The 144179-nt window shown below is 30.8% G+C and overlaps 2 protein-coding genes and 1 long non-coding RNA gene across 11 annotated transcripts; all 3 read left to right on the top strand.

Annotated features, from left to right (window-relative positions):
* Window positions 1–630: 630 nt before the first annotated feature.
* Window positions 631–3370, top strand: LOC139905013 (uncharacterized). Its single transcript, XR_011779436.1, has 2 exons — window positions 631–760; window positions 817–3370. It is a non-coding gene; the product is annotated as an uncharacterized lncRNA (long non-coding RNA).
* Window positions 3371–64122: 60752 nt separating this feature from the next.
* Calx (sodium/calcium exchanger 3) lies at window positions 64123–111554 on the top strand. 9 transcript variants are annotated; one of them, XM_040709349.2, is made up of 11 exons: window positions 64123–64448; window positions 82558–82674; window positions 91482–94064; window positions 94141–94232; window positions 94750–94767; window positions 96667–96806; window positions 98282–98381; window positions 102298–102420; window positions 106687–106845; window positions 109889–110060; window positions 110144–111554. In XM_040709349.2, the coding sequence occupies exons 3-11, from the start codon at window positions 92284–92286 to the stop codon at window positions 110349–110351; spliced, it is 2793 nt and encodes a 930-aa protein (XP_040565283.1). In that variant the 5' UTR covers window positions 64123–64448; window positions 82558–82674; window positions 91482–92283; the 3' UTR covers window positions 110352–111554. The 9 variants fall into 9 exon arrangements, with proteins under 9 accessions (XP_040565283.1, XP_071743516.1, XP_071743517.1 ...); XM_071887415.1 differs by lacking the exon at window positions 106687–106845 and adding an exon at window positions 105998–106156; XM_071887416.1 differs by lacking the exon at window positions 106687–106845 and adding an exon at window positions 104776–104934.
* A 3481-nt stretch (window positions 111555–115035) lies between these two features.
* LOC121115161 (serine/threonine-protein kinase Nek8) lies at window positions 115036–119832 on the top strand. The gene is made up of 8 exons (XM_040709346.2): window positions 115036–115370; window positions 115430–115597; window positions 115730–115908; window positions 116848–117129; window positions 117186–117565; window positions 117634–118236; window positions 118298–118738; window positions 118794–119832. Exons 1-8 carry the CDS (start codon window positions 115122–115124, stop codon window positions 119633–119635), a joined length of 3144 nt encoding a protein of 1047 aa, XP_040565280.1. The 5' UTR covers window positions 115036–115121; the 3' UTR covers window positions 119636–119832.
* The last annotated feature ends 24347 nt before the right edge of the window (window positions 119833–144179 follow it).

Raw genomic sequence — 144179 nt, 5'->3', positions numbered from 1 at the left:
AGAAAATATACAAATACAAGTATTCACAGACATATGTATGTATACCTATAGCCAAGTGAGCTAAAAAAAAGTTGAGTTATCCAAGTAGGAATCTTGGACAGGGTACGAGGTACTATGAAGTCAGTCTCTTCATTGTTTTAAAAGAATAATAAGAAAGCTTGAAATATGAGATGATAATTTTTTATTATTATTATTTTTTCCAGAATCGAGTATTTATAGAAATTTTTATAAAAATATATTTACGTTTATAACTTTTTATGTTTTTACAAAGATGATGATAGGGATGTCGAATACATACTTACATCTTTAAACCCCTGTTAACATATATATGTGCTGATTTTTTTTTGCTACAAAGTTTTACCATAGTCAGTCCGTAAACTGTTCATATTCCTGGTTACAAAAAAAAAAAAAAATAAATAAACTGTTGCTAGAATATAAAACATACATCATTATAATTTCAAAATATTTCTTCAAATACTAGCGAGAGTATTGCTCTGGGCTATTGAGAGAATTTAAAATTTTATTATATGTAATATTGCTTTGTGCCAAAATATAACTACCTTTTTTATATTGCATGAAAATCAGGCTGTAGAAGTAGTAGCGAGGTGGGCGTGGTTCCATTCTAAAGGCAAGATTCGAAAGTATTCTTGGAAATATTCTCAGTTGCTATCATGCATTGGAGTAGTGAGGAACGTTCATTTGTCGTCCAAAATCTAATATTATCAAAAAATGTTTTAAGATACTTCATTCTGCCAAAAAAGTAAAGTTAGCTTAAATTGCCTACGCCAAAGGAATTTACAAACATTTTTTTTCTAGGTCGGCAGCACTGTCTGTCATTATGATGCCAAGTTTGAGCTCGATTTCTATATCGGTTTGTTTGGAACAGCTGGATAAGTCAGTCTACCTCACGAGTGCTTCACGAGTTATACAATGAACAAAATTATTGAAAAAAAGGTTTGCCTTAATTTTCTTTTACGAACAAAATTTCATGTGCTGAGACGTTAAAAATATTTGAAAAAGATTTATGTGAATCAGTTTTATCAAACACCCCAGCATATGAGGCACTCTACACCGAACTGAACATCGGTACCGTGAAGGAAATTGTGTTGAAAGATCGTCATACTAGCTTAATGGAGTTATCACATTGCTTTAACATCTCTCACAAATCAGATCGTACCATTCTGACTGAAAATTGGGGCATAAGATGCACAAAGCCAAAATTGTGAGCGAATTCAACCCCAAACACCCAATAAATACCATCGATCAGCCACCATATTCACCTATTTTAGCTTTATGTGACTTTTTTTTGTTCCCTGAACTTCAATTGCAACTCTGTGGAACCCGTTTTGAGTCTATTGAATCCATAACACAAAATTTGTGGAAGGAGCTAAAGACCATGCTAAAAAGTGCCTATAAAAAATGTTTCAAACACTGGAAAAATGATGGTATATGTGTATTACATCCAACGTATTTAAAAAAATAAACTGATTGCAATTTAGCTCTTGATTATAAAATAAGTGCGATTTATGGAAATCAGTTAATTACTTCAATTTTGATTATTCCATATTAAGGTTCTTCCTTAATATGGAAGAAAATCAACACAAGACTAATAAAATCAAACTCCTTGACTGCGTGGTCACAGAATTGGTTTCTGTTCAGGATGACAATATCCTCGATATAAACCAGCAAGTCAAATAAAACGGACCGTGGATGTTTTTTTCTGTAGAGAAGCAGTAGAATCTCCGTTCCATTTATTTTATTTATGTAATTAAGTGAGACCTCCATTATCTATATTGGAAAATAATCATTATCAATAGGTTTGAAATAAGTCTCAAGGCGTCAGATTGACTCATTGTTCCTACAATAAGAGGAGAAAATGGCTTTAAAGTGGGGGCTATAATTACAAAGACTCTCACGATAATTTATAAACGCAGATCAAAAAGGACTCCTCTTCCTGGAGGTCTAAACACAGCAATCTTAAGATATATGAACTCAATGTACTTTTAAACTGGTACACTCTTTATATATACTTTTTTGATAAGGAGGACTTCTAACCCATCTTTTAATAACTTTTAAATGGTTATTGCGTTTTTAAATAACTGGAGAAAACTAAAAAAATACTTCAATTTATTTTTCAGAAAAAACAATTTTACAATTCCTTTTAAAAAATTTCAATTTACACAATTCTTTGAACGCAAATAATTCCGGAGATGAGAGTTATAGAGAGTTAAATTTGGTGTCATCAAAGTCTGATGTTATTTAAGTATGTTAAATCATGCAATTTGTTTAAATCAAGTAATTAGAATCGGATTCAAATCCCTTTTAAATCTCTCAATGGAAAGTTATTGAAGTATAAACAATCTTTCTTTTTACTATATCTATTATTAATTTGTAATATTATTTATATACTCAATATGTATATTTTTCCAGATGACAATGTCATCATCAGGTGTTTTATACACTAAATTTCATTTAGCTAAGTACACCACTTACACATTTTGTCTGAACAAGTATGAGAAACGAGGAAGAAAAAAAGTTATTAGATAATTTCTCTTCTTATTATTGATACCTCATAAATATACAAGATGTCACAACATATGCAATTACATAGTTATACTACCAAAATATATAATTAAATATTACAAACAATATATTGGTATTGATTAGAACGATATAAATATAGCAGCCATCCAATACTCTTTTTTTAAATACTCTGATTTAGGCTATTCATAGGTAAATACAATAAAGTCTGGTTTTAGGGATATTTTCCATAGACCACGCTCTTGATTGAGGCTCTCATGAATGTAATTCTTTGAATAAGGGCACTTACATTTCTAAAAAAAGGTTTTATATCTATACTATTAACAAAGGAAACTTTTTCTTTCTGCCTGTCTAAAAATATAACAACCGGTTTCACGTATATGGTGCTCCATGATGTATATCACAAACATATTATTCATCCAAGAAATGACAATGCAGTTGTATTAATGAAATATTGCAGGCGTGTGCATGCATAAGAAGATCACAGTTTCCGTTTGTCTTTGTTATTGGTCTCATATGTTTTATATTATAATTGATGTATGTACGTCAAGATTCAGATATACTGCTATATTAGAATGAATTTTCTTTTTTTTTATAAGGAAGTGCCTTAAGGAGTAAAGTACTCATCAGTCATCCCAAAACAATAGATTATGTGTTCTCAAACTCTTGTTATTATTATTGTTTTATTGATGAGAGAACTCGTCATATTCATTGATATAAGTTTTATTGTATTGACTAGTTACGTGTGAGTGTGTTCATGAAAAAAATCCAAAGTAACACTTTGGATTTTGTTTATCTTCAATATTATGAAATAAAAATTCGTCAATGACTTACGTTAATTTATTTTAGAGAAGGGTGGGTACGACTCCTATATATTTATAAAGCTATAATTAAAAAAATCTTTAAAAAAAGTTTCAGTTAAAAAAAATACATAGAACAGAGCCTAGTACATTTATCTTAGTCTTGTGCTCTGCTCTAGATAAATCCGGCATTAGTTACAATATACATGGGCCATTCTGTGATAAATTTTCGGGTACACCTGAGTTAACTCAAGCTGAATATGTCGTATTATTGATAGTAAGCCATCATAGAAATGATTTTTTTATTTTTTTCTTTCAAATAGTGGGGATAGTCGAAGCCTATAACGGTCAATTTTATTATACCTATAATATAATAATTATTGTTCTTAGTAAAAGTAATACATTTAAGATAAGATTCTTAAAATTAAAGTTTCAGTGCAAAAAAACAATTCTAAAATGAGTATATTTATAAATATGTCACTCAAAAAAAGAATTTAATAAAAATCGTTTTTGGTAAAACTCACTTCCTTGACAAAAGTATAAAGGTAAATAGTTAGAGACTAGCTGATCTCAATAGAAACTATGCTTGAAAATGTTTATATTTTGTTTTGGAAGGTAGATGGTGTTGTGATCAGAGAGTCTTGTTTTGTGAAAAAGTTAGCCTTTGTTTAGTATTCAGGGTGGGAGAGATTGGTTTCTTTTTTGTTCAAAATTCGGTGGACGTCTATGATACTTAGTGATGAGACAAAGTATTTTGATTCTGCTTGGATACTTGTCAATATCTCCCAATGAAGGAAGAATCGACATATACCTAACGTGTACATTTTCCAGGGTTGCAATCAAATAGTTTTATGAAGAATTCTAGATTTTTACATTAAGATTGGGAGAAGATAAAGTGTGTAAAGTTTTACCATGAAAGAAGGCTAACGTGTTTCGAAAGATCTTTGTATGAATCCCCTTGTTTCGAAAGGCCTTCTTAATAATATTATCTATTTCAACTCTGAGTTTTAAGATCTTAAATATGAAGAAATTAGCATTTTGATTAATGTTTGATTTGTAATATATCGTACACCAAAGCAATGATGGGTAAGTATGCTACATTATTTAAAGCTATCAAATGCCTCAATAAAACTTACATTTTGTTTTACAAATGAAATTAATCAATTTTTTGTTTTTGTAGAAAATTAATTTTAAATTTAGTGAATGGTGCGTAATAATAAATGTCCAGTTTGAGAGCCGATACTCATTATTTTAAAATGGCGAAAAATAATGTAAATAAATAGACAATAAACTTCATATAATAAAAACCATATATATTCTAAATGGCCTCTATTTTGATCTAAACTTCAACCCTGAGTCTAAACAAGATAATTTTTCTATGAGGGAAATCCTCATGATATTCGGTCCACCTCTTGTTAATGAAAGCCTTTCCTTGAATCCTCTCAGTTCCTCATCCAACTTTTTTAGCATGTCGTCATCACTGAGCGACATCCAATGCAACAATCTTGTCAATAAATGGAACGACGTAACTCAATGGACAACGCGTTTGGGATAAATTATTCTCTTGAACTTAACGTGCTTATGTTCACGTCTCGGACCTTCCTAGAGAAGGAAATTTACTTTATGTATATCGACTTCAAAGAAGATTCCTATGTCAGACGTAGTAATTATAATACCATAATGTTCACTTATACTTATATTTAAACTCCAATTACAAGAACATTAAAAAATAAATCTTTACAATGAACATATGACCTGATTGGGCGTAAGGAAAATCAAGGATTTAATGTCTTTTTCTTCTCAGATCACTTATTTTTCGTCAGATTTGCATCAAACTTTTAAAAACGAAGTTGTTTTGTCTGTAAATTAAGAATATAAAATAAATTTTGCAAACATTTTACTAATGTTGCGCCCAGTGCAGCATTATGACTGGACCTATCAGTCTTTGGGACCGATCCTTCAGACTGTCAGTATTACAACTAATTTAAAAAAGAAGAAATAAAGCTGATTGACAGAATCAAGGACTGAACGCTATAAGTTTTAGGACTTATACACAGAACTGAACTGTACTGGACTGATAATCTACTAGAAGGGATGTCAGTCTTCAATCCAAAATAAGGGCCAAGACAATACTACATTTTACTATTTTGATTGTCAAATATCAAAGGATTTTTTATGCATATTTTGCATACGCAAGCTATACAAAAAGTTTGTGTCTATCTACAATATATTATTTCAATGTACTATATATATTGAATTTTTGTGTGAATAGCTAATACATTCAAGCGTTAATTATCCTTAAAATGAAGTTTACACAAGTATTATCAATGCCATCATCATCGTCATAGTAAGAGATGCGTCTCATTACTTCCTACTCTTGCATTCAATTAACCTCATGCGAGGCTCATTGGATATATATATTTTTTAAATTACATACATCCTTATTTTGGCATTGAATCTTTTTACTTGCCATATTACTATTCTCTATTCTAATAAATAATTTAGATATTTATAATTATACTATTAAGAAAAAGAAGAGATAACATTAAGGTAGGAATATTTAAAAATAAATAAATCAACTTTGAATCTTATTCTTTAGCTTAAAAACAATGACATTATTCAGAGGGATCATTGTACGTATGAATATATGTTTTTCAAATATTTAATGCTATCATGTAATTTGTTTATTTTATGAGAAAGAGGTTAAAATAAAGCTCTTTTAATCAAGTACTTATTTAATGAATTTCCTCCCCATTCCTCAAATTCATTCTCCCATAAAAATATTTATATCCTCCAAAACCTGTGGTTCTCAACTTTTATACAGTCTGAGCAATACTACAGATACTTGCAAGTGCAATGTATACAAAATAGGACTACTGTCTTATAATTAAGTTATTCTAACTCTCGGTACGTTTTTTGTTTATCTTTCAATTGATTTTTTAAAAAAAGGTTTATTATGGATAACTGTTTTATACAAAAAAATGCAAAAACAAGAGCATTGGGAACATACCATACTTTGTTTTCGAATGTTTTGGTCAACTATCAATTTTCTCTTCTCTGCCGTCACGGTGTCAAAGAATGTGCCTTTCTATTGCTCAGTATCGTCACTCAATGTATTTTATTTCTATGGTTAATAACTATAGAGACAGAAATATACATTTTTATCTATGGTTTAAAACAAATTGGATGAGCAAAGACAACATGGTCAACGTTTGTTCAAGGTAGTGGTGTTATCCATTCTTTTTCTGTCGGCTAGGGGAGTCGAGTATACTTGAGCAGTATTACAAAACTCTACATTTACAACCTCAATGAATTTACCCTTGTATCTGAAACGTTGCGTGCCAGGGGCATTAGGTACGTATCTACTGTGTAGCGTGAGTTTACAGGTTCCACCATGTCAGTACTCGTAACCTGAGAGGTTGTATGGTGTGCGTCTGAGGAAAGTATTCGCTATTGCTCGAATAAAATAAGATGTCCCTCGGTGGGTATTTCGCCATGTAATTTTTTTTTTAAATCCACCTGTTTATACAATGTTTGTAGATTCTACTTAAAATTATTGAAATGACCCACCGGTGGGTCACCCGCACTGTATTTGATACCCTATTGACCCACCAGTGGGCCACTTTGTATGCCACGTGTTAACGAGGTCAGTTCTGTAACAAGAAGAAAAAATTGTATACGGCACAAGCATAGACTAGAATACAAAGTTTTTCTCTATTAGTATAAGTAGGGTTGTGGGAATCGTGTTTTGCGTAAGCGCGCCCGAAAATACAACTTCAACTATCTGGTTCCTCTGTTTCCTTTCGGACATAAACAAACCCTTATTCATAAATCATACTTGATGGCCGATGGGTAATTTCGAACATACTTATAAGATATCTCAATTATGATTTTTATAACATTACAACTTATCCAACAAAAATACACTTTTTAATCTACAAGAACAGCATATGCTGAACTTAGTACAGTTTGATATCTTGATTCCAAACATGGTCTTATTTTTTCTCTCATAGGCTCGTGGCCTTTAGAAAAAGGCAATACATTTTTTGTTATTTTTGGCTATTTTTAAGGTTCAAAGCTGTTTAAAGCCCTCAGTGTTGAAGATAAGGATAAATATATATTTTAAAGCCGAATGTTCAAAATTTCTAAAACCATTTTAAAATGTCTGCATCATAATTTGAACTTGAATTACCTTTGTTTAAAATGGAAATTTATACTTATTATTCAGAGGTACATAGCTTTGAGATGAATAGATTCAAAAAGTTTAAAAGTATCTCATTAGATAGCTGAAAATATGACTTTGATTGAAAAAAAATGAGCCTCTCCAAAACGCTCTATATCGTTGTCAATTTGAGATAAGGCCACGACAATATTTGAAGGATATAACTCATTTTTGAATTGATTTCATCGCAAAAGTCCATAAATATTCGTATGCCCCAACTACAAGAGAGAGAAAAAGAAATGATATAGAAACAAAGAGAGAGAAAAAGAATATATATATTATAAAATTTGTTTTAACATTAAGCCTCTTGTCTCAAACTGTATAATTAAATTATTTCAAGCTTCATGGACACAAAAGGACTCGTTGCATACCCGTAGTGAGTAAGGGTTTCCAAAAAACGGAAATTCAAGGGAGTCCCCGGAGCAAATCCTTTTTCTCTTTCTCTCTCTTTGTTTCCATCTCTTTTCTTCTTCTCTGTATCATCCCTGTTTATTTTTTTTTTTTTTTTTCGCTTTTGATGCGTTTTTCTCTTTCTGATAGTAAAAATATAAAATATGGGGAATTCCTTCCTTTGATACCTCCATACTCGACGCACGATAATTCACGGCTGAAGTGACGAAGGGCAATTCTGCCAAAATAACATTTGTAGTCTATAATCACACCTTCACAACACTTTATCGTGTGATCTGATGTGATCAATAATGAACAAGATATACTTATTTAAAAAAGAGAAGGAAATACAAATTACTTTTAATTAAATTACTACATAAATAAATAGGTCTAAGAACCTTGCTATTTCCTTATGTTTATTAATCATACCATGACGTTTCTTAATTCCCTATATTCTGGATGTTTATATTATCCATGTATATGCTGTATAAATTAAAAGAATCTGACTAAGAGTGACACTTTAGATTAGTTTGATGTTATTAATTACTAGGACGCACCAGTGTTATATATTTCATTTCGAGTTATTTTGTTAATGCTTTCAATAACTCCAGAATTTAGTAAAAATTGTCGACAGACAACATAATAATTATAAATATGTTCCTCTTTTCACCATAATGAAGAAATATATATAAGACTAACTTGCCAATCCTCTTCCTAATTTCCTTTTTCAATTCGTATTCAATATAAGTTCTCCATTTTTCTTTTGTACAATAATTCGTTTTTTTGGTTTTTTAATTTTTTTGGTGCATGTTCGAATCGACAACCCATAACTTAAAAAAACTTTGAGGGACAAGGAATCGATATTTTTATCATCTTATTAGCGAAAAAAGAAACTTGCCCTCCAGAGCCCAGGAATTTGGTCTGATCAGAATGAAATATAGCCTTAAGGTACGTAACTTGGAACTCTGAACAACCTTTATTTTCTAATTAAAGTATTTATCGGTCTCTGTTTTTAAAATAAATATCCTAGTCGTTTTTATCAGCACATGAACCACAATAATATTATATTATATTGGAAATAAGAGGTTAAGTAAAAAGAAATCTATTAGTTATAAATGGATGCTTTATTATATTTTTAACTTTTTTATTTAGTAATGTTTATCTCTTTGGCAATCAAAACAGTGCTTACGTGACGGTTGGACTCGATGATTTCCATAATTATATCCAAATTTTTGACATTTAACCTTCCAGAGCGTGGTACATCTTTGACATCCAAATTACCAGAACGTAAGTGATGAAACCAAAATACCAGCTGATTGACTGTTACAATATTAGGATCATTAAGAAAATTCAGATTTTTTGCCGCCTGGCTTGCTTTTTTGCTTTTGTTCGAAGAAAAACTGTAAAATATGGCGTATTTTCCAGTTTGATGGTGTCCATCTTTGAAGCTAGCTGAAACAAAAGAGAACTAAACAATCACAAAACTGTCTTAAAAGCTTTTTTAGTGCAAAATCTGAAAAGAGTAAACAACGTGAGATACACATTATTAAAACCGTCCATTTTTAAATAATTTATCTTATTTCCACTGTATTTACTACAATAAAAAAACTCTATGCATATTATTTTTAATACACAATAAAAGGATAATGGTACAATATAGCGGATTTTATACTTAAAGCACAATTAACAAAATGATTTGAAAAGCCTCTTGCGGAAATAAAAAGGCCCATTCTACGCATGTATGAGTATGAAAGATAGTTATCCGAATGCAAAATGAAGCCACCAATTATTTGTATCCATGTTTAAACATAATTAAATGAGATTACATCTATTAATAAGTCAAATTGTATGTACATTCTAAGCATTAAATATGTATAGTTATACATTCTGCTCTATGATAGGGTAGTTTTTTTTTAAGTTTTTTTTCGAGTTTTGATCATGGCCAGTGAGGAAGAGTTGTCAAGTGCTAAGAATTTAACCTATGCAAAATATCATTTTTTTAGCACGTCGTAACATTTATTACATCACACAACGTTTCCTCCAAAAAGAAAAAGAAAAAGGTCTAAAATCATTTGGAAGTTAGTCAAATAAGTCAATCAATCCATCTGTTATTTATCTCTTATACTCCAGACTATCATTGTTATGCTTGTTATAATTTAATTAAATACAAATTAAAAAAAGTAATTAGGTAAATGAAGGTAGAAGAGGATTAGCGAGTTAATCTTAGCGTGTATTTTTATTATGGTTGAAGAATGAACATTGAAAGTTAGCAATCGTAATGCCAATAAATAAATCACAAGTTCAAATGGTTTACATGGTCGTAGCATCGATAGGTAGCATTCTTAAGAGTGTCAAAAAGGGGTATAAGTTTGATTTTATTTATATGAAATGGATAGAAAACCACAAAACAAAATTGTATAGAAGGAGATTTTACAATAAAAATTTACCTTTTTACTTAAAGTTTATAGTAGATCGTTTTAGTTTAGAATTTTAACATCAACAAACTAAATATCAATAAAATCTTTTTTAATTTTTAATTGAATACCTTTAAAATACCCTGTTTGTGCTAGTATATTTCCATATCATGAATTAATATTGTTAAGATATTATTGATTTATTTCATAATATAAAAAAATCCAACATAATAGTTTATTTAATTTAATAATAATATTGCTAAGTTATATTTTTCTAAAATATAAATTTTTTATACCTTTCATTTGTATTTTTCTACCGAATAAAAAATATCATAAGAATTGTTTTCTTATGTCACCTTATAGACCAATAAGAGAGAATGATGTATTTTTTGATCTTTTTTTTCTGGAAATTTAATTCAGATTTTCACAATTTTTTCACTTTACTAAACATTTTTGCTCCATGATGCGACTATAAAAAGTATTTTATTGATACTTTTAATAGATTTGATAAACTGTTCTCCTTATTTTTGCTTACAAATTAGGGATATACCGTTACAAAAAATTACAACCGATTTTGATACGATTTTAATGAATAATTCCAATTCCTTATTATGATTAAAATAATTTCATACACAAAAAACAAAATTATTTGCTTTTTTTAATGAATAACTTTTTATTAATTACAAATATGAAAAAATACAAAAAAAATTAAATCATAATTGTTAATAAATTTGTAATTTAAAAAGTAAGTTACTCTCTAGATTCAGGTGTTAATTAAGCTGTGGTTCGCTCATATGAGGGATTTTGACGCCCATCCTTTTTTCCATATTTAAAGTGAGCATCTTTCCCCTCGGCTTTTGATCTAATTTCAAGTGCCTCACTGATAAAAAAATAATATACTTGCGACACTGACAATAGGCTATTTTCTATTATTTTACTGGTTCGGCTCACATGAGATCAAATGGTCTTGAACTGTCTCCAGTTAATAACGGAGTTTTATATGTTTTCCCTAGGACTTGAATTATGTAGAAAGCAGTGCTTGAGATTGGACTCATATCTTTTTTAAATGAACCAAGTTTTGAATCGAATTTGACTTCGAAAATAAGAACTCGACTTCAGTTCTGTTATAAACAATATTATTCAACAAACTTACAAAATAAGAAAAATTAAGTAAAAAGGTTATTTAATAGATTCAGAGTAAACCGCTCAAACCAACTTCTACTGTTACATACTTTTTGAACGACTCATGATACATTTCAAATGTATGGGGTACTAACATAGTGGTTATTTCTAAATGGTTACTTTCAAATATATTTCCTGTACAAACTATTATAATTATCTTCTTTTCTTTTTTCGAATTTGTTTGAACTACGTTCTTTCTAGATATTTTATTGATTTATAACCATAATTTTGTCTCAAAAAATGGGCTCATTTTTGTAATATTATCTGTATAAATAATTATGAATAAGTATCGGTAGAACCAACAGTATTCTGATGCTTCAAAAAGACCATTCTTGCCGATTACGATGCATTGGTACACCCTTATTACAAATATATCGGACTCCTGAACATAAATAGAAGCGTTGAAGATTGCCCGGCCATGCTAAAAATAAGAATACATATTCTTTTAATTTATTTTTCAACTTCTGTGACAAACCCGTTATTCTTGTGACAAGTGGAGTCCAAACCCTACTGAGTCCCTTACAGCAAAATTGTCGACCCTAAGTCTTCTTTGAAGTATAGCATGATAGGTGTTGCAATTCTTATTTATACCCCGTGTTTAATTCAAAGTAATGTATAATGTTTTATTTCCATACTTATTGACATAATAAATAATGTTTGCCTTTTTCTCAAACTTTGACCGGCATGCTTGACCTAACAATGACATCGTACTAAAATGAAATAGTTTATTTTCTTTCTATATGGACGAAAATTTTCTGTACTATCTGGTATATAAATTCGAAAAGACTTGACAAAAAAAAATACTCTAAGCTACAATGACTACTTTCACTACTCTTTTAGTGAATCATCCAATAATCATTTGTGCGTATAAACATACATACACGCATATTTAGCAGACCAAAGTGTGGTAGAATGTTAATTAATCCTAATGTCAATTTATGTTATTTCCATATAGATACAGTATATATACTTGAATATAAATAAAACATGTAATTTAGAATAAATAATAAATACGCTGAAATGTTTCTGTATTTTAATACTCCGAGATTTTTATATTGTTTTCTTTCTCGTACAATAACTTTTCACTAAAAAAATTTCAAATGTAATTATACAAAAAATTTAATTAACAAAATTTCTTAATTTAGAGTTATGGATAAATAATTGATTTAATAATTAGACGTTGCTGATTATTCGACTTGGACTCCAAAGCTAGTATATTGTGCTCTCAAGAAAAGTTTTAAGACTATGGACTCAGTATTATAGTTATGGGCTTGAAATGAGCTTGAATGAAATCTGAGAGTTGGATAAAAATATTCATGGACTTGGACATGACTTGATATTTTACGTGGACTTGCAGTATAAGGATGATATAATATGTTAATATGGAAAGCATTAAAAAAAAGTTAACAATTATATATAATATATAAAGATTTTTTTATGACTTGCCAATCTATACCTACATACATTCTAATATACAGACATACTTTTATGATCATTAATTATGATAGTAAACTGTCTGATGTGATAAAATCTTGTAGTAAAAATATATTTGTTTATCTTCGTTTTTGTACTAATCACTTAATTTTACTATAATATCCAAAAAAAACGAAAAAATACACGAAATAGTTTTGATTTATTAAAAACAAATTATACAATTTATTGATCTATCTTACTTATTGAATAGCGTATCTATTTTGATAGAGATTCAACGCTAACTTATAATTATACTCTCCCCTAAACTAAGATATTAAGGACTATGTAAATTGCACTGCACAAAAAGGGCTTTAAGGTACTGTGCTGTGCAACAATCCCATTCAAATCCATTGAAAAATGTTTACATAACTAAAAAAAATTATAATATTATTTATAGTTCTAATTTACCAATATTTTACTACTTAGATAGGTACATGATTAAGTATAACAAATATTTATGAAGGAGACAAATTTTTAAGCTGTATAGAGTCCGTTTTAACATGCTATTAATTATTTATTTTTTTGGCAATTTCCTAACAATTTTTAAAGTTTATCCAGCTCTTTTTAACATGTTATAAATTATTCTCTTTTTCTGTGAATTTTCAAACAATTTTTAAGCCTTCTCCATTTTTTTGAACATCCTATTAATAATATTTTATTTTGAGAATTTTGACACAGTTTTTAGACTGAATTCCGTTTTTTTAATATGCTATTTTTTTTATATATATACAATTTTGTTACATTTCTTACGTGTAGGAATTTATGCTTCAGATGGTTTTAAAGAGGCTAACATCCGTAAAATTGTTTTTACGTCGATTCTTGGTGGAACAATGGGTGAAGTAAAACTATGCCTCATTGACCTATGGAACATTCCATATTGTATGTATCGTTGTTCTTGGATTTTGTAGAGTATAATTTTATAGTTTAACCTGATCTCTTTGTCCGATACTCCCCCAAAAATTAACTTAAAGACTCAAGAACAAACGATAACGTTCATTGTGAAGGTTCCATAAGGCAATGACAGTCAGTTAAATGTGTCATTTGAATGAGTGTTGTGTGTTCCTTTATTAATACTGAGGACCAATCCAGTCTTGACGGTCCTTAAGGAACGACCATTGTGATGTCATTAAAGGTATTTTTTTCCTTTTAAATTATTCTGTTATATGATGGAATAAATTATATATATAACTATGTAAGGATATAATAACTTTCTATCATATTATATTGCATTATAAGTAGGTAATGAAAATATGAATACTTATTGCAAAATATGTGCAAGGCTCATAATATATATGTAAGTTATATATCTTATTTGGCCTAATAAACTATTGCTATTTTATGAAAGTTTCCTAGGATTGACAGTTAAGGATTAGTTCCAAGGACTTACAGTCCAAAAAACCAATCTTAAGATTGGACTGGACCGAATAAATAAGGATTGACACTATAATAATTTGATTTACCTTGTCATAGTAATCTGTCATAAAAGAAATCAGCTTCCTGTTCCTCCCACTTTTTTTTTATAGATATTCATTTTCTAAATGGACCATTTCACTCCTAAAAAACGTTCATTTTTTATATTTGTCTCTTTTACAGTAAAACTTCTTGTTGACAATGACATTTATTACATGACCCCTCCTTCCATTTATAAGATACATTTCTTAGGTGTAAGCAGTGAAACTCTTGTAGTATTAATTGTTTTTTTGTAAGTTAAAATAGTAAATAGGGTCTACATTTCAAATTCCCAAAAATTTGGCAATTTTTTATAGTAATCATACACAGAATTTTATAAATGTAATTTTTTCCCTCCAAACTCAAAATCTGTTTTTTTTTCTTTAATAACATGATTGATCCCAAAGTGTACCACGTGTGGGCGTTTTTTAACAAAAAAAATTGAGTGCATGCACAGAGTGGACGTTGTTTGCTGTTTTGGCGTCAGTAAAAAAATGCCACTGATTAACGAACCATTTCATCCACAACCCTGGAGAAGGCAGTGTGTCCTTCTTACGATTCCTGCTAGGCGAGACATTGTTGAGATTGTAAACTTCTTAAAACAGGACAAGTCATGTGTCAGTAAAGAGTCTGGAGGTCATTATGATTTTATAATAAAGCTTGCTGATCACAAAATGGGATCAAACTGCTAGAGGGATAAGGATTTCATTTCAAATTTCCAAAAATTATTTATGATGAGCCGGCATAATCGATGTCGTTCTTTGCCAGGTATCTCAACTTTTCTGAAAGGTTAATCAAGAAGGGTGTCATACAAATCAAAGAAGCTGACTTTTAACAGAAAAGACAAACATTGAAGTGTTTTTTTTTTGTTGTTTTTTTACTTTGTTGGACCAATGTACGATCTCCAAGCTCACCAGATCTCAACCCCAAGGTTTTTTTTTGTGTGTAGTGTACAGTTGAGCGACACACCAACAGATTCTCCTGCCACACAAAATCAGAGTTGATGTCCAGGATCCAGGAGGAATTCCGAAAACTGCCAAAGGAGACTGTCATCAAAACCTGCTCCCGTTTATGAGATCTAATTGAGGCCATTATTGACCCCAAAGCAATTCTAGTGAATAATGATTAAAAAATGATTCTGCTTTGATAAGACATTATTGTTTTTTTATTTTTAAATCGGATTCTTATTTTAAGAGAAAGTTTATTTATTAAATATTTTTTGCAATTTTAGAAAAAAACAGTGGCACATACTAAATGTCAAATTGTCATTTGTTTTGAACCTAATATTCATTTTCAATATACAAAGTATATATATATGGAAAGTAAAATTATAAGAAAAAAAGTTATATTTCGAACTTGTTTTCATATTAGGTCGTTTTGGGGCCATGTCGTTATATGATGACTTTTGACCTCATGCCTCAAGTTAGATAATAGACAAATTGAATTGATATAATAGTTCTAAATTTCGTCTACAAGATGTATACATATAGAGATATTTCTATTTGAATTAGAAATGAAATGATTTATATTATATAAGTAAATAGTAAATTTTTATTAACATGATGTAATAAATGTGAAGTTGTTGAGATTAAAATCTTTTTTGTGATTGATTGTAGAATGATATTTCTCTATTTAGAGCCTTATTTTTGAACTGCCTTGGTTTGTTGTTTTTTCCTCCACTCATTTATTTTCTTTGTTGAAAATCCCTAAGTAACAATCAAAATAGCTATACAAAATCTTAGACATGATTACATCATTAATAATGACGTAATAAAGGTCATTCCAAGTTTTTGCATTACATACTATTATTGCCTTTCTCTTATTTGTGAAGTATTTTTGCATTTGCTTAAAAAAAGATAAATATTTAATTACTTCTAAACTACATTTTCATCAAATCATTTTTTATATACAAGTATATTTTTATCATGTTGTGATTGAATTATCATACTACATATAACTGCATTAAAAAAATTACAAAGATTGTAATAAAATAAATTAGTAAAAAAGGTAGGAATGTCAAAAATGATTTGATATTTGTATCTAATTACAAATAAGATCGATTAGGAGTGATTAATTTCACAAGGTTGCGTCAAATATGAAGCAATTCTAAAGTTGATCGACGTGTTTTTACATATATTCATAATATGTGGGAAAGACTGGGGAATGTTAGCATTTGGGATATTTGTAAGGGCTCTTTTTGCAACATACATAAATTTACATTACAATTGTTAATATCAAATCGCCGCATTTTTCAAGAATCTTTAAATTGTCACATATGCCATTTTTTTGTTTTTTTGCAGATTTACTTGAATTGTACTTATGAATGTTGAAAAAGAGATCATTTGATGTATCCACTTCCAAAAATATTCACTGTCTATATCCTGGCTCGGAAGGAAGAAGCAGGTGTTAACGAAGTTGTTCCATGGTATTTTGATCATTGTCTCCTTTGAAGTCATAAGATGTGCATTTTTTTATTATTCAACGTAGCCTCAGACAAAATAATCAATCAGATTAAGATTTTGGCCAATATTTTCTTCCCAATGGAGTAATAACAGTACTCCCAGAAGTGGTCTCAGTACAGGCTAGCAACATCCTCGTTATACACCAGCAAGTCAAATAAAATAGAACGTGGAGGTTTTTCTGTAAAGAAGCAGTAGAATCTTAGTTCCACGGATTTTATTTCTGTGATCGACTGGGACCTCTATTGTTGATGTTGGAGAGTAATATGTCCGATAGGTTTGACATAAATCTAAAGGCGTCAGACTGGCTCATTACTCTTACAATGATAAGAGAGAAGGATTTAAAAGTTGAAGCAATATTTGGAAAGACACTCACGATTATTTACGCTTGTAGAACAAATATGACTCCTTTTCCTACAGATCTAAAGAAAATAATCCTAAGATATGTAGAAACAATGGACTTTTAAACTGTACAATTTTAATTTTTTCGATTATAACGGGGACTGTTACCCCATTCTTTTAATCACTTTGGAGTCTTCCATGTTTTTTTTTAAAAATAACTTGAGAAAACTCTGTTTTTTATTGATAGGTTTTTATAATTTAAATTATTGATCTTATGTGGGAATTTTGCATGTGTGTAAGGATAATAATAATAAAAAAAATACAGTGCTCACTTTTGTGGCTGATAACGGATTTGGGATCATTAGTCTCCAGAAGAGTTTTACCAATCTTTTGCACGGTCCATTATTGTGACTAGCTACTGTTTTAATATCTGAATAGATTAAAACAATGGCAGGCACATATTGCTATGCTGTTTGGCACGTCTGAGCCGAAAACAAAAAGTGTTGCAATTTTATTTCCGTCTACCCTAAATACCTTCTGCTCTGCACATCTTAGACACGGGAGAGAGACCCGCACCATTATTAAAAATGCATAAATATTTTACAATCAAAGTATTTATTTTGCTACATACACCGTATAAATCATTTTGACTTATCAGCAAACTGTCAGGTCAAAAGGTAATCCAAATTTTTAAAATATTTTTCGTACATATATTTTTCCTTTTTCCTCATTCATAAGTATAAAAATAGGAATTGTTCATAGCTTTTGACAAGAGTTTATAAAAACCTAATTATATAAGATCCTTCAAGGTGCATTGTTAAACACATGAACAAAATATACCCTCTGGGTATGTAAAAATAAAAAAAAAACCCAAATGAATGTTGTCACCCTCACAATTTGGATTTTTTTTTGTAGGAGAGCAGCTTAGATGTCATAACTTTTCAGGGGCGTACGTAGGATTATATATATATACTTTTTTTTTTTTTTAAAGTTAAAAAATCTTAGCTATTCTAAAAAAAAAAATCATAGAAAAAAATTTAAAAAATCCCCTGCTTTTCCCAAAAAATAAAATTTTTGGGAAAAAAATTAAAAAATTACATTTCAAAAATTAAATTTTTTGTAAAATTTTTTAAAAAATTCCACAAATGTTCTAAAAAAATATCAAAAGTATATCAAAAATTCATAGTCATCGACTGATAATAAAAATTTCAAATATGACATTTTTTGGAAAAAAAATCAAAACTTAAATTATTTAGTAAGAAAGCAAAAAACCTAAATTGGGGGCCATTGAACTGCTCCAGATTACCCCCTGCATTTTATTTGATCCACTCCAAACATTCGTGAGAATAAAGAAATATACACAAATCCTCTCCTTATATAGCAAGTATATATTTTAAAGATGTAATAACCGTGAAGTAGATCCTCAATTCTACTCTAAGTCCAACAGGACTTAGGGTTATAACTCCTCAGCAACCCCTCATTGTTACTCTTCCTCTTTCATGAACACATGTACTAGTTATTACTTTAAACTTAGATGTTCCCTTCTCAATAATTATAACAGATTTAGAAAAATAAAATATGTGCAGATAACCTATAGTTTCAAAAGCAATAAAAAAAAGACAACTATTGAACTTTTTAAAATGTCCATGGATACGTATCAGGGGACGTAGAAACTTTCTATTGTAATTCGAACTTGAAGGGTAGGAGGGAATAAGATACCTAGCATATTTTCATAATAGACCATCCGGATACGGGAACTGGATTATGAATGCTGAATACCTTGCAGCGGTCCCAATAAAAATAGCTCTTAGTTCTTCCTTTCTGACTGGTTTACCTTCAGTTAATATCCCAGCTATTCTACTTTTACAGCTCGAGAGAGCAAACTCCAAGGTACCTGTCTTTATTGGAGCATTAGCAACATAGAAAAATAGAAGAGGAGTTACGAACTTATCCTGTAGTCCAGATATGTTAAGGGAAATAAATTTCTTCCTAATGCAAAGAGTAGAGCAATTAAACACAAATTGCATTTGTGCAAAGGTAATCATAGATCACTCAATGTCATGTCTTATTGCTCCTTGGGACTAAAATGACATAATATGTTCAATACTTCACTCCATCATGGGAGTATGGAGTTTATGTATTTATATAATAAAATATAAAAATTTCTCAAAAACTCATAAAAATAATTCATCAATTATGGGTTTAAATATTTAAAAAAGACATAACATCTGATTTTCATTTTTAAGCCAAAAGTCACATCTTTGTTAATTCTAAATAATACATTTATAAATCAACAGAAACATTATTATCGTGTTCTGTTTTTTTGTTTTTTGTTTTTCCCCACACTTGCATAAATTAAAATTATGTCAACGACTCAAGGAGAAAAACAAAAAAGTAAAACTGGCAAATCCAGAGATCTGATGAGTTACATCATGAAGAGAGGAGCTTATGTTACTCTTGACAAATAATCTTTGGTAAAAATTCCATATTGCAGAGGAGTCTGTAGGATTATATTCTTTTGGGGGAGCATGGTTTTTGGATTTTTTTAATACAAAAATTTTAATTTTCCCAAAAAAATAATTCAAAAATCCACAGCTATTCACAAAAGATTCAAATATTACATTTTTGTGAACAACATTACAAAAATCCACAGCTATTCAAAAAATTGTTTTTTGCAGAAAAAAAAATTCAAAAATTCACAGCTTTCAAAAGAAAATTAAATTTTTTTGGATTTTTTTTTTCAAAAATCGATTGCTAGTCACAAAAAAATCAAAATCTACTGTTTTTCACAAAAAATTAAATTTCAAATATTAAAATTTTTGAAATCCAAATTATAACATTCAAAGCTATTCACAGAATTTTTTTTTTTTGAAAGAAAAATTTATTTTTTTGAAAATTTGGAGTGGGTGAAGCAGCACCTCCAACCCAACACCTGTGGACGCCCCTGTATTTTGTATTAGTATTTTCCATTGATGGAGAGTGAGTTGAGGATTATAATTGCCTGAGAGACGTTATCATAGAGCCACATGGGGAGTTCTTGGTTCTTGTGCTTCACTGCTTATATTATGCCCTGTACTTTGGAGATGAGCCACTCATCTTCTGCCTATCCTTATATCTTGAGGAAGTTACAATTAATCAATCTGAGGGACTCATTCTCGCCTCAAAGTTCATACAGATCTCTTCCTCTATCATCTTAAGGATCGGGGTAATTTTTCCCCCATCTTAGAATAGATGTAACGAGGTCTCCAACTCCTTACGGCAGAAATGCAATTTCTTTCTTTAGGATCTTCCCGTGACTTGTTTGTAAAAATACAGAACGTGGTTAATTTATATATCTCAACCATTTTTAACGTGCATCAGTGAAGGGATGCTTCAAAATCAGTGTTCCTGTTCTGTAGAGGATTATAATTTAGTTGGTCGTTTGAACCAAGTAAAGTGAGGACATTCTCGTGACATCTGCATTAAGCACTTCTTGATACTAAAAAAAACATTTATGTTTGAAACAAATAAAATTAATCAATTCTGAACATCCCTATGAAAGGATTAGATTTGTGCAATAAATATTGTCTTGGATCGATTATTTATCAGTTTATCAGCAACGAGCTCTGATATTTTCTTTTGAGTGAATTGAGACGTCAAGAAGAGCATCCCCCTTTATAAGATTTTGCTTATTACAGCGCCATTTTGGAATAAGTTGTCTTCAAGCAAAAACAAAAGAAACTAATTGAATAAGACCCTATTTTATTTTCATAACCCAACATCGTATTGCTTAAAATGGTAACGTAAAAACAATTCTTGCTACTTGTCAAGATTGATAGTGCATACTGTACTTCTTTTGGCTTATGGTCCTGAGGATTTCGACAATTTTAACATCTCTAGTTATAATGTAGTTACATGAAGGCAACAACTGATAAGTTATTTTATGAGGGTTGTATTTTAAATTTAATGAGAAAATATCAAAATAATTGCATTGGCTCTTATAAAATAAAGATGCATTAAAAAAATTAATTATTTTAAGTATGAAGTGTATCCTATAGTGTCATAAATTATATTTTCAAAATTATCAACTCCAGACAGTGTGTGAGATGGAAATTTTGTTGTTACAGTCAGAGTGAACAAATAATAGTGTTGGATGAGAGTTATAATTGTCAAGTTCGAGTAATTGAATATTGAGTCGAGTCAAATTCAAGTTTTTGTGCATTTAATAATGTCTTGCCTCAATAAAGGTATTAGAAAATGAGAAATATTTTTTAATGGAATTAATCAAATCTAAATTCAACAATAATCAAGTCAATTTGACTACATTAATAATAAAGCTGCCAACTATTGATCCAATCGGTGGTTTAAAGCCAAATTGTAGAAAAGGACATAAAATAAAGAATGAGATATGACAACTCAGCTATTGTTAATTAATTTATTGTTTGGGATGTGAATATTGTCTAAATTGATGTGAGCGTTAAAATCATGCATGAGAGAAGGTTATAAGAATATTCTAACTTGAGAAACGATATATCTGCTGACAAGGATCACTAGTAATATTCTTTCTAACTATTTAAATATCAAAACTAATTATATGTCAAAAGATTTTAATAATTAGTATTACTGATAAACAGCATTCAAGGTAATGACTATATGCTTTGATTTTATATATATCTTTACTGTCCCTAAACTCCATGTTGGAAATACATATCATAAAGGAAAGCTTCATGTATTTAACTGGGCGTTCATTTACATTAAAAATGATATAGATAGTTGTTTTTATGGGATGATGCAGATTCAAAAAGAGCCCTTAATGAGATGGCAACGTGTTTGGTACACTATATTTATGGCATTAGATACAATCTTTTATTCCAGATTGTGTTGGAGACCGAATGTAAACAGAATAATTACCACAGCTTTAGTTTCGTTTCTGCAATACGCTAAGAAGTGAGTTGAGCAGAGATGTTGCTATGTTATACAATATATTATTAAATAATGTATGTAATTATGGGCAGGTTGAATACATTCTGGCCATATTTGGTACATGTGTCAACAAAATTTATAAGGAATTACCCCATAAAAATGTACATAGACGCAACTGAAGATGAGATGAGTTTTGATCATTTAAGTTCGAATTTAGTCAAGTTTTTCAAATAATAATACGGGAGATTTTGAGTAATTTTCAGAAAATTATTGACTTTACAAATAAAGTCAAATTTCTTAACTATAACGTATACTAAATTAGAAACTTTCCACACAGCAACGTTTTTAAAACGATGCTATATTTTTTTAAATCAAGATTCAGAAAGTTTCATCTTCATGAAAGGAAAAAATCTGCTTAATTTCGAACTGGTTAAGAATATTTATGTATTGCTATATAATAGGGAATCATTATATTACAATGGGGAAAATGAGCGCATTCAACATGTAAAATTCAACTCCACCTTTCAATTTGCCTATACAACTTGTACCAGCAGATTGTACAAGTAGATTAGACATAAATGTCATTGACTTTGTCACACGGAATCATTTGCTGAGCAATAACGCCAAATATGTTCTGTTTCGTAATGGATCCATGCAAGGCTGACGTTCTGTTTAATCTACAACGATAATTGAAATTTGCATAAATAAAAATAATACTATAATGGAAGAGGACCTGGCTTTTTGCAGTTGCTACATGAATATATGTTCATTTTATTTTCTAAAGCTGTTCTCAATATTTTTTCATTCTTAAGGAGATATCATATTATATGTATGTATAAACTATAAAGTGTAAACACGAATGTGTTAGTTGGTAAAGAACAGGGAGTAACACTGATTAATTATAAATGTAAGCACTTGTTGAACTCGGAATATGGCGGAAATTGTTCTCTCTTCTTCTCATCATCAATAGTTAGGAGTGGAAGGGGGGTAAGGGTACAGGGATTGTCATATCATAAACATGGTTTTGTATATATATATATATATATATATAAAAAATGTGTTGGGTTTGCCTTAATTAAATAAACACCTTGAAACCATATATTATGATTTATCGATGTAAATATTGGTGCTAGTAATTAAATACTTTTGATTGCCACACCCAAAAATAATGTGTATATGTTAATTTTATTTCAATGAGCTTCTTCATAATTACCAATTATTAATTTGTATAAAATATTGTATGAGGCATAGTATTTTATGTATAAGAAGGGGGGTAGGAATTTCGAGATAAGTATTCTATGAAGTTTCTATCATGAAATAAGTCGTTCTTCAATGACTTCAGTTTAACCCATTGGCATAGGATGTAACTTACTCCCAAATGGCGGTACTGAGAAGGTTCATACACAGTAGGGTTTGTGTATATTTTCTTCATATCATAGCTAAACGTAGCTAATTTAATGAAACATCATGACAACAGTACTGTTCTACTCAAAAATATTCTTCAAAATGTCAGGGTGGCCACCTTAATTTTCTTTTTCTTTTTTTTTTAAACATACCATCTGATAGTATTACTTTCAACAATATTATTTTGAATAAAAAAATTATCGAAATAAGAAGAGGCGTTAATTTTTAGAAGCCGAATGCGCTCATAAAGACTTGATCTCTTTCAGCAGATTGATTCCTTGAGTGAAGGGGAAACTTATTACATTTAAAACAACATAATTACAACATCGTTTTAAAAACGTTGTCTGGTGAACTTGTCCAAATCAGGTACTTCTAAGAAACTAATAGAAATATATCCTTGCTCAATGTTGAGTTTGTTTTGAAATTGAAATCAAGTTGTATGCAAAAAGTATTATAAAAACGGCTATAAATAATTATTCCAAAGGCTTCTTCTTTCATACAGAAGCAATGAAAGTATATACATATATGTACATTTATACTTTAAGTATCTACAAAGTTATGTAAAAACTGCTTCTCCTTGAATAAACTCTTTTGGATCTCATTTGCAATATTGAAACATATTATGTGTATTGTTAATGTACAAAGCCCTCTTGACAATAAATGGAGCAAATAAGTTTTTCTTGGGAAAGTTGTAAGTATATAAGTCAATATAAGTCAATGTTGACATTGATGATGAACTTGTTAATATGCGTGCAGGAGAAGCGGCCATTGGCCTTAGTTATTTGTTACCTATAACATGACGCACTGAGCCTTTGCTACATACGAACGTTGCTATATTGATATTTCTTAAGTCAAGTAGGCATCCAGTACTAAGATATTCAGTCACAACTTCAAAAATGAGGCATTGATAGACAGACAAAGTTTGATTTATAATTATATGTATATATATACACTGTTACCTGCAAACAGGGACAAAACGTTCTGGTCTTGATTTTTTTGTATCATAAATAGTCACCAAACCCAGTATTTAGTGTCAGTTTGTTTCATAAAATTTTAAATATATTTAAAAATAGTTATATGATCATGTGAGTCAGGGATTCTAAAACTTTTTATCAGTAAAATATTTATTTAACACAAGAACCACCTTACCAGCACAATTTGTTTTAGCTTTAGTGACATGGGTGTCCGAAGGATTATATTTTGGAGGGGGGCTTGGTTTTTGTAATTTTTTAAATACAAGTATAAAAAAATTTCAAAAATCCATAGTTATTCTCAAAAATTAAATTTTTGGAAGAAAAAAATTCAAAAATCCTTAAGCTATTCACAAAAAATTCAAAATCCAAAGCTGCTGACAAAAACTTCTGCCATAAATTAAAAAAAAAAAATTTCAAATATCACATTTTTTGAAAAAACAAATTCAAATATTAAATTTTCTATTAAAGCCAAAAATTTCTGAATTGGGGGAGCTACAGTCTCTCCAATCCACACCCTGCAAACAGACCTGAGTTATGTACCGCTTATAAAATATTCTTTCGAAATGTCAAGTACTGCTTCGAGTACCTCCGAGGGCCCCAAGGGGTGCGCGTCCCCCATTTGAGAACCACTGATTTAAGTCATATATTTGAGATCCATAAGTAACAGGGAATTTGAGTGTCCAAGGTCCAAAAAAGTATTGGCTATAGTATTGGAGTAAAAAAATTGACCAACAAGAAAGATGCCTGTAAGACTATAATATTAGACGGGTTGATAAAAGCTATTATGACAAAATAGAAGTGGTCTATTTTGAAGAAATTAATATTAGGAAAAAATAAGAATATGATCAGCTACTCAAAAGCATAATTGGTCTAAATAAGAAGTGTCGGATAATTAAACTATAAATGGAAATAAACAATTTTGTATGATTGTCCATGGATAAGGATATACTTCATTGGGTTATGCTGATGCTAGGAGGAGGAGGATAAAAAGTTAAAGCATACCTTGGCGGATATATGGCATCCATGCTTAAAAAATACTAATTCCTCACTCCGAGGTAAGACTTCTATTCATAATCATGGAATTCGAATATTCTTGTCATAAATTCTGCTTCTATCCAAAGGAGACCGGTTGGTTCCTTCAGACCATTTTCTTTCTTTGTGCCCAACAATTGGGCGAAATTGTTTGTGCACCTCATCAAGATGAAATTCATATAAATAATAAAAATATCATTCAGCGCTACCTTGATGACTCCAAGGCAAATCTTTAAGAATAGTCGGAAGAAGTCCAAATGAAGTTTTCGCGAGTTTGGACTTTTATTAGGATATCTTCAATACATAAATGGATACAGTTTGACACTGAATTTAAAAATATGTATAAAGTAATTTTTGTTAGAAATTAGTTGATAAAACATTGTAAATCCTACTCGACTCATCTTTTTAAGCTTTGTTCTTGATAACAGTTATCACTATTTTACATTGAATAATTATAACTAAAGGTTCATTCATTGAAATGATTTGTTACATATTTTTTCCAAGGATTACAATGTAAATTTATTTTATTTTATGATTGTCTTAAGATAGTAAATAATTGTCAAATTATAATAATATGAATATCTCTTCTCCATTACAATGACGTCAGTCCAGTTGTACACGTAAGAATTCTTGTTCCTTTTTTCTAGTGCCTGTACATCGTAATATATAGAACTTCTTCTTATCTATGGTAAAAACAAGAAATACTCTATGGAGCGTTTTCTATGACGTCATCAATAGCCTAATTCTTGCATTGGCACATTTGGATTCAACATATTGGATTATTTTCATTTTATTGCATAACGTACACATGACTTATTTTATTTAACAAATTATATTTTCTTTTAATTTAGGTTGTTATCACATAGAGCTAGATTCCATATTTAATTATCTAATTAATTTTTTGCTAGTTTAGTGAGGGAACACGATAATTATGGACAATTTTAGTAGATTTTGAAAGTGTTTTTTTTTTATAATGTGCCTACATAATCATTGCAAAAGTTTAACTCACCTCTCTGCGGCATCATTTTCAACAGATAGGGTTTCTAGGGATTTATTTAATGTTAATATAGCTACTAACTAATATTTAATACTCGAAATAACACCCCATTACCCTGAATAATAAATTCTGAGAAATTAGTTGTATTTTTTTGTCTGTACATGAGGAAATTTTGGTTTTCCATCTCTAATTAAGCATTTCAAAGGGTCTTTTATTTTGAAAATCCTCATGTTTGCCGATTCATCGATAGACACACTAAACAATGCAAATGAAACCAATTCTTCTGTCAAACACCACATGTTTACCCCATTGCTTTGATAGCGGTTCCAATTAAAGGAAGCTGACACTTTTGTATTCTAAGGATGTATGAATGAGGTTAAAATCATTTATAGAAGCAGAAGTTGAAGACTGGGAAGTTATCTACGAAGGAATACAAAAATATGAACAAATTGTTTTAATTGACCAATTTATTGGCACGCCGATTACATGGTCAATCTCCATTAATAATCAATAAATTTAAAAGGCTTTGTATAATAGTCTTAAGATGGATTTCAATACTCATTCATCATTCTCAAAGTTTTAAAAAACACCAACCAGAAAATTTGAATAAATTAGTTTTGTAAATTGAATATTCATTGAAAAAAGTAAGTTACTTTCAATATATATTTGGTGGAAAAGTTTTAATTTATGATATTAAGATTTAATCTTTTTTTTTCTTAGATCTAAAGTTCTATTATTAACATAATATACCAAGTAAGAGTTAATTTATTATGTATGGCTACCGTATGTAAACAAAACTTGAAATATAAACCAAGTGGAAACTAAAATTGTACAAGATTTCTATTAATTATAGAATAATTAATATATTTTTTTATAATACATGTTATAAAATAGTTTCCAATACTGTTACCTATTATTCCATTTAATCATAACACTGTAAATGATTCATAACGTCTTCAATTATATCTTTTCCAACGTAGAGTACAAGGAACCTGCACTCCTTCTAAACCCAACGTTTTTCCGGGATAAGCAATTTTCAGTTGAATCCAGGGGCTTTCACAAGATGTTATTTTGGGGAGGGCTTGGTTTTTGGAATTAATTTTTTTTTGAAAGAAATTTTAAAAATTACATTTTTTTAATTTTTTTTTTTTTAATTACATGTTGTGGAGTTTTTTATTTATAAAATCAATGGGTTTGCAAAAACAAATAAAAATTAGAAAAATTAATTTTCTTATATAAAAATATCAAAAATCTAAAATTATTCGCAAAAAATTTAATTTCTAATATTGAATAATTTGAAGAAATATCAAAAAATGTACAATTATTTACAAATATATTATTTTTTTGGAATAAAAATTTGAAAAATCCGTTACTATTAACAAAAAATTTAATTTTTAATATTGAACATTTTGAAAAAATATCAAAAATCTACGATTATTTACAAAAAAATAAATCTTTTGTAAAAAAATTTGAAAAATCCGTTGCCACCAACAAAAAATTAAATTTCCAACATTGAATATTTTGAAAAAATATCAAAAATCTACAAATATCCTGAAAAAAAAATAAAATTGGGAAATAAATTGAAAAATCCGTAGATATTAACAAAAAAAAAAAAATTTCTCTGCTGCTAAATTTGCCAGAATGACGAAAAAAAATTATAGTAAAAAACAAAAAATCCTGAATTTGAGGGAAGGCTACAGCCCTTCAAGCCCATTCCCTACAAACACCTCTGTGAAGTATATAATACTAGAAACCTGTAAGCGAGGGCTCAAGCACACCAACTACAAATGAGTTGAAGAACTGAAAAATTACAACAATGACAAAAAATAAGTTCAACATGCCATTTTTCGAGCATTTTCATAATTTTATGGGGGAAAAAATTATACAAGTATAGGAGTGTAATTTTTAAAATCAATCACTTACAATCTCAGAATTTTGAATTTCAAATCTAAGTGTTGTATACTTTTTTTAGTTTTCACCCGATATCTATTCACTACTCACATAAATAAATAATAATATTATCCTAATTGAGGGAATAAATGAATTCAACTTTCTACATAAAAAAATATCTCATCATAAAGTTAACTACATAAAAAAGAGAAATTCAACAAAGTTTTATTGTACTATATAATACACATATATAAAATATCAAGTACTTTTAAACGACGTAATTGTTATACTTATTAGATGACAACATAATTAAATCTTTCTCTTTTATGAATATAAAATAAATAACATTCAATTATAACGATTCATATCCAACTATTTACTCTTTTGCTTCAACCAAAAACTTTTCTTTTTGGTTAATAATCTAGGTCAAAAGTTTAGAAAGCAATTGTGCTCCGCGTTACATCGTAAAGTGCTTCACGAAAGATTACATAAAAAAACATTTGGTTGAGACATGAAAACTCTACAGACTGCGAGATAAAATCGTTGACAATTTGATAACAAACAAATTGGCTAAACTTTTACAAGAAATAAATGGAGTAAAACGTTGAGGCTTTACCACAGAATTCTTTATTAATATATTTTCTATTTTTCAAGATGATTTCCTTTGGCCCTTACCATGTTTACCAAGTAGTTGCAAGGAGGAAATTGCAAATGTCTGAGTTGATGCTGGCACTAATAAAAATAATTTTTAAGATACTCCAAAGGCCAAGAAAACTGGCAGTGTCAGAGAACCTACTACTGAGGACCATGGAATGCCAGATGAGCCAGGAGAAGAACTTCTAAATCAAGCAGCAGATGTGAAAGACTCTGAAAAATATCAAATATTTATTAAAAAAGTCGTGATGGCAAAAATCAGTCCCAAATAGATATGTTCTTCGATTTGGCTGCCGAAACCCCATTATTGGATAATCCCAAATAAAAGAAAACAAAAAAATTAGCTGCTCTTATATCAACACTCAATACTGCAATGAAGCTAACTCTGAATTAAAACTCAGAAAATCTCAAATAGCCTTAAAAACAAAGCCGTACGCCAGTAACGGTTCAACAAAAAGCCTTGCTCTAAGTGGGAAGACTATCCATTACAAGTATGGTTCAACACCATGTGCATGCAATTTGAACTTTAATTTTTTATATGCATGGTTTGTTCCAGAATTCTCCATTAACAGATGCCCATCGCTCTCACATGAGAGATACTAAGATATGCGAGGTCTTTGTATTATTAAATTCATGAAATGTACAAAAAAATTTAGCAAGTTATTGATAATAAATATAAAATTAAGTAGGACTTAAGATTAATTTCTGCTGTAGTAGGACATATACCCCTTTGTGTGGTCGTGTTCTTTGTCGTATGTATGTATAGTTTTGTAATGTATGGATATTTGTACTATTTTATAATGTATGTATGTACTTTGGTAAACATCAATAAATTCTTAACTAACTACCATGGCCTCAAAGCTGAGACGAAAGCCACCACAGCACTTTTTGATGAAGGCTTCAGGCATGTCTACCCCCTGCTGCTCTACACATGCCTTAAAGTCATCCAAATTTCGTTGAGGTGTACACCAGGCTATTTTCTCGATTACAACCCAAATAACATAGTAAGGAAGGTACATTCTGGAGACGAGGGTGGCAAAACTGACGTTTATGCATGAACAAAGTTAACAATTTCTGCCCTTTCTTGACCTGTTTAGCCTTTGTTTCTGTTGAAAGCAGTTGTCGATGTTGTCGTACATAAGATACCTTCCCCAAATCCTACACATGCCTCTTTACAGTCCAATCAATGACATGAGAGCCTAAAAAAAGACAATACAAATCATATAAAATTGATCTTTGGACACTATTAACCAAAAAAAGGTGTTTGAGATTTTTTTTAAAGAAAACAGGTAACACATTTTTTTTTTTTTTTAAATTAAATCATAAATTATTTTATGAAAAAATGAAATTAAATAAGAAAAGCTGTGAAAAATATTAAATAAATATTGAAAATATAATATCATTGAATAAATATTAATATACATTTTATTTTAACAAAGGCCCCTTTTTTAGGAAAAATTTGAGGGCCTTCTTTTTAATAAATTTATATGAGAAACGGAAAAAAGCGAGAGGTCCATCGAAAGAAATTGGATATCTTCGGAAAATTTGAATAAAAATGTATTATCTTTCTCTTAATGAAAAATCAAAGACCTTATATAAAAGTGTTGGACTAAAATTGAACATCTGACTGATATACATATATAGATTTGATTGTTTAGCATAAATAGTCAAAAAAATACGCCTGCCTTACGATGTCAATGGTATACCTTCAAAACAGATAACGTAAAGACGATAAATAATATAGATAATTGTAGAAATTTTTGTTTATGGAGATCAAACAATTATTTATTACTTTTAGGGAATATGAAGTAACCCTTGATTGAAGTACATTCTGTCAAAAAAGTACCAGTATTGCTAAAATAAAACACAAATTTCAAAATTAATCATTATTTTTTTCCCCACCTTCAAAGTAATCTCCACTGGATGCAATACATATATGCCAACGTTTTTTCCAGTCCTCCAAACAGTTTTTATATGCACTTTTTGGCATGACTGTTAACTTCTTCCACGAATCTGTTTTATGGATTAAATATACTCAAAACGGGTTCCATGGATTACCAATTTAAGTTTTGGGGGCAAAAAAGTCAAATGGAGCTAAATCAAGTTAATATTGTGGTTTATCGATGGTATCTATTGCGTGTTTGGATTTGAAATTGTTCACAATCGTGGCTCTGTGCTATAGTGCTTTATCGTCGTGTAAAATCCACGAGTGTTTCTTCCACAATTCTGGCCGATGAGAGATGTTAAGGCAACGTAATAACTCCCTGAAGTTGGTATGACGATTTTTGAACACCCATTGTCCTTCATCTTAAAGAAAGACAGTGCTACCATCATGTATATATATATATTTTTAAACCCTTCAACAAGGGCAATTTAAATTAACAATTCCATGTACTTTTTTGACAGAATCCATCTGTCATCTTATTCCTGGAGAAGTTTTGGCTTTTCTTGGTTGTATGAGGCTATAATTGACTTCTTGATATTATAGGCAGTCAATATGGAGATACCAACTATTTCTACAGCCTTTTTGGCACTAACATTGATGCAGAACTTGTTTACTTTTGTTTCAACTGTCGTTTAGTTGCGTAATGATATCTCATAATCAAAAATACCAATATTAAAAATGTAATTAAATTCTACTGCATAGAAAAATATAGGTATATTACGGTCAATTATTAAAATTCCTGGGAATAGTTAATGTATCCATAGCTATAGTCTAAAGTAATATTTAAGAAAGGAAACAAGGAAGATAGTTGACACAAAATTTAGTTTTTAATATATTACACATTTTGTAAGGATTTTTTTACACTTGTGCAAACCAATGAATAACTTTTGGCACCAATTTCATACCTTAGAATCATTATACTCGAGCTTTGTAATCAATTTTATTTTTGCCAAAAATTGTGTTTATCAGTATAATTGCAAAAAAATATATATTATTTGATTTATGATCCTCTTGTAATTATCAACCATTTCAAAATTGAAGGTTCAATTGCTATGCTCTAGTTGCCTCAAAAAGCGTGGGTCAACTTGACACCCAGTTATTCTTTGACCTCAAACACAAATATATATATATCACTGAAAATTTAACCAATTAGTAGGTAAAACCGTATATTAAGAGAAAAATTATTCTACAGATTTTAAAACTTCTTCTATACTATCGTTTAAAATCAAGTATAATAAATTTTTTGTCGGTTCCAGTCCTTTTCCAATTCTTTATGATCAATGCTAAACCATTTTAAATTTGTTATTTACCAAGTGGTCTATTAAAATCTGATGGCATTTTTTCACTTCAACAAGATATAATTTACTATTTCACCATATAATTTCAACTTAATACCACAAAAGCACCCTACTAGGTACTTCATTAATATTAGTTTGTAACTTTGAAATCAAATCTCTAGAAATGAGTTTTTGTAGGATATTGAATGTCTCTATGTAGACAAAACAAAAAAATATAGACAATAATATATAAATAAATAAATAATTGAGATTTAATTAAATAATGATTTTTTTTTCTTTTGAGAAGATGAGAAAAAAAAAACAATATTCTTAATGTCATGGTTTTTTATATTTCTTATAACACAGTTTTTTTTCAAGACAAAAAAAAAAAATATTATATAATAACGATGTTTTGTCTTTTCAGCTGTTTTCGTCAGTGACTTTTTTGTTTTAAAGCAACTGACTCTACGTATTGATGAATTTAATAGAGTATTTTTATATTTGTGTATATAATAAACAAAACGATAAAAAAATATAGCAAATTTAGCATACCAAAACTGTACATAGCTATCATAAGTGAAGTTGTAAATTCCAAACATATTTTTGTATATGGTAATATGAACAGTATTTTTTATTTTGCTAAAGTGTTCGACTATATTGTTATTATTTTTTTTTATCTGATCTGAAAATGTTATTGAAGTGCATTTAAAAAATACAGTGTAACGCAAGCTCCAAAAATAGACAAGAAGTAGAAGACTAGGCCGGGTATGATCCGGCGCTGTACCTCAATTCTGTTTGGTACAACCCCTCCGTTCGGTATGTTCTTACCAACGGTACGGTACTTATATATTTAATCATATATTAAATATTTTGATATAATAACTTTTTTCATCATTTTTTATTTCCTTCATACATTTACATAACTTCAAATATAAATAAACAGTAGCAACTATGTGGATGATTATTTTTACAATATCAAACATATATTTTGTGTCATAAATATTAATATGATACCTACAAATCTGAATCAAAAGAAACCATTCATTATCCAAAAGAAATGGATTAGTCGTTAAATGTTATGAATGCGGCCAAATAATTCTTAATTTAAGTACTTATTCGATAGTTCACCGATAGATTGAGAGGAGTAAACAGGTGTGATTAACGTTAACCAAGGAGCTAATCCTGATCTTAATCTGATAAAAAAATACAAAATTTTGTTTGGCACTTTAGCCCTTCCCTACAATGAATAGAGCAAGGAAGTTCACCACTGTATTTGGAACCACATACAAACTCCAATCGCTGCCCATCAGCATCCAAATAAAATAAAAACACTCTCGGAAAACTCATCATCTTTACAATCCAATTTATCCACACTCCCAATTACCACTTCAATTCAACTTAACTTAAACATTGTGCTTTAATTCTTGAGGAGAGATCATCTCAATATAAAGCTAGTATGCTCATTCATGATGGAAAGCAACAGTGGGTTATACGTATATGTCTTTGTTGGACTCAGAGTAGAATTGAGGTTCAACAACGGATAGATTTCTACCCATGTCCTTTCTAGATAACAAGTGGGAATTGTTTTGTTTTATCCTTCATCTTATAGCTCTTGTAGTTAATCTAATAAAACGTCATCTTCCTAAACATTTTTACAATTGTCAGGGCTACCATATCGATTTAAGTTTTTTTTTTTTCATACCAAAAGTGCATAAAGTTTACAATTCTAACCATAAGTTTTTTTAAATGTTTTCCTTTCTTTTGTAATGAAAATTTCTTATAACGTAGTAGAATTCCATTATGTCTTGCATTGACATACTTCTTAGAGTATTTAGATCGGATTTACAAATAACTTTCATTGCACGAAATGCATAATTTAAGCCTTTCCTTTGTGTCGGTAACTAAGCATCTTTCTATTTAAAAAAAATGCCCATATCATCATGTATATTATGAATGGTATGATATATATCATTTTTTTATTTCAATCATATGGACAATCCAAAATGCACAGACTAAAACTGTCACACATCTGGTGTTCTCTTTATAATTTCTTAAAAAAAAGAATTCATTTTTTATATACGTCATACAAAAATATTTGTAATTGATTAACTATTATTTGTACATAAAATAATGAAGAGAAAAAATGCCTACAATATATTTCTATGTTAGAAGCGTTCTGTTCTAAAATTCTCAGAGGACATTGAAAGAAAATATCATTGATAATTGATTACAAACAAATAAGCAAAAATAAAAATCGTATAGTGTTGTATCGACTCGAACAATTATCAACTCGGTTTGACTCGACATATGTCGATCACTTTTCCACTCTATTCCAATGATGAGTAAATTTTCATACTCGAAAAAAAAGATTTGGGAAAAAATAAATATTTCTTATAAATACTTGTTCTAAATACTTGTTCCAAAATTTGATAAAAGCAACATAGATAAAGATCTACGAAAACAACAGAAGATGTCAGTGGAATGGGGATATATTCAGGTCATTATGAGCAATTTTCCTCATCGTATCCTTTGAAACTTTGGGCGTAGAAGCCATTTAGCCAAATAACATCTTTTTTTCTTCTAAATAAGTCTTTATCCTTGTTGCTTTTACCCAATTTGGAACAGCTAAACATGGCTACGTTTTTCATTAAATTTAAATGTAATGTACTTAATTTTACATATAGTCAGTGATTAAAAATGTATTTATTTTTTATCTGGCCCGCTTCTTTCAAATTGAATAATTAAATTAACTTTCAAATATTAAACCTTTTGAAAAAATAATTTAAAAAATTAAGTTAAACTTTAAATAGTAATTTTTTAAAAAAAATCAAATATTAAATTTTTTTAAAAAACAAGTCATATATTAAATTCAGAAAAAAAAACTCAAATATTAATTTTTCTAGTACAAAACAAAAATTCATTTATTTAGTTTCTTTTTTTGGGGGAGGGGGCTACAGCCCCTCCAGCCTACTGTATGCAAATGTCCCTGAGGCTTCCCACTATAGTGTCCTTAATAAAGTGATCCCACTTGACCGACATCCCAGGCCTATGTACTTTTGACGGGCTGCATAAAAATATATCCCCTAGAAAATGCCTCAAGATGATGAGCAATGATGTAAATCCTGTGTTTTTTTAGCCGGCCCGATAATTTGTAGTTGGTAGTATAAAGAATGAATTTTCTTTTCCTTGGGAGTTCATTACCATTTAATTCCTGAGTAGTGAACATCCTTTCCTAAATAGATTCAGTTATATTCAAAATCTAATTGAACATTCCGTTGTGCTTATAAAATAACCTTAAGGATTTTTTTTAAAGTTATAATTGAAAGTTTTAGGACTCAAAGTAGAATTGGGGATCGAAATCAAAGTAATTCTAGTAAATGCCCCTTTTTTGTTTATATCCTTTATTGTTTCAAACGTTGTCACAGCTGATTGTAGCTGATTTAATGAAAAGTCATGAGCATTGTTCTTTCTCTCGTCCAAAACATTCTTCAAATTGTCATGTTGATTTTCGGTTTCTTTTTTTTTATCCACAGTTGTTCACAACAAATTATATTTTTAGAAGATAATTTTCAAATATCCACAGATGCTTACAAAATAATTTTTTTTTGAAAAAAATTCAAATATTAAATTTTTTGGAGAAAAATTTGAAAAATACATAATTATTCACATAAAATAAAATTTTTAAGAAAAAAATTGAAAAATATAATTTTGAAAAAAAAAAAAAATATTAAATTTTCTATTACAAAGCGAAAATTTCTTAATTCCACTAATATATACGAAATAGAATCGCAAATTAAACATTGTTTTTCGATGCTGTTCCTGATTCCAGAGAAAAAACCCCATTCCCGATTCCGATTTATCGTCCAATCACTAATTGAGATGTAAAAAGATTTGTTTGATTTGAAATCTCAGGTTAATATTTTTTTTTCCACTTTATTCTACTCCTTTACATTGAAAATTGAATATCTTTGAAATTTTTTTACCGAGGGATATTTTAAAAGTTAATCATATATTCTTAAAATTTCATACCTTAAGAGTAAATAATTAATTTTAGAGCAAGTCTTATCTATATATTCTCAATTCTAATTTTCTTCATTTTATCATTATTTCTAAAAGTGCACGGGTCGGTTTTTAGAGACAGACAGCACCGATTTTTGGAATTAAAGTACTATTATTAAAAATATGTTGCTGTTTCTTTGAGCATCATTGACTATCGGTGCAGATACCGCATTATTTGCAATGAATATATCGTAACTCCTCAAAATGTGCACCCGTGCACGAAAAAATTGCCAGTTAGGAATATTTCCTGGAAGAAAATTGCCTGTATTTTGTTCAAACTTCAAAAATAAATAATAACACATTATAAGTTGACAAATATATCTAAATATATTTAAATATTTATATGTCAAATATATCCCCCAAGGGAGTAATTATTATTGCAAAATAGGAAGAGGAGGGGAGGGGGGAATAAATAGCTTAGGGCCTCTTAAAATATGGTCAAATACTCTCCCCCTCGGATTTGCTTGTGTGGAATTATCAAAAACCACTGCCGATTCATCAATACATCCAAGGAACCTCCCTCACACCACAAACTAAATCAAAACTTTCGGGTTGAGTGGGGTTATGGGCTTAGTGCGCTTTAGTTAAGAACCACCTGCAAAGCATAAGGTATTCCAAAGAATATCTCTAATATCCAAAAATAGTTCCAAGCCCTTGGGTTGCGTGGTGTACTTGAGGGTACCACTGGATCATTAAAAACCACCGCCAAAGCATATATATCCAAGGAAACCCCTATAATACCAAAGAATAGTTTCAAGACCTTGGGCTGGGTGTGTAAGTCTTGTTGGTATTAAAAGCCAAGTGTCACGGGTCGAATCAACAAGGTGCATGTTTCACATACGCTAATTGTTTTTAAAAATCTGATAGGCTATGTTAGTTCAATGTATACTTCTTTAATATTACTTCAGCACGCACCTATTGTTGACATTTGATTTAACTCTACTTCATGGCATATGCATTATCATCATTAGGAATTTTTTGAAAGATTAAAAGCGTGAGGCCCTTTTGTGGAGTGAGGACGGTATTCTATATTTTGTGCAATCCATAAGATGGCTCGTTTTACAACGTCCGTGAACTACTTTTTTGTATTAGAGGGATTCCTTGGATGTATTGGATTAACTGGCGGTGGTTTAATAGTCCCACACTACCCCTGAGACACTGCCAATCCAAAGGCGGAGATTATTTCACTATATTTTAAGAAGCCGTAAGCTATTTATCCCCCCCCCTCATCCTCCTCCTATATTACAATAATAAGTACTCCCTGGGGGGGGGGATGGAACGAACAAATATGTTTAGATATTTGCCATAAATAATATTAAGCGAATTTATAACGTATTTTTATTCATCATGAAGTTTCATCAAAATACGGGCAATTATCTCCCGGGCAATTTCCCTCCATGGTAATTTTCTCCAGGGCAATCTTCCACCGGGCAGTTTTCCCTAAGGCAATTTTTCAAGTACCGTATTTAACGTTTAATTTAATGAATTATATAACGAAATGGCTTATATTATGAAATAATATAAACCATACAACAATCACTATAGGGGCAGGGGCGTCCGGTGGGGATGAGATGAAGGGTCTGTAGTCACCCAAATTTCCAAAAACAAATCATTTTTCAAATCTTTTTCTAAAAAAATATAATTTCTGTCAATAGCTATGGATTTTTGAAATTGTTTTTGTCAAAAGATTTAATATTTATGATTTAATTTTTGAATTTTTTTCCAAACAATTTAATTTTTTTTTTTGAATAGCTGTGAATGTTTCAAAATTTAATTTTCCATTCTTTTTTTTTTTAAATTAAATATTTTGTGAAATACAGTATATTTTTTATTTTTTTTCCAAAAAAATTAATATTTAATTTTTAAATTTCGAATTTTTATTGTCAATTTTTGTGTATACCAATAAATTTTTGAAAATTTAATTTTTGGATTTTTTTTTTCGTAAACCAAGGCACCATAAAAAAAACACATATATTTATCATTCTAGGGACGCTTTTGAGGAATGGGTAAATTGGAGCAGGTCAAAGTTTGTAAATATGAATGCAATTAATTAGTATTTCATGGCAAATTATTTATTTTATTTATAAGTTTGATAGTTTATCTGTCATTTATTTTGATTGTTTAATTAATGAGTAATGTTTTATTTCAATAATTGAGAAACAACTACTTCTTTATTAATATGACATCGAATATTTAATCATTAGAAGTGTTGTATTTGTTCACAGGGCTGGTTTTAAGAGGGGCATTTCCAGGTCCTGGTATAGACGGTGGGCTCTACACTCGATATAATTTGTAAAAATGTATGATATACTATGAAGATATTGAATATAACACTATGCTGAAAATAAATGAAAGATTTACCTTGTTTTTGTTTTTTTAAATAAAAAGAGTATTTTTAAAATAGAAAGAAATATTTTTTACGTCATAAAATGAAATACAGACAGACCTTTTGATTTTCTCACATAGTAAAAATATTTTTTTTTTTAAATCTATTTTATATGGTAAAGAAATTACTTAATAAAAATATAAAAACTACTGAAATATAAAAACTACATTAATCCATACTCGAGTAATGTTTCAAATTCGAGTTTCTAAAATTATATTTGGTGCAAGTTCGAGTAATTTTCAGAAAATTGTTAGCCTGAGCAAATAATTGAATCAGACTCTAATCTAGAATATGTAGGCTCAATGCCTCGCATTTTGACTATATTCCATAATAGGCAGTTAAATCTCGGTAGGGAAAGGGGTCCTGTAAATGTATCGTGGCTAATATACATACATGGGATTACACAAGAGAAGTATAAAAACTATATTACTAAAAATATTTTTTTGCGTTTTATGCATTAGTCGTCATAACATTTCCTTATTATTTTCTATAACTTATGTTAATATACTTACTTCCTTGAATAAACTATGAAAAGGAAAGTTAATATATTCTTTTAAGAGCTCTTTTTCTTTTAAAATAGATTAAACTTTAGATTTTAATTTTTGTAAAGATGTCAGTTCGTTTTATAGTCCCAGGGATAAAATACAGGTGCTCTGGCGTATGAAAAAACGGAGAATAACATATGGGCTGACAAGGCCTGGCTATAAGAAAGAAAATACTTTTTTTTCCGTTCAAAACTGGCTTTTTCTAATTTATTGTAATTATTTCATTTCATTTGCTTTACGGAGTGGAGTCCCCAAAACACTTTTTTTACCATTACTTATTTTAAACAGTATTTTTCCCCTCCAAAAGGTGTGTCAAAGTTAAAACAACCAATTGTTTCGATCCATTGCTTTTAAAATGAAAAAAATAGCGTCACACGTAGCAGAATAACTTACAAAACTAAAGAACATATTGTTGTGCAATTTTGACACCAGTCTTTTGAAGGTTACAATTAATTGAGAATTAGGTTAATGAAAAAAATAGCATCACCTATGTATGAAGCCCCGGACTTTTCCACTCATTTGTTACATTATGTTCACACAAGTTCCCAAGAGTAGAAAAATAGATAAAGGTCATCTAAAAAGTTATGAACGATTAGACTTATCTTTCAAATACTAAAGAACATATAATACCTACATATGTACCGAGTGGTCCATTCAAAACCTGACCATTTTGAATTGTAAGCTTCAACAAGATATAATTTATTAAATAGTAATAGAATTTCAAGAAAACTAATATTATGAATAGATGTGCGTTTAAGCTCTCTTAATCATTAATGTAGCCGCCTTTAGCCCTTAGGTGTAGGCAGAAGGCCTGCAACTCCCTGCGGATGGATTCCTCAGACATGGCGTCCCAATGCTGACTGACAATGGCTTTGAGGGCCTCGTTGTTTGGATGACACACACTGCAGGCCTTCTTCTCGAAGGTGTAGTCGAAGGGATTGGCGGTAAATAATTTCTTCCTCTCTTACTTGCTAACCGAATAGACGATGAGACGCCCAACTGCTTGGAGTACACTATTTGAAATTTGTTTATCATGTTCAAGTGTCATTTTTTCGACTTGTACGTGAGCTAGAGAGCTCAACCTTTTTTTGTACTCTAACTACTTGTTTATGCTTTAGTATTTCAAAATCAATTTCAATCGCCCAAACTTCATTAATTATTGAATTAGTAGGTGTTCAGATTTCAATGGACCATCCGGTACATTAATTGAAATTGTATGCCATTTCTACAGTTGAATAAATCATAGCCTACGAAAATTAAATATAAATTAAGAAAGCAATCAATGTTTATTTGCTCCTGCCACTTGTTAGGAAAATGGAGGTAAAAGACAAAATAAATACAATACGTCATCAATAAAGAATACAAATTTGGTCATAGCGTCATTCTTTGATAAGTAGTGTAGTCCTTCCTTTCGAAGTTTCTCCGCTTACTACTTTGCCGAATGACACTCTCTTTTCTCCAAGAAAATTAATTATGGATATAGAGATAATTTCCCCATCAATAGTATTTGCATTCTTACAGAAGCTATTACCAAATTTGCATTCTTTATTGATAACGTATTGTATTCATTCAGTCTTTCGCCTCCATTTTTTATCAGTCATTTATAATTGTTTATTTGTTCCATGTATACTTATTATTGATCTAATATTTTGAGCAGTTTTCAAATTATCCAAATTTATTTATTTACTGAGCGTAGCTTTTTTTGTTATGATGACTAATATGTTTGTTTATTCTAAGTGTTCCATCCCTTGTTAGTGTATCTCATGTACATATAATTTCAACTACCCTCTTAACTCAGCATGTATCTGACAAAGTCAAGTTTAAATTCCAATCTGTCACATTTAATCTTTAAAATATTAGATAAAGGAATAATGTTTCACTCATATCTTGGATAAACTTTGCTCTTACATTTTCCCTCAAAATTAGTTATTTACACCGTTGATTTGAACATGTCAAATGATATATTTACATATATTCAATGAAGTTTAAGTGGATGTTGTAGAAACTATTTAAAGGTGGCATGCTGGGCACATACATCGGGACTTGGATTGATACGACTGCTAATTTTGGGTAAGGGGTTTCCTGAAGAGGTCATTTTCATAAGTCGGTTGATTTTTTAAAATATTTGATTGAAAGAGAGTAACAATTGCAAGCTATTTAAAAGTATAAAAAAGAGTAATTTGCTCGTTAAACACGCGTCGTTTTCAAACTTATCCTAAATTAAAAATATAAAACACAATCATATACAAATCTTAAATAAACTATATCTAAAACAAAAAAGAAAAAAAAACAAAACATTTAAAACGGCCCAAAATCAGTTGGTAGTAACTTAGATCTTTCAAATTATGTAATTATTATTTATTAAACGTCAAGCCTTTTATCCACTCGCAACCTCAAATGTCAAATGGGAGAGGAACAGTTTGAAAAAGGGTATTGCAGCTAGCATTCTATATTTTTCCTGGTGTCAAGTGTTAGTTATTTGATACATTGAATTGATAATTTTTTCAATACATAATTAATTATAACAGAAAAGGGCTACGCCTTTGTTACGATGACGAGTACCGAGGACGTAGAGGATGCCATGCTCAAATTGAAAAGTTACGAAGATAGTAAAAAAACATAAAAAATTACCAAGACAGTAAAAAAACAAAAACATAATTGATTAAATAATTACGTAGGTTGGCTATATTGATATTTAGCCCTAATAATGAAAATGCGAATATTTATAATCAAAAATGGTTTTATTGTTTTCAAAGTATTTTCCACCATGATGTATACAGTTTTGCTTGTGCTCAAACCAACTGTCAAAGTTATTTTTCCACTCCGATTGAGACACATCCAAACATAGTTTTTAAACGCTTCAACAGCATCTTCTGGCGACAAAAAGCGTTAACCACACATTTTTTTCTTTATGTACGGGAATTTAAAAAAAAGTCATTGGATGCCAAGTCAGGGCCTTCCGGTGGATAACCCACCAAAAGGAAGTTTTGGCCGGTCAAAAAGGTGCTGGTTTGAGCCGATATGTGAGAGCTCGCATTGTCATGGATAACAATGATTTGTCTTCTCTTGTTCGTTTTTCAAATTTCTACGAAGACTTCTGGCAAACAAATTGTGATATACCACTCAGAATTGGCCGTCTTACGATGCTCAAGTGGAACAGTCACCACATCACCAGTTTTGCCTAAGGAACTGGCGACGATTTGCTTCGAGGTGCTGCTTCCACGAACAACTTTCGTTAGATTTGGCTCGTCTTCGAAGACCCATACGGTCAATTGTTGTTTTGTTTCGGATTCATACGCATAGATCCATGAAATGTTCACTTGGGACAATCTTATAAACGTCTTTTGAAGCACCGTGAGCGTATTTTTCAACATTTCTTTCACAAATCGACACGAGCCTTCTTTTGAGCGATTGTTAAATTGTTCGGAATCCAACGAGAATAAACTTTTTTTAAGGGCAGGCGTACATGCAATATCGAATGTATGCTGGTGGAAGAAATGCCCAAGGATGCCTCTATCGCACAGTATGTTACATAAAGATCTTCCATTATCACTTCAGGCACGGCATCAATGTTCTCAGGCACAACGACCGTTTTTGGACAATCTTCACAGAATTCACCTTTGAGCGAGCGTAGCCAACGATTGAATTCATTAAACCAGTTTTCCACAGTTCTATAGAGTGGTGCTTTATCGTCGTACAAAGATTTAATTTCATTAATGCACTCTTGTTGTGATAATGCACGTCGAAAGTTGTGAAAATTGATTGGACAAAAATGTTCACGACTTCATTCCATTATTTTGCCAAATTAATTTTTTCAAATGTGTTATAGTGTTCAGTTAACTACTAAAACTATTCAATATTTTTAATTACTTTTATTTATAAATGAATAATTGGGATAACGTCTGTAAGGTTTAAGTCCTTCTTTGTACTTTTTTCATATATTAATTATTGAGTTTTTGTAAAAATGGCGTTGACCTTGCCTTCCTTCTTCCCACAATAGTTTCCTAAAAATTCCTTTCATCTATTTGTAGCTCCAAAATTCTCCAGCAGTCCATATGAGATCCGCTCATTAGTTCCACCTAAAAGCCTGCAGCTCCAGAAAAGATGGTCAGTAGTCTCACTTACTTCATCACAAAACAGAAAATACTCCTCTGGGAAAGCAAAACTTGTTTATTCTGTTTCAACTGTCGTTTGATGCATTATGAAACCCTGTAACTAAAAATTAGGGGCATGAATTTGTAATTGAATGTTACTACAAGTTTTGGGTATCCACTCTTTCAATGATGAATTAAGAATTTGTATAGAAGGTGGTACAAAATTAGGCTACAAACAGTATGTAATATTTGAGCCTCCCTGGTAGATAAACCCACAAGGGAAGTAACGAGGGATTAATAATAGTTGGTTTACTGTCATTCAGGATCCCTGCGTCACCTTGCAAAGCGAAAACTTATGTTATTTTAATTTTATAAATAAATATAGTAAATCGTGTTGCATCATAATGTATTACGTAACATTGACTACATATATTGCTGTATTAATCATCGGAAGATATATAAATATAAATTTTGAATTATGGAATCATTTTGAAGGCATTATTAATGTTGTTGTGTTGGAGATGTATCAAGTTATTTAATCAATCAATTGTAATGATGATTTTTTTATTCCGGTGATGATGAGAGTCGCATAAGCTAGGAACACATCTACGTCTATCCATTTGTTATGGTGTTGGGGGCTCTACATACGTTTTAAACTTATGTACATACTTGATAATGTAAAGCATTTGATATGATGTTGAAAAATAACTAACAATTAGTCAGGATTCACCCAAGGAAGATTGCAACGTGGAGTATCTTATTCAGAAAAAATAGATTGACTCTCAGAATTTTGATTATTGAGGTAGTTAACTTAAATTAAAATTAACTAAATTATGGTATATATCAATGTGGCCCTTTTATTTTGAGGGAAAAATTGGAAAGACCCGTTTTTTTTAATGAGCTCACATTATATCAGAGTTGGAAATTTGAAAAGTAATCTACACTCCCCTCGGGCGTATTCTTTACCCCTCCCGATTTTTTGGAATTGGTACTCTGAAGAATGAATTTTATTTTTTTAAGAATGATATAACTCCTGGGTAGTTAACTTTCTTTTCTACTAAATTCAATTATTATTAAACCCCGATTGAACATTCATGTGTGCTCATAAAAGACGGAGATACACCTTGAGAATTTGATGCAGAGTTATAATTGTAAGTCCTTGCTGTACTAAGAGTAGAATTGAGGATTGACATTTGAGTAATTCTTGACAATGTTCTTCTTTATTTCCTTCACCACCTCCTCTCTCGTCACAGCTGAGTGTAGCTGGTCTAATGACACGTCATGACAGCTAAGCGGCTCTCCTCCTAAACATTCATCAAATTGTGACGGTTACAATGTTGACTTTTGGTTTTTAATATGTTATAAGTTACGGGATTTTAATGATCGTGGATCCCAAAAATATCAGTTACTTGATTAGAGAAGTAAATTGCGATATTGCATTGATGAAGATTTGAAAGAGTTTAAAATTGCTCCAAATTACGAAATGACAAGGCTAAAATATTTGTCTAACAGTATTGTTCCAACCATATTTCAGAAAGTGAAAATAAAAGACTAAAGATTCTGTCAATCAAGCTAAACATACATAGTCAAATCCGGAAATAATAAAAACAATCTTATAGTCAATGTTCTCTCCGATTCCAATTTTTTAATACAAAAAAATACTTTCCATAGAAGAAACAGGAAGTAAAGAATCCGTCTAAAATTAACTTTTCCAATGCTAATTGAACAAAGATAGTCACACTTTTTAATTATACATTTAAAAAGAATCTGTATTTATATTTTTCTGATTCATAGCCAAACTCAAATTAATTTATTCTATTAGGGTGCCCTTGGCCACAAAGATGTAAACGATACTCTTGCAAAAAGAGTTGCAAGTATTACAAATAAAGTTTGGGCCCATGGCAGCCCACTCCTCGTTGACAGAGGTCTTCATGCCTTCAATGTTCAGGTGACAGATACTACAGTCCCATCTCTCTGTGTGTGGTCATAAAGAACAGTCGAGGGGATTGACATTAAGACTGTATGGTGGTCACATTATCGTGTAATTTTCACAGTGTGAGCGGGGCCCCATCTTGCAGAAAAACAATCTTTCGTCAGGAAAATATGCCTGGACCCAGGAATGCAGGTTAGCCTTGAAAACTTTGGTGTGTATGGATGCTGTGAGTCTGAAACCTTTGAGAACCGGAGCAGGGGCGCCATAATACCGTTGGCCGTAAGAATACCTAAAGCCATGGCCGATGCTGAGTGTTCGGTGGAGCTCACCGTTCGGAGGTCCTCATTGATTTCTGTAAAGCTGACATAACGATCATTACGGTCACTGTATATCTTTGTTCGAGTGTGATCCTTAGGGCCAGAAGACGTGATGCCCTAAGCCTAAAATGTCACTGCGATCACATTTCTAGTCGGATTTAAACAAATCAAAAAGTAGCAGGTGCTTGAGATACATGGCTACTTATACAATCACAGACAGTTATCATTTCCTCACACATAATCTCTCAATTCAATATAATACAAATGTGGAAGTTTAAAGATTCCGCCCGGTATATTGTATATTTAATATTTTATCAAATGAGAGCCTCATTACTTAAATCTTGAATAAGACTAAAACCAATGGTGTGACCATCATAAACGGCACCCAGAACGGCTATTGAATTTTCAGTTCTCTCTTTTCATAAAAATGAAAACCACAAATAATATTTAACACTTTAATTCTTGGAAACATGTTTTTTACCTTTTACAACTACAAAATAAAATTTTCATTTAAATAATTGTGTGGTTAAAATATTATGGCTTGTATTATAACAATCATACACCACTTACATATTTATGATGTTACACATCAAAAGGATGTTTACAAATTTGGTAACTCGAATTCGTTTCAAATAAAGAAATATTTTATAGAAATTATTATAAATAATAAAAGTATAATTTTTGAACCTTGAATAAATCAAATTATAGCTTGCTGGTCCCTCAAAAAATGATGTCAAAATGATTTTTAAATAAGGATGAAGTTTTACAGCATATATGTATTTCTAGTTGGTTAATTAAAATTTACGAGTGCTTAAAATGGATGAAATAGTGAAAAATAGATTATAATCTTAAATAGTTAGTGTGCCCACAAATTAATTGCAAAGTAATTGATAATTAGCTACTTTGTCAATTAATCAATCAAATGGAGCCACTTAAATGGTAACCGGTAAATACCACTAATGACATATTTTGTAGTTTAGATAGAACAAGTTTAGGAACTTTGCTTTAAGGAACATCTGTAAACATTATAGAAAAACACAGTTCTGACCACCAACTACAAAGAAACATGCATTATAAATAGGATTTACATATCTCGTGATAAATACTAAAATAGAAACATTAGTAAATACAAAAATTAGCATTCATTAATTCAATTTATAAAAGAACCGGCTAGACTACATTGGCACTATGTCCGGTGTTGCCTTGGACATAAAAAAATTAGAATTAATTAAGAACTCTTTTGCTTCATATAAAACATAAATAAAGACTGTAAATTTCCTAGAACTATTCTTGCGCATGTTACACACTTTTTTAAAGGAGATTAAAAGGTTATGAACACAAACAATATTCAAGATAAATTGTCGTTCGCTCAGCTCTCATATTACTAACAAATATAATTTGTCTTATTTTGTCTTGTTTATTTCTTCTCAAAGTCTTATAATCTACACAGACCGAACTTTGCATTTAATAAATACATAGATATACCACGGTGTTACCTCTAAAACACAAAAATACTCTACGTATTTCGTTGTCAGCTGTCGATTCCCTCTTCTCCCTTGATAGGTCTCGGCTGTTTCATAATTTATTCTTTTCATAAATACATAAAATAATAAGTTATTCTATACTTGTGCTTCGTTTTTCAAATAATTTGAGTTCAATTTTTTGTTGATCCCTTGTCGTCTATGTATAAAATATGTATTGGCCATTTTATTATTTTTATGAAGAAGTTTTGTCTTTTTCTTCATAGAATTGATATAATAACTAATCATAACTTATCTATTAATAAAATATTACCAAATAATACATTATCGAATAAAATACTATGTAGACTTTAATCATATGTAATTCATTTTAAAAATGGTGAAGAGATAATATGACTGAGATAGTCTGTGAGTATATAAGAGATAAATAGCAGTTGGTATGATTGACTTATTTGCCTAACTACCAGCCTTTAACTCCTTTTTCTTTTCTGTTTTACCAAAAAGAACTGCTTATTGCTACATTGTTATTTCCTTGATCAAATAGTCATGCAGTTCCAAACATTTGAAGCACACTAAAAAATGATGCAGCAACAGACATTAAGACTGATAATCTTTGCTTCATTATTAAAGATGGAGGATGACATTCATAACAAATTTAAGACGAGACTATCCAAGAGAGTAGTGCAAGTCAAGGATAGGGCAAATAACAATAAGTGAGGGATTTTGCAAGGCTAGGCAGTGCTCTGTCATTTAATGGCTTATTTTAACGGAATTAAAGTACTTACTTGAAAATTAATAAATAGTCGGCCGATTAATCGGTAATCATTCAAATTGCTTATCGAGTTATCGAAATGAAATAAAATTCGTTTGATTTTTGGGACAAAGGTTTCCTGTCTTGTAGAAATAATATTTGAGTATATTTAGGATATCTACTTTATTTTTCTTAACTGGTAATTATAATGTTTTAACAAGAAAGTTGCTTATGTCTTCATTTTGTAATCCTTTTTTAGATATTCTCCTTAATAGTTAAAATTTAGATCATTTTGACCGTTTCAGAATATACAGGGAAGGAACTAAGGGAAAATGTACGTGGCCTTTTTGGATTTTAGGTGCATAAATTGGATAGGAAAAGTACTTCGGAGTTTTTTATTAATGGAATTCAATTTTTTTTTGTTTTTTTTTGTTTTTCTTCATAAATTGTTTTATTCTTTACTCCACATTTAATTTAAAACTACGTGTTAAAACAAAAGAAGCAAGGCTTTTATATTTTTAGAATATTCTAGAAGGCAATCGTTATTTTAGCGTAATAAGTTTTGTTAATGTAATGCATGTTGTTGCATTTCTGGGACCGTAACGAACGTTTCTAAACCTGTACGTGTATGATTGTTGTGCTGTACTGGCATAATCGTTATTTTCCCTGGTAGTACTTTAACATTTGGTGTACCCGCAAGGGTGCAAGTTTACTTATTACGTTCTAACTGGTGATTGTTTTTGAATTATATGTTTATTTTTTATATTCTTATATTATATACTTTTAGGTAAGTAAAAAAACAAAAAAAACATTTGTCTGTTATATAATTTGGAACGGAAAAATTGAATAACAGATATATATTGACGAGAATCTTCTACATTTAAAATAGCATTATTGCAAAGAAAATATTATAAGTATATTTTAATTCATAAATATATATTTTATTATACATTAAACAGGGAGGTGTTAACACCATGACGAACTATTAAAAAATGAACAAAAACGAAAAAAGAGCACACGCAACAATTTTTTTTTCCTTTTTTTTTTTTAGTGCTAAACTTAATTTTTTTCTTTATAAAAAAATCTTATTTAATTATTGATAAATACGGAGTGGGGGTTAATTGTCAGGCTTACACTGTTATTTTACTGTACGCTTTATTTTTAGATACCGAGAGTTCATATTTTGAACAATTATAATCATAACCCCCACCCCACTCCCTCCCTCCCTTTCTCCATCCCTAAAACCGGCACTAATTTAGCTCCTTGGTACTAATTTAGCTCCTTGTGAGAAGAAGGTTGTTGAATTACAAAGTCTTTGTTTGTTAAAGGATATCAGAAAAGATTATTGATTATTTGCTAGACATATATTTGCATACATACATTGTACATTAGGCCGGTTTGTTTTTCATCTTTTTTTCGAATTTCAATTACGGCTAATGCTCAAAACTTGTGACATGATAAGAAAATAACCTATTCATAATTAAATTGTCCCTACAAGGTCATTTTTAATAGGTCGCACATCCCGACCTAAAATTATTAAATAGGCTAACACTTTAATTTGTAAATATCATGGCTGTGGAGTAGGGAAATAAAATGCCATACTCCGACTTCAGTATTTTGATTTTCTCCGATTCCGACTCTAACACACAATTGTTTAATAATACATTTTGTAGTCTATATAAGTACTATTGAGTCATTTGAATTTAAAGACTCTAAATAGAAACTAATTCATAGCTATAGGTTAAATGTAATATGTACTAATATGTAGTTAGTTATATGTAAAAATAATTAAGAGTGATATTAAGAAAATATACAATATTTAACAAGATGAGGAACAAATGAAATGGATCAAAATCTATCTATTTCTAATACATTATAGAGTTTCTGAACATAATTTATGTACTTGTAACATAGAAACAACAATACAAACAGCCTCAGTGCAACATTACTTTTTACTCTAATGACATGAACTATTCACAAGACTAATTAATGAACTAGCATGGCTAATGGCTATACTCTACCCAATATACTAATAAATTATTAGTACTTAATACCTATAATTTATAACCATTTATAAAAAAAACTTTATTGAAACACAATTTAAGCCTTAGATTATAAATAAAATATATTTATGTTATAACAATTCTTGTAGCCGGAGTCGGTACAAATTTTCTGACTCCGGCTAATAAGGACTCCGATTCTCATATTCATACAAGAGGACATTTTTTTAATATATATAAGTATTTTGTTAATGCTTCTAACCTTTAAGTTTTTTTCTAAAATTGTCTTATTGAGTAAAAAAGAGGAAAAACTGAAATACCTTTTAGACCCGTGTATAGCCTGTCTGTTTTGAAAGGAAAGATCATAATTTTTTTTGGTATCCTCTCGTTTTGCTCCATAGGGTATCTTTAGAATAAACTCTATCTATATTTTTAATTGTTTAAAATAATTACTATCATAATTAAGTAATATAAAGTAAGAATTAATGTTGTATTTTAATCATTTTTTCACGCAGTAAAGAACTTTTGTCTCCTTTCAAACTCTGAACTAGATGTGCTATCTAAAGAGAACATTACAGGAGAATGAAATTTTAGGTGCATAGCGAACTAGCTGTAATCAGAATGCGAAAGATGTTGAAAAACAAACCTGCCTATATAATAATATATATGGATGAATGTGTAAGGTATATAAGAAATTATAGATTCATTACATTGATGTATTATGGATATTTTTGAACAATTGCTTTGCATAAATTCATTTCAAAGGAATTTGGTTGATTTGTTTATTTAATCATCCAAGAAGTGTGCGTCTTTCCATTAACAAAAAATATGAATATACGGTGTGAGTGGTAATTTTTCGGCAAGTTTTATTTGAGTCGAGCAATATCTGAGGGCTAAAAGAAAATCAAAATATATTAGGTGATAAAATTAGTTTTTCACTAACCACTAACCTGTCAGCGCTGAAATTTTTTCAAGTAAGAAGGTAATTATTAGAGTTGTCCAAAATATAACTTTTTAGAACTGCACAAAACTTACAGTAGTAGCAATCTGAGCAGTTTTATTTATTCTCCAACGCCAATATCATTACTCATTAGTTATTGCGAAGGGAAGTATCAAAGCAAATTGTGTGATCTGAGGAATAATGGATACTAATATTGAGGATGTCTTGGTGATATATTAATGTAAGTATCAAAGTTAATAGAAATACAAGGATATACCATAATGTTTTTAAAACTGATTTTTGACTTCCACCACGCTTTTAAATAGTGATGTCAAAGCGTATAACTGATAACAAGAGGGCCGTTTGAAAAGTGCGTGCAAAGTCCGATACTGGTGCGTATCGAGGTTATGTTTAGTTAGTAGTATTTCTATGAAGATTACCCATCAAATTCATGCCAGATCGGTCTATTCTTTCTGTTTGGCATTTCTTTGAATAGAGGAATTGGCTAGAATGATTATGGCAACTGTCTTTTAGATTTTTTACAAGAAATAATCCTAATCCAAGTTCTGGAAAAAGGTAAAAATATTACAAGTGCATGTTATCCATCGTTAATGGACTGTTTGAAAACAAAGCTGCAAGAAAAACGCGTACGATTGGCCCGCAAAAAAGTCCTTTCCATCACGACAATGCACCAGCTCCCACTTCAAGAGATGTTGTAATAAAATTAATAAAAAAAAACCATTCCAAAAATTATGAAACCAGTTATAAACTTTTCTGATTGAAGGTACAGAGTTCTCATAATGTTTATCAAGCTTCTTTTTTGTCTCTTGAGACGTTGTGCCTTTCAGAAAGTAATTTTTAATCAATACAAAATTATTTTTAGTCAATTTTTTGAAAATCACTCTATTTCCTCGATTCAAACAAATCCCAAACAGAAAGAAATAGGCCAAATTGCCTGAAAATTGGTGTGTCTCCTTCCAAGAGATGCTACCATTTAAACATACGCTAATACGCGTCAGTAGTGTCATCTCTGGGACTGTGCATGTACTTTTCAAACGACTCCCGTGGATAGCCTTCCTTGGCTGTTACTGTCAAAATACCATTGTTATACACTATGAATCAAAATTTACCCGACATGCCCAGCAGTCGATACGGTATAAAAAATTGAAAATTCTGGCGCGCCCGATTACTTGATGGTATAACGTTGTATTTTTATTAACCTTGGTAAGTCCCTTTTTACTTGGAGTTGAAGATATTTCTGTCTATGTCTTTACTTAATACGGAATGGGATTAGCGTATATTAGCTTCCTCACAATATCAGAGCTAATCGCAATTTTTCTTAAATAACCTTACGACAGCAAAGCTGTTATCCTTCTAAATATTCTTTAAATTGTAAGGGTACAGCTGCTTAGATCATGTATATTGAGAGGTGAAACCATATTTTTTCAAGCAAAAAGAAAATGTTGATTTCAAGGCTTATTGCAAAGTTTTGAGATTAACTGACTTGCCGTAGTCAAATGTCATTGGAAAAAATTATGTATCGACTCGGAAGGGGGCTCTTTTTTAAGCATTTACTAAGCCCTAAGTGTATTGACCCTTTTTAGAACAAGTATTTCTGGCGACATCCTCACTTGATCTCAATCCTTTCAATTATAGTTTGTGGAGCGTTTTTGAGTCTAATGATATTAAAACCTCTCCCATCAATGTGGACGTGTTGAAGGCAAAGACCATGGAGCATTCGAATCAAATGCTCAAGGAATACATAGGAAGGCCTACGCCTTCGAAAATGTGATTTTTCCAACGAGTAGTCGTATAAAGAGAGATCATGTAAGTTTGTTTTTTTAAAAGAGTTTTAAATAAAAAGTACTTGTTTGTACTTTTTTAAACTATTAAATTTCGCAAAAAGCTGTTAGTACACCCTGTAACAAGATTTGAATAAAAGTAGTTTATGAAATCATGATATCCATGAACTTGTGATTGCATGAAAGATATATTTGATTTTAAAATTAGATACTCGCATACTTGAATAATTTAATTAACCTTTATTTGGTTTACCCTCCATTTTAAGTCCAGCTCTGTATTGTACATAATATTTTTTTAATTCGGTTAGTCGTTGGTGAACTTTAATTCAAGATAAAAATGTGAACATCTTTTCTATTTTTAACACGCATATCTGTATAGTGTCTGTAGATATAGATCTAATTAAAAATATAATTCTTTGAATAGATAATATTCCTTCACGAAGCGAGTTTGAAGCGTAACATGCTTATCGAGTATTGGACACTCAAAGTAGTCCTACCAATTACAAAATAAAGCATTCAAGTCATGTACTTATGAAGTAAACAAGACATTATATACAAAATTATGGAAATAGTCTTATATTCAATGAAAGTTTAATAACATATGTTGTACATCAACATAAAATAAAACTTGTGACATAAATCAATCATGAAAATGAGATATTTTTTTTTTTAATATTCTGGTAAATATGTATGAACAGCCTTATATTTTGTAGATATAACCTTTGAACTGATGACCTTTGAATTCAGACTTACAGGAAAGGATGAGATTTTCCGAGTTACTAGTTATGGTTAGGGATGTGATTTGTGTAGAGAACGAGGATATTTCTGATTTTAAAACCCTTGTTAACATCAACTACCTGTGTTATTAGATTTTTTCAAAAAATTAAATTTAATACTACTATAGATAGAAAGTCCTTCTATATTTAAATATAGGCTCCATATATGCTGCAATATTGGGTACCCAACCATCCTCGTTTACCCGAAAATATCCTCTTTTTACATCATTTCCTGAGCGTAAATATAGAGACCGTAGCTACTTATATGAGGATTGTGCATTCTCAAAAAATTGTTTCTTAATATTTCTCCTGTCTCTTCTGTAGCCCGGACCCTTGAGCAGTGTTTCCCAATTTTATTTTTAGTTCCAACCTTAAAATATTTGGCTAGTCAATGTACAACCCCTACAATAAGGTGATAATTCAATAACATTTTGTGAAGAAGTAAAAAATTGAGGGTTGCAATTTGTTCTTTTAGATAAAAAAAATACAATTCACAAAGTTTGACAAATTTGTATGAATATTTAGAGGTAGCTCAACGGCCCTGAAGTTTTGATATTTTACGTATTTTAGGAAAAAAACGTGATTTTCTTTTAATATTATCCATATACTACACAGTACAGCTTGTTAGTTGATTAACAAATTTAGTTAAGTTAAACTTCTATCAAAAGTTTTTAATAAATGCTGATGATAAATCCTTCTTTATGTGTCTAAAAGAATGATAAAAATATTTAAATAAAATGTAGCATTTTCCCCGATCTCTCTGTTTATCTACGTATCACAGCAAGTGAGCAGTTATTCATAACTACAAAAATTTGCAAGTATGTCTTTTTACTTAGATTAACAAAAAAAATGCTAATTTTGATGACCTTAGTCTGCATTACCTTTTTTGAGGAAAAAAAAATATATATAGGCAGAATAAAGATAAATATTTACAATAAAAATATATTGCAATGAAAATTTAGTAGAAGCTAATTTTTTTTTTTTAAATTACCTTGGAGGTCATTTAAGGCCGAATGCAAGGACATGCAATGTTTCATAAATAAAAGATATGAAATCATTTTTCAAATTGGTTCAAAATTTGCAAAAAAAAAAAAACTGACAAAATTCAAGGTCCTAGGCTTGTTCTTAATAAATAAAGAGTTCGAAAAACAAGCTCTAAAGAGAGATTTAAAAAAACATCCGATATTAAGGCAGCATTCCAATCAGGGGAGGCACAAGCAACAGCTGTTTTCAAAACGATATAATCAAAATCTGTTTTTCGAGCTCGGTCATATGAAAGTTCAATAAGCGTATCTTTCATATCAGCCCACCGATGATTATCTGTGGGGATAAAAGGGGCGTCCCAAATTATATTTTTGACTAGCACAATCTTCTGGGAAATACTTTTAAAAAGATCGAGAAGAGACTCATAGAAATTATTAACAATCAACAATATGTAAGTTTTGATTGCCAAAATCTAAATTATATTATTATTTTTATATAAATCATATTATGCCCCCTCCGTTGTGCCCCGCAACCCCCATTTTGGGAGCCACTGCTCTATAGTACGGTAAATTTAAATTTCTGGGATAGGTTGAGATACTCACAGTTATATAGGGATGTGATTTTAATAGAGCGCGAGGAGAAGGCGAGATCGAGGCTAATGACCAAACATGTACATCCGGTGTGTTTTTTTTGGCTGTCCCTTGAATTTTTAATGGGTAGTATAAAGAATGAATTTTCTTTTCCTTAGCAGTTGTCATTATTATTTAATTCCTCAGTAGTGAACATCCTTCTCTAAATAGATTCAATTATATTCAAAACCAGTTTGTACGTTCGTGTGTGCTCATAAAAGACAGAGAGTAATCCTGAGGATTTGTTGCGTAGTTTTAATTGTAAGTCCTTGTTGGAGTCAGAGTAGAATTGGGGATTGATATCGGAGTAATTCTAACAAATGTCCTGGTTTATATCCTTTTTAACCTTCCTCTCTTGTCATAGCTTATGAATGAAACGTCATGATCATTATTCTTTTGCTCCTCAAAACATTCTTACTATGGTTACAATGTTAATTTTTGGTTTTCTTTTTTTTTTAACATACCCCTTTCACAGTGGATTTTTTACTTTGCTAATACCATGACTGAATTAAGGCATTGTTTATAGTATATACCTGATATATAACTCAGGTAGGAAAAGAGAAAAGGAAATACTATTATTGAGACTTTAACTTTTTACATTTGAAAAATGACATTCGTAAAAGGATAATATTAGAAATATTTTTATAATTATAAAATATAATATTATTATATATAATTGTGTCATTCATTAATAAAAATTATACTATCAGTAACAGGAATTGCTCTTTGAGAGAAAAATATGTAAGCACCACGACATTTTGAGGAAAAAAACCTGTTTTTTATTTACAAAAATATCATCTGTGCCTACAATCTAGTTTAATGGCAGACAAAATATTTGAAATTTAAAATATTATTAAATATTAACGATTTTATATATTTTTTATTACCACAAAAGTTTATAACATTTTATAAACGAGTACATTCAGATTCATTAGAACGTCATTGCTTCATAATTAGGTCCAAATTATTGATAAATGTATTAAATAATGTAATAAGAATACCCCTGTCTTTGCTGTTATGCTTTCGGGTGTGAGTTTATATCCTCATTGTATATAATAATAATTCCGTTTGGAAAATAGCTACGCCATGTTTATTTTTTCATTTGAAATTTAGAAACGTCATTCGCATATATTTCATCATAGAGCAATATACAATTGATCAGTAATTATCCAAATTTATTATTAAAATAACTGTAATAAAAAATAACTGATTTACATCGCAAAGTCATCGTCAGGAATGTAACTCATTTTTAACAAAATGGTCTTCCTAATAAGCAAAATATGCCTTATTGGTTAGGTAGCAATCATGTGGACATCTTGATACAATGATAATTTGGCCATATTTTTTCGTTGCCACGTTACTGTTAATGGATATCGCACCATGTTATAGGATTTTTATTTGCCCCAATTTCAAGGTATGGAATGGCAAACAGGTAGTTTCATCATGACAATGCCACTTGTAACACAGCAAACGTTACAATCGATTTATTGTGAGTGCGTTATTTCGAGAAATGGACCAGTTGATTGGCCGCCTCGATCGTACGATTTAAACAACATTAAATTATTTATTTGGGGGTCACATTATGTCATTTGTGTACACCAGTAAGCCGGCGACGTACGAAGAGCTCAGAGAAAATACCGTGAAATTGCTGGATATTCGTCAATTTTTTTAGAAAAAGTAGTGGAAAAAAGGGTTCAGCGATTACACGTCTTTAGACGCATGCGGTTGTCGTAATAGACAAATCGATTATCCTTAATATATATATATATATGTATATAATTTGAACTGCAAAATCTTTAACCGTTTGTTTATTTATTAAAAAAATTGAACTTATTTTAATGAAACCCCCTTCATACCTAGGCTGATATTTATATTTCTGCCCTCATAATGGAAATGCGAATATTTATCATCAAAAATGGTTTTATTGTTTTTCAAAGTATTATCCAGCATGATTTATACAATTTTGATTGTGCTCAAACCAATTGTCAAAGTTATTTTTCCACTCTGGTTGAGACACCTCCAATACATGGTTTTTAAACGCTTCAACAGCATCTTTTGGCGATGAAAATAGTTGACCACACATTTGTTTCTTGATGTGCGGGAATAAAAGAAAGTCATTGGGTGCTAAGTCAGTGTTGTCGGCGAATAACCCATCAATTAGACGTTTTGGGCGGTCAAAAAGGCGCTTTGTGAGAGCTTGCATTGACATACTGAACAATGATTCGTCTTCCTTTGTTCGTTTTTCGAATTTCTCCAAAGACTTCAGGCATACAAATTGTGATGTACCACTCGGAATTGACCATCCTACGATCCTCAAGTGGAACAGTCGCCACATGACCAGTTTTGTAGAAGAAACAGGCGACCATTTGTTTCGAAGTGCTTCTTCCACTATTGAATTCATTAAACCAGTTTTTTACAGTACTATAGGATGGTGCTTCATCGCCATACAAAGATTTAAGTGCATCAATGTACTCTGTTGGTGATAATCCACGTCAAAAGTTGTGAAAAATGATCACAGGAAAATATTCACGACTTTATTCCATTTTTTTGCCAAATTAATTTTTTCAAGTCACTGTAAACAACACAAATGATGGTCGTACGTCAAAACATTCTGAGTACGATTACGCAATAAAAATATCAAATTTAGCAATTTTGGCATTGAATGACCCTCATAATTCAGTTATGAGGGTATTCTCTACTATGAAATAAACAATAGTTCATCAATGGTTGAGAATTGTATTTCTACATACTGATATGATGGCATTTTCTACTTTTGAAGGAAAAGTTCAGAGATACAAAATAGATCAAAACAATGTCTTTTGTATTAAGTCTAATTTAAATAACTATTTAAATGTACAAGCTTATTTCACCAAAGTAACAAAAGATTTTTGTCATATTCAACCTGAATCCCAGTGTCAGAGTGCATTTTATCAGTAATTTCCCGCAATTAATTTTTAAAAATAAGTGGCCTACACAGGAGCACCCACAGGATTATATATATATATTCTTTTTGTGGGTGAGGGAGCTTGATTTTTTAAATTATTTTGAAAAATTTAATTTCAAATATTAAATTTTTTATAAAAATAGATTCATAAAAATCATACTAAAATGTGTTTTTTAAGTTCGTCTTCTTCAAAAACTTGCTCTTATTGTCAAAACTAAAGCAATTATATAAAAATAGTCATTTTTTTATTGTTAGTCTCGACTTAATAAAAACTTCACAAAGTCATGTTCTTGGTTAAAATAGTTTTGATCCAACATTAACACATTCAGTACATAAAGCTTAGTTATGTAAGGATGATGATTTCCTTGAGTTTTATGTCCATTTAGCCTTGGCCATAAAATGCACACGTCTTCGTCATATTTGGTGTTTCTACAAAAATATATGTATAATTTTTTTTATTTCACTTAAGCATCAAGATAAATAGAATTGAATATTTCCTTAATAGTTTTAAATATATCTATATATATATTTTTTCTAGACATTTGTCTGTCTGTCTGACTCCAGAATGGCTGGATGGAATGAGTGGATTTTTTGGTTGTCATTCTCTTAGGACATTGTAGTAAAAATTGGCAACTTCTTTTCTACTCTAAGAACCAAAATGTGCTTAAATACTAATTCTGTTTCAATATTAGCGGAACATTATTTTTTATTTTTTTGAAAAATATGGATATTATAAAATATGTCCCTTGCCGAAAAATTAAAGACCTTTTCTTTTAAAAGGAGCCATTAAGTCTCAATAAGTATTTTTAGTTTTCCCTTTTGAACATAGATTCATGGCAAGACCAAGCAAGATTAGGAGTACTATCTTGAAATAAAAGTTGTTGAGTCTATTGTCTCATACAACACAGACAACACATATTTCCTGTCCTAGACTCCAGTCCGTCCATAACGCCAACTTTTTGCAGAGAAACTAAAGGATTTTTATGAAGTTCTATAATAATTAAATTCAAACATGGCATACCTGGGGATTAGAAGCACATGAGTAAAAAACCATAAAACAAAATTATGACATTATATTTACATAAATTGTTTTAAATATATAACAACTAATAAAAAAAAAGTTTTTTATAATCAATCTAAAGAAAAATCATAAATACACTAATTATGAGACTCGGTTCAGGAACAATCTTTGGATTTTTTCTAGACCAATTGTTTAGTCCAGACCAGCACGTGATGTACCAATTTTTGTGGGACTCACTCTATGTATCAATTTTTAACAAATATAACAATTTGAGAGTTAGAAATCCTTTAATTTGACCATAGTTAAGGCTTAAAATCATTCTTAATTCATTAAGGCCGGATTAAGTGGACTTCTATGTTTTAAAGAGTTAGAACCAAAGGGAAATACTTATATCTTGATCATCCATCTAAAAAGATGCTCGAATTTTTAGACGCAATGGATGAAAACTACTCTGTTTAAACTTCATAAACGAAGTTACATTGATGGGGAAATCGCTTAGAGAAGTTTGACAAGTTACAAAGATACTTCAGATTGGTCCAATAAAATCCTAACACTTTGAATTTTAAAATTCAACAACATATAATTGATAAATTAAAATAGAATTTTAATAAAATTAATACAATAAATAGTTGTGTGTCTGAGTTATCTTAATCATTAAAGGAACCACCCCTAGCGGAAATGGCGAAATGCCTGGCACCCACTTCTGATTTAGTCCTCTGTCATGGCGTCCCAGTGCTAGCTGACAGTGGCTTTGAGGGCCTCGGTGGTGGGAGGATGGAAGATTGCAGGCATTCCACTCATCATACATCCGGTCTAACAAAAATCATAAAATGTCTCAGGATTTTCAGATCAAAACCAGAATTTCAAAGATTAGATTTTTGGATGTGTTTTTTTTTTTTAAATCCAAAGTTATTCACAAAAAAATTAATTTTTGGAAAAAAATCCTGAATTCTATTTTTTTTTCTGTTATACATAATTTGAAGGAATTACCATTTTTTGAGAAAATAAATCTTTAAAACATATTTTACAGCTATTTTTGTGTAAAAAAAAAATTTCCCTGACCAAAAAAAAACTACTTTTATAAAGCAAAAATTCCTTAATTTGGGGGTGGGGTATACATTCCCTCCAGCCCACCCCTGCAGACGCCCTTAGAAACTCAACACTAATATATAAGTCCCTCTTATTGTAACTCAGACATAATATACACATAATACTAGCCCTGTATAAAATGATTCTATATTGAGGTTAAAATCTTTTTTGTTTTTTTGTTTTCTTCATTTTATCAATATAGATTAATACCTGGTCAAAACATTGGAGTCAGACAGTACCTTTTACCTACATATCCTTTAAGAAAGAGTAAAGGGAACAAGCAAAATACTTCTAACCGTTATACCTCTTACAAACAAACTTAACATATTATATAGTTGAAACAGTTTATACCAGTGGGAGTGCACTAACATAAAAAAAATTGAGTATATCAAAAGTACGTTCCCTGCAAAGTTTGAAAATTCATCTTACTTTTTGAACACATCTCGTTAATCACTACAATAAGTCAATTTTAAAGATATATTTCTCTATGTTGTTTAAAAATAAAATAACTTGTATCGTGTTCGAGCATGCATATTCCCATTTTTCTCATGAATATCGTTGGATTCTTTTTAATGGCCCCTGTACATCTTTTAGATATTTACCTAACCCTTTTGAATGGCTCACAACTTTTTTATACTCCTCCCTTTCCTTCATGTGTTCATATTTCGATTTACGATGTCGGCAATCTTTCAATTTGACCATTGCCCTTTGATCAAAGTATCTACTCCTTCTCTTTGAAGTCCTTGCATCGACATCTGTACTACAATTGGAATATGTAATAATATATCATTTGAAAGCTGAGAGCCTAATACATTTACTTTTATCTTTTTTTTTAACAAATAAGCCCAAATAAGCAATGTTTCAAAACTTCTAAACAACAACATTAACTGTTGGCATCCAAACTTTGTTTGATTCGGGTAGGTGTCCAAGTTTTGTTCAAGCTCAATAGCAATATTTCCTAGATTCATAGGTTAGATGAAGTAAATGAACTACTTTAATGTTTACTTATACTTAGTCAGTACAACTCCATCTTATCAGTTAAAGAAACATTAAAAAAATTCACGCCATTTACGGTTTCATACTACTTAATACCAATTAGTAATTTGAATAGATCCAAATGAAGTCATAGGATTAATGTATAGTTGGTTATCATAATAACTGATGGTGAGATAGTATGCATAGGGGTCCGCAGGATTATATTTTGGGGGTAGCTTCGTATTTGGATTTTTTTTTTGAAGTCCCAATATTAAATTTTTTGAAAAAATATCAATAATCCAATGCTATTTACATAAATATTAAATTTTTTGGAAAAAAAAAAATTAGAAGTGAAATTTTAAATATTAAATTTTCGTAAAAAAATGACAGTTTTTGGAAATTTTAAAGATGAAACTTCAAATATTACTTTTTTCCAAAAAAAAATCAAAAAAAGTCCACAGCTTTTCTCAAGAAATTAATCTTTTTAGAATTAAATTTCAAATTCTATGTCTATCGGCAAAAAAAAAATCAAATATCACATTTTTTGGGGAAAAAAAAAATTTACTCTTATTTTTGAAGCCCCTCTAGCCCAACCCCTGCGGACGCTCCTGAGATGAAGGACATGTATTTAATACAATCTGTTTTTACAAGTTGCAACATCTCCGATATACCTATACATATAGTGTACAATCATATCTTTTGTAGACATACCATAATAATCCTAAGGATTGGTCAAACTATGTATGTAGAAACGACCTTGAAAAGAAATTGAATGTGTTGTGTTGTTGCCTTGGATTATTTTTATGTATACATAAATAATATGATGATTTAAAAAATAAATATTTTTATATGACTTCAAAGCCTGACTTTCATTACTAGTGGTGAAATGTACATTGGTATATACTTGTATGTACATTACATCATTTTCATCATGACGTTTTCATTAAACCCTGAAGGATTTCCATACCACCTTTATTGTAATTTCCAACCTTTTTATCACAGAGAACTGAAAAAATGCCCAAAATCAATTGTTAGTATTTATACAATTTTTCACAAATATAGAATTATTATTCATTAATTAATTCTTGATAATTACTCACATCACCATAACATGAGATAGTTATAATTGTTCTAATAATCAACGTTCAGCATGTCGTTGCCTATATTGCAAATTTCCTTCCCCAAGTTAGAAGAGAAAGGCCAATAATCAGTTGGTAGTTAGCCAAATCATACTCACATTTATCGGATTATTATTGAATAATTGTTCACATCAGCTTAACAAGAGATAATGATTGCAAACTTTCTTTCATAAATTTGGAGGAAAAAGTTCAAAAATTAGTTATTACTCAACAAAATTCCAAACACGATGAGGATGGTCTGAAAAGTTACCGAACTAACTAATATATATGACATTTTTCTGATTTTTATATTTTTCTAAAATAAAATCTCCTTGTATCTTTTTAAACTTTTCCTTGGAATGATCCTATCTTTGTGATCCATCCAAATAGTACTTTGTAGTTTTTCCTCTGCAAAATAATTGTTCACGAGAACCTTTAATTTTGTAGCTCAATTACTCCGAGTTGGATTGATTTTGAAGTGTCAAATTATTATGATAAAAAGCTTTTATTGTACGAATCTATTTAAAGGCTACACTTTCAAAAAAAAAAAAAATGACAGCTAGATATTCGATTCTGTTCATTTTCACAAAAACACTCACATCAATTTGCACTTTGCGTCAAAAATGGCTGAAAATTTGCTGAGTAACAATTAACAGATGCTAGATGGATGTGAGTAACTTTTATTTACAAGTGTTGCCAGCTTCACATTGAGGTTAGAAACTTATCAAATCACCCCGTATTACTATGATTCAATAATTGTTAATATCAATTTGACAAGCAATAATTTTAATTATTCAATTATTCAACATTTAGCACACTGTTATTTATATCGCAACCTTCCCCTCCCAAATTTGGAGATAAGGGCCCAAAATCAGTTGGTCACTATAATTGGCATTCTAGAATTATTATTCAACAATATGTAGTTCAGGTCAGCTTAATAAGAGATAATTGTAATAGTTTGACGACTCAACGTTCAGCACGTTGCTAATTTTATTGTATATTTATAACCTTTCTTCCCAAATCTAAAGAAAAAGGTTCAAAATCACTTGGGCCTTAGCCCAATCATATTCTTAACTAAAGAATAATTATTCAATAATTGTTGATAAATGTTCAAATCACCTTAACAAGACATCATTCCAATTATTCCACCAATCAACACTCAGCACGTCATTACCTGTCTAGTATCTTGCAACCTTTCCTCTAAAAAGAAAAGGAAAAAAGGCTCCAAACCAATCTGTAGTAAGGTGCGTTTGCAATGGGTAGGCTGAAGGGGCTGTAGCCCCCTCCCCCTTCCTTTTTACTTAATTTTTTTTGGGCAGGATAAAGAAATTTAGTATTTAAAATTTCATTCTTGAAATTTTTTTTCAAAAAATTTAGTTCTTGGTGAATAGCTTTTGATTTCTTCAAAAATCTATTACTTGAATTTTTTTGAAATTTTTTGTAAATAACTATGGATTTTTTCAAAAAAAGTTCGAAAAACAAGCACCCCTAAAAAAAAAAAATCCTGCGGACGCCCCTGGTATATAATTGTTATTCAGTCATTGTTTAAAATTGTTCAACCAATCAACGTTCAAAACTTTGATAAGGGGAAATTGAAGTAGAAATATCGATAATTGACATCCAAAATATATGTAATTTTGTAGTCTAATGAAGAAACGTTGTGCCGAATGATTTACATCCTTGAGTTAAGAAGGATTCAGGCTTTTTCTGACTCTCTGACAACTATATAACTCCTAACTATATATTTATACGAGGATATGAATGTTGTGAGACGTCGTGCAGCATAAATTTTTATTCTACTTACTCCATTCCAATACTAACGAGAAGAAACCGATCGTACATTAAGTAAAAAAAAAAATCATTTCTAAGGCGTGCGGAAGAGAGGAAGAAGAAGAAGTGAAACAAACAAGAGGGATTTTTTTTTATTTCTGTTTAAATATATATGTATAAGTTATTATACTAAGGGCAATATTATCATTGTTATAACAATAGCGTTGTGAGGCTTCCTCGGTCTTGTTCTTCATTCTGGAATTTTTAGTTAACTGATAGATTGTGTGAGAGATAACTCCGTTTTGTCTTATTTTTCTATAAAAAGTGGTGTAGAGTGACAGACATAATCATCGTGAACCATGTTATAGTTTGGAAATTAAATTTTGTCATTTTGTGAAAAATTAAAGTGCATCTCAGATTTATTGGATAATTAAATAAGTATCATCTATTAAAAGGGAATAACACCATTTTTCCTTTACAAAAAAAGGTAAGTGATATATAAGCAAAGTTAAATGAAGCTCTTTTATTTTAAATGAAAATATAAATCCACAGAAACAAAAAAAGTTAGATCAACTTCTTCTAAAAGAAGAAAAAAAACACTAATTTTTCCACTCACTGAGACGAAATCGTTGTTGTCATTTCTATAATTAATTTGTCAAGTGAGTATTTAAAATGTTAGATAAGTGCATTAGGAGGTATGTTGAAAGTTTGCTTGATGCAAAAGTGAGATGTTGGAATTGGTGTTAACACATTATAAACATCTTATTCAAAATAAAATATGCACATATGTATGAAGATATAATATATGCTGCCTATTAACATAAAAACAATCTTCTACAAGAATCAAGAGAAGAAGAAAATTCAATTTCATTTTTCACTGCATACCTACAAACAGCTCAACATTTCATGAACATATTTGAGTCACTTATAGGCTTTTTATTCTAGTTTCTGTGGTGTTTTAAGATACACAAGAGTTCTACCTATAATTAGAAACCTTTATGCCATTTCAGAGACTTATATTGGTCCCGAGATGGGCTATTTCAACTTGGAAATATGCCATTTCCAACCTCTCCAAATGGCTCATAAAAATAAATTTTTGGTAGACATATACATCTAATCTCGAGAGAAAACATTATAGCTTGGTTTTGTGCTGACGGGGTACATGTTATATTACACCTTGTTTGTTGTACAACACAGAGGATGTCGTCCTTGGTAAACAAAGTTTTTCTAACTGCTCATTGATTAACTTATTCTCATCTCTCTTTGTTCGGAAAAAAAAGAGGGAAAATACAAATTATAAATAATTATATCATTTGGATTGCTCAATATCCTCATTTGTGTATGAGTCAAATTGAGTCTTCAATCACATATGTAAATACATAATGAAGGATGTATCAGTCCTAAAGCTTTGATGCCCGATTCTTTCTAAATCTTAAGGAAACGTCCGAATACGTTGAAAAATTCGGCCTCCATAACAACATTTGCTAAATTAAGTCTTCATAGATATCAATTAGTGACGTCATTATCCATCATTACTCATCAGAATAATAAATATTTTCATCAGACCTTAATAAAATACATTAGATTAACAAATTTGGTACATAAAAAATACTTAAAGTTTTACTAAAATAGTAAACTGAAGGATTTTACTTTAATATACGTGAAAACGATTTATTGTAGAGGGCGCTATAAAATTAGAGACAATTTCAAGGACCAATGACGGGTCTGAAGCAGTGATCTGTCGGTCCTTATTTATTTGGTCCAGTCTACTCTTGGGATTGGTCCTTTGACCTAACAGTCCTTGCAACTGTTCCTTAACTGTCGGTACTTATAATTTTTCCTACAAATATAAATGGTTTATTATGTGAAATAGGATATATTTATTAAGATCATTGTACATTAAACATATTCTTGTTTTCATTATACTGCAATAATAAAGCAAAATTATATGTATTTATGTAATGTGCCTGAAAAACAGTCACAAGGTGTAAGAAACACTGTATCAAAAGGAATTTAGTTTAACTCATTTTTAAAAAAAGAACGGGGAAGTACTTTTGATACAAATTTAAGTCAATTAATGTCACTTTAGATGAGGTTTAGCAACGAAAAAAGTCACATTTAAAAAAAGAATGCTCCAGCTGTTATTATTATTCTTTAATTCTTGACTAAAAAACGTCAAAGTATTGAGTGTGCTCATAAAAAAACCTAGAGTGCAATGGTTTGTTGGCAAGTAATCTTCTATATTACTTAAGCAAAATTTGTATGTCAGTCGACGCCTAATAACTTTGGGCAGTGACGTGTAATGCAATATAAAACGAACGTATTATATAATTTAATATATTAAATAATGGAGTAATTTAAAAAATGAAAGAAAAAAAACCATAATGACGTCACGAGATTTCAGTTTTAACTTTTTTACGTAGCGAAAAGTGGGATTGGATTAGATGGGACGTAACTGGACTGGACATGACGTTGGTCCTCATTTCTAAACAAGGACCAACAAAACACTAGTCTGAAGTTGACGGGAAGTGGGCGAGGACTGATTATATGTCCGAAATACAGGATCAATACAACCCTATACATAATTGAAAATAAGGCGGCAATTAAATAATATATAAATCCGTTGTTGCAGGGTAACGCTACATTATCCATGTAATTTGATATCGACATTTAGCGTTCACAACTCCTAAATATTTAATAAGTTATATTTATAAAAAAACATGGATTTGCCCTACAAAAATATTCAATATATCCTGTTTGTAGGGATGTATAGTATTTCGTTAGTCCTTATTTATGCGGTTCAGAGCAGGTTAGTCTTAAAACCGGTCCTTATGGCTGTCAGTCTTTCGAACTGGTAGTACTAGAACTGATTAAGAAAAGAAGAAATGTCATCAAGGTCCAAATGTTATTACTTTTGGACTGATATGCAAGACTGAACTGGACGTGACTGAAGTTTTCAGTCCTAAATAACTACTGATAGAACGCTAGTGATGGATTGATCCTAAAAGTTAACCGTTTTGTCCTAGATCTCAAAGACACATCAGGCAAAAGATGTACAGTAGAATAATTTATTTCAATCACACATCTCTGATTGATATCAACCTATGACGTCAACATAATGACAAACTAAGTATTTATCTCAATATAACAATAAACTTATATTAAACAAATTCAACAGTTATTTTCATCCATATTAAAATGATGAATTGTAGAAGGCGCTTTATGTTTTGGGACTTTTTCTAGGACTGATGACAAGGATGGGGTGGATTTGAAATGTGGGTTTTAAAACCCTAATTATAATTATCCATACTCAATGCAATATTATAATTAAGGTCCTTCACACTCGTGTCGTCTTACGGATCGAATTGACCGTTTTCAAGTTTACACTTTGAAAAATACCTCTAATTGATATATTTTAAACATTAAATGTATTTACTTTAACTAAATAGACTGCAACATTAGGGATAGGAAAAAATTACTATTTTTATCAATAAATTGTCTATAAAAATGCCTTTTGTACAAAGATTGCCTTACGGGTCATTTTGACTCGCTGATTATAACTGATATTTTATGTTATAAAAATCAAGATAAACAAGTAAACCTTTTAAATATTTACAGATGTTCTCTAGTAGACTAAATAAGAGCATTTTATGTCGACATGGATCTCGAATAAGATCACTCTAATTAAAGAAACAGTAGATTTAGAGCTATGAAGATAGATAAAAGACAAATATTGTTTACATGAACGTTACCCAAAAATATTGATCTAAGAAAGGCAAAAACATGCATATGAATTAGTCAAAAGCCACATAAGTTAAAAATAAGGAAATTTTTTAGATTACGAAATGATGATATTTTCTTAAAATTATTGAAGTTACAAATAAGGAACAAAAGTAACTTGCTAAAATATGCTTCATAAAGAATAATTCAGGATGAAGAATTTGACGAAGATCTATTTGAAAAAAATTATATTAAAAAAATCAAACGAGCAAGAATAATTTTTTACCCTTATTGTTTTTGTCAAAAACTGTTGGATAGAATGATTCTGATTGACATAATTAAATATGGATAATATAATTTATCTCAAACTTCAAATATACATATTGAAATATGTGATATTTTTGAGAGCGGGTCATTTTGACCCTTAAGACTACGGGAATGCATAAAGAGTAAATACCATATGTAAATATATATTATATATAAGTAAATGAAGATGTAACACTCCGAAAGTTTGACATACTATCCAGTCCTTTCTGAAATCTTAAAGAAGCGTCTTAATCGGACACAAATATCATTTGATGGAACAATTTTTGTTCTTGTAATTAATTTGAAATGAATGACCCCCAAAGATTATGTTTGCAATCTTTTTATCAAAATCATTTTACAGTGAACAAGTTACAGGAATGATACAATGAATGTGGGTTCATCATAAATAAGTGAATACGCACTCAAGACAGGGCCTCACTCACTTGATTGGAATACTTATCTTTCTAAAGCTGCATTTCAGAACTAATCAAAAAGGTCATTAATATTATTATTGTGCATGGTATATCCCTTGCATATATAATATATGCAAGAAATGATTATCATTAATTTAATATTTCCGAACAAGCTATAATTAATGGCTGAGCAAATAATGATTAATGAATACTACATACGCTTGTATCTAAAATTGAATGCATTATTTGTCGATCTGTTCAACAAAATTGAAATGAATTTATATACATTAATAAATGATTTGATTAATATTAAATGGATTCAATCAAGAGATTGGGGGAAAACTATCAATCATCAGGAAATTAATATAGTATATTCCAGAGTTGTAAATCATACATAGCAATTTCTGTCAGCCCCATATAACAAATTGTGATTACGGGACTATATTTGGGCAAGTATCTGTTTTTGTATCAACAGGGTCGTTCAAGTAAATCTGGACTACCTTTAACTACGTCTTAATGAATACAAGAAGCAAATAGAGGCTTGAAATTTTATTTACAAGATCTAATAATGCAAAAGAAAAAAAATCATTGAATTGTGCTTGCCATTTTGCCAATAATTTGCTGCATACGACCAAATAATTTGAGGACGTCCGAAGGGAGACTTTCAAACAGTACTTGATGATAAAGCCTTCAAGGAGTCGATGCCGTTGTGTGAATTGGAAAATACCTTTCTCTCTAACTCTTCCTTGAAAAAGTAATCCATGGGATTACTCTCGGAGGAGTTAGCGGACCGGGTGTGAGGTTGCCAAAATGACACCTTCTCTTATTTAAAAAAGTTTTGGGTCTTGCGGGCCCTGTGAAAGGGGCCGAGTATTGTTGAAACAGGAACACAAAACCATTGGCCTGAGCTTTCATCCAAGGTTTCACTACGTCATACAGGAGTTAACAGTACCTCTCGGCACCCACCCTCTCCTTTGGATCATCCAAGATACTGCAAACGAAATAAGCCAATTACGGCAAGATAAAACAAATGCTTTCCGGGATACGGGTACATCTAATCATCTATAAAATATCGGCTCCGATCAAAAATATTTTGATATCAGCTCATGCTTGATTTCTACCAACTATTTTTTTTATAGAAAATGAAAGTTTGAACACATATTTGTATGCCTCTGCTCGTTGTTATTTATATATATATATATATACAACAAGTATGTATAGGGAATAAGTAAAACACATTTGCTTTATTTTTTGCTAATGCTAGTACCCGGCATTGTCTAGAGTTATTTGGAGCCAAAGAATCGACGTACTTTTTTTTAATAATATATAAAATCCTCAATATTTCTCTTAGTTTTCCGTTAGCACACTTACACGTAGTTACTCAATACTTAAATGTTATATCCTCAAGAAAAATTATAACAACTAAATTTTTTTAATATGACGTGATGAGCAAGAGCGTACTTTTGTCTTTAGAACACTCCCTGACCGAACTTAAGCTACATAGGCTCCTTTCTAAAAATCATCTAAAGTCACATTAATTATAAATTTGTATAAAATATAATTTGGTATGAAATTGCTGCAAAATTTCATACTTTTTAAATACCGTTTTTATACAACTATATACATATACTAACTTATATTTTATTTTATAAATATGACACGTACACTCAATGCTATATGCAAAACGCACGTGACATTTCATTAAATCGAATCAATGTTACTTCTTAAATCGAATCAATGTTACTTCTTAAAGTTTTACGACAAATAGCAATATTTGTTGTTAATGGATAGATGCTTCACTTAATTCAGTCAAATTGTATCATTTTACTGAATACTCAAATTGTATTTCATGGTCAAATAATGAAATACCCTAATTCCCTGAATGGAATATCCTTTTAGATTGAAAGAAGTCAGAGTTGATATTATTATAAATACCCGGGAGAGTACGTACATTCATGCAAATAGACCAACTTGGATTTATTCATATAAGTAATCATCTATTAGAAAATCAAATATATATTTGTATATCGTACCGGTTTGTACCATACAATCGTAGCAGTCCCAACCATTACTAGGGTTTTTGTTTCAGGGGTATTGATATTAAAAATTACATATAATTAACCTATTTAATTATTCATTTATGATATTCATAACTCTATTTCACCGTATTTAAGGATTTATCCGTAAATACCTTCTCAGATATTTATTATTACATCATGTATACTTTCCTTCAGAAATCGATCCCTAAATTCACCATTTAAAATAACCTATTAAAACTCAATTTTATGTCATGGGATTAAGTAAAATTAGTTATTAAAGGTTATATGTCATGTCCATGGCGAAACATTCAGAACAATTATCTATTTTTATTGAAAAATGTTTTGTTTTTTTAAATTTTGGTATTAAAATTTTGAAAATATCTTTCCGATTCTAAATTGAAAGTTTCATTACCCAACAATCCTCAAAACAGCCATAATATTTCCTTTATGCCTTTGGTCCTTTATCATTTACTAACTATACTTCTCAATAATAATGATAAAAAAGGATGGTGGGTAAAGTGTTCGGGGTGGGGGTGGAAATGAAATTAGAGGGGCTAAGAGACAAAGTGCACTCGTGGGTAGTATATGTCTCATTCATAATGGAAATATTAACAAAGATTTAAAAGTTATGAAGATGCCATTCAAATCATTTTCTCAAAAAAAATCAATTCATAAATATTACTAAAAATTATATTAAGAAGGGGCTTTTTTGTATATTTTTTCCATGGAAATGCTCTGCAATCATGAAAGGTTGAGCCCTAATAAGAATTCTTGATTTTTGTTTCCTTACTTCTACAAATAAAAGTCTTGAATATATCATAACTTTCTAAATGCTAATTGTCAAATTATATCAATAGTAAATCAATTTGTGAGCTAAAACTCTCATTTTTGCCCATAAGTGACTTGTAGCAATATTTCTCAATGAAGACTGGGCCCACTATATACTTCATAGTAGATAGTAATGGATTGCGATATTGTTTTTTTCGCAAATAAATAGCTAAAAGGTTTGATTATCCAGTGAATTATACTTATTTATAAAAGTTCTACTATATAAATATATTCGTCATAAATACAAACTATTTTCAAACAGTGTGTCAGTCAAACGTATAAACAGAGTTTGGATTCTTGTCAACAATATGACAATCTATTTTAATGAGAACAACAAAATGAAGGGTTTGATGACGTCAAAGGAGGTACATAAGGTATATGTTAAAGCTATATTATATATCGTAGACTCTTTTTGAGTTAAGAATTTGCTCCTGTATATAGTCTGAAGACAATCCAAAAACTAACTTTGGAAAAGTTTGAGGGCTCTAGTATAGGGCTTTACGATCATTAAAATTAGGCACAAGCCAACAGGGCTTGTTAATTTTATTTTACTGTCCCTGTGAAAAAATTACGAGCCCAGAATATTATAAATATTGGATTAGGCTATTTCAGGGCAGGTATATAAGTATTTCTATTTTAAAATAAAGTAAGTTTTTGGGAGTAAAAAAAAAGTACTTTATTTTCTCTAAAACAGAAAATATTCTGTATAAAAATATTTTGGATCTATCATCCATCCATTTGAAAGTTTTCCATTATCTGCTCTTCTATACTTCTTCGAGTTGAATATTGATCTTTTTAATTTTATTGACTACTTTCCTCCCTTCTCGTTTGCTTACGTTCCTTTTGGAATGCCCAAGGAAAGGAAAAGTCTACCTCTGAAACTAGAGTTGTCTGCTTTGCGTTAATTGGTGCTAAAGCATACATAGGTAGCTGCCTCACTTCTGGTTGTCCAATAAGCTTTCACTCCCTGACGAAAATTTTCATTGCTTCGGCAGCAAGATACGCATCCTATTCCTTAAGGATTTCCCGTTATGAGGATAGAGAATGGAACTTCGCTCCAGACATTATTATGTTTTTCTCACAATGGTCATTTAAATTCTACTTAACCCTTAAATGCTTAGTAAGAAGTTACCTGTTGATAAGGACAAGAACATTGAAGATATAGTTCTTGTTTATTGGTCTGTTATAAATACTATTATTTTCGTATTTTATGCTCCAATATTTTGTAATGGTAGACTTTAGTTTAATTTTATATAGTCTGTAAAATACGGTGGTGGTTAATATTGAAGGTTTGGGCTTTGATCTAGAGGGCTAATTAGATTATTTATGAGTAATTTCATTGCAATCCATTCTGATGTATTTTATTAGTATTTTAATTTTAATTTTGTTCTATTTATAATATTAATAAAATCACAAAAAAAAGTACATCAAAAAAATGAACTTGTAACATAACCAGAGTCAATATCAAGCCGTTTGACTATATTAAGATGACAAGTGTGTAATAGTTTAAGTACGTACCTTAAAAACAATACCAAAAAAGCACCAAGTCAGCAGAATATTGTGGCTGTGGAGCCTTTCTCTAGTATAGTTCCAAGTATGATGTTAAACATCAAAAATTGTACTTTTCATACTTTTTCAGTTTTTCCCTTGTGAGTAAAGACTATTTTGTACTTTACTTTGAATAATATCTAAGGGCTCTAAGTATTGCTTCATGATTTGCGGTTTCCTATTTTATCAAAAATAACATAGTGAAATGTAATAAGTTAATTCAAGTTATAGTTTTTGAACAAAAAGGAGAAACGTTATCTGTAATAAAACAGAGAAGCCGCAAATCATTGAGCATAAATTATTAAGCAAAAGGTGTGAAATTATTCATTAAGGATAAACCAGATACTAAAAAAATATAACAAGTACTATTTTTGGCCCATAGCATTATACCTGGAACGGTACAAAAACCCTAAACCTAAAAATCCCATCTTTTCTGGTTCAAACGTTGCAAAAGTGACTTTTTAAATTATTCCCAGTAGAAAAATGTGTTCTACAATGTGGAAAATATTAACCCAAAAATGGAACAGTCTCAGGTACAGACACTCAACAAGACTTGAAGCTAGATAACTTATTCATTGGAATTTGAAAAATGTACTAACCCGTGAAAAAAAGCAACAACATAAAAGTACAAAGGTATTTTCTTGTTTTTTCGAAACAAAGTTCTTCACAAAATGTAATGTTAAATTTTAATTCTTATGTATAGCTCATTCTACGGTTACAATTTTAAGGGGGAAAAAAGTCATAACGATGTTTTTACCTTGCCGAAAAAATGTGTGATTGTTTTTTTCTTTCAATTACATAGCGTTTTCACTGATGTCATAGCTATTAATAATTAAATCATAATTAAAGGGGTCAACTTCTTTGCGGTCAATCTTAATTGATATTTTTTACAACATATAACGGTCAAATTGTCATGAAACTTTATAAAAAGTATTTAATCGTAATTAAAAACTTACCGTTTGGATTGACCAATAGATTATGCCAATTCTGTTTTGTAATATTTGAATTAAATCAAAGTTATATGTACTGAAAATCCCTTCAAAATGGACATATTTGTTTTGGATCGATTGCAGTCGAGGGTAGTTAGAAAAAAATATCATATTCTTGATATTGCAATTTTTAGTTTATTGTATATACCAGGGATTCGTTAACGGCGGCTCGTGAGCTAAGTTCGACCCCTGAGTGAATTTTATACATTCCACGAAAATTATTTAATAACAAGAATGATATAAAATGCATTTAATGCTAGAATGATTACCCTAAATTGTGTTTTATGACAAGTCTGATATGTCCAAGTAAGCTTGGGAAGGATGTGAATCTATCGTAGCATCCAAGGTTAATAGATATAAAAGGTTTTACAATAAAGCTATTCCCGACTGATGTTTGACTTCCACCACGCTATTTAATAGTGACGTCAAAGAGTATAATATACTTTTACTATTAATCATATAATTTCTAGTATTATATGCTCCTAATATACCGTTGTTATACTCCATGATGTCAAAATCTGTGTGTCTTGCCTAGCAGTCTGAGAACTAAAATAAGACAATTAAGATTCAGTCATTAGAGTTATAATATGTTTAAATAAAAATATTAATATGTCAATGAATTTTATCTTATATTTATGTATAATTAATTCCCCAATTAAAATTAAAGCCAACGTTTCATTAGTGTGGCCTGCGAGATGAACTCTTCATTTCATTTTGGCTAATTTCCAAAAGCTGTGGAGAATCCCCTATGTAAACAAGAGTGTATGAGGATGTAATAACATATTTTTAGTACAGATTAGGCTCTGGATGTTTGAAGTATAGGTTTTTGATAGAAAGTAAAGTTTAAGTCCCTATATTTGTTGGTCCTATTTTAACATTAAAAAAAACAAGAATAATTTACCTTTTCCCTTGTTATTAATTAAAAAATGGTATTTATTCGTTAAAAACCAGCGTTTCTCAAATTAAGTACCGCGGTACACTGGGGTGTTCTAACAGAAAAAAGTTTGAGAAACGATGTTTTCGACTCTCAATATGCCACAATATATCAGCAATGCTGCCTTTTCATGAAAACACTGTTTCTACAATTACTTGTGATTGTATAAATATATATTCAATTTAAATAATGAATATTATGTAAAAAGAATTAAAACGTACCTAATTTTTTTCATAATTTACAATTTAAAATGAAAAAAGAATATTTTTTTTGATGAATTGAATCACTAATTTTTTTAAGAATCTCATTTGGCCATTCTACTTGAATATGTAGAATAAATTATTTAAAAAAAAATAATTATTCATACTTTGCTTGTTCGTTTATTTATCTCATTAGTTTTTTTAAAGGAAATTATAATAATAGAATAGTTAATTCGTAGCATATTCATACAATGTGATTTACCAACTGTAAATAAGAGATGGGAATTGTAAGGCAGAAAATGAGTTTGAAAAGTCATTTTTGAATCGAAGCTAATGCAATTATATATTTTGCTTATCACCTCTATACAGTGATTCCTAATTTTTTATCACTGCAGAGCCTCTAAGGGTATTTTTATGACTTTTTTTGTGTGTCAACATAAAATCAATCTTGAACAAAAATTAAGGACACAAAAGCAGGCTATATTAATTTTTCTTAAAGTTGAGTGTGGATTACATTTGTATTCCTCGACAAATTATCTTCGATTTATATCGTCAATTATTATTATCGATCCTTTGGAAACACCGTATATTGTACAGAAAGTAACAAAAATTCAACATAACTATGACACGACTATAAATTGATTTTATTTGATTGACCATAACGGGATCAAATTATGTTTCATAAGTCCAATGAGAGCTTTGAACTATAGTTATCATTCTTGGGTATCGTAACACGATTTTAATACAAATCCTGTAATTGACTGCAATATATCTATGGCATATTTTATTAAATGTTCTATCATATATATTAAAAAAAAATTCGGCGTTTCATTTTTTCTTAATTTTAGTTCCAGGTTGTTTTTATGCTTTAGTCATCCCATACATGACTCTACAATAGACATATGATATATTGCTTTAAGAAGGAAATATCTGAAAAAAGGATATGCATTTAAAAGGATATTAAAAGTTTTTGTCTCTGTGAATGTGGTAAAATATTTAGCTATTATGGAGTCGTAATAAAACTTATGCTCAACTAAAAAGGGTTTCCTCTGTAAATACTTTTATGTACATATCTATATATAATTCAGGAACAAATGCACTCATTCAAAGGATATTTGTACTGTGCAAAAAAAAAACTAAAAAAAAAAAAAACTCAAGAAAATGAAGAATATTTTTATGTATCCCCTACCAACAACAATACTAATTACGTATTTCCATTCAAAGCCCTAATGATCTCAAGGTTCAAAGATTACCTGAAGAAGGCAACACTCCTTTACTTTTTCCGGAATTACCTTTTTCCCTTACCACATAGTTAATGAATTGATTATGATTGAAAATATTAGGTAGATTTTATATGGCTTGAGGGAAATATGTTTGCTGTTCATTCCTGATAAGTGATTTATTGCTGGCCTTTATTGCTTGAGTCATTTATAAATAGATCGAACATCTGAGGAAATTAATTTACTGTGGTGTTGTCTCGCTTCGAACAATTATTGACTCGTTTAGCTTCAAAACCCTGAGTTGACTTCATATTTACCTCCACCAACGAAGTTGAACGAAGGTTAAGTTTTTGCCCCTGTTTGTCAGTTACCAGTATGACGAAAAATATACTAATCGATTTTGATCACACTTGATACGAAGATTATATTTGGTAAAAGTAAGAGTAAGCCAGTAAGTTTTGAGGGGTAAAGTTCAAGGTCAATGTAAGAATATGAATAGGCCACCATAACTTTTGAATATATTGAGATATATAACTCAATTTGATTTTAAGGAGACGTTTTGTCGGTTGGCCAAGTGCACATTATAGTTTATTATTCAGTCAGTTTCATCAAATAATTTAAAAAAATCATGGCGTAGCTATCCCATAGTCAACAGGGAAATGTTTTCTTAAAAGATCCATTTTGGGGTTGCATTCACACTAGGCCAGCGCTCTGTTTCTCCTAAAATATATTTTTTGAATCGGCTTCAAGTGAGGAAGAGGTGACAGCGCCATTTATGCAACTCTCATTTTCCCCTTCTTTATTAATAAGATCAATGAAAATCGTGTGTATTTTGACCATGTTATAAAAAAAAAGACCCAAAATGAAGATGATAGACCTGACAATTTGAAAAATGTTTTGGAAGATAGAAGCTACAATCCGCTGTTATAATGAAGGATGGGAAGAATGAAATAAAGAAGGACATTGTCAATAATTACTCCAATGTCGATCTTCAATTCTACTCTAAGTCCAACAAGGACTTACTTTTATAACTCTGCAACATATCCTCTAGGATTAATCTCTGCCTTTTATTAACACATACAAATTTTGAAAAAGGTTTATTATGTAATTGAATCCATTTAAGACACTTTGTCGGAAAAAATAATATATGTACATATTTCATGATGATTCATATACTAAACTACGGCAATGACAAACATATTTTGATAATTTTAGAGTGTGTGATAACTTGGAAATAGGGAGCGTGAATCAGGACTTAATCAGTTACATTAGAGCTCCAAAAACATTTGATCCAAACGATTGGCTTATTCATTTGCATTGTCTATTTACTACTTCTTTTCTGTAAATATTTTTTGTCTTTCCTAATATATTTATTAATGGCGAGGTAGTTATGAATTTTGCTACAACGGTTTTAATAGCACTTTATGTCAACTATTGAAGCATTCACATCTTTTTAAATTAGTTTAACATAAAAGTAAATCATAATTACTTTCTTTTGCAGCATTAATCGTGAATATATAATATGTATATGGGTATATATATATTTTGATTATTGCAAAGTCCTCATCAGCAATGTGTACATTCGGCGAAATGGCATTTGGCTAATTGTTCGAGCATTCTCATAAATATACATCAACATTCTTAGCCGGGTCTGATTAAGCAGATTTCTTTCTCGACACTTTTTGAATCCCAATAAATGAAATACAGCATCATATTGAAAAAATTGCGGTGTTGAACAGGCTATATTTATTTTCTAATCAATCACTAATTCTCTTGAAGTTTTTCCCATCTTTGAAGAGACAGATTACACGTCATACACCACGATTTTCTTAGAAATTGCATTATCTCACAGATGCAAAAAAAAAAGTTAATACATCATTATTCGTAAGACAGCAAAAAAAAAAAAAAATCCCCAAAATAATAAAAGAGCAGGGAACAAGCCAACAGCTTATTTTTTCATTCTATAAATTATCAACTTGACTCGGTTCAACTAGCAATTTAGTTCTTAATAACAATAAATGTGTCGTAGTTATAAAATAATATGATATTTCAGTTTAAGTTTCTATAACAAAGTTCCACATATTTTAATATTTAGACATATTTACCGATATAAAGGATTGATAGGAAAAAGTATTCTATGATGTCAATTGTTTTTTCTTTTTGTGTTTTAATTCACGAGTAGCAAATTATCCTTGAAAAATCTTGCTCATTCTTGATTTAACTAGGACCAGGAAAAGATGCAACACGGTTAGAGTGTAATTAATAAGTAACGTTATGTGTGTTATTTCAATACCATCATCTTATTGAGGGGTAGAGGATTGAGTTTCCACGTTGAAAAAACATTTCCTAAAGCTAAATGATGTGTTTCGCCTCTATGTTTTGTATCACTGGTTTGAATCATCCAAATAGGGGGAATGATTCATAATAGCACTAACAGTTATCGACATTTAGATACTTAGAGATATCTTCATTAATGAAAACTTCAGTGATAATTTTTTGACATTTTAGTTCATCTGTCTTTTCTGCATAAACAAACTATCATAAACATTTCGTCATCTTGTCATCATGAGTGAGCAAAAAAGCCAAAAGGCAGTGCATCACAAATCTCCTAGATACTGAATCATGAGGGTAATAACATCTCCCTTAAAGGAAAAATTCCAATTGATCTTTGGGTGTAAATTGAATAAAAACTTCTAAATAAAATAAATATGTATGAATTTAAATTTAATTACAATATTTTCCTTGCACTAATAATATTTTAAATATAGCTCCTCTATATAGCAGTAATTCCCTTTCTCCCCTCAAAATCATACAACAGGCAGCTAATATTAAAAAAGCTCTTAACTCAGGTGTACCCAACATTTTGCTCTCACCTTTTCTTTTCGTTACTGTTTAGAACATGTTTGTGTTCGTTCAGTTTGAGGTCATTTTTGTTTTTTTCTCAATTTTCGAGCATATTTTAATCATTAATTATTCTGTTATGATATTTTATAAAATTAATAAAATAATGAGTTCACATGATCGTTTCCTGTATTTTGACGGAAATATTTCAGGTTTTTTTTCTTCATAACTTAGAAAAATTATAGAAATAGTTAAATATCAGTAATAAATAATAATACTTACGAATCAGGAATTACTCGTCCGATTCCAATTGATCATCCCATCACTAGTGTTATGTCGTTCCTTATTTATTCGGTCCAGTTCAGTCTTAGGACCGGTCCTTAACTCTTGGTTCTTAATTTTTTATGATAATATCAGTCGTTTATTAAGACAAATAAGGTATATGACATGTGTATTAAAATTATTGGACATATCTTGAAAAAAATATTTTTTTATTTTTATGATAATACAATATGATACGAACATATTATTTTGTTAAATAGTTATACAATTTTTTTTTGTAAAATAACAGAGTATTTAAAAAATGGAAAAACTCTCTCATTGACGTCACGAGGGATCGATTTTACCTGTAAGTACCGTTCAAATGGGACTGAACTGGACAGCGGTCCTTGGTCCTAAATAACAACACTCCCCATCACTAATATTGAAAATTTTGACATCCCTACATAATTATATTAGTGATGGAACGATTAAAAAAAAAACCCCGATGGCAATTTCGATAAGATTTTCGAAAAAAATCCTAATGCTGATTCTTTAATATTTAAAAAATAGCATTTTGCTCTCAGAGGCGTCTAAAGGATGGATGATAGTTTGGGGGGTGGGGGGTGGGAATGGACTGTATTTTTTTAGAAAAAATTTCCGAAAATTAAATTTAAAACTTTTTGAACAAAAAAATTCAACTGTTAAATTTTTTAAGATGCAAATTTTTTAAATATTAAATTTCTGGGAAAAAAATATTAAATTTATAATTCATTAATTTGGAGGGCCCCCAAATTGGCTATTTTTTTCATAACTTCGACAAGTAATAAATAGTTCAATACCAGTAATAAATTATTATAAATATGAATCGGAATATCAAATTAAACATTATTTTCCCAATGCCGATTCCAAATTTCGAACAACACACCCAATTCTGATTCCGATAAATCGTCCCATCACTAGAATGTACCTTCCTCTTCTCAGGCCAAATTAGAGTCTTTCAACGAACATAGTTAAATGATAAATATCCTAAAAGGGAGAATCAACTCTTCAGGGAGGAGAATAAAAAATAAATAACAGGACGAACTAATTTACCTGTACATATAAGTATAAAAGCTTTACAAATGATGATAAAGTTGTTAGTAGATCCAGACATTTAATTTATGTACATACAATCATTTTCAATCATGATTAATTGCTCTTTAAGAAGTAAGGACTGTCTTATTTGTTCACTCAGCTTCAACACGAGAGATAATGGATTCAACAATTAGTGGTGTTTCGGTCCAGTCGTATGATCGGTGCTTCGGACTATTTATACTCGAAATGGTTTAAGAAATAAAGTTGAGTTATGTCCTCAAGGAGCAAATTTTATCTGTTTCGGGACTAAACTGGACCGGACAGGAGTCTTTGGCCCTAAATAAAGATCGTCACAACACCAGTCCTACTCATATATTATCAATTATTATTTCCATCGTATTATCAATATCACTAATATTGTCCGGGTTGATTTTTTATAGTCTGGGGGTCCCCCTTTGAATCGATGCATACGTTGTATGATTTGCAAAGTATGGGTTGTGGATAAAAAGAAATCCATAATTTGTATCAGATTTAGGATTCAGTCTTGGGACCGTTCGACGGTCGTTCACAGGGAGTGACCTGAAGGGCCTTTATCTTCCCTTCCCCCAAATTAAGGAAAAATTCCTTCTTTTTTTTTTTTTTTCAAAAAATTTAATATTTGATTTTTAATTTAATTTTTTAAATTTTGTTCCAAAATTTAACTTTTTGTGAATAACTATGGATTTTCTCCTTTATTTTCAAAAGATTAAATATTTGATATTTTTGTGAACAGGTGTGGATTAATTACCCTGCAATATTTAACTAATACGACTACATAGGAGTTATATATTCATATATATCATGGATCACTATATACAGTGTACCCGGTTACTCACTTTGATATATTCACAGAGACAAACAACATTTCCTTTATTAAAATAAGTATAAGTAATTTCATTGAAAATATACAATTTTGTTATTTTTTTTTATTCAATTTGAAGCAAACTACTATGTCAAATAAATTATTATTTGAAAATTCAAAAAAGTATCGAAAAAAAAATGTTTAACAATGATAATTTTTGTGAAATGTATAATTTTGCGTTGTAAATATTTTTAAGCTTCATGGAACATATAGCGTTAAAAGTGCTCTTGTCCAGATAAATTATAAAAATGTTGATATTATTCAAAGTCGTGGATGGAGAGCAATGAAGTTAAAAAAAAATATATTTATTTATTTCATTTTCAAATACAATATAACTTATTACAACGAAATTTTTTTACGATCTGCAATTAACATAAATCAATCTCTACTATAAAAAAATTCACATCAAACCCCTATAGTTCATCATCTAGACTTCTTAGAAGGAATTAACTTTTGTTGATAAAGTACTAATTTTTTATGCTTCAAATATATTACGTTGACATAGAAATGAATGAAAAAACTATCAATTTCATAAAAAAAATTCAAAAAAGAAATATTTTTTTTATCTTGAAATTAGAATTTCACATAATTTACACATTATATATAAATATTCAAATATTCAAAATCAACAATTAATTTTGCAAATATAAGGTTATTTTCATGTGGACTTTCTTAAAAGTAGATTTGATAGGAGATTAGTAGAGGAGGCCCGATATGTCTCCACAACCAAGTAACCAGCTTCAGTGATGATGTTAGGCATGTTTGCATACAATGGGTGTTCTGACAAGATGGATCATCTCTGCACACTCCCAAGAAACCCTAAAAGTGGTTCCAGGCAAAATAAAAAAAATCTTAGCAAAGAACTTCTGGCTGCTGCAGAGCTCAGACCTCAACCTCTTAGACATCTAGGTGCAAAAGAAGTCCAAGGTCTATGGGCACGCCACAACAGCACTAATGCCCTTTAGACCTCCGTCAACAAGGTATGAGTGGGGAGTACATCCAGAGGATCTCCAGCAGCTTCTGTAGCCGCTTGAAACTCACCATCAATTCTGAGGGCAGATAAATTGACTAAAACATGTTGTTATGCTTTTAATTAATAGTAACTGAACGTGTTTCCTAATTCTCCCAGGACCCTATTATATCCTTCAATAAATAGTGTGTTAAAATGCGTAAATTAAAATGGTTGGTCCAGTATTTATTTATTCACTCTCTACACTCAAAACTACATATGAATAAAATGTGTTTTTTAATGATCATCTCATTTACAGGCATTTTAAATCAATTATAAATGACTAATTCATTCATTTTATTTTGATCCACAGTTTGAGAACTTTTAAATTTTGATTCACGATCAGAAACCGCCAGATATTACATAAAAATAAAAAGATCCAACGGAAGAAAAGTTGTGCCTCGGGCAGAATCTCAGCACAAATATATTTGTAAGTATGTAGAATTTGAATATTTAAACGTAATAGAAAGCAAGGAACACTATTTTTTGGAAAAGTGATCTCTGTTAGCAGATATGTCGTCTATCAACGTTACCAATGTATATTTTTCTTTTTGATTTCTAATCAGAAGGATTTAGATAACTTTCACACCTTAATTATGTATATGGACTTCAATTAACATTTTTAGGTCAAATGGAGTTATTATAATACCATAATATTGACTTATACTTAATCGGTGCAACATCGTCTGACCAATTAACAGAATACTTTAAAAAAACTGTGAGTCTTTTTTACTGTTGCTATACACATTTTTCAGTCAATAGCTTACTGATATAAATAAAACAAAGTTATCGGTAATAATTGGTATATCCACGATAAAAGATAACCAAACGTTAAGCTCACTAATTGGAAAGTTATATATATTTGAATAAAAGGGTTCTTGGAGTTTAACTCATTTATATCATGTTTTTGTCTATACATATTAAACAATAGGGTCCCATCTTGAGATAATCCAATATATATAACAGATGAGATACACAGACCCCAATTTTTATAATATATATTCATAAATTTTTATTCCTTTCGACGAAAAAAATCACAAAAAATTCAAAATCTAATTTTACTAGTTCTTCATTCTTAATCATGAATCTGTAATTAATTAATTCCTATCAAATCTACTTTTAAGAAGGTTGACATGAAAATAACCTTTTATTTGCAAAATTAATTGTTGATTTTGAATGTGGGCTTATATATCATTTGTAGTTATCAAATTATATGAAATTCCAATTTCAAGATTAAAAAAATATTTCTTTTTAGAATTTTTTTTATGAAATTGAAAGTTTTTTCATTCATTTCTAAGTCAATGTAATATATTTGAAGCATTAAAAATTAGTATTTTATCAACAAAATTTAATTCCTTCTAAGAAGTCTAGTTCATGAACTATAGCGGTGTAATGTGAATTTTTTTATAGGAGAGATTGATTTATGTTAATTGCAGATCGTAAAAAAATTTCGTTGTAATAAATTATATTGTATTTGAAAATGAAATAAATAAATATAATTTTTTTTTGAACTTCATTGCTCTCCATCAACGACTTTGAATAATATCAACATTTTTATAATTGATCTGGACAAGAGCACTTTTAACGCTATATGTTGCATGAAGCTTAAAAATATTTACAACGCAAAATTATACATTTCACAAAAATTATCATTGTTAAATATATTTTTTTTCGATACTTTTTCGACTTTAGATATTTAATAAAGATGTCTTTAAGTGCAATTTATATCCCCTCAGTCCTACAACGTTTTACGTATTCCATTTGATGGATGAGTTTTTGTATCCTTGATTTGATCAGATTGAAAACTTAAAATATATAATTAGTAAATCGTTAAACAGAAAAAATGATAATTTCTTACTTATGACTACAGTTGCCATTTTTGTAATGAAAAAAAAAAGCGCAAGGAGAAGGCAAACCATATTGTACTACCAAATTAAGACCTTTTCTAATATCAACTGGTTGTTATGAGACTTTGCGAAAGAAAGTGAATTACTTCTATTAAGTAGAGAGCTTTCTACATTAAAAATAGCCCTAGTGCAGGGAAAATATTATTATTACATATAAAAAGTCACATATATTTATTTAATTATGCAATTTAAAACAATTTACACCAAAAATATTCGAAAATACTTCCTTTCGATGGAGGAATTTACTCCACGACAAATTATTAAATAATCAACAAACAAAAAAAACAAGCATCAAACGTTTCTCCTTTTCTGATTATAATGTAGTTTTTTTCTTACAAAAATGCCTACTCTGTTCATGACCTTCAAGTGTTCCCAATATATTTCATTCATCGATAAAGTGCTAAAACAACATGTTTTTGAAAAATTTGTATCTAATTTTAGAGATGTCATATGAAGAAAATCATTCATTATTTATAAAGATCAGAAAAAGCAAAAAAATAGTTAATAAATTACCCAAGAATAAAAAAAAATTAATTAAATCTCATTAACAGATGTTCCAAAAAAAAAAAAAAAAATGTTTTAGACATGAAAAAAAAAAAAATCAGAAAATTATAACCACGCACATGATTTTCATTTGAAGCAGGGGTTATCAACCTTTTTCTACAGAAGGCACACCTTCCAAAATAAATTAATATAAATCTGGAGATATAAATAGTCACTAGGAAAACTTCCCTGGAAAAAATTGCCTCTATTTTGTTCAAACTTCATGATGAATAATAACACATTATAAATTCGCATAATATTATTTATGACAAATATCATTTTCGAAATTTAATCCAATTTTCTAAAAAATTGATCGAAAGGATTGGTGAGGAGGGAGGGGGGGCGGGGGTATAAATATCTTGGGCCTCTTAAAATATGGTTGTATAACCTCCACCCTCAGATTGGACCGTAGGTAGTGTGGCACTCATTAAAGTAATTCTTATTTTCTGAAAGACTTAAACTGGTTATCCAAGGAGTCGAATTGGACTAGATAAAAATATTTAAAGATTTGAACTTGCAGTACAAAGACTTTTGCCACCTGTGTCTGACATATTTTCGCTTGACAGAAAACATACCGTAAACGTACTGGTAATCTTGATGTAAAAGATGCAAGAGTAATTGTCGAAAATGTGGATAACATAATGAAAATTGTCGTTTCTGCCTTCTTTTTTAGTCAAGTTTCAAAAGGACTTTTACTAATGAGAGTAGCATTTATGTTAAAACATTGATATTATCCATATTTGATTTTATGTGTGTTATAGAAACCAAATGCATTTCTAAGTTATCAAATCTAACCTTGGAAGGAAGGAATAGCAAAAAATGATTCTGTTAAATACAAATACATTGACGTCATCAATGACATAAGAATTTATTATTTGTACTTTTGCAAATATTTAGTAGTAGTAAAAATAATGTACAAGATACAAGGCTTCATCACAGATGAGTTAATTGACCCCTGTAATGAATTTATATTATGTCATAACAAGCATATTTGAGAAACAATAAAGTATCTGTTCTAAAACTTATCGTAAATCTTAAAGACGGGTCCGAAAGGAACAGAAAAGACATATGGAAAAAAAAAAGTTAAATGACGTCAATTAAATGGATTAAAAACAGTTTAAGGTTTGTTGTTTTTGGAATATCATAAAAGAACAATTGAACTTCTCGAGTAACAAGGACCCTGAACTTTGCAATTCTTAATTGTAAAGCCCTCATCGCCAGCCAACTAACTACCTTTCAGCATATACGGGAAGATGAGTTTATTTACAAAAGCCAAGGACCGTGTAATTAACTTTTATCCGGATCATAATCACCAATCACATTTTTAGCCGCTGGGCTTACAATTTCGCCTTGTTGCAAGAAAAACTTTAAAATATGGGATATTTTCTCTTTGCAGGTGTCCATCTTTGACGCACGCTCAAATAATATTGAGTCAAACAATCAGTAAATTGTCTTATCAACTTTTTATAAAAAGTATTATCTTTCTAACGCCATCTGGAGTAAAATGTTTACACTTATCTCACGAGGGATATACATTACTAAAGTCATCTATTGGAAAAACAATGACCTTCTTTTTATACACCTATTTCATGTAACCCAGTGATGTTATCATAATTCTAACTAAACCGTTTTGGATTTATTCATATAGTTGTAGAAAATATGACTTAGAACGAGTGCGTCAATTTTTGTAGTTGCAATCCGAGCAGTACTTTTTATTTACTCTACAAAGTTGTTGTCATTTTTTTTTCATGGAAGTATAAACTGTATGTGCTCATAAATGACGTAGAGTAACGCTGAAGATTTGTTAAGGAGTTATACCTGCCGTTCGAAAACTAATTTTACAGATAAGAGCAATTTAAAATATTTTGAAAAGTTCATAATTTTCCTGTTTTGAATCCATTTATAATTTTAAAAAAAATGGAAGGAAAAAGTGATCATGACATTGTTAAAAAGCTGAAAATTAACCAAAGTGTACAAGGTCAGTATAGTCCGTTTTGAATCCTTTATACTTTTCAAAATGGTGCATATTGAGTCCAAAACCAGTATAGTCCGCCACAGCAACATCCCCTCGCTGGAGTCCCATTAAGAGTATGTCCAGGACTTACATTGGTAAATGAAACAGTATTTTAAGATTTCTCTGTACAACGTCATACTGATATGTTGTGCATGGTTATTTGTACCACAACCAAACTGGTGAAATACATTCTGAACACCCGATAAGTGTGAGTCACTGATGGACTCAGTATAGAATTTAGGAGTATAGTAATCTTGTTCCATGTCTTTACTAAATACGGTATGGGATTTATGTTTATATCCTTCCTCGTATTGCTGCTACCAGCTAATCTAATAAAACAAAAAACAAAATCTTCGTATTGTCGTAGAAACCTTTTCATTTTTCGGTTTATGTTCATTTAGCATACTCGTAGGTCATATTTTATACAATTCTTCTAGATACTTATAAGAACTATAAATGCATTCTTTAACTAGAATGAACGTTCGTAAAGCGTAAAACCTTCTGCTTAAATAAAGTTGAGTTAAAGAACTCATTATTTTCCAAAGTAATGGTCAAATTTGCATTTTTTACGTTTTGAGTTACCTGGAACTTTCAAAATTTAATCTTGTAACTGAATTCGATCTAAATTTATATAAACATAGGCAAAATATTACCTTCGGTCAACTTCATTATGGAACTAATTATGGCTTAATTACGAAAAGAGTTGTTGGGTATACTGGTACAATAGTGATATCAAGGTACTAATGCATTTAAAACATCTACTAAATTAATTTTGGAATTGGTTCTCGCAGAACAGTTTTTTTTTAAATATCCCACTGATGACGTACATCCCCAAATTTGTGAGCTAGAATTTTTTTTTGTAAAAAGATTTAAATAGTTTTTTGTAAGGACATCCTCTAAACAAAAATCCTGTCAACGCCTTTGTAAGTGCATGTAAATTGACCTTTTTTTTAAATATTATTAGTCAAAAATGTATCAAAAAATATGGAAATACCGATACTAATTTTGGTAACCAAATCGGTACAAAAATATAGATATTGTGACAATAATATTTAAGAATAGTAGTAAAGTTGCTGTTATCCTGCATAAAATATACTCGGGGTTTTATTGAAGGCATTAAATTAGTGAAATAACGTATTGATATTTTCAAATTATAATATTTTTTATAATGATGACATGTTGAGAGCACTTTATGATGAGGGACTTTTTTGTACAAGGATTTGGGACTAGTACAACCCAAGTAGAAAAAAATAATGTCGTGAGTTTGTTGTTTAATTGTAGGACACTTCAAATGAATACATAAGACGTAGTATACTTAAATGAATTGAATTCAATTTTGTAATCAACTTTTTTTTTCAGATGATTGACAAACTTTCTGACTTAGGTACATAGAATTTATACGTTTTACATTTGTACATGCATAAGCAATAATCATTTTTTTATTAAATGATAAAAATCTTTGCCAAAAAAGTATTAGAAATAAATCAGATAGAAAACCTGGCAGGCTACTCAATCGTAAAGATATTTTGTTTGACATATTATTTGTTAAATATGTATATTGTACATTTACATATATACCCTCACGTAAATAGATAACTAAGTATTGTCCCAAAAGACTTGGTTCCGTCCTTTCATACTTTGCTGGCAATGTACAGGCTACAAGGCATTACCGATAAATTGGGATTTTTTTTTTCAAATTGCTATTTTTCGACTCCCACTTTGAATTTCGTGCTAAAAATTATTTTCCTGTGACAGGATTAACCTTTTCTTTTCTTTGAGACTTTGTTTGCAGAGAAGGCTAAGCCCTAAGATTTTTTATCAACTTAAATCACAGGGGTGCTTCAAAAGTCATTTTGTACGTTGTTGAGAAATAGTCAGTGGTGGAGAATTTTGGCCTGAGCAATGTGGTACTTGAACAGTACTCTGCCCCTGTCATACCTCCAAGGCAACTCAGATATTTCCATCTGAGAGGGTTCCGTTTTTCGTAAAGGTTGAAGTCTGGTCTAGTAATAATCAAATTTTGAACATTCTGTAGTAATATTGGTGGGCACCCTTCAAGAACAGGTCAACAATCGCTCCTACAGAAGCGTTAGCTCCCGAAAGGCTAGCATCATGAAAAACTGCAGTATGATCCTAACTGATCATCTAATTTGAATGAATCAATCAAAACACAAGATCACTGGGAACAACTTCACAAATTTTATTAGATTTGATAAATGAATGGCCATGATATAAATGTTTGGATTTGCCGAGGATAAGTTTATATTTATCTACAAAGTCCTGTACATGTTACTGTACCGTAATGATAAGATTCTGGACTTTGGTGTCACAAGATAACTAAACATTAAAATAACCTTTGTGTCCGAAAAAAAGATACATGATGGACGGATTTAATTTGCAAATCTGTAAAATATAAATTAAAAAAGCCTTCTTTATGAAGTTCCTTTAAAATTATCAAGTTACAGGATTTATATATATTTCTATAATTGTAGATTATAAATATATCTGCCAAGATTATTCAAATAGCATTACATAAACTTGAATTTGAGATTTAAATACTCGTATTTGAGTTGGCTTGATACGTACATAAATGTATAAACTCGTAAATCCTCAGACTGTTATAATAAGATTCCAATAAACTGACTTGACTTCTTTGACTACTCCTATAAAATAATGTACGTGACTTGAAGGTAATGACTTGAGACTTACTTTCAGAGTTGGGGACTTGGACTCGATACTTGGTACTCGACTTCATTTCACAATGAAAGACTCACACCTTAACTTGGACTCAACACAAATGGAATGCAAATGTTTCAAACCGGTTTTAAAACGCCATTTTCAGCCCCTGGGCGATGCTACAACTGCTAACATGAGAGTCTGTATCAAAATTTTCCCCAATTTTATCGACACATTCAACGGCAGGCCTTGCATTGCGTGACGCATCATTCACTTCCACTATACCAGGACGAAATCCATCGAACCGCTGTTGAGCAATACGAACCGAAAGAGTATCGTGCCCCCCCCCCTGTTTCCCACTTTCAGGTAGTAAAATTGTAAATTTTGTCAATGTCGACATGCGATAATTCACCCCAATTTTTCCCAACCTATTACGAGTATAAACGATGTAAAAAGATAAATTTGACTTTACTTAATCCTAAATTACTCTCTATTCCACTTGGATTCGAAAGATATTTTATGCTGAACTCTAGAAATGTCTTAATACTATTCACCCTATAATTATGTCCTTGAATAAAAGCTCAAAATAAATTTGAGAGCTTGAATTGTACTCGATGGAAATATTGAATGATTTGGACTAGTGAGCAATGACTTGAGACTCGAGACTAACTGATATTGAACTCTAGAAAACCTTTAACTCAATAACCCCTTTATTTATCTAATTATGGAATTGAAATGACCTCATAATTAATCTAAGGACTCAAACTTAACACGAACAAAAATATTTTGAGACTTGCAACCCGACATGGACCTAATTCCATATTTTTAAGATTTGTAATTTGACTTTATCCCTCAATCAGAGACACGTGACTAGACTTATACTCTATAGCCAAGACTCCACGACTCGCTTTAAACTCAAAACTTATGTTCAACTCAAGAAAAAGCCTTAACACTATAGAGCCAATATGTATATAATTATGAACTTGAATTGAGTTAAACAAAAATTTGAGGACTCGAACTGTACTCTATAGAAATGTTCAAGGACGTGAGCAAAGGCTAGAGACTCCGCTTGAACTTTCAGTGTAAGGACTTTGCCTAGCCTATGGTCACTTTTGACTTGCATATGGGGGACAATGCCCCATACCTGGAACATCTAATAATATTTGTTAATTATAAGGGTTGATGTTATCTATATTCATAGAGCAACCATGGAGCATGGAGTGTGTATACAGGGTGCTCTCTGATGTGTGTCATATACATTTTTGCTATCTAAGAAAATTCATGTATATAAATACAGGGATCCCCATTTTTGTAAGTGAGTGGTTGAGAGGCTAAAGTACTCATCAGATATATTAATCATGTTTTTTGTTTTTTTCAAACTCTTATTTTTCTTTTTCTTTCATTCTTGAGGAGAGAATACGTCAAATGAATTGATATAAGTATTGAATAGTTACGCGTGAGTGTCCTCATGATTTCTATGGAGACTTATCTTTTATATGATTAATTCAAAATTTATATTCTAGCCGACGCCTAATTACTACAGGCAATGTTGTCTACTAGAGTTAGTAATGAAATAAGGCCATATGAGACGTACAAATTGCAACTTGTACAATTTATTTATACAATTTGAATTTTCTTCACAAAATATATATGTATATTGTGCATACCAAAAACTCTACACACCTATGAGAATAAAGAATAGATGAAGATTTAAATAATGTATGGTCCTATTTTTTTTTAGATATAAGGTATGGAAGTTCAAATTTACGACCAAGTTGAATGTATCTTCCTATTATTATTATGTGTTACAAGTAGTAGTATTTTTTTATTTTTTTTGGATACTTAAGACAGTTGCATTATAATGACTTGTTTTTCATTAAAGTATATCTCTTCGTTGAGAGAAAGCAGAGACACCTTTCTTTCTAAATACAAATGTATGTTTAGATTGAGCAGGAATTTCTTTTCTTTTTTTTTCAATTTTAGCACGCCAAATTAAGGATATAATAATAATTAACTGATTTAGATAGGTGTTTGAATAACTATTCAAACATATCCAATCCATTTCATTTTATAATCCAAATATATTTCTTCTCCTAGGTAAGAGAGGGATTCGTACCAAATGGACATTACTTAATCCTAAATGAAGTAGAAATTTGTGGGATGTAGGATACAAAATGGCTGGACAAAAAGAGTCTTGGAGGACTCCAGAGTCTTGCACCAATTATTTACCATTTTCTGTACGGAATGGAAAAGTAAAGTACCTTCCTATGATTAGAAGATCTCATCCATCCAAACGCAGCAATTCGTAAGCAGGCGGTCCAGGCTTGACGAAGAAGAAGCTAGAGGGAAAGTAAATAAAGAGGACCGACGGACGGACAGACCGATCGAAAGAGGACATCCACATATGTTGTATATGTGCACATATACACCCGAATTATATCTACCTCGAATTATTTGAAACTTGGCAAAATGCCTCCTCCTTCTCGTATGGCTTACAGAAGCTCATTTTTTCCTTAGGTAAAAAAATATATACAAGTACTTATACATATATAAATTTTGAGAAAGCGAAAACGGGCCATTAAGCCCACCTATACAAAACTCTCCTCCTCGCTTTCTTGGTGTATGATAGAAAGAAAAGAAAAAAAAAGCTTTAGTGGAAAAAAAGTGAAAAAAAAGTTCTTACACTCTTCTTCGATGGTCATGCTGTGAAGATCCCATCGTCATTTCCCCAGTTTTTTTTTTTATCTTTTCAAAAAAAAAAGTTACACATATGAACTGAGTTAGGACTCCATTGGATTGTGCTCATCTCTTTTAGTGTTTCCCACTATACTTTAGAATCAAGACTTGGACTTCGAATTGAGTTTGTTGTTCTACCCAAATCCCTTATTTTTATACAAAAATGGGGTTCCATAAAATGACCCTGGGGAAGATCGGAAATTCTTCCTTACTCTTCGGAGCATTGATCATTGCTTTGAGTGTGACCCTTTCAAGTGCCGGTGTGAATGAAACAGATGAAAACTCGGGACTTCCTGCTGGTGTTAACTGTAATGATGGCCTTGTTGTTCCTATTTGGAGGCCCTATACGAATTTAAGTGGTGGAGATCGATTTGGAAGAGGTTTGCTCTATATCCTGTTGATGATCTACCTTTTCATCGGTGTTTCCATTGTCTCTGATCGTTTCATGGAGTCTATTGAAATGATCACGGCCCAAGAAAAGGAAGTCGCTGTTAAGGACCCCAAGACCGGAAAAAAGACCATTATTATTGTCAAGGTTTGGAATGAAACCGTTGCTAACTTGACCCTTATGGCTTTAGGTTCTTCTGCTCCTGAAATTTTGCTCTCTGTCATTGAAATCTGGGCTAAGAACTTCCATGCTGGTGATTTGGGACCTGGTACTATAGTAGGTTCTGCAGCTTTTAATTTGTTCATGATCATTGGTTTCTGTATGTACGTCATTCCCGATGATGAAGTACGTAAAATCAAACATTTGCGGGTATTCCTTATCACTGCCACATGGTCTGTTTTTGCTTATATTTGGCTTTATCTTATTTTGGGAACGATTTCCTATGGTGTTGTCGAACCCTGGGAGGGTATTTTGACCTTCATGTTCTTCCCCGCCACTGTATGGACTGCATATGTTGCAGATCGTCGTCTTTTCTGCTACAAATACATGAGCAAATCCTACCGTATGAACAAACGTGGTATGATCGTTCAAACTGAGAAGGCTGATACCGACATTGAAGCACGTGCTCAAGAGAAATTCAAGGATTTCGATGAAGAAAACATGGATCCTGCTCTTGCTGAATTTGAGCGTCACAGAAGAGAATACATCAATGCTATGAAGAGAATCCGTTTAGAAAACCCCGATATCGACATGATCGAGTTGGAAATGAGAGCAAGAGAGGAAGTCATGTCCAAGGGACCCAAATCAAGAGCTTACTATCGTATGCAAGCTACTCGTAAATTAGCCGGTAAGCAGGATATTCAAAAATGTCTTAGAGCAAAACTTGCTGAAGAGGCTGATGAGTCCAAGCATCAACATGAAGAGGATAACAAAAAGCCTGAAGAGGAAGAGAAGAAGGATGATGGCATCACTCGCGTGTACTTTGATCCCCCTCATTACACCGTCATGGAAAATGTTGGCCAATTTGAAGTTACAATTGTCAGAGATGGAGGAGATCTTAAGGTGCCCTGTCAAATCGACTACAAGACTGAAGATGGATCCGCTTGCTCCCCCGAAGATTACACTGAAGCCATTGGTACACTCACATTTGGACCTGGAGAAACTGAAAAGAAAGTCACTTTGGAAGTTGCAGATGACGATGTCTTTGAAGAAGATGAACATTTTTACATCAGATTGTCCAATGTAAGACGGAAGGACGGCATCGAAATCCCATCCATTAACGTTGAAGGAGAAATGAAGCCCAGCCTTCAATTGGGAACCCCTGGAATGGCAACCATCATGATTCTCGACGATGATCACGGAGGTGTCTTCCAATTCGAAGAACATGAAGCTGAAATTGTTGAATCCATTGGTACATTTGAATTGAAAGTAGCAAGAATGTCTGGTGCTCGTGGTAAGGTTGCTATTCCTTACATCACTGAAGAAGGTACTGCTAAGGCTGGAAAAGACTTTGAACATGTTGAAGGAGAATTGATGTTTGACAATGAAGAAAATGCGTAAGTTATTATTAGAAAAAAAAAAAAAAACAATAGGCCCATTCTCAATTTCTCATATTTCTCCTCATTATTTTAGCAAAATCATTGAGATCCCCATTGTAGAAGAGGATTCTTACGAGAAAAATGTCATTATGTATGTCACGATTGGTGAACCAAAACATATTGCAGGTAATACATGATCTTTTTTATATTGCTTTCCAATAAAAGTAGCTTCAGAATATTAAACAAACCCAACTTTTACAGTATATCAATACTAAAAATTAAATACAAATTTTTCCATAAAATATATTTTAAAAAAAATCAAAATCTGCTGCTCTTACGTCAAATCTAAGCATGTTGGACGGACATGCACTATAAACGATGGAGACAAAGAGTACTATCCACTAATGCAAGTTACTATATCAAGGCTGATGCCATGTCAGATGTAGCTAGCAAAAGATCCATCATAATTGAAGACAATAAAGGTTATTTCTAGCTAGTTAGTAAAATACAATCTTTAGGAGTTACGCGTAGAATTATAGGCACTTACTTATTTACAATTGACCTATGTAAACTGGTTTCTCACTTTGCCTAAATAGATATGTAGAGTGGGCATAATTATGTCAAAGTGTAGAGTACAATTGACACATATCCACATAGTATATATCAATTCTTAATACCTATCATTTTTCTTTATTCCCCATAGGCGATATTGGCAGCGGAGGTAAATACATTAAAAACTTGTCAAAAAAAAATATGTGTGTTTTGTTTATTTTATTTTACGTTAATGTCAGGACTCTATGTATGACCAAACATATATTTGATCTCTTATAAATTACCTTTAATTCCCTCATGAGGGAAAAAATTATATATTCCTTTATTCTCCAATCTTTCCGTGTGCTATTTCTATCTTTTTTTTTTTTTCAAGTCTTCTTTGTTTTGTTATTTCTTTATATATACCTACTTATAAGTGCTGAGACTCAATTAGAGACAGATTTATGTCCGGTTATGATATTTATATCTGAAATTTTTTGAAACCTAAGGATACAAAAAAGCACAGTGTATACCTTTAATTAGTTTAATTGTTATTGAAGCTTGTTATTTATTTTTTTCCAATTAGAAGAGACGGAAAAAAAACATCAAAGAATTGAAAATTTGAACAAAGATTTTTCATTTAAAAAATGTCCTCCGAATTTTGGATATGACAACGATACAAAGATTTTATCGTAAATTTCAAAAATTGGTATCTTTCATAGTTTGAAAGAAGGGTTGAAATATTGATTATTGGCCCATTTGGACAGAAAAAATTTAAATCATGGATCGGAAAACAAAATGTACACTTTTTAATTTCTCTAAAAAGTCGTCAACTTTCTTTTTTAAAAAACGGAAAATGTTACTTTCCTTTTCTACAAAATCTAATTCTCTTCTTTTTGAAGAAACGATCAAAACCCAATTATTCTACCGTTTCAAATGGAACTTGAACAGCAAAATATTTTATGTCCTGCAAAAATTATAACGGATTTGGACGACAAGTTTTGGATTTTCAGACTTAATCCCAACACTAATTTGTATATATATATATATATATTATCTATTCAAAATTGTTTACTGTTAATTGTCTACCTTTTTTTGTCCCTTACATTTTATTAAAAAAAATCTAGGTATTAAAGTGAAAGTAGAAAAAAAAACAAAAGGTGTAATTTTTTTACGTACGTACAAAATTGAGTGAATACAAAATACTTTGATGTATATCAAAATTTAGAAAGAAACACCTTAATAGAATCACTATAGCATTAAACGAATTAAACACCAATATGTTAGTATTGTACTACTCTTATCAAAAAGAAACCGTTATATTCTTATTCAGAATTAAATTCACATTTTAATTTCAAATTAGTTTTGTATTACATTGGTACGCATAATCATAGCAAATTTTTTATAATATACGCCAGATGGCGGTTTAATTTTGTTTTTAAAAGATAAAAAGAAACGGCATTTTTTGTTGGACTCTGGGATTTTCTACTATGACAAAATGTAATGATAAAATATGTTTAGGGGAAAATTCTTTTACAATTTTGAAAGACTGTGTTTTCAACTAAAATACTTATTTATGACAAAATGCTACATTTTGAAGAGCAAACAATCTTTAAAGATTTTTTAAAGAATGTTCCTTCTAAAATTTGATTTTTATTATCATTATTTTTTCAATCATAACAAAACGTATGCGTTGTGAACATATGCAACACCATTATAAGAAAATAAACATGATAATCGAATAAGAACTGAAATTGATATTAGATAAATATGGTGGCTTTTTGATCAGACCTTGTATGTAATTATATATGTGTATCACTACAATTGATATGTTTTTCCATGTTGCTCTACTCTCCATTTTACGACAGAGAGAAGGAGAGTTTGACTATGTTTTGTACAAAATGATATGTTATAATTTTATGGACAAAAAAATACACACACATTTTTTCCCTCTCTTTATTTCAAATTTCCCTTTCTCATCCTTTCACAACTGCACTCTGTACAAAGGTGATATTTCATACTCCTTCAACAGTAACTAATTGAATTTTTTTATTTTTCTATATTTCTATGTGACTTTAATGGTCTTTAGAGGGTGTAAACTATGAAGAACTCGATTCCAAAGATCCCGAAACCCTTACTGAAGAAGAAAAGATTGCTCTTTTGGGTAGACCTCGCTTGGGTGACATTACCAAAATTCAAATCCGTATCAAAGAAAGTAAAGAATTCAAGGTAAGTTAATTTAAAGTTTGATTTGTACATATATCAATTTTATAAGGACATATATTTATACAAAATAATTCAAAATGAAAATAGAAAGTCGGGCTAAAATAATTTTTTTTTTTGCACTTTTTTGGCTTTTATTCACTTATTTATTTTTACTTTTTTAACAATTTTTTGTTCACATTTATCTATGTATGTTCATAGAGCATTACTTTGGCTTTCTCTTGAAAGCCAAAAAAAATACAAAGGGTTTATTTTAAATTGTTTTTAACAGCATATGTATTCAATTCACCTATTGGTTGATTACATTTGATTTATTATTGTAAGAAATAAAACTTTTTACCAAATACTAGTGTTGGCTTCGAGTGTTACTCAAACTACCCCGAAATATTATTTAAAACTCCACTTAACTCCAATTTTATGCAAAACATTTCAAATAATGATTAATCAATCTAGTATCAAGATGGATTACCACATCGATCATACATGACCACGCAATTTAGTTATTAAAAAAAATGCATATTATAATCTCCAAACTTCCCTTACAAATTAAAAAGCTTTTGTGAAACTTCAAGATCTGCCTTGTTTGTGGGAGAGAAATGGTACGTTAGTAATATTTATGATTCCAAAGTTTAATTTTTTCACTGCGACAATCAACACACATTTTTAATCACAGAACCTCCTTATCTTGAAAAGAAGAGTTTCTGAGCCTTGAGGATTATAATAAGCCAAATTCTTATAAATAAATGGTCTTTTTCAAAATTATATATGAAGCTGATCTGAAAAGTTTCGGGCATCAACGTGAAGATGTCAGCACTTGTAAATGAAGGTTAGTCACATCTATCTACCATCTGTTGACAGTTATTCGCCAATGATTCAGTCATATTGTACGCACAGTTGTTATGTTACAGAGACGATGTGAGTCTTTTTGTGCAAAAAAATTATGGATTTTTACTTTTATTTTTGAACATAGTCTCTTTGTAAGACTACACACTTCTCCAACGAAGTTAAAGAGGAAACGGGCTACGGATATGGTTGAATCGCTGGGAGAAGTATAGAGTGAAATTGGAAATGATGTTGAAAATAAAATTAAAATAAATCAGAGTATTTTTGTACAGTAACACTCACGTCAACACACTCAAACGGCTGTTACATAACACCCGCGCATACAAAATGACTGAGAGTTTGATGTATAACTGTCAGGAGATGCTAGATAGATACAATAAGTTTTTATTTACAAGGGGTACCATCTTCACGTTGAGGTCAAATACTTTTTAGAACACCCTCATACTTATATACGGATGATGTATCTGATAACCCAGCTTCACTCAAAATGAGAGTAATATTATTACAGTTATCTTATTTAAAGATTAATATATTAAGTAGAAATTCTTGAAAACTCGAACTTTACCAAACTCGAATCCACCACTACTACTAAATACCAATGTTGTCATTCCATTCGTAATTACCATTTTATTTTATAGAGCTCTGTTGATAGAATGATGCAACGTGGTAATGCCTCTGTTTTGACTGGTGCCAGCTCCTGGAAGGATCAATTCCTTGAGGCCTTCAGCGTTCAAGCCGGTATGTAATATTTTATTTATTCACTTTAGATATAATACTTTTTCTACCTCGCTTCTTCTCTCCTTCAAAATTGTATAAGAAGCATGTCAGGAAATGTATTTTACTTTGAAGATCACATATTTCTTACTTTTTATTTTCAAGGCTGTTAATCACTTTGACAAAGTACTAAAGGGAAGAAAATAAAATCTAAGCCAAATTATTATTATTATTCTCTAAAATAAATAAAAAAAGTATTAATAAGGAATGGAAGGCAGTAAAGATAGACTTGGCTTAAAGTCAAAAAGACATTGATTATATTCTTACATACATACAAAAAACACTGTTCATTGTACATATGATTGTATAATCCAATGTCCTGTAAATTATTTTTTGTTTTGTTTTCTAAAAGAAAGAGAGACAAAGAGAAAGAAAAGATGCATTGAGTCTTCAAAATTGAGTCAGACGCAAACAAATATACTCCTTAAACAGTTGTTCTGTCTTACAACAACTAACTCTCTCTTATTGACCATGAGAGCGTTGTTTAATTAGCTTCGCTTTCACTAATGTAAAACATATTTATAAATTCAAGAGTACCTGTTAATAGAGAGGTCTTTTGTTTTTGTTTTTCTTCCTCCTTATAGCTACTATTTTGACAGCACAAGTTTCCAAGAAAAATTTAGAAAGCACTGCCTTGCAAATAAAAAAACAAAAATTTACAAACATAGACCAAATATATATGTACAGGAATAATAATATAGGACCTGAGCTATATCTAGATTTGTATGTAAATAGAAATTATATAAATTGTCCATTAGAACTCTTAAAGGTGAGGTATATTATTTATCTAACCTGGGACAAGTTGAAGAATAATATATATTTTGGGGAAATACATCAAATGTAACACCTATGATAAATTATCGATTAAGTCCGGTAGACTGCTATTTAGAGTCGTAGAAAATATGGCCTGCCCTTATGTTAAAATATATATATATATATTTCTAAGCTGTTTATCTATGTACTAAGTGCGTGTGCTAATGCATGACGGAGAGTAACATTGAGGATTTCTGAGGAGTTATATGTGTAAGACCCTTTTGGACACAAAGTAAAATTGTGGATAATTGACAATGGATGAACTCTTATCAAAGTCCCTGCTATAGAGTGAGATTTGTGTTTATTATTTTCCTCTCGTAGCAGCTCGCAGCTAATTAAGTAAAAGTCGTGGCAGCTGTTTTCCTAAATACTCTGCAAATTTTCAGGGTTAACACCCCATTTTTCTTTTTTAAGCATACCGGGAGGTTATATTTTCTACAAATCTACCGGTGCTACATAAGTAAATGATACCGGTACACTGTTCACATAACAGACGGTACTATACTATATTGGAATTATTAGAACCACTGGCAACGTAACTAGAATATTAATATCCCTATGACGTAATGTCTCACATTTCTGAGTATTCTTCCATCTCAAACAAAATAGTCTAACATATTATTTCAATTATTGCAAATTTTCTTTTATTTTAATAAAGTTTTCAAATTTTTGAGGTAGCCCTTCTATCACTATAAGCAAAACCCTTGAAGTACCTCTGTAAGTACTTTTGTATTACCCTTTAGGATGTTTTTGTTTAAAAGTTTTGTCAAAAAAGTTTCGATACCTATTTTGCCACCCTTAGAAAAAATATTAGGATTGTGACCCCGCTAGTTATGATCTATAAAAATTATATTGATAAATTTTTTTGATTAGTGAAATGTAAGCCAAGCTTTTTAAGGTTGAACTTGATGGATAAGTTAAACCTTTTTATAATCTTTAGTCGGGGGAAAGGTTGTTGAATTGTAAAACAGAGAGAGGATTGAAGAGATGAAAAATAAAAATACTGTTATGCAAATCCTTACCTCACAACCTTCCCTCTTAAAAAATATAATTAGATGGCCTTAAATCAGTTTGTATTTCCTGTTTTCTTCCCAACTATGGAATTAATATTAAATAATACTCATGGGAATTGTTCAGATCTCAACAAAAGCTACTTGGATTCAACTAATCAACCTTCAAAACACTGATAAGAGAAAAGTTGCAGTTAACTCCAAAATACACCTTTTTTTTTGTTAGTGGATGCTATGATTTACTGGCTTAGAAGTGCATAGTATTGTTACAAAATCCATATTTTTGTATTGGTTCCGATTCCTAAATTCGTACTGGTGTTTCAACTGCAAAGATAATATGAAGTCATCTTAGACTTTTATAATTTATTTTAAAAGAACAAAATCTGTTTTACAATTTTCAAAAAAACAGCACGCAATAAAAAATACTAATATTTTCAGGTTGCTCGAAATTCAAAAAAAATTATTTTACAACAAATTTAACACGAGAACGGCCAGGGGTGTGAAAAGATTATCCCTGGTTTTTTGATATCAAATATATGTATTGGCACTCCAAGTACCAATTCTAATGCCAATTTAGTATAATACTGTTTTAAATACGTCGGTACTCTTAATAAAACTATTTAGAAGTTAAAGGCGACTGATATTGAATATGCCCTACGATAAACATACAAATACATTTATGAATATCATTTGACATCTAAAAATATATTTTAATTCAAAAGTATTATTTTTACATGATAAGTCTTATGAAGCCAAATTCGATCTTTAGCTATCAGAATTATAAAAACCGGATTAAATATACTTTGAGGATATAGGAACGGGTACATTGAGTCTATATTTTGAAATCTTGCAACTCTACTTTGACTCAAAAGTTATTTCATATTTGATTTTTTTTTAAAGCCTTAATACATAAAGAAGTTATTATAGATTTAAAATGACCTCATAAGATATCAGAGGACTTGAGAAAATATTTAAAAGCTCAAGTCGAGCTAGATTTAAATATTGAAGGACTTGAGCTAGACTTTACCCATGGCCCAGGTATTTGCTTTAAACTATTTTGCCTCAAGGATATTTTGTTATAATATATAAGTAAATATAGGTTTTACTTTGTTATTGTTGATATTGGTTGAAATCAAAATATGCGAAATATATTTCTATAAAATGTATTAAATGTTTGTTTTCTATTGGAATATTGATGGACTTATGCTCTTGCTTTGCTTGTTCGTCAATCCATGAGTCTTTTCTAATGTGAATAATTCATCATGTATAATTATAATCACTAACGGAGAAGTGATTATCACTTCTTCTAATCGAATCGTTTTTATTCATTTATGTTTTTCTTATTATACTGAATTTTATTAGCTACTTTGTCTTTGGTTCCAATTCATTGCATATTGAGATTTTGTTACTGTACGCATTGACATTTGAGGGCATGATTTCATCAGACAACAACCATTTAATGTGTGTTATACTAATACACATTACATATTGTAAGATACAACTTTTAACCAAAACTAACAAAAAAGAAGTATAAATCTCATCTATCGATATATTTAGCAAAAATATACTTGAGGCATGATGTCCCGAGTTAAAATTATTGTGGCAAAATTACCTAGCGCCACTTTAATCCACCTAATGTTATATGATCGCTTTTGATGAAGTTCAAATGCGAAGGAAAACATGTGCAATCCTTTAATATAATGGGCTACAATTTCACTATAAATATTTTAATGTACCGCAAAAGCTATTAAAATAAATTTCATGACAAATTGCTATTTAAAACAAAACTATTATTTACAAGTAATAGTTTGTAAATTAAAAAAGGACACATCTAATTTTCGTAAGCCAATTTTGAAACCCGGTGAGTCTCAGAAAATACGAGATGACATCAAATATTTTTCAATGTGTGTACGTATTATGTGTGTGCCACGCGTTTTTATGATGTTGTAACAACTTTACTAAATAATATTAGTTGGAGTAAAATCGCTGGCATGGACTACTTTTATGTTATTATATAATTGTTTGTTATAATGGTAATTATATATTAATTTTTCTAGGCGATGAAGATGATGAAGAAGAAGGAGAGGAAGGAGAAGAAAAGATGCCAACTTGTGGAGACTACATCATGCATTTCCTTACTCTTTTCTGGAAAATTATTTTCTCTGTTATTCCACCTGCAGGTAAAGTGTCCGTTTCTTTATTCACTCCCCAACTCCCCCAAACCATTCCCCCTTTATCAATCAGTATTGGCCCACTTCCAAATTTAAAAAAAAAAAAAAAAAAAAATGCAAAGTGAAATCCCTAAATTTCTTCCTCCCTGATTATACCCTAAAGGAATATTAGGCGGCTATCCCTCATTCATGGTATCCATTTTTATGATGGGTGTCCTCGTGACACTAATCGCAGATGTATCGATGCATTTTGGCTGTATGACACTCATTAAAGACTCTGTTACCGCCATTACGTTACTCGCTTTAGGGACAAGCGTACCAGGTAGAGTATATTGTAATTCAACTACATACTGGGACAGTCATTATAATATACTTATCCTTGTCTTTATTGGTGGCGGTGATGAAAAGAGATTTATTTGTTATTTAAATAATTATTATAGAGTCCAACAAAATCAACGATCTAGGAAGTACATAGTAGTTACATACATTTAATAACTGGTTTTTTTTTTCCTTCATCTTTATACATATATACAACCTCCCTACTATTAGCGGGTATGGATTACAAGTTTGTCCACATGTCATATTGTCTCTTTTTATCTCAAAATTGAAGAAAGCAAAAAGTGGAATGTGTACGTTCAACAATTGTATAATTAGGAAACCCCTTCGCTAAGTTAAGTGTTTCTTTTTGGAGGAAAGGTTGCGCGATAAAATAAAGCTAAGGCCATGTTAACAAGAGCTTACTCTAATTCAACCAATCAATGTTCAAAAAACTCCTGATAAGAGGAAGAAAATAAGAAGAACAATCGATGTATTATTGGATGACGGTTTTGGAGGATCTTGAAAGTGGATGATGAAAGATCTCAAAATGCGAAAAATTTGGAGTTTGTCTCTGATGGAGTATGGGTGGTATGGGGAGATCGGATTCTAATTGGGAACTGAGGGGTGAGGCCAGGCAAGATCACAATTCGTAGTGTATCTCCTAGGTCATCATCCTTCAGTCCACAGTTCGACTCTGAACCCCCCATCCCAACCCATACTCCATTAGAGACGAACTTACAACTCCTCCACATAATGAGACCTTTAATATACTTTCATAATCCTCCAAAGTGACCCTCTCCTCCTACTCAAATTAACCCTAATTCGCTTAACAAAGGTATTTCCTTATTAATAAAAGATTGTGATCATTGAATTTACACTTTCCGCGTTCTTCAATTTCGAGATAAAAAGAGAAAATATGACGTGCGGGGAAACTTGTAAATCATAGCATTATTACCCTTCTCTAATTTTTGTGCTGTTGAGTTTGGTTCTTAAAAACCCTCCCTTACCTTTGAATTAGTGATGCCCTATGAAATGGGATGTGTAATGAAGGGGAAATATTACAAAACACGATTCAGTTTACACCTTGCATAATTAATACAAAATATATCTTGATCAAAGATTTGTTATTTTTATACCAACGTTCTACCGAGCAGGAAAATAAGCTGACATCCATGGGTACACTATTGTTTTTGTTGCCATCAAGAGGAGATGTATTTTTTATTTCCAGATTGATTGTGCTCATTTTCCCTTCACTAGACCAATGAGAGTGGGTCCATCAAAAATAGAGACGTCCATTCTCACTAACATTTTCCATTTTGTTTCCTACTCTTTTCTAATAGTAGAGCTATTTCAATCCCCATGTGCATATTATCTCTAGGTAGATACATATATCCATGTGTCCCGTCAACAAAAAAACAATCTGTAATAATAATATATAAAAAAGGACCAATCCCCAATTTAATTTTCTTCATAAAAATGTTTTTAAAAAAGATAGAGTTATCTAATTTATTTAGAACCACTATTTGATTTATGTGACCTAATATGGCCTTTCAAATCTATAATCTTTACAATTGCTTTTGATTCATTTATTGATCGTCTCAAATTTAAGTTCAATTTGCGTCTCCAAAGGCTTATTTGTAATAATCTAAAACGAACATATTTAGTTAATTATTTTCTATTATAGAAAACTATTTAGATTCATTCTCTCCAACAAGGGTTAAAACAAGCTGAAAAAATAAATATATTTCATTAGTTCATAGCTCGTAGATACAGCAATGAATTCTTATTATTAAGTTTTGCTTCATATCACACCCCATATAAATATTTTTTGTCACCCAATTTGTCGAGTTAAAGGACTCTGTATTTAGAAGCGTGTTCTAGCTTGTTTTTATGTTGACGGGCAATCACATATTTAATCTGTATTTGTTAAACCTTGAATGTTCTCTTTTCCTTTAAACCAAACACTTTTCCACCCCTCCCCCTCACCAAGTTCCCCTTTGATTTCTCTCTACTTTTTACTTGTATCATATTATTCAAATTATTCAGGCGTGTACGGTGGTTATCTAACATTTGTGGTTTCCATATTAGCCATTGGTGTAGTGACTGCCATCATAGGAGATGTTGCAAGTCATTTGGGATGTTTTATTTACCTAAAAGACACGGTCAATGCCATTGCGTTTGTTGCTCTTGGAACTTCTGTTCCTGGTATTCTATTGCATCCCTCCGTTTTGATGATTAACCTAGATACTTAAATTATGTCTGTGTTTGTGCATTGTACATATTAGTAATCTGACTCGGTCTGATTCTTGATCGATCTGAAACCTTGGACCAAAATTTATTTCTCCTTTTTTTTTAAAGATTTCTTATATTGGTCAGATGGAATTTTGCTTTTTAAGTTTAAGGGAATATTATAACAGGGGCGTCCAAAGGTATTGGATTTTTAGTGAAAAACTCAAAATTAAAATTTTTTGGAAGAAAATTTTAAAAGTTAAACTATTTTCGGAAAGCAATTCTAGAAATTAAAAATATCAAATTTTTTATTGAAAATTGACAGCTATTCACAAATAATTAAATTTTTTGAAAAAAATTTCACACAAAAAAATTCAATTATTCAATTTTTCTAAAAAAAATTACAGGTATTAAAAAAAAATAATATTTTTGGAAAAAAATTTCAAAAATCCACTGCTATTCACATAAAAAATTTAATTTTTTTGCATAAAAATTCCAAAAATTTAATTTCAAATATATATATTTTTTAATTACAAATATTATATTTTCTAGTAAAAAGAAAAAATTCCATAATTTGAGGAGGGCTACGGCCCCTCGTAGATCAGATTTTACAACAAGGGCAGTCATGATCGAAGGTGTCCGAATTAATTATAACTATCACGATCTCAGACCGGGATCTAATATTCGTACATAATACATTTTCCACATAAAATTAATAATGAGTGTGTGTTCCTTTGTGTGATTACTTGCAATTAATTCATTGATATTGTATGTATAACAAATTCATGTTGATTTTAAACAGCTCTATAAATAATTAAAAGTGATCAACTTAAGCAGCGATACATTTAATGTAATAAAATGAATCTATCATAATTTTCCTTAGTAATAATATGTTTTTATAAAATAATTTGATTTATATTTATCTAATTTTTTCTCTCTTATTTCTTTCAAAAACATTTATTTTATATTTATCCATAATCCTACAATACCTCAATTTGTAAATGAAAAAAAAAAAAAAAAAAACATATATAAAAAATAGGTATTGCCAACGGATATCCTTGCTTTGTTATTTCCATCGCCATGATCGGAGCCTGTACAGCCCTTATTGGTGATGTTGCTGGTCATTTGGGTTGCTTTATCTTTTTAAAAGATTCCGTCAATGCCATTGCATTTGTGGCTTTGGGAACTTCTGTACCTGGTAGAGTTAAAAAACAAAAACAACAATTATAAGTGTGAAAATTTTGTCATGCCCAAAATTTGGGTAGTTTTTTTATCTTTACATTTTTCAGAGTTATTCCTCCTGAACTAGAGTTAAACCAATTATACCAAAATATTTATATTAAAAACCGTCCTAATATCAGATACAATCAACCCCCGGCCCCCTATTTCGTTTCACAGTTGCTACATACATCGTTTAGTCTTCACTTACTGTAACACTAGATCGAAGGTGGTATGACATTTGGCGGACTGATACTATCAATAATAGTCCCAGCTGTTTCTAAACAATAAAAAGTTTTGATATTAAATCCTGTGATAGGATGATTAAAAACAATGCTCAAAACATTGTCCTTAAAACTATCATTTTATTTTGTAAAGCAGGGGGTTTAAACATCAGACAATATATTATAACAAAGTCAAAATGCCTTCAAAAATGATACCATCCTCGTTCTAGTGTTAAAAAAAACCATTCAAAAATCCCAAACTTATTTTATTGTTCGACTCACTCAGGAATTGCCAATGGATATCCCTGTTTTATTATTTCCATTACCATGATCGGAGCCTGTACTGCTGTTATTGGAGATGTGGCTGGTCACTTAGGATGTTTTATCTTCTTAAAAGATTCTGTAAATGCCATTGCATTTGTAGCTTTGGGCACCTCTGTTCCTGGTAACCATTTTGCAACATCTGTCAACTATTTGTAAAATCAGAGTGTGGTTTAAAGTTTCTCTTTTTTTTTTCTAATCATTTTCCCTCTCAATTCCATCAATGAGTGAGCCATCAATTCGTCGTCTCATAGTGATATTAGACTTGGGTATACGACTATAATTCATTTAGGACAGAAATATATTGATGGAATTTTTATTGATTATTAATAAGGGTGTATCAGTCCTTAAAATGTAATTTGAAATCGGTCTAGTACCTGTCATCGGTCCTTCAAAAACGTCTCATATTACAGAGTGTTCCCTAGAAGGGACTATTTTCAATTATATTTAGTAAAATATGGATCAGTTTACAAATTGAAATAGTATAATGAACCCTTAAATATATTTCCTTTAATAGAATAGTTTGCTACAACATTCATCCCGGGTCTTACAGACTCCTATTTTAGTGTGTCACCTCTCTGTGCGGTTATATCTGTTTTTAATTAAGAATTATTAAAAATAGGAAATTGGGTTTAAGAGGTCAATTACAATTTATTATTCTTATTGACATTGGTGACGATTGATTCTATGAAGATGTCATTGAGCAAATGTTGTTGTTCTATGGGATGGCTTTTGCGTCCAATTTAATTGTGTTCTTAAGATTTAGGATGGAATTGTATCAAAGTATTTATTATTCCCATAAAAATGGGTGATTATATTATTTTGTAAAGCTTTTTATTTATATGTCCAATTTGAACACGTCCTTAAGGACCTTTTTAGGACCAAACTACATGTCAAAATTTGAGGAACGCTACATCCCTTAATTAATAAAAATATTTGTACATACCCTTGAAAAAAGGATTTTAAACAATATGATGGAAAAGTCACAGTTCAAAATATTTGATTCCCTCTTACAAAGAGTAATACTATAGAGCAATGTTCAATTTAAACTATTAGTTCATAATTAACGATGAAGAGTTAGGGATGTGAATATTGAGTAAAAATCACTCCATGGATTATTTTATGTCCTTTTATTTGTTGGTCCCACTTTGACCTCCAATAGTTTACTATTTTCCTTAAATTAAATGAAAAAAAGGGGCTATACTATTATAAAACTTAGTTGTTTAAGCCCCAAAACAGTTGACATTAACAAAGCTGACGTCAAATGAAAACGCTCTTTCAGAGCATTCATATTTTGCTATGACCAAGATTTATGCTCCCCTTGCAATTTAGTTCATATTCACATCTCTATCTATAATGATTATAAATAGTTTATTATGAATGTTACTTTTCAAGACTACGACTACTGCTTTTGCGATCTTACTCACTCACACAATTTCTTGAATGCTCCGAGTGCAAAACAAAACATACTTCCTGCTGTGACCATTCTTTACATATCAACCTTACTTATTTTTATATTTTAAATAATAACAAAAACAGATGTGTTCAAGACAACATGATCTCCATTGTTATTTTAATAAACTCATTACTAACTTTTCTTTCCTTACCTACTTTCCATTTTTGTACTCTCAAATGATTGTGTACATACGTATGTAGTAGAGTTTCTCTCTCGGGATGTCTCTGGAGTAGATCTTAATCCCATGGTGTCGGACTATGTATTTTACAATTATAGTACTCCAGCAAAAGTTAGCTCTTTCATCACTTACTATTGGGGGTTACGTAATTCAAAGAAGCGGAACCGGTAGCTAAAAAAGAAAACCTTGGCACCATTTAGTAATAATGATCAAATGAGATTTGGGGATAGCTGATGGGTAAGACCAGTCCAAAATGGAGTCTTTTCCCTTCAAATATAAAAAAAGTACTTCAATTTCATTGTATTTATTATTTCCAAAACGGGGACTATTTCCCAGAATCCCGAGAAATGAGAAAACCTAGTAGGGATGTATTAAGTACTTAATATAACGCGTGTAATGGACAGAATCCCCCACGTGCTGCGTTTTCCTTTTCCACTCATTAGTAACAGCCTTTCAGTAATAACACTCAGTCTTTGAACAAAAAAAACAGACGTCATTCCATAATTTTCCTGTATTTATCTTATTTAGTTCAATCTATTTTAATCTTATTTTCCAATCTTTTCCCCCTTTTTTCTCTTGCTGCATTTCAAACACAGATAAACTGAGGGGATACCCTACATTTGTCTGCTCCATTGCCATGATTGGTGCTCTCACTGCGGTCATAGGGGATGTGGCAGCTCATTTTGGATGCTATAGCCAGTTAAAAGACTCTATTACGGCTATAACCATAGTGTCATTGGGTACAAGTGTGCCAGGTAATCTGAGTTGATAATTGCATACCCTACTTCAATCCACTCTCTTCACAAGGACTGGGTTGTTTGGTTGGAAGGGTGTGTCCTTTCAAAATAAGTACTGTAGAACTTCGGAACTTTTTGCTAATTCGTTCTGGAAGGAGTGAAAAGAAGCTATGATACAGCCGAACTTCGAACTCATTATCCTATTAGAAATAACTGAAAACGGATTCATTCCTTCTGAATCATCAAGTTTTTACCCTAATGATACCGTATCATATAAATTAAATTGTACGCTATTCTCCATTAAAACCCATGTTTTATGTCTATCAAAGTACATGAAACTATTTAAAAAAACAACGAAAATACGCTTTTGAACCGATTAAACCCCAATTAATCACATTTGACGGAAGTAAGAGCTGTATTTTCTTTCCAAAAGTGAAATTATTAAACTTGAATTATAGAGCTTTATTCATGTTTAGAGGGACGTATATATATCTTGCGTCTAACTTCCAAGATTTTGAGTGCTCTGATACCCAAGTTCCGAGGTTCTACTCTAATTATAATTACTATTAATCTTTGCATAAAGATAAACAGTAAATCTTTTTTATTTTTTAAAGCAAGATTGAATTAAATTTGACGGTATAATTTATTAATATTTTTGTTAATGGGTGTTGTGATGTTGTAACAATTTAGGTAGTTGTACGTTTTAAAACTAACACACGTGACTAATGAACAACTACATGCCTACTCTATAGTGATTGCCTAGAGTCTAATATCCTTTTTACTTTTTTTTCCCAAGACACATTCGCCTCAAAAGTCGCTGCCATTCAAGATGAAACTGCTGATGCCTCAGTTGGAAACGTCACTGGATCCAACGCCGTCAATGTTTTCTTGGGAATCGGTATTGCATGGTCCATGGCTGCAATCTACTGGTGGAGCCAAGGAGACGTTTTCAGAGTCCCTGTTGGAAGGTACATAACCCGTCCCATTCATGTCTTTGTTCTGATTAAATAGAAGGCGGGAAAAATAACAATTATTTTTATTTGCATTTCAGTTTGGGCTTTTCCGTGACCATTTTCTGTATTGAGGCTTTGCTGGCTATCTTAATTCTACTAATAAGACGTAATCCTGCCGTTGGAGGAGAATTGGGTGGACCCAAGAAGTACAAAACCATTTCTGCATCCATTTTCGTTTGCTTTTGGATCTTTTATGTATTCATTTCTGCCATGGAGGCCTACGGCGTCATCCAACCCGGATTTTAATGGATTTAAACCAACTAATTAGTCATTAATATTAATAATAATTATAAATAATTCAATTAATTAAAACAAAGAAGGCAGTATATCCATTGGATAGGCAAAATTAAAACAAATACGCTGATTCCAGAGGAGCTGCTCAAGGGCTCCTCTAATAACATCAAAAAAAAAAAGGTTAGAAGGGAGAGTTGGGACTTCACCCCCTCTCTCTCTCTTTCTACAAACCCACAACTACCATACCATTGAAACCACTCACTCTTCAATCTGGATGAAGAATAGAAAAATTCCAACTCATTCCAAAAGACTTTCTTGAGGGGGTTTTGTCTCTCGACCTCTATTGTCAATAATATTTTAAACGATGTAAAACAAAAAAAAAACGTCTGATCATTATTTGTAATAAATAATACATAATATTCAATCCTTTCAAATGAATAAAAAAAGATACACATTTCATTAGCTCAAGATTTTTTTTTAAATAGAAGAATTAATATCTAAACTGTTTTATTACATTAAATAGTAATTATGATTACTTTATAATACTTTTTTTCCCCTGTTATTGTTGTTGATTTTCTGGTAGAAAGATTCAAACAGATCGCAACTTCTCTCCCAAGTTGATGCATTTTTTTTCAATCTTTTTACTTTTTTCTTACTTTTTGTTCCCTGTTTTTTTTATTATTATTATTGAAGTATTCAGATACACACTTTTTTCTCCCTCCCTCTCTGTTTTTTCTTCTCCTCCCTTATTTTTCTAAAAAAAATACCCCAATTTTGTATAAAAAGGAAAAAAAAATATAGATTTTTTTAGTAAGGTGCTGTCATTTACTAAATACATAATTGTAATAATATTTAAGGATTTATTTGAACAATCATAGAAAGCAAAAGTTTTTTTCTTTGACTCTTGTTTTTTTTTTTTTTTTTAATCTTGTTGTTTTGTCTTTTTATTCAGTTATACATAAAATATTTACGCCAATGCTATTATACCAGCTCCTATGACAACTACTGCTTACCAACCAATGACGTCATCTACATATATGATAGCCATATGATTATTATTATTACTTTCTCTCTTTTTTTCGTGTTTGAATATGTGGAAAAGGGGACTCTGAATGAAGGAAGTGAATAAAGAATCACCTCATTTTTTTTTTTAATTTTATATTTATTTGTTGAATTGTTGTTTTACTTGAATACATTTGTAGGTTGAGTGATTTATTCATTTGTGCAATCGTCAAAATTATTTATGGAAAGGGGAATGTCTCAAACTAATCAAACGTAGAGTTATTGGGTCCAAAATTTACAACTGTAGGACTTTTGTAGAGATAAATAACAGCTATATTACCTACAAAGAAGGAAAAAAAGGTTGTTGTACTTTGAAACTACGGCGTTCAGCGACAAAATATGCTATTAATATACACAATAATAGCAAATACCGGGTAGCAAATATGTCTTGTACTACCTTGCATGTTGCACCAGCTGGTGCATTGAAATATGAACAACAACTAATTCAATAGTTAAGGAAGATTGAATGATTGAAACTAATTCATATATCCTTACATTAAAGCTTAAAAAATTAATCACAATACAAAAACAAATCTGGGCTCTCTAGCTTACGTACAAGAAGAGAAAGGGACACTTGAACGTGATCCACGAATTTCTATTCACGCACTCCAAGCAGTTAGCCGTCTCCAGGACCACTGTCTACCCCGTTAGCAAGTCCGAAGAATTCGTAAGAAAGAAGTACTCCGTCAGAATGGCCAAACTAGGCCTGGAAGAGTTTAAAAAAAAACAGACCAGGTCAATCCACTCAAGTCCATGATGGTCCAAGCAAGAGATCTGGAGATTCCACACCAGATTTCCCAGAAAGCAATCATAAAAAAAAGGTGGGTGGACAGAGCGATGTGAGGGCGTAGAGGCACTTTTGATACCAGCAATGAAAGAAACCCATCTCCTTCATTGCAAGACTCTTTCGAATTAGTCTTTTGAACTCGATTTCGACATTTTTCGTCCCGATGCATCCATGATGCCAACCTTCTTGACTACACCTTTTGGATGCATGTCGAGAGGAATACAGACAGTGTCCGTCATTCAAACGCCGAGGCCCTCAAAGCCACTGTCAGCCAGTACTGAGACACCATGACAGAGGACTACATCCACGGCGGGAGCCAGGCCTTTCGCCGCCTGTAAGCCATCATTGTCACTAAAAGAGACTATATTAATAATTTAGAGAGCTCAGACACTTATCTACTTGTAGTATTAAGTTTGTTAAAATTCTATTGTTAATTAATAAATTATATCTTGTTGAAGTTTAAAATTCAAAGTGTTCCATTTGAATGGACAACTTCACTTTAATCTGAATAAAGTCAAGTGAAATCTGATTCATTATACATCTAAGATATATTCATTCAACTTATGTATGTATGTTATAAACAGGAACATTAATTTTGCACTTGGCAGTAGCAACAGCCTCTAAGCGGGGTAGAAAGGCCGCGCAGACATGCGAGATGTAGGTGAGGCTCATCTTCTTCCGCTCTTTATTCACATATGACTTTAGGTTGGCAATGTTTCTGTAGGGGATTTGGTGAGCTATGGAATCCAATTAACACTTGATGTTATAGTTCAATGAGTTTATATATAGGCTCGGAAGGGGGGTTAGAAGTTAATTAAGAATACTCCTACAACACTCCCATTAGTCATTGCTAATACTTTTGAGAGGATAATTGCCTCTCTTCAAACCTCTTTGACTTCCTCTCCAGTAACCCTGTTTACAGCGCCTGAATGATTTCTCCATTCTCAAAAACCGTCCTTCAAGCGGTAGAGATGTCTCTTACCCCCAAAATTATTAAACACTACTTTAAGGACATCGCAGCAGTGTATATGGCCGAATTGGCAAAAGATCACCGTTACAATCTCCAACTTTTTTTTCCTATCTTTGTCTAGAAGTGAGATATATTTACTTGCAATATTTTATTTATAAGATAACAACAACAGCTGCCCGTCAGGATGCACAGCTTTATGATTGAAACTCTCTACATCTCTCAAAAATACTTTTACAGAGGTGGTGCATGGCTTATATAAATATTTTTAATACTACTACGACTTTCTCGTAAAATATTCCAATCTAATGTTCAAACACTAGTCTTCAATAAAAATTGGTATTTTATTAACACTAGGTCGAAGAATACAGTTTTGGAGATATAGCAGACCGTCCGCAGGATTTTATGTACATATAGTTATATATTATTTTATTTTTGAGAGGGGGTGCTTGTGTTTTCAATTTTCTTTCCACACAAACCATTTCTTTGCTTGCACTATATTTTTTCATTCAAAAAGCATTGTCAAATTAAACATTAAATTGTTTTTGATCTGTTATATGAAATAAAAAAGAGTAGGAGTTAACTCTCAAACTAAAAAAAAAAAAAAAAAAAAAAATTGTCATTGAATTTTCACAGCTGTTTTTTGAAGGTTGTTACTAACTGAAAATGAGGTGAATGAAAAAAGAAGCCATCTAGGTGTGAAGCCCGGAACTTTTAGCCCAATTGGTTAATCATACCACGAAAGCCTCGTTTGTAAACTTAACCAAAAAGGGATGGACAAGCACCTCGTGAAGAAGGTAAATCAAGTTAGAATTTTGATAAATCACATCATTACTCCAAATTCCTTTTATTAAAAGATTATTTTAATGTTAAGACCGTACATCATTTCCACTAGTGAGAAAAATAGTGATCTCAAGCCCAAATCCTTCTTAATTTAATTGTCAAATAAACCTTTAACATTTTTTACTGCATTTTTTGTAAATCAATAGAAATTCCATTCCAAAGTAAATATCATTTGTTAAAATAAATACCTATAGAATCTAAATATAAATAGAGAGTATACAGGGTGCAACCTTTATTGAGCAACCAACATGATTAGCATTTAATTATAATCAAATCGCTGGGTTTTTAATTGCACGGGTTCATTAGGCATTGAAACGACAGCTGAAACAAAAATAAACAAGTTTTGTTTTTATTCCATGGCTCTAAGTGTAAAAATATCGCACGTGTGTGCGATCTCCATCTCGCGGAGTAATGGCCCAGAAGGTTGCAGAGACCGTTAGCATCTCCATCCGGATTGCCTACATCATCAAGAAGAATCAAAACTTTAGCACCAGAAATACCCCTTACATCTCTGTCCTGCCTCCACGTGGCCCTCCTCCAACCCTTACCTCATCCCCCGTAGATCTTGCCGTTTGGGGTGTCTTGGAGATGAATGGTCGCCTATCTGGTCACCGGCATGTAGAGGCTGTTATTGATTATCAAGGTGGACATATTGAATAAAAAATATTGTTAAGTATAGTATTTGAACATGTCACCAATTTATTTTGAGTTTGTCATTTCTTAATTCCATACAAATCATTTTTTTCATAATGTAGTCATTAGTTATGCTACTGGAAGTTTTGGCTTCAAAAGGTTATTTATTTTAAATGGTTATTTTGACTTGTATTCATGTTTTACTATGCCACTCAGGAAAAGAGTATACTTGAAGAGTGTATTATTTCATTATAATTAATTAGTGAATATGTTATGTGTAAGAATAAGCATAATTATAAGGCCATTAAAAGAGGTCCAAATATCTACTACAAGTATGTATTATGAATGTATGTGTGGTATTTAAGTTTATGACAACGGGGAAACGTATGTACAAAGTACTTTTGTATACATACTGAATAATAAATGAACTTTCACCTCGTTTCCAAAGGAACTTCACAACAATGTAACTAGTAAAAAGAAACAGTTCAACATGGATAAAAGAAGACTTCTTATTGTATCAAGTCGAGTTCGACACAAGTCCGCCGTACTCTCTTCCATTAGAGACAATGGAATCTACACGGTTCAGTATAATTTTGAAACCATGTCTATCGAAGATATTCTTCTTCTAGTGGCTAACACTATAAAACATGACCGAGTCACAAGTATTGCTTTTATACTTCATTCCTCAGAAAAGGAACTCTTCCTTTGTCGTCCAGGAGAATCTAAAATATCCCTTAAGGTAAATATAGTTTTTATGAAATTCATAGTAGATGAACTTATAAAGTATTAATTGAGTAGACGATGATTGGAGATCAAATGGTTCGAAAGTTTTTCATGTTCCTTGTAGAAGAATTTTTGGACAAGTCGGATCCAAACGCTCGGATTGATTTTTTGGCTTCTTATGCGGCGGAACACGTTGATGGAGGGCTGATATCTAAAGAGCTGGAGTCTCTCCTAAACGTTGAAGTAATATGTAATAAACCTTTGTAGTCTTGTAGATTTGATTTTAATGGGATCAAGGGATTTGTAGCATATTTTTATTTTTCCAATATTAGAACATATGTAGTTTGACAACATATTTCCATTTATTCCTACCAGGTTGGTATATCCAGTAATTTACAAGGCAGTGACATACAAGTCGTACAGAAAGGCAGTTCAAACTCGAAAGACACTGCACCATTATCCGTGGGCGGAATGTACTTTAATCTAGAAAGGCTTGAAAGCTCACTTAAGAAAACTGGAAAGGTGTCCAAGGATGGAAAACAAAAGTTAAAGGGGTAATTTAATTTAATTTTTATATAATTTTACCCATAGACATGAATTTGAAATACAAAAATGAAATTATATTCAATAAGTTACTTAATCTTTTTCCTAACTAGGAAGGCTTTGAAGTAATGTTTTGCCGGACCTTATTTATTCGTTACAGCCGAGTCTTTTCAAAAAATATCCATCGTTTATAAAGACAAATAACATATTTTTTGCTATTAAGTTTGACCTCATTTGGAGTCAAACTTATCAAAAGTCAAGAAGTCAAAAATATATTATTTATATTTATTGAATGCAAGGTCCTCTTATAAAACAAAATAAATTGATGCACTGGTTCTCAAAAAAATTACGTATATCTTTCAAATGAACTGGAATTTAATCTCAACTTTGAGCTCAAACATAAAATTTGAGCTTTTTTGAGCATGGAAAGAACAGTGATTCTTAATTCTTGATCATTTTACTTCCACTACTCAATTTCAGAATATCAATAATTACATTATCCCGTCTCAATTTTTTTTTTCATAACTTTATTCACCTTTTACTTTCAAAAACCAAAGGTATTCAATTGTTACTTTTTTTAAGATAAAAATCTTTTCTTTTTTTTTATTATCATGTACGTATTTAAAAAATGAATTAGTTATTTTTTTTACATAGATCTCAATTCCTCGATGTTACTTATATCCCCTATGATTTGCAAATTCCTACATTGTGGAGCCCCTAGGCCTAGCAGGGGAGGGGGGAGCTACTAACTTTGTCCGAATTTTTGGTTTGAAAAATATTTTTTAAATACTCTTTTTTAAAAGACATTTTTGATTACATCTTGGGTTATCACTCTTATTAAACAAATAATATTATTACTGTATAATCAAAATCAAACTTTAACGAAATATTTTTCACGTAACGTTTATTGGCCAATCAATGTTGATGTAAAAATATTCACTTCATTCTAGTTTTGAAAAAATTCGTCTTGTCGGGAAAGGTGCATTCGGTAACGCAATCCTTTATCAACGTCAGATTGATGGTCTTTTTGTGATCATCAAGGAAATAAATATGCTGGAATTATCAGCATCGGATAGAGCATTAGCTCTAAATGAAGTGAAAGTGCTGGCCAAAATGGATCATCCAAATATTGTAGCATATTTTGACAGCTTTGAAGTGGACGGAGTCTTAATGATTGAAATGGAATATGCCGATGGTGGAAATTTGGCTGATGATTTAGAGAAAAGAACAATGTAAGTTAATTACCACATTTATTTTTTAATCTACTTATGGGTCATATCCTTTCTAGTCGAATGAAAGAGCAAGAAGTGTTGGATATTTTTTGTCAAATGGTCTCTGCAATCCGACATATGCATAGTCACAATGTTCTTCATAGAGATCTAAAAACGGCAAATATATTTTTAACAAAAGAAGGTATTGTTAAAGTGGGAGACTTTGGTATATCAAAAGTCCTATCAACTCATCATGGAGGAGCAATGACTGTTCTCGGAACTCCGTACTATATAAGTCCTGAAATGTGTGAAGGAAAAATCTACGACGAAAAATCAGATATATGGGCACTGGGCTGCATTTTATATGAAATGGCGTGTTTGCATAAAACGTTTGAAGGAGCAAATTTACCAGCATTAGTAAATAAAATAGTTCGTGGTCAATTTGCACCGATAAAAGGTTAAGAAAATGAGGTGTAAATATATTAATATCCAATGATAAATTATTTAAATTTTATTTCCATTTAGGAGATTACTCACCACTTTTCAAACAGCTTGTTCGAGATCTTCTTCAGAGAGATCCAGATTTCAGACCTACTGCAAGTCATGTTATGTTAGTTCGTCTACCTGAACTTGTGGCTTTTAACGAATCTCTTCGTGTTCAAGAGGAAGAAGAAGATCGAGACGCTTTTATTATTCAAGAACTGGATAGAAATCCCGACTCTATTTTAGAGAGTGCAACGAGTAATCCAGGCGCAGTTAACAATAGTCCTCAAAAACAAAAATCAGGACGACCTGCAAGATCCGTTTTATATGATCTCAAGGGACACGAGTCCGGCCTTCGACTCACACCCATTCAATTACCAACTTCTATACGAATTATTGAAGTGTCTAGTAGCGGGACTCACTTTATAGCACTCACTTCAGAGTTTCTAGTTTACTCATGGGGGCTAGGCTCTAAAGGTCAACTTGGACATGGAACTTTGACTGAATATCAAGATAAACCCTTGGTTGTGGATTCACTCAAAGCGAAGAGCATTACCAAGATATGTGCCGGTGAAGGGTTTTCTGTCTTTGCATCGGATAATGGTATCATAATGACATGTGGGGATGGATCGTTCGGATGTTTAGGTATGTATATGCCAGACAATATTACATGTTATGCAACACTTTTGCATATGTTCACATGTAGGACATGGAGACTGGAATAGTAGTGGAACTCCAAAGTTAATAGAGGCACTTTTATCAGTGGATGTATCCGCAATATCTTGTGGATCAGAGCATGTTGTAATGGTGGATTCAAGGGGAGAAGTTTATTCGTGGGGTCGTGGTTTATATGGTCGACTTGGTCAAGGACACGAAGAAGATTCATGTTCTCCAAAGAAAATGAGCTTAAATACTGACGAAATGTATATTGTCAATGTCAAATGCAATGGGAATGGTACGATGCTATTATGTGACAAAGGAACACTCTATGCATGTGGAGAAAATAGATACAACCGCCTTGGGTTAGATGATCAATCCTTTTACATGTTTGGTAACCACGTTGACAAAGTTCTTGTTCCTACTAAACTTAGTTCTGTCTCTAAAAAGTACAAGATAGTAGACTATGATTTGGGAATGGGTCATACAGGTGAGGCTTAATTTTTGATCTCCCATATTCCAAGCTTTAATCCTGTCATACATAGTTTGTATAACACATGATAGAAAGGTGGTTACGTTCGGAAAAAATACTGATGGACAACTGGGTAGAGGTCACACCCGTAACATGGTATCCGAAGGAGGCTCTCCTGAGTCTGTCAAATCATTAATAGACAAAGAAGTCAGTTTCGTCGCTTGTGGTCCGACCTTTACTTTAATTGGAACAAATGAAAATGTCTTGTATGTTTGGGGAACAAGGCATCACTCCATTTTGGGAGAAGATACGAGTCACTCATCTGAACAGATAACTATGAAAGACGTTATTCTGGAGCCAACTGAGCTACTTGCTCTATATGCATCAGAACAACATTTAAACAGAGGTGAAACTGTTGTTCTCTCAGGCATTCTAGCACGTTCTAATCATGATATACTTATTTGGGTGGAGACAACTTGTCCAGTACCTCGACCTCCTACATCCAAATCAAATAAATGTCACTCGAAACAAATGAACATAAAATTTGAACTTGAGGATCAGGCTCATGGGAGTAAAAATAAGGAATATTCCGCTGAGAATGAAAGCAAAGTTCCTGACTGGCTTGAAGCTGAGTTGAGTACTGCTGAAACCTATCCCCACTCAAAAAATGAGCCACCTGCACAGATAAAAAATCAAGAGGTAACCAAATCAAAGGATGATCAAAAGCTCAAAAAAATGGAAAATGATTATCAAAAGAAAAAACAAGAGATTTTACTAGAGGCAGAAGCTGCAGTCAGAACTAGGGAAAAGGCTCTAAATAACGAAGTACACCGTTTACGCGAAGAATTAGACAAGCAAAAGGAGTCCATACCAAACGTAGAACATTCGAAACAAAAGTATTGTTTAATACAATAGCTACCTACTCTGCTTTAGCACATTGAAATGTATTTTATTTTTGTACAACAACATAGATATTAATTCGAGTAGTAAAACATTATATTTCTTCACATCATCAAATTAAATTCTTACATACCTTTTGTTGGAACTGTTTTGTTTTTGTTTTTCTCACTAAAAATATATATCATTTACATAATATAAATTATAAAACAAAATAATTTATTGGGGCTTTTAGGGGAGCAATTATTGACGTGGGACAAATGATGCAACCGACTCCCTTGCATTAATTTTGAGAGATATCTTAATGATTAATCAATCTTGGATGGTTATATTATAGTCTTAATTGATTCTGTTTACTCCAATCTCATCTTTATATGAGTAAACATTTATTCTTGGACGCTTTTACAAATAATCATATGACTAATAGAAATCCTTAAAAGAAAGCAAAAGAATTTTCAACTAATAATTTATCATCATTTTTAAAGCTTTGTAGCATCTAAAACCATACATTCTATCTTACATTATTTATTCCAGTCAAAATAAATCATAAAATTTTATATATGAAGTATATTTTACAAAAAGGATAATTTATTATAGGGTCATCAAATCCACATCCCTCTCCACAAACGCACAAAGAGACAATTATATATATCATCCTTAAAGTTTAATAAATTACACATATATCCTATTGATTTTTTTGGAGAGAAAGAAAGACTGACAATCTGGGATGACCAAGCATATCGATGAAAATAATGTCTAAATTGCAGTGAGCGTAAAACCCGCACCTGAGGGAATATCATAAAAAATATGTAAACTATGAGAGATGACATATCTACTGACATAGATAGTGATAAAAAGCCTATGCACAATCGGCATCTTAAAAAAAACTGAACTCATCATGTTTTTGAGGAGAGAAAGAATAATCCTCATGACGTTTCATTAGATCAGCTACAACCAGCTATGACAATGAAGGAAGGAGGAAAGGAAATAAGAAAGGACGTTTTTCAGAATTAATCCGATGTTGTCGATCCCCAATTATAGTCTGAGTCCAACAAGGACTTACAATTATAACTCGGCTACAAATCCTTAGGGTTACGCTCCGTTTTTTATTAGCACACACGAATGTTCAATCAGGTGTTGAATATAATTTAATATATTTGGGAAAGGATGTTCACTAATCATGAAGAAAATAATAACACAAAACTGCTAAGGAAAATAAAGTTCATTCTTCAGATTAGCAATTCCTAAAAAACGGGCTAGCTAAAAAAATCACCGGATTTACATCACTGAACATATATCACGAGAGATTTGAAAATTGTCCAACTCTTCGTGAGTAGTGTTGGATCGGTCCTAAGACAGATTGCTTAATCACTATCCCCCTCACTATCAGTATTTTATCTGTACGATCTTTCTTACCATTCAACGGTCCGAAGCACTGATACGTCAGTCCTTCAGTCCTAACTGTCTTTATACCTATTTTGAGCACACCGCTAAGATTGAATAATATAAAAGCAAAAAAATAATAGATTATAGCCAGAATGTATAATAATAAGTTCTAGCCACACACATTCAGGTATTTTGTCTCCTTAAAGAAGTTATGTTGAACGAATAAATGTATGGGTCATTCCATGTCTATTCAACAAAAGAGATAAGATAAAAATAATTTTACTCGACTTAACTCATTTGAAGCATACAGATTCCAAAAATTAAGGAAAATGTTGAATATTTTAATGTCTTATAACATCAATTTTGATTTAAAAATTAAATATTAATTAATTTAAAATTATTTCCAGCTTTATAAACAAGTGATATACTATTACCTACTCATATTATTTATTTTTAAATTGGTCAACTTCTAATCAATATTATTTTGTTACTGAAGTTCATTTTTTCTTTGTAAGTTTATTTGGATCATAAAGTAAATTTAAGATATAAACACGTACCTAAAATTGACCAAATTTCCAAGAGAAAAATAACCGAACTTTGAGATCCCACCCTGAGAGCTATGATAAAAAAGCCAAACTGATTTTTGCCACAGGGGTACCCCTACATATTTAAAAAAAGGTTGGCATTGTATCATTTTCATAAAGTTCCAATAAGTTTGAAAAAAAAATTCATTAAAATCTGTTTGTATTTATTACATTTACATTGTTTCTGCGCTCCAGCTTAAATCATTCTAAACCTATATCCAAAGGAATTACTGAAAGTTACTTCTACAAGGTTACTTCTTCTTGAAATTTTATTTTATTCATCATTGGTCTGATGAAGTCGCACCACTTTAAATGTTATATTTACACCATCTGACTTAGGAAATATCTTGATGTCCATGAAAATTCCAAATGAACCATTTTACAAAAACTATCAAAGGGGATTCGAATTCGAAGTTACGGATACTAAACTCTGGAGAATCATTTTTCAACATCCTTCTATCGGGGGGGAAGAGAACTGAATTTTAATCTATGCATGTACAAAGGATATAAATATAATTAATACCATTTTTCCCATTCCTGGAAAATTTATCTTTTTAATTTTCGTAACATTTTTAGTTAAAAACTCACACAACCTTGTATCGTATGCCTTTATATCTGATGAGATCTTTGGAGTCTTTTGTTGTAAATTGTGATACTAGATATTTCATCAATATAATGCTTAGGAATTTTTTTGTAATCTATCTTTTTTGAAAGGAAGTACATATATTTGCATATTGTATTTATAGACAGATTATATTATGACTAAATACCGTGTATACTTCCTATTACATTTAAAAAAATGTAAAATCATGATAAAAGTCATGCAAAAAAGGGGAGTGTAATGTTTACTAAGCATCGATGCAAGATAGAAATTTGATTACTTATATGTATAGGGGAAAAAAGTAAATTTTAAATTTAGTTTTCTAGGAATTTTATATTTGAAATTTAATTTTTTGTGAATATTTTGGAATTTAAAAAAAATTGAAAACCAGGCTTAAAAGAAAGATAGTTATTAAATAAAAAAAATGAAAAATAAAATTAGTAATAGATGTTATTTTATAATAGTGGATGATCACTTGATTAGGAAATTAAGTTTTGGTGATTCTGTAAAAGTCTTTAAAATGTTGATTTTGACAGAATATATCCGGGTTCAGTTAACAGATTTGAACAAACTGATCTTATTTAAAATTCTTGTATGAAATTTAATCTGATGGCCTCAAGTTTGAATTTTTAGAAAAATTATTCTTGGAGTTATTTGCGTTGAAAGAATTTTGTAACTTTCAAATAATGATAATGACTTGGAAAAAATTGTTTTTTGCATTTTAGAAATTCAAACAATTAACTGATTTGCGTGAAGGAGGTAAATTGCAATTAGTTTAATTTATTAAAATGTACTCTCAAACTATTTTATGGCAATATATCTATTTTCGACGGCAAACGAATTATAGCAACTGACTGGACAGGGTGAGGACACAAAAATTACAATGGATTTTTCACTTCTACATTTTGTGGAATTTTTATTGTAAACTTTTGAATCAAAAGATGGTAATCCAACATTTTTTCACACTTTTCTTCAATATGTATCCCACCATTCTGAATGATCGCTTCAATACGGGACGACAAACAGAAGCAAAGTTGACCTCGATGAAGTCTAGGGAAAAGTAGTTGCATTTCACTGTGATCATAGACCCCAGGGTATCGAAATTTGCGTAAGAAGTCTTTTTTGTCTTGCCCTCCAAGACGCACCAAAAAGTAAAGTCCTGGGGGTTCATGTCGGGTGAGGAGAAATACAAGAAGTCTGCCTACCAGATTGCAGCCATGTTCTTCTTGCACCTATTTGGACGAGTATGCCGGGTGCCCTCTTGGGTGAACACATAGTTGTCCCCCAGGAACGTGTTCTTCGACCATGGCAAGACATGGTACCTGATGACCTTGTAGTAGACGTCTGTGTTGACTTTCTCATTGGCCTTGAAGAAGTAAGGAGGCATCTTGCCCTGTCAGACACCAAGACACCGAGAGCCATGACCTGAGCTGGATGTTTGGTCTCCCTCGATCTGGGTCCTTGATTCAGTCAAGAAGCGATCATTTCTCCCGTTCAGAACTGTGTCCACTATGAAGATCTTCTTGTGGGAGATGGACTTGTGCTCGGAAGATATCTCACATCCTCTTCTGTTTTGCTTGTTACTCGGACTTTTATCGCAAAAAACAAAACAAATATTAAATTATAGCTTTTGTCAGTTCTTTCGAATGGCGCCAAGTACAAATGGATATACTCTTAGAACTGAGGCTAGATGGCCTAGAAGAGATTTCTAAAAAGCGTGTTGTACTTTATCATGATGGATCATTGATATTGATTTCGACATAATTTTTATCTCGCAGTAGCTTGAAGATGATTGATAGTAATGAAAATCGTATGAATAATGGCCTGTAAAAAAAAAACTACTTGGTAACCCTGACAATTTAAAAATATTTTGTAGGAGATCAGCTACAATCAGCTGTGACAAGGGAGGACGGGGAGAAACAAATCAACACGTAGATTGGCATGTAATTACTCCAATGTCCATCTCCAATTCTACTCTATAGTCAAACAAGGACTTATAATTATAACTCAGCAACAAATCCTCAAAGTTTTATGAGCACCTACGAAGGTTTAATAGGGTTTTTGAATAAATGAATATATTAGAAAAGGAAGTTGTTTAATCAAAAGTTAAATAATAATGATAATAGCAGAGGGGAAAAATCATCCTTCAGATTACCAATTCCAAAAAAAAAAAAAAAAGTTTTGCCCCTGGTTTGATCAAAGATCATATTTAAGGATATAAAAATGGTCGAAATTGCAGTGAGCGTCCAAATAACATCGGAGATTAAAACTAAAAACAAAATTTGTATGTCTGTTTGTCGACACCTCATTTTTGAGTGTCTGCTTAATATCTTACAACTGCATGACGACCACCCAATTTAATAAATAAAAACGCATCAACGTGCCTGTGTAGCAAAAGCCTAGCAAATTATATTAAAAAAGAGTCCATATCTATATTATTCAAGCAAAATACGTCTATATTTTTGTCTGTTAGTCGAGGCCCAATAATTATGAGCAATGCTCGGTACTTCTTCTGGTATAAACTATAGCAACTTTGAGAGACGAAATATTTGCTGACTAGAGTTGACATTTTTGCAATGACAAAAAGAGCGTCAGCAGAAGGCGGGAGCAAGACAAATGTTACTACTAAATTTATAACTTTACTAAAATTAGCTCCCTGTTATATGATTTCGGAGGAGGAAATGAGTTACTGCTATAAAATGGAGAACCTTCTAAATTTAAAATAGCCTTTGTGCAAGGAAAATATTATAATAATATTTATATTGATATTATTATGGATTTTTAAAACAGTTTACACCAAAGATGGGCAAGAATACACCGGCCTATTAAATAATAAAGTATAAAAAAGATCCCTTGCAGAAAATAATTTTTTCTTTCCTAATTTTTACAAGTAGTTTTTTCATAAAAAACAAGTTAACTTGACTGTTGACAGATACTTCTATGAGCTATAGTGTTCATTACTCGCTGATCACTGAGTTACATTTACTGTATCTCGCAACCTTCTCTACAAAAAGATATAGAAAAAATCCCCAAAATCAGCCAAAGTTGCTAGCCAATTCATTTTCCCAACTATGGAATAATTAATCGATTATTATTGGGAATTGTTCACAACACCTTAACAAGAGATAATTATAAATCAACCAATCAGCGTTCAAATACTGATGGGGAAAAAAGAAGCAGATACTTAGACAGCTGACAAAAATTTCAAAATAAGAAAAATTCATGAATAAAAATATTATATTTGCTCGTTAACAAAAAAACATTTTTATATAAATTTACACTAGCGAGAATTTCAACAATTTTCACATCTCTTTTTTAAACCATTATCACTTTATTTAAGGTTACCTTTTATTAAATTAGTTATTTATATCCTTGATGAAAAAAGGAAACCACAAATTGTTGAGCACATCTTTAAAAGTAGTGGGTGCCGCACTTCCAATAGTCCATGAGCTTTGAGTGAAATGTCTTTCGAAAGAAGGTCATTTAAGAAATAGAAATGCATATATTTAAAAAAAAAAAAATAACGTCATTATATGAAATAATGAAATATGGACACAATTAATTGAAAAATGCCAGAAGAAGGCTTGGCATGGTCATGCGAATAATAAAATAAAATTCTTCTATAAAAAAATGGTCACTCTATAAATATATACAAAAATTAATAAAAACCCGCTTAAAAATTTTTTTTCTTTAAAAATAAGGTATTTTGAACTTTAAAAAGCCAGTTAAATCGATCCTGTCCTCGACCATTTCTACCAAGCTCGACTGTAGTGTGGATGCAATAGAACTTCCCATCCGAGGTTCTGGAACTTCTGGTGAGTCATCAAAGATGTGTTCGGCCTGGAGTCGTTTTGATGATGCCTTGTAGTTTTCTACTCACCAATGCTGGTCGATTCTGTTCAATCACCAGCTTCAAAAGGTCGAGTTGTTCATAGTTGAGGGCAGAATTGAGCAAGGAGGTGGAATCGCTCGAAACGCAATTATCCAACACGAACTGAAAGATTATCATGCCCACACACATTGCAAATTTTCTTTGCCGCTTTCTACGCGTTTTTTCCTTTGGTGTAGTAAAAATGTTAAATATTGCGAATTTCTTCATTTGAGACCTTCATACTCGGTACCAGATGATTCACGACTGACCTAGGGAAATGCAATACTGTGACACAACCATTTGCTGTTTACACTCACAGCTTTACAACGTTTTATCATAGGATCCCATGTGACCAATACAAAACAAGATATATTTAGTATTCAAAAAGTGGCGGTAAATACGGAATTACTTTTTCCCCAGCCTAATGTATGTCCCGTCGGTATGTAAAAATAGAAAATAAATGTGGTCGCCCTGATAATTGGGTTTAATTAGATCAGCTCCATACAACCATGAGTTGAAGGAAATAAACACAAATAGCAAGGAAATAAATATAGGCTGGAATCACTCCTATGCCAACTTTCTATGATACTCCGAGTCCAACAAAGATTTTTGCTCCAAGGCAATCCCTTTTTGTTACTTTTTGTCGTTCATGAGCACGTGCACTGTTTATCGCTTAGCTCATATCTGTTATGATAATACCTTTGGAAAAAAAAAAGTTTTGTACAGATTGCAAACTAAAAAAAGTCGCTCACACATTTTTTGACATGTTTTATACACATCTAATAATCATGTTTATCCTGACCCGATTTTAATATAGACACCGTGTAATTTGTTTGGCATAGTTCCTCCAATAGCGAAGACTAGTCCTGTATTTTAAACCCCCTTAAATAATGTATAAAAGGTATATAATTTTTTACCCATAAACCAAATATGAAGTAGAATGGTCACTTGGTAAAGCGCAAACCTCGCCTATGGTCATTTTTCGTAAATCAGATTTTTGGCTACATGAAAAATCATAATTAAATCTACATAATGACACCAATTTGAGCTCAGTACCTTAATACCAGGTGGTCCATTGAAATCTGAACACATGTTAATTCAATAATTAATAAAAATTGAGTCAAAAAACCCAACTGGATCCGGAGGAGTTGAAGAAAACAGCCAAGGCAAGTCCTCTCCAGTCAATCAGGGTCCATAAAAGAGATGTCCTTGTTTCACAACAGACTGTCCAGAGAGCTACCATGAAAAGAGACTTTTATGAGGGTGGAGAGGCCACTTTTGACAACTGCAATGAAATAGGCCCATCTTTTCCGTTGCGAGACTATTTTGAATGGGTTTTAATGAGTCTTTTCAGTTATTTTGAACTCTTTTCTAACAATTTTAATCCCCCCGCTACAAACCTGATGCCAACCCCCTCGACTACACCTCTTTGGTGCATATCTGCAGTATCCGTCATCCAAACACCGAGGCCCTCAATGCCAATGTCAGGCAGCACTGCGACGCCATGACAGAGGACAACATGTGCAGTGGGTGTCAGGCTTTCCTCAGCGGCCTTCATTGCTGCTAAGGATGGCTACATTAATGATTAAGCGAGCTCAGACACACATCCATATATGGTATTAATTTTGTTGAAATGATATTGTTAATTAATCAATTATACCATGTTTAATCTTATAATTTAAAGTTTTCATATTTTAATAAACCACTTGATATAATCTTCCTACCAGGCTTGATCAAAATCGATACGTAAATTTTTGCCGTAATCCTGGTGAATAACAAACAAACAAAGTTAAAAACATAATCTCCTTTCAACTTCGTTGCGGAAGTAATCAAGATAAAAAGTTCAACTTTTGATACATAGTATCATATTTGACCCGGCACAATGCACTAAAAATACGATATTTTAACCCCAAAATTCAATTTCTCCAAATTAAAATGGGATGTATCACGCCAAAATTGACTTGAAAGGCTTCTAACTTTAGCAAAAAGTAAATTCGTGATTGTTCCCAAATGAAAAGTCCTTGTGCAAAGAGGAGGGGGGATATTAGGGCAAAAACGGGATAATCTATCTTCCTATATATTATACGCTATAGGATTTTTCTTCTTCTAAGTAACTTTTAAATGCATTTGCTTAGAAAAGGATGTGCATTGTATACATACATATGGCAGAGAGTTATATTGATAAAATATCTTGTTGCACGTACTCAAACAATATGTTACTTTTCATAATTATAGCTTGTTAAATCCTTCATTTGAAGGAATTGGACGTAGTTACCATCGAGACGAGCTATTTTTTTATATTTATTATTAGTATGATTTTTAATGAAAGGAATTACCAGAAGTGCATAAAATATGTTTTAAAAAGCGAGAGCGGTTTTTTATGGTAGGTAATCTGAACAGTGTCTTTATTTTGTAAAGCTGTTGTCATCATTTTTTATTCCTTGAAGACGGAACATTTAAAAACTAGTGTGTGTGTTCAAGAAAGACTGAGAGTAAGAATGAGGGCTTGGTCCGGAGTTATAAGTATAATTCCTTGTTGGACTAGGAGTAGAATTGAGGATCCATATCGGAGTCATTCGAGCTTATATGTCTTTGCTATTGAAGGAATAGGATGTGCGTTTATTTATGTCCTTGCGCAGCTGCTTAGAGCTGATATCATAAAACGTCATGATAACTAAGTTGCTCTCCTCTCAAACATTTTTTTTTTTTTTCGAACTGTAAGGGTGATCACATTCATTTCTTGTTTTGTTTATTTTTACATAATGGCAGGACATATTTTATCCATCAATGGGAATAACTAACGAGTTGGTTTTGTAATGAACAAAAGTCATCCTTAGATACAAGGTCGTCAAAAGGATTTTTCTATGATGTTGACTTTTTTTGAAATTTTACGACAGACATCCCATCCCACCTTTTCCAACTCTTATAATTGCAGCCTTTATTATGAAAATGTTTAGGATTATTGTTCTAATGACGGGCTTTAAAAAAATGTTCTATTCTATTTTTACTACGACCTTTTTAAAGATAAATCCAAGTCTTCTTATGGAAGTTTTTAACTAAATTGTATCAATACTTCATAAATTGACCTATTTCTCAAAAAATGTTAATATTCTTAAACTAAAAAATAAAGCAATAAAAAATAACTTGCTTAAGAAATTCTCGATTAAAAAAATATATTTTTTTAAGTCTTTGAAAAAGAGACCATTGGTCACTCTAATTTAATTATCCTTCAACTGTGACTTGAATTGGACTAGAGCTCAACAAAAGCTATAAATCAAGTAGGGAATCAAAGACCACATGCTCAATATTTGTACAAAATCCTTGTCCATGCGACACTTTTTTCCGTCCTCTAGAGGTGTTGAGGGTTCCATGAATATTACTCAATATCTACCTATGAAACCGTTATGAATCATCCTTTTAATTGAATTAACAAGGTACATTTTGGCTAGGGAAGACAAAGTTTAATACATCAAGAGGTGAAATGATAAAATAAGGTAATCGTGGGAATCGTCAAAAGTAACATTTTGCATTAGAAAAAGAGTTCACGTTTCTATGGAATCTACTCAAGCTAACAGAGAGGTTTTGCTAGATTTATAGCTTTGGAGCTTAAAGATTCTAGACTTGACTGATATTGACAAAAAATGATTCGTGAATAACAACTGGGCTGAAAAGTCCACGGCTTAACAAAGAAAACACTTTTTTTGCACAAAATTGCTCTGTTTTTTTAATTATTATTATTTTTTATGATTCACTTTATGGATAAGAGTTTGCAAAATACTTTTCAAGCCATTGCATTCCTTGAATGTTTTGGCATTAAAAAACAATGTAAAATTAAAACCCAGTTTTTTTTATCTTTTCTTTTAGAAAAAAATAAATAAATGTAGCGTCAACCTTAGCACAATAACTCACAAACTAAAAAACAGATTGTCATAAAAATTTTGACAGCTGTCTTTATAAGATGGATTCTAATTGAAAATAAGGTGAATTAAAAAATAAATAAAAATAGCACACTCTTTGTGGGAAGCCCGGGACTTTTCAGCCCATGAGTTAGCTATGGATCTAATATCAGGCTTGGATCCGTTATCACTTTTTTCCTTCATTTGTTCATACGTTGTTTGTTTGCTTATTTGTTCATTTTTTTTCAATGACCAAGAGATCAATTTTTGTTCAAGAAAAAGTTGGATATATCATAACTTTTTCCCTTGCAAGATGTCCATTTTCAGGAACCATTATGACGTCATATAATGTGCCCATACCCCCCTCCCCCCCGAGTAGAAGTGCCTTTTTCAATTCATAGATATTGCGTAGTTAGCTAACGAGTAATTCAATATACTGTCAGCGCCTCTAGCGGACAAAAAATACTCTCTTAGCCATCTAAGTTGGAACAAAAATGGATCCCATTGTCGTCGTGGTTATCTCCCATGGTTATGTCTTTGAAGCAAAGAAATGAACGACTAAATGAGCATCCTTCAAAAAATTGCCTTAAAGGTTCAATTTGTTTCCCTTCAAGTAACGAGACCTTCAAAAAATGAACGGAAATCCTTCACAACACTCATTTTCTATTGAATATCGAAGCCTGTATAACATTTAATCTGATTGATAATTTGTCAAATAATGCTTTCAAAGGAGGGATTACATTGAATCCATCTTTGCTCACTAATGTGAGTTTTTTTTGTTTCAACCATCAACAACTTTCTCATTCTTTTTTAGTTTTAAAAGAAGTAGACTGATTTCACTAATGACATGGTCAGCTATGATTAAGAGAATAACAATTATTTGTTAATCTTATCTCCTCCATTATAACCTAAATGACTTTGATATTGGGATAATATCTACAAACACAATGCATGTTGATTGGTACATATATATAATATACATTGTTAGGCAGTTCAAGATCTAAATGAATGTCGGTTCTTTCTTCTTTTCGTGATTAATAGTGCCTCTTTGTTTTGTTTTGGTTTAAGGTTTGTTGTTTCCATTCCTATTATTTTAGTTTCTTCTTATTTCCCATTCAATATAATATTGAAAATCATTCTCTTAAGTACACATTCAAAAAACAAACAAAAAATAAAAATTTAATGTCCATCTCATTGTCTGTATTTATTTGTGTACATGTTTATAAATCTATTTTGAAGGAATTTGAGAGCGTACCTGCAGTATCTAGGTATGCATGGCTGCATATGCTCATCACTTAAATGCATTGGATATAATGATTCTCTATTATACAAATAGTTTTACTTATACTCGTATGTAAATATAGTCAAACCAGTATTTTGCGGTTGTTAGGCAAGGGAAACGGAATAAGGGACCGCTTAGTGTTGGATCCCTCTAAAAAAACTAAAAAGGCTACTGGGCTTTTTATTTATCTTTTTGATAACTTCATCATTTCAGCTGTTGAAGTTAAAACATAATTTTTTTCAAATAGACGAGATACCTGAAGTTTAAAGGATGAGATGTGTGGTAAGAAATAGTGAAGTGTCCACGGTCCAGTCCCACTTTTCGGTCCTAAAAAAAGGTAAAATCAATCTTTGTTGACGTCATCAAGGGTTTTGTACTCCTTGCATTTAATGAAATAAGTTATATAATTGAAAAAAATAATAATAGGTACATGTTCGTATTATAATAAAAATATAAATATTTTTTATAAATATGTGCATTGTTCTTAATATATATTTCAAATATATTTTTAGGAAAAAATCCAAGGACCAGTTCCGAGGCCTAAATGTCTTAACAATGGTGCCCCAAGACGTGGGCTGGATAGTTCCCTCCCCCCTCCCCAAAAAAAAAAAAAAATAAAGGATTTTTTCTGTTTTACTAGAAAATATAATACTTGAATTTTATTCAATATTTGAAATTTAATTTAATTTTTCAATTTTTGTTTCCAAAAAATTTAATTTTTCAATTTTTGTTTCCAAAAATTTAATTTTTAACATTTTATAAATTTTTTCTCCAAAAAATTAATATTTTAATATAAATCTTGACTTTTTTCGAAAAAATTAATAATTTATATAAAAAATTAATTTTTTTAAGATCTGTGGAAAAAATTAATTTTTTTGAAGATCTGTGGATTTTGGAAAGAAATTAATTTTTTTGAAGATCTGTGGATTTTGAAAAAAATTTCCGAAATTTTGAACATTTTGAATTTTAAAAAAATGTACTTTTTTATAAATTATTCCAAACCCAATCCCTGTTTGAGCGGCTCTATCGGTCCCAGTCTCAGGTCTTTCATTTCAATGGTTTTGGTCTCGGTTCAGCTTTATTGGTCTCTGTTCCGGTATTCGGTCTTGTTTCTTTTTTAAACAGGCTCAGTTTGGTAAGAGGCACTTAAAACAAAAGCGCCACTAGAAAATTCGGGCCCAGGAAATGATATTAGATACAAACAGGGATGCAGCCACTTGATATGCTGTGTGCGTTGTCCCCCAAATTCCAGCAGGGTCCCTGAAGACTAAAGTTGCGTAAGCCAATGGGGGCTGTGAGGGGGGTGGGGGAAGATGAAGAATGGAAGATTGCTTTCAGTCTACATATACATAGTAAATATGTATCGTATAAAGGGGTCTCAGCTAATAGTGTATTAGTGTTGGGGGCTTGGCATTTTAAAGTTTGGGAAACCCTGGCTTAGGAAATATTAGCTGGATCCATAATCTACCCAACCCCTTCCCTCTTTTATTTAGACCGTCTGGTCCCTAAAACCACTTTTCCAGATCTATAAGGAACCATGAGCTATTTGGAATTAAGATACAACTCTATCACCCTAGCAAAGTCAAAAAATAATTGGAAACCCCTTCAATTGCACAAAAAAAAAACTCAGAAAATTGATTTGTTGATTAAAGCTAATTTTTTTTAACATACATTGTAATTTATCTATATGTTTTGTATAGGAAAAAAAACACAAGAACCATGCAACCGATAAGGGCACAAGCTTGGTGACCTCTTAAGCCAAGCTTATCATTTTGAAACCCGTCAAAAGTTGAAAATATTGGACAAAAGAATATAACAAAGGATACCATTTAGCCCTAATGAGATAACACTTATTCTCAAATAGAGAGGGAGGGAAAGACATAAATTATATGGCCTTGTATACATTTTTTATTTATTTACACGTTAAGAAAGTGTAAGTAACTAAGTGTTAAGCCGGTCAAAGTGACCACCTCTTTATTTTGTACTCAAGAGTCTATGTAATTTTAAAAAAGTGACCGTTAAAAGTAGGATCATATGTGAACATATGTAATAATTTGTCTGGCCACAGGCCAGGGATCACAGGGACTCACTTAATATAGTTTTTTTTTATATATGACCTCTTAATGTGGAGGCACGCTTAAATCAGGTAAGCTTAAAACCAAGTTTGACTATATCCATCACATGGATAAATGTTTATTGTATTTCTCAACCGTTTTCCCTCCAAAGTGAAAAAGAAAGAAGACTGAAAATCAATTGCTAACAAGCTAATCTGCAAAGATACTCGACTATTATTAACATAGGTCCAATTAGACTAGTTTTTTTTAATCTATGCATATGTCCAAAAATCAGTCACCAGATATTTAAAGTATTTTTTGTCTAGGGGTTCAACTACAGGACTAAGAAGATTCAGGTTCAGAATGTGGGTCGTTAGTTGAGTAGCCTTGCAATACAAGCCAATAAAGTATTCATAGCAATAAAAGATCCTGAGTCTAGTAAACAATACAAGAGTAACCACAGAAGGAGATTTAGCCCCTCAGCACCTCATAACAATTATTTTGTAATAAACGAAAATCCTGCGGACTCTGCTGGGTTATAGTGGCACGAAACTAGGAGATACAACTGATAAAAGAGAGTGAATCTAGAGAAAACGTGATTAAAAGCCCTTACAATTAAATGACTATGGTTTAATTATTTTATCCTAATATTTTCATTACAAAAAGAAATTCTATGTACATAGCATGTAAATTGTTTATATACATTCCCTTCTTGTCCTGGTAACAGCACGGCTACCGTCTTGACTAACAATCCCCGAACAGTGCTTTGAAATAACTCCTGAGAACATATTTGAATGGTCCATTATGTATACTTTTCCTAAAACAGATTCGGTTGAAAATAGGCCTCAGGACCTCAAATATATTGACGCTAAAGTTTAAAAACTGTACATTTAAGATTAAAAGTGCAATATCTAGTTACTAAATCAAGTTTTTAGGCATGCTCATTCAGTCATTGAGAGTTTGAAATGTGTATTAGTTCGTCATACAAAATTATCAGAATGATTGAATTCATTTATTAAGAACTTTTAATCATGATAGTTAATGAAGAGTGAACTTTATTAATTTAATTTCCTTTATTTATCGTTAGTTGGAAAAATGAGTGGATAGATCAGAGGGTCAAAATTGATTTATTGAGGGTTAATTTTTATCTCTTTATTTTCAAGGCATCATCAAGATGAATGAACACATGATTTGACATTGATTTGTGGTGCTCATGTAACTTTAAGAAGATATTAATATATATAAAAGCACTATGTTGAGGAAGGCTTAATTATTTTATTCTTTCATTAATTTAAATTTGTAGGATATAAAATAGGTAATGGTGAGTTAATCAAAATAATCTTGAAGAAGAATAGAAAATTCCTTTTTTTTTTTTTTTTTTACATGTACACAACACAATATTCTATACAAATAATTGAGTCAATTGTAGGCTTCGTATTCATATTTTGGAATGAGTTAAGATACCCCAAAATTATGGCTGTTGATCAAACACTATTTGTCTTTTAACATCGTAAATACATATAACCTAATATTTAATAAACATATTTGGGTCAAATATTTCCGTTATATTAAATGAGAAAACCTCAGCATAGTTTTGGACTCTGGTCTCAAAGGGGAAATTCAATCCATTAATCAGAATTCAAATTGTTCATTTTCATCCTCCAATTGTTCACACGAGTAATTTTTTTTATTGAATTATTAATTCAAACAATATTATTCCTCAAGGAATACAAATGTATTCTAGACTCAATTATGAGAAAAACCTTTTAGCAGGCTTTTGTATTGATGGGTCACATATCTTTTTTAATAAATAAAAAATATCTCTCAAAAGAGACACTCGACAAGTGTACTTAAAACGTACTCAATAACAATTTATTCGTTGAAAGGACGTGAGACTTGTCAACCTTGACTTTGGACTTGAATTAGGTCTTGCAAAACAATGAGCTGGCATCATCTATGCTACACTATAGGTACATATGTATACCTGTTTAGAAGATATAAATATTATCATGACACTGCTTGAATCTTTGGCATATACACTCACACACTTTGTTTATCTGACCCCTTTAAAAAAATCTGTTGGAACTTTTCAAGTCAAATCTACCTTTACATGTACGTTGTAGGGGAGACTAGGGCCGTTCTAAGATGAATTCTTTCTTAAACATTGACATGATAATTGTATGATATAAGGGGATCATACATTCATCCCGTCCAGTTGACGGGGGCGGGGTGTTGGATATTTCGGAGTCCACTACATTGAGAACTGATCATATTTTACTTTTCAACAAACTCTTTTCAATTTGAAGTATATCAATGGTCTTCAAGATAACCAATTTATTTTATTAACAAATGCATACTAAATACATTAATAAAACATCTTTTCTACGCGGGGAACTCCTGGTACATGAACTCCATGAAAACCGAAGAATGAAGGATTAACAAGTTTTTTTTTTTTAAATTATAAGCAATGGTATTCTTACAACCAGATTCAATTTCGAAAAAGTATAAAATAAATAAGAAAGCATAGTATAAAAAATTGATCGAACTGTACCTAAATCAAGCTTATTCCTATTTAAAGAGGAAGAATGTTACGAAAGAAGAGCTCAGGAGGAGTGAAACCAAGTGAAAAGGTATCAAAGTCCCGAGGAGTATCAGAACATTATTCAATCATTGGAGGGCAAAGCTGGAAGAAGAAAGTCCATTCAATTAATTTTGGTGGGTTGTTAATTATAAAATACTATAACCAATTTAATTAATGTAATATCAAAAAATTATCAGCATTTCTTCTAAAAAGTTATCATTGAAGAAATCTGTCCAACTCTTAAAAAAAAAAAGATTATTTGGTGCCAAATCTCGTCAAATTTAAAAAAAGGAAATGGAACTGTAAAATTAAAAAAAGGTTTTTTGCCAAATTTTGATTTACAAAAGCGGGATTTTTACAGAATCAAGAAAAAACAACTCAAAACCAATTTTTGATATGCTTAATTACTACATATATTTAAAAAAATCCCGGACGGGCTCCAGCCCGATACAACACTACTAATATCCTTAGTTAAATGAACCAAAATACAAAAAGTGTTAGGACTCTCCCAAGTCTACCCTACATATATTTTTAAGAATGATTTTTATGTATGAGTGTTTCTTCTCTCGAAGAAGAAGAAGAAGATAAATTTATTGAGGTCAAAGGTAAAAGATTATTTTACTCTTCCTATTTCTCAGAAGTCTCTTTTGTGTTTGTACTGTCTGAATGAACACAAATTAGAGAATGAAATATGATTTAAATATGTTTTTATACTAACAATGTCAAAAGAAGATGTAATGTTTGGCTTTTGTAGCAAGTGACAGCTACACATACATATATATAATTTATGCTTTGTAATCTGTTATGTAGGTATGTTACTTGTGTTTGTCATCTACTCTCCCCCCCCCCCCCCTTCTTCTGAATTTATAGTGCATTTGACCATCTAATTTACTTACTTACCATAAATTATGGGGTTTTTCAGTCTTACATACAATACAATACAATTCTCATCAACTTTAAAGCAATCTGTAATTGTTTGTCTCAAAATGAAGTATGGATTTGTCCATTTGCAGCTTGTCAACATAAAAGCCAGCTAGAATGATTTTTCATAAAATTCAATAAAGATTACAATTGTATTTTTCGACGAATTATCGTCGAATTCAAGCAACAAAAGATTTTTATTAACCATTTAGGTGTGACGCCAATGCAAATTAAAATAGTAAAAAAATTGAGCGTCATAATGGTATCTAAATAATCAACTTTAGTAAAGTAAAAATTATAAAAATAGTCTTACATATGTGACCCGTCAACACAAAAGGAAGCTAGAACGATTTTTTTCTCAAAATTGTTTGTATAATATATATATGTATTTTTCGACGAATTATCGTCCATTTTAATCAATAAATTATCTTTGTTAATCCTTTGGGTGTACCACAAATATCAATTAAATTAATTAAAATTAATATTTACTATAAAGGATGAGAAATTGAAGGGTTTTATTTCAAATGAACTATTTTGGCAAATATATAAGTCACTTAAACCATATAAAAGTTTTAAACTCTACTTAGAATTCTTGAGTATCATAATTCATACCGTAAATTTGAATATAAGGCCAGTAATTGACACAAATATGTCTATGAAACATTAAATTGTTTGTATATCTGAAGTAATAAACCCCATATACTCGTTTTCAGTTTTGTATTTTTAATTCCGGCAAACGTAATATCCCGTTTTAACGGAAAAAATAGGCAATACATATAAAAAAGGAATATTTTCAGCAAGCTTAGAGTACTCAAAAAGATTATCAGTTGGTAACCTTCATATTATTTTTTCTAAGCTGTCATCTTAATTTCAAATATCTCCTGAAAAAATATCAAGCTATAAGGAAGTTATATTCAACGCCGTTTGGAATATTTATAAATAATAATTATTAATTAGTATTTATTACTATAATAAGTGTGTTGAAGATGTATCATGCCGGTCTTCGATTTTGCCTTGATTTTTCTATTGCAGTAGCTTGATGATGATTGATAGTGATGAAAATCGTGTGTGCATGTTAAAACAAAAGAAACTGAAATTTAATATGATAATCCTAGCAATTAGTAGAATGTTTTGGAGAGGAGATCAGCTATAATCAGCTGCCACAAGGAAGGAGGGGCGAAATGGAAATAAGTTGTAGCCCCCCATCCCCCCCCAAATAAAGGAATTGTGCCTTTCACTAGAAAATAAAATATTTGATTTTTAAAAAAAATTTAATACTTGAAATATAATTTTTGAAATTTAAAAAAATATATATATTTATTTTTTTGTGAACTTTCAGTGGATTTTCAAATTTATTTTTCAAAAAATTTAATTTTTTGAGAATAGCCATGGATTTTTGAAATTTTTTTCCAAAAAAAATATTTTTTTTTTCGTGAACTTTAAGTAGATTTTCTAATTCATTTCCTAAAAGTTTAATTTTTTGAGAAAAGCTGTAGATTTTTGAAATTTTAGGCCAAAATTTTTTTATTCTTTTGTTAATTTTCAGTGGATTTTCTAATTTATTTTCAAAAAAAATTATTTTTTTGAGAATAACTATGGATCTTTAAATATTTTTTCAAACAATTTACTTTTTTGTGAATACCTGTAGATTTCTGAATTTTTTTCCAAAATTTAATACTTGAATTTTAATTTTTTGACTTTTTTTCCTAAAAATTTAAGTTTTATGTGAATAGCTGTGGATTTTTGAAATATTTTTCCAAAAATTAATAGTTTAAATGTAATTTTTGAAATTTTTGGAGAATAGGTATAGATTTTTGAAATTTTTTCCAAAACTCTAATTTTGTCTGAATCACTTTGGAATTTTGGAATTTTTTTCCAATAAATTTCATATTTAAAATTTAATTTTTGGATTTTTTTTTTCAAATAAAAACCAAGCTCTAAAACCCAAGATATAATTCTGTAGAGACCCCTGATATATATGAATTAAATACATAAATTGGGATAATCTCCCTTTTTTTGATTTTTGTTATATAGATTTTCTTTGTGGTCTTACAACATTTGTGTTTTTCTACAAATTACAAGTTTTTCTCATTTTTGTTAATAAAACGTAAGTAATAGAAACCACGCTCAATGTATTATTGGATTTAATGTTGAATTAATAATATAAACATAGTATGTGCCCCGTCAACACAGAAGACACCTACATATCATGATTTATCTCAAAATGGAGTCTGGATTTGTATATTTTGTATCTATTACTATTATTGTCAGTTTTTATCAGCAAATTATTCTAATTAATCTTTTGAAGGCGCAGCAAATTGCATACAATAAAGCAAATATCCATTGTCTTAATTAATTTTAATTATAAATTATGAAATTTTATTTAAAAGGTCATATTGGTGCCAAAATAAGTCATCAACATCAAATTTAGTAACTAAACTATTACTAACTTGTTAAAATATAACATCTTATCCCAGAAATTTGAATATAAAGATTATTATTCAGCGAAATATGTTTATGAAATATTGGAGTTTATGTTCCAAGATGTAAAAAAAATAATTGAGTACATTTTCTTTATTTGTTTTTAAGATAATTTTTGCGTTAATACATCACATTAATTTTATTTTTCAACTAATTATCTTCTATTTCTACTTTTAAAACATACAGACTAATCCTTTTGAGGCGTCACAAAATGCACTTAAATGTTGCCAAAATTTCTTGTCAACATTAAAAATATATTCATTGACAAATTCTATTTGAAAGGTCATATCAAGGCTATTACAGTAAAATAGGCAGGATTATATTTTGGGAAGGGTTTGGTTTTAGGATTTTTTTTTTTTTTTTTTTTTTTTTTGAAAAGAGTTAAAAAAAAAACTATTACCATTTAAAGAAAATTAAATATTTGGGATTTTTTTCAAAAATCTATAGCTATTTACAACAAATTAAATTCTTGGGAAAAATATTCAGTTATCCACAAAAAATTAGTTTAATTTGGAAAATTTTCAAATATTAATTTTTTTTTTTAAATTCAAAAATTAACTTTCAAATATTAAATTTTTTGAAAAAAAAATAAAAATCCATAGCTATTCACACAAAAATTCCAAATTTCAAATATTTTTCTCGCATTGTTTTCCGAACTAAATTTTTTTCTAATAAAAAGTAAAAATTCCTTAATTGGCTGCAAATCCTCCATTGAACCCCCTGTGGACCCCCTGATAAGTCAAATGAATGCTTGTAACTATACTTAACACTATTGGGTGATTCACCTCATTCCAGTTATTTGAATATAAAGTCCAAATAAGATGGAAATGTGTTCATGACCTATTTATTAGAATATATGCATTTATAAAAAAAAAAAAAAATTCCTACTTTGTTGATGTATATTCAAGATTATTTTTGTGTTAGAGGGCCACATATGTGGCCTATCAACACAAAAACAAACTATAAATATTTTGTTTAATATATGCCTTTTTGATAAAACAAAGTCGTAAACTTAAGTTAAAATTCTTGGAAATCTCAATAAATCCACAAGTTTTAAAAAAAGGCCTATATTTATATTTTTTTTATTCTTGTTGTAGATTGTTTTTATGTTGACGAATGGCATATGTACCATATAAACTGTAGGCTTCATCTTATCGCCAATAGTGTGTTTTGAGTGGGCAATAGGTCAACAACATGATAAAAAAATTACCCAAGGTTTGAGTTAGGTCAAACAAATGATTATTTTAAGAGACCCTTACGTCATCTTCAGACTCTTTCTACCGTAGATAGAATGATCAAAAGATAATTGATTTATTGTATCTGGTGATGCCAACATTTTTTTATTAAGTCGGGAGTTTTGCAAAACTAATATATATTTATTTTTAAATACATCACCTAATCCTCCATTTTAAATTTATATCTATGTGACAATGACAAATCCATTAAGAATAGGATTTTCATCTGTTACTTGCTAGGATAATATATTTTATTGTTTTTTATCTCACCTCTTTTCATACAAAATAGTGTTTTAGCCTTGTAAATATATGCAAATGTCTTTGTATCCCAGTCCAAATCACAATCCTATCCCCAAAACATCAACAACTTCTCTATGTATTTGTTTGATATAATATCGGTCGATCTTCTACTTCTTTCGATGTGAAGGAAATATAAAATGTATTCTGTTTCAATCCTTTAAATGCAAAACGGTACCATTATTTGGTTTTGAAACCAGAGTCCAAGTTAAGCTACGACACAAAAACTCGAGTACTACAGCTATGAGTATGTAGATAAAATATTAAGTTCAAATATAAATTTTTATATATTTGATATTATTTCTTGTTGTCAATCGAGTTTTAAAAATAGAAACCACGAATATATCATTAATTGGTGGCTGGTCATCTCGGACAACAAGTTAACTGAGACATGTAGTACATCCATAAGCTAAATATTTTCTATTAACAGCTTAATTGAGCCTTGTACTTTCTATGTACATGATGCGACCTCTATTTAAAAACTAATACAATTTAAAAAAATGGATTTTCTCCTAAACTAATCATACGATTTCAATAAAAACCAATTCCAAATGAAGGCTGAATCAAAAAAATAATATTATTAATCAATATAATGCCTTTGAAGTCAATAACAGCCTCGACTCGACCTTAGAAACGGGACCAGGTCTTGATGACTGTCTTATTTGGCAGATTCCGGAATTCCTCCCGGATCCTGGACATACGATCGGAATTTGTGTTGCAAGAGGATTTGTAAGTGTGTTGCTCAACTGCAACCTCACACAAAAAGTCCATGGGGTTGAGATCCGGTGAGCTTGCAGGCCATGCACTGGGTCAACAAAAAAAAATCTGACGACCAAGGCAACGTTTTCTTTGTAGTGTGGCATGGAACAGAGTCTTGTTGTCTCTTCCAGACTCTTCAGATTCCTTCCTGACTCTTCAGACAACCGACTTGTCTCGGTTGAAGAAGTTTACTATCTCAACACTACTGTGTCCAGCACGGATCACAACAAGGACACTCTGCCCTTGCGACGATTGTGGAATAAATACTCTGTTGATCAATGTATATTTTTTAACAGACGCCAAACATTTCTGGCTAACCCCAAAAAAATCCTCCAATTCCTGCTTGCTTACTTTCTACAGCTGTTGCAGGTGCTCCAATTTCGTTGTTAAACAACGTCTGGACGATGTATGAGAAAAATACTGCAATCAAGGTGAGCGTATATTTATAACAAAATATCTGTGTTAAAATGGGGACTAATCAAAAACACCTCTGACCCCAAATGGCTGCAACTCTGAGCTCCTATGGTTCCAAGGCCCATATGATTTTTAGCCATTAAAAAATGACTCAATGTTACACTCAAGTGCAACAGCTCTACTTGAAACATTGGTTGGTTGCATACAAATTAATTGAACGTAAATATATGTATGAATGGAGAATAGTACCATTGACTAACTACCTTACTTCTTTCTATTTTTGTTAGATGAAAGGTTGAGCGATACAGTAGAAGATTACTATCTGACATATTATGTATAATGTATATGGATGGGAAAATGATTATTTATGATTATGTAAATACTTAAAGGTCATTGAACACAATGATTCAAAGTCACAGATTTACCTCGTGAACTACGAACATATCAATCAACTTTTTCACTGCCAAGTTTTAAGGATTGAAATTTATCCACTGATCCCATGAGTTGCATGTAATCAAGGCATTGGAATGTGAGAGATCATCAATATGGAATAAACAAAAGAATGCGGAACTATCCATACTAGTACGAATTAAGGACTTTATCAACAGGAGTAAAAAATAAAATCTAAAACGAATATGCGATTTTTCATAGTTATTTTTATAAAGTGTATTTGCTCATGAATGACAGACTCGAAATAGAATTAAGAATCAATATCGGAGTCATTACTGTCTAATGTATGTCTAGTTTTCTTCTTAGTTTCTGTTGCTCCCTCTTTTCATTCAGCTGACTCGTTGCTAAATGCCCTTCTTGTTCTTTTTCTTTATAAATATTTTCTTTAGAAGATACATGGTCGTAGAGATATCTATTTTTTCACTAAAAATCAGGGGCGTCTGCATATTTATATTTTTTTGGTGGGAAGGGGGTTGGTTATTTCAAAAAATTTTAATTTTTAAATTAAAAAAAAATCAAAAATCCTATATGCCATATTTTTTTTGGAAAAAAATTTAAAAATGAAATTTCAAACATTAAATTTTTAGAAAATCATTTACAAATATTTTTTTTTTTCTCCAAAAATCACAGCTATTGACAAAAAAATTAATTTTCTTTAAAAAAAAGTTCAAATATTGAAACTTTTCACAAAAAATTTCAAAAATCTATAGCCTTTCAGAAAAAGTTTAATTTCTGGGGAAAACATCTACAGTTGTTCCGAAAAAATTTTTTTTTTTTTTTTTTTTTTTTTTTTTTTTTTTTTTGTGAAAAGCTAATTTTTTCTAATTATGATATTGAGGAGGGGTGGGTGCTACAGCCCCTCCAGACCACCACCTCCGGACGCCCCTGAAGATGTTGCTTTTTATTATACCACAATTGACGTCACTATATCATATCCTCTTATGATGTTTGTAACTTCTTCTTTCCATCACAGGGTCCTTCTAGTTAATTCAGTTAAAGAGTGAATTGGTTGAGATTGTGTAGCTATTTATACAATAATTTTAATGTAGACTCGACACCCCCTAGCGGACATAAAAAGTTTCTACTACTACGTTGAATAAATATTGATAACGTGGTCTTTGTTTCTCTTCTTTGTTGGCCAAAAACGAAATAAGGAAACCAGGACCAGTTTTACATTTTCAGAAAAGTATCCCATTACAATACCTACCTGACTTGGGGTAAATTAATACAAAAACAATCTTGAACATATACTAAAAAAAACGAGAAATGTCGTTTTTTTTTTACTTCATACAACCCAATATTTCGGTCAATTATATCATTTATAATCAAATTTTAGGGATAATTTGAGATATACCCAAAAAGGTTAAACATTCATTTAATTTATTATTAAAAAATTTAACATTTATTATTACTATTAGACATTAACAGTTTCAGAAACGTTAAAAAAGTTGACACAACATATAAATGAAACAATTATGAAAAAAGAGGCAGAAAAAAGAATATATTTAAAACTTAATATGCAGGAGCGTCTGCAAGGGTTGGGTTGGAAGGGCTGTTTAAAGAATTTTTTTTTTCAATTAATATTTAAAATTTAATTTGATTTTTCAAATTTTTTTTTCAAGAAGTTTAATTTTCTGTAAGTAATTATAGGTTTGTGAAATTTTTCTCCAAAAATTATATGTGATAATATTTTTTCTAAAATTTTTATGTGAAAAAATAATTTCTGAAATTTATTTCCCAAGAATTTTAT

The sequence above is a fragment of the Lepeophtheirus salmonis genome, chromosome 3, assembly GCF_016086655.4.
Source record: "Lepeophtheirus salmonis chromosome 3, UVic_Lsal_1.4, whole genome shotgun sequence".
Classification (NCBI taxonomy): Eukaryota; Metazoa; Arthropoda; class Copepoda; order Siphonostomatoida; family Caligidae; genus Lepeophtheirus; species Lepeophtheirus salmonis.
This window is presented reverse-complemented; position numbering and strand designations above follow the sequence as displayed.

What these genes read in the sequence shown, in the direction of transcription:
- Calx (XM_040709349.2), top strand. Translation starts at nt 92,284, where the DNA reads ATGGGGTTCCATAAAATGACCCTGGGGAAGATCGGAAATTCTTCCTTA. An exon ending in AAGAAAGTAAAGAATTCAAG is followed by an intron (nt 96,807 to 98,281) that starts GTAAGTTAATTT and finishes TTTATTTTATAG; the next exon opens with AGCTCTGTTGATAGAATGAT. An exon ending in TTCAGAGTCCCTGTTGGAAG is followed by an intron (nt 110,061 to 110,143) that starts GTACATAACCCG and finishes TTTGCATTTCAG; the next exon opens with TTTGGGCTTTTCCGTGACCA.
- LOC121115161 (XM_040709346.2), top strand. Translation starts at nt 115,122, where the DNA reads ATGGATAAAAGAAGACTTCTTATTGTATCAAGTCGAGTTCGACACAAG. An exon ending in AATCTAAAATATCCCTTAAG is followed by an intron (nt 115,371 to 115,429) that starts GTAAATATAGTT and finishes TTAATTGAGTAG; the next exon opens with ACGATGATTGGAGATCAAAT. An exon ending in AGTCTCTCCTAAACGTTGAA is followed by an intron (nt 115,598 to 115,729) that starts GTAATATGTAAT and finishes TATTCCTACCAG; the next exon opens with GTTGGTATATCCAGTAATTT.